Source organism: Anopheles moucheti, chromosome 3 (assembly GCF_943734755.1).
Source record: "Anopheles moucheti chromosome 3, idAnoMoucSN_F20_07, whole genome shotgun sequence".
Taxonomy (NCBI): Eukaryota; Metazoa; Arthropoda; class Insecta; order Diptera; family Culicidae; genus Anopheles; species Anopheles moucheti.
Window position 1 is genome coordinate 22,412,035 of NC_069141.1, and position 144,179 is coordinate 22,556,213.

A 144,179-nucleotide genomic window follows, 5' to 3' on the forward strand; every position below is an offset into this window, starting at 1 on the left:
CTGCCAATCATTGGAGTGTATTCCCCGCAGTGCGGCCAACTGATGCAAATGGAAAGTTGAGAACCCTTTTTTTCGCGAAGGAAGCGCACAAGCATGAGAAGTGCCTGGGTTGTCTTTCGAATGCCAGCAACTTTTGCCGAAGACTGTAGGGGTTTTTTTTTGTTCTCTTACTTATTCCAAGATGGGTTTTCGAAGATGCGGACAAGAGAGTTCCATAAACATATTGCCCATCCTGGAAATCAACCAATCAACCAGTGTAGTGGCATCTCCGATGCTGCCCAATGGTGATTGGGCGGGTTAGTCCGACGGGGGCTGCGGTTAACCCGATGGAAGTATGAATATTAAATGGGAAAGCCATTTCCACCTTCACTGGTGGAAACTCGATTTTTCACATTCGACTAGCGATTGACAGAATGTTCGTGCAATAAAATGACACCTAAGGAAAGGATGCTTTCAAGATAGTTGATCTTATACTTTTACGTTGTGAAATGTCCATAAAAGAATGCAGCTAAGTTAAGCGGTTGAGATAGTAGTGTTAGCAGATTATGCTGTGGATTGAAGTAAAATATTACTGTTGGAATTAAATGTGATCGAAATTGAATTTGCCATACCCATCAGGAACTCTGTAAATTCTTTTGTGAACTAAAGCCTAACTGAACTGAAGACACGCTACTTTAAAATTTTGTAAACATATTTAGGAAATATTACTAACATTAGGTGATGGTTTAATAATGATAGTTCAAGTACGCTTAACTTCAAAATACTTTTTTACATTTTAAAGCACATAGCTACTTATCATATACCAATATCACCAGCAGTTCCCCCTTGTCCAAAAGTCATTTTCCAACAGAAGTTGCTATAATTCACATGCCGCATATCGTGCGTGACAGACAATATTGAAGGCAACAAAGCTTTCGGCGGATTGGACAAAGCAAATTGAAAAACCTTTACCATGGAAAACCGATCCATCAATTCCCATGTGGGCTTACAATCATTTGTATTTCCTCTCTTTTGAAAGTGCATCACACGCAGTGGCCGAGTATTAAATGTTCAGATCAGTTGAGCAGCGCACAAAATAAAAGAAGGCAAATAGCAAACACATTCGATCCGATTGGTTTCAGGATTGGTGTGCATCACCAGGGAATGAGTATGGCAAGAACGGAAAAAAAAGATATTCCGATTGCTACTCGACGGAACACTTCCAAACCGGAACTGGCGCACCGATTGTCCACAGCGTATGGTATGAAAAGTTAACAAAAAAAAAAGCCGGAACGAAAAGATGGGCAGGAGGGTATCGTCGGCGGACGGTGAAAAACAATCGCCGTACGTATTGGAATAAATTGCTTTATAGATATTGCAAATGTCGTCGTTTCGGAAGTTATCCAAAAGGGACCCATTTCACCCTGGCACTGGCAAAAGTGGGCTATGTTTCCGGTGCTGTAAAATAAAAACCAAAAGCCGTTCAAAATCGTTTAGGAAATTGAATGTTGGGGACCAGTTTGGCATGGTTTCGGTTTGTGTATCGAAACGATTCCATGAGCACCTCATGGTCAATTCATATAAATGTGGTTGTTGTGGTTTCAATAATCACTACACAACACCTAACGGAAATGTGTGCCGAGACCAACGGATACATTTTGATGCTGATGATTGAAACGATAATTGAAGTGAACGAACAGAAAAGTGGAGTGTTTATCGGAAATAATTTAAAAAAGCTCATCAATTTCTGGAGTTATTAATGCTTGTGGTACTACAAGAGGTAGCTGCTGCAAGTCGGATACAAAGCAGCTGAAACATATAGGTACAACATTTAACGACTCTTGTAAGCGCAGAGAGCGTGGTTTAAAAACGCATTGTTCATTCTTGTCGTATACCGTGTATCATTGACAAATTAGATTCATCCGCGGCGAAACATTTTGACATGGCATGATATATTTAACTCACCAAACGCTAGAACGGAGCAACCCATCTCAGTAGCAGTGCACTGCGACATCACATGGAGACGAACGCTTTCGAAATAAAATTATCATCCCTTCAGCTTTATTCCAGATATCGCTCTATTTCATAAAGCTATTATGCAAATCGCTACTTCTTTGACTTTATTTAACTTTTTTGGCTCATGTATCTCAGCAGGGCGAGTTCCGACCGTTTCTGTGGCTGAAAGTGTGCAGAAGTGTCCTCGAAAGTGACATTTTCTCGTAAGATAGGTATTGATTCAATTTTACATTTACTCTGAAATCTCTGGCGAGATCGGTGTAACTCAGTCACGATTTAAACTTGTTTTAAATTTGCGAGAAGCGTTCACTCTTGATTTAATCGAGTCCAAATGAGGTAAAACAATAGGACGGACTTCGTTGTCTGTTTAGTACTCGTAGAAAAATGCAGGGTACAAATTACATTCAAAGCAGCAGAGGAATCTAATCTTCTTGCTTTACTTGAAAAGATGTACTTTTCCCGCATGTTTGTATTTTTATCTATTCTTCTTCCTATTTAGCTTCGTATTAGGTGATGAGCATAGGGTACTAGGCGGCTCCATGATCTCGTGGCCAAGATCTGGACCGTCAAGTGAAAGTGAAAACGTTGAGGAAATATAGAAAGGAAGGGAAAACAAAAATCTAACAATCAGCATTTGGGTATATCTGCAATTAAAAAACAAAGTTATTACTATCGGAGATCGCCGGAGATGTACACGTGGTTAGGCAAAGCAGCATTTAATCGGTCGACTTGGGAATGTTTTTCGACGCGAGATTTTAGAACTAATTCCCTGCGCTAATCTAAATTTATAGATAATGGGCACTGTATCATTTTTTAACAGCAATAATGCACCTATTTCAGACTCTTATCATACTCAACAACTGAAGATTAGAGCACAGTATTCGAATTTTAAAGATAATTATTAAAATTGTTCTTGATTGAAATACTTCATTGATTACATTTTACGGCACTTAAATAGTGTGTTTCTTTCACATATCCCAAGAATTATCTCGAGTCATTTTCTGTAGTTTAGAAAACGTATTTTTTAAATATGATTCATACAAACGGAAAAGGATAAATTTACCACTGTGCATTGCTTTCGAGTTCGAATCCAGTCCGAATGTTTGAATGTTGCGTTTATCACACCAGCTTGAGTGCTTCATAAATCACATCGTTTGACGTTTGCTGTCAAATTCGCCGCATTGGTTTTCTCGTTTTTTTCGTTCACCACAACCCCTTGTGATTCAGACGAAGAAGCGTGTTTTCTGGTAAATTCCGGCTGTAATTTTCCTGCTCGTACAATGGTGTCTCTCAATCCCGTTCGCATTCTGAAACACGAAGCCGAGGAGGAAAAGGGTGAAATTGCCCGTCTGTCGTCATTCGTGGGCGCCATCGCCATCGGTGACCTCGTGAAAAGCACCCTCGGTCCGAAGGGCATGGACAAGATATTGGTCGCTAATGGTCGCAATGCCGGACAGATTGAGGTAACGAACGATGGGGCGACGATTCTGCGTGCGGTCGGTGTGGACAACCCGGCAGCGAAAATTCTCGTCGATATGTCACGAGTGCAGGATGACGAGGTTGGAGATGGTACCACATCCGTCACGGTGTTTGCCTCCGAGCTGATACGGGAGGCGGAGAAACTGGTGGAACAGAAGCTCCACCCACAGACGATCGTTGCCGGATGGCGTCAGGCGACGGAAGTGGCCCGTACCGCACTGCAGGGAGCTGCCACCGACAACTCAGCCAACCAGGAACGTTTCCGGGAAGATTTGCTAAACATTGCCCGTACAACACTGAGCTCGAAGATTCTGTCCCAACACAAAGAACAATTCGCAAAGCTGGCTGTCGATGCGGTATTGCGTCTGAAGGGATCCGGTTCACTAACGGCTATCCAACGCATCAAGAAACTCGGCGGCTGTTTGGAGGAATCGTTCCTGGACGATGGTTTCCTGCTGGACAAAAAACCCGGTGTCCATCAACCGAAGACGGTGAAGAACGCCAACATTCTGATCGCTAACACACCGATGGACACGGACAAGATTAAGGTGTTCGGTTCCTCGATAAAGGTCGACTCGATGAGCCAGATTGCCGAGCTGGAGGGAGCCGAGAAGGAAAAGATGAAGCAAAAGGTGGACAAGATCCTAGCGCACAACATCAACGTGTTTATCAACCGTCAGCTGATCTACAACTACCCGGAGCAGCTGTTTGCCGATGCGGGCGTGATGGCCATCGAGCATGCCGATTTCGACGGTATCGAACGGTTGGCCCTTGTGACCGGAGGTGAAATTGTGTCCACGTTTGATAATCCCGATCTGGTGAAGTTGGGCAAATGCGACCTGATCGAGCAGGTAATGATCGGCGAAGACACACTGTTGCGCTTCTCGGGCGTCCAGCTCGGCGAAGCTTGTACGGTCGTCATCCGTGGTGCGACACAGCAAATCATCGACGAGGCGGAACGTTCGTTGCACGATGCCCTTTGTGTCCTGGCCGCTACCGTGAAGGAATCGCGCGTTGTTTATGGAGGCGGTTGCTCTGAGACGCTGATGGCAACGGCCGTCTTCAAACTGGCCGCCGAAACTGCCGGCAAGGAAGCGATGGCTATCGAATCGTTTGGCCGTGCCCTGATGCAGCTGCCGACGATTATCGCCGACAATGCCGGATACGATTCGGCCCAGCTCGTGTCGGAACTGCGGGCCGCACATTCCCAGGGTAAACACACGATGGGACTGGACATGAACGGCGGTAAGGTGGGCTGCATGAAGGAGCTGGGAATCACGGAATCGTTTGCCGTGAAGCGACAGGTGTTAATGTCGGCTGCCGAAGCGGCCGAAATGATTCTGCGTGTTGACAACATCTTAAAGAGTGCTCCACGTCGCCGCGTACCGGATCGTGGCTATTGCTAGAAGCACAGCTTACCATTTTCGTCGGAATCTTCGTGCATTTGTTTCCGTTCATTTTATACCATCTCCTTTCTGTTTTTGTGCACCGTTCGATTAGACCCCAAACTTTGCATCTCGTAGCAAGGATGGTTTCATCATTTGCATCATTGCATTATTAACGCTCTCATCCTTTTTCTTTGCACGCGTATCGTATTAACCACCAGTTCCATGTCGTGAACTCACTTCAATTGCCTTCGTACTGCAAAAGGACGTTTATCAAACACTTACTAACATGTTTATCCCTTTGAGGGAGCATCTGCGTCAAGGAATACTCTGTCTGGCGCAAGGAAAACGAATAAAATCATTTAATAACTATCTATTTGATACATTGGTTGAGTTTAGAGGAATACGAAAGAAGACGTTTCATGTGGGTGTGCTCATGATCTTTACCATTAGCAGATGATGGGGGAGAAGTTCTAAATTTTGGGCACTTCTAGAATGCGGGTCGAGGTTCAGAATAAGGATTGAAATAGTAATCGATGCTTTTGAGTGAATATTGTCATAATTTACTTCACCTGTAACCTTTTTCCATCAATTCATTGCATTTAATAGATACAAACATACTGCGAAATTAATCCTGACCACCCTCAGCGGCGGATCAAACGGTAAGTGGAGTAGGCGGTCATTTAACAACAGAGTAAATTTATAGCAAAACATTTTACGAAGAACGTAAAAAATTGAACAAAAATATCCTCCAATTTTGCTCGAAAACCGCCGAAAGGTATGCAATGTTGAAACACTAACTTTCCATACAAACCAGCTGTTTTCATATTTATGTGAGAGCGATCGCCAGCGCAAGTGAGATGGATGAAATGGGAAGTCTCCCTCATCTCGCGCTCAAAATTTCCGTCGGCTGGATCGAAATTTCTATACAAAGCCAGCTGTTTTCAGATCTCCTACACCAAGAGAGCATGTATTAGCGAGAGGTAACATGTATGCCCCCATATTTTGTCAAGTGGGCCATCACTACGCATACCATCAAAGTCATGAGCACCATCGGTTGTGTAAGTGAGATGAAGTGAGATGAGATGTTGATGGTATGCGTAGTGATGGCCTAGGCCATCTTGATTTCTACGCCATTGTGTAAATTTTCGCACCGACAATGGTTGTTTTTCGGCAAAAACGGGTTGCTCTGCGTACCAATAACTGCAATAAGTTATTTTTGTTTCTTCCCGCGCTTGTACGCTACGCACGATAAGCGATCCTTGTAGCCAACGAAAAGGCGTATCGTTCACCGTGGATCAAAGCTGGAAAAAGAAGGAGGATTACACGAAGCTGAAACGTCCTTCCGGGCAACTCGGGTCTGTGGTATTGTGCCCACGTCCGCGGCGATCAGGGACAGCGGTGGTATCCTTGCTGCATTACGTAAGAAACGATCTGCTGCAGCGAACCAACTGTCGAGACTTTAAGGTGATAACATCCCGCAAGCCGTATGTGAAAGTTCTGTCCCACAATCAATCACCAACAGGCCGGCGTTTTTGCGTAGATACAAAACGCAACCCGGGTAAAAATGAACCGATAGAATCGCACGATCTGCGGCGGGTGATGAAGACAATCTTGTGCAATCATTCGGTGATTGGTGTCCCGATAACGTTTCTGGCTACTATGGAACAATCGGTGGTTCGGTGCCGGTCGTGGGTGTGATCTTGCGCGATCTGGTCGTGTGTGTCTTCTTTGCCGAGATTGGATTTTACTACGTGCATCGATTCTTGCACCTCAAGCCACTGTACAAACTGGTGCATAAAAAGCACCACGAATGGACGGCACCGTTTGCTTGGACAGCTATGTACTGCCATCCGATCGGGCACATCATCAGCAAACATGATCCCGCCAATGATCGGCATACAGCTCATGAAGGCGCACATCTTCACCACTGCCATCTGGTTTCCGTTGGTAATCCTTAACACGATTCGGGATCATTGTGGCTACCATTTGCCGTTCTTTCCCAGCTCCGAGTCCCACGATTATCATCACGCGAAGTATGAATCATCAAGCCAAACTGCTGTATGAGGGATATTCTTGCACAGCTTTATATGAATGTTTGTTGTATGTCTACAGATTTACTGGGTGCTTCGGAACGTTCGGGTATCTCGATTGGTTGCACGGGACGGACACAACGTTCCGGAAGTCAAAGCAGCACCAGCGTCATCGTACACTTTGGGGCATTAAATCGGCCCGAGAATTTTAGCCGGATAGTTAATCCGAAGCCACCTGTTTGCTATCCAAAGCTTACGAGTGAGGGTGGTAAGGAATACCTCGTACTAAATCATCCATCGTTGTTTCGTCTTCCTAGCTGTTCTATTTAATTACAAACTCATGTATTCAATAAAACCGTTTGTGGGCTCTTCAACCAATACGAAGAATGCTAGGAAGCATAGAAACAATTCGGCATTTTACTTGGACCTTTTCTCTACTCATTTGCTAAACATTTATAATAAACTCATTTCCGATTTTTTGGTGTATACATTGTAATTTTCAACAAGCGGTAAGTATTTGATTTTGATTTATTTTAAACTTTACCACGTAAGTTTTCAACCAGCATACCCGGGTATTCCAAACGTTTTGTACGGAGCATGACGTTCCTCTTCTGCTTCTTTTCTTGTTGTACATATTTTTGAGTCAAATTCCATGGATTTAAAATTTAAAAAGGAATCGTTAGTTTTATCATAACACAAAAAACATAATGAATGAATCGAATAAATTTTAGATATGCAAAATATACAAACCAGCTGTTTTGATATTTCTGTGAGAGCGATCGCCAGCGCAAGTGAGATGGATGAAATGAGAAGTCTCCCTCATCTCGCGCTCAAAATTTCCGTCGGCTGGATCGAAATTTCTATACAAAACTAGCTGTTTTCAGATTTCCTACACCAAGAGAGCATGTATTAGCTAGAGGTAACATTTATTCCCCTCCAGTGTGCATATTTTGTCACTTGGGCCATCACTACCCATACCATCAAACTCATCTCACTTCATCTCACTTACACAACCGATGGTGCTCATGACTTTGGTGGTATGCGTAGTGATGGCCCACTTGACAAAATATGGGGGCATACATGTTACCTCTAGCTAATACATGCTCTCTTGGTGTAGGAGATCTGAAAACAGCTGGTTTTGTATAGAAATTTCGATTCAGCCGCCGGCGATTTTGAGCGCGAGATGAGGGAGACTTCTCATTTCATCCATCTCACTTGCGCTGGCGATCGCTCTCACGGGTTTGACAGTATGCAATGCAACAGTGATGGGCAAATTTATTCCACGCTGCAGTATCGGAAATCTGAAAACAATTGTGTGCGCGGCAACGGTATAATGGTTTTCACTGTCCTTCCCCCAATCCAGTCCTTAAAACCTCACGTATTTAGATCAACAGAAAAGCTAAATGCCAATGGAATACAATTTTTTCAACTTATTCATTTTATTGGCCTAAATATTGTGATGATCATATCACTAGTGGGCGCCGTCGTATGTGTCTCTCGTTGTGTTAAAATATTGTCGAAAATCAGCCTTAAATGAATTGCTACTGTAAAGCTTCCAAATCCCTTCGATATTCTACCTACATAATATTATTTGTATTACCCCAAAAACAGCATGTGCTCAATTCTTACTCAACTCATTGCACCTAGTCACTAGAAAGTGGTAACGTTTAGTATTATTTCAAAACTCGTGCTTCGATGAGTGTTCTTAAATTAGTCCAAATAAGGCAAGATAACACTATCAATCACATCGTTCTTACGATGCCACTGATAGTGATGCACGTTTTCTCGCACTATTATGTGCAACCGGCCACTTTCTTCGAGAGTTTTAAGTCCTATTAAATCCTCAGTATAAATTTCACTGTCATGCAACGGTACCACGTCGTACGATTGATTGTAAAAGCTAAAATGACTAGATTCCCACGGCGTAATAACGCCATCGTCCGGTCCGCCGATCAACACCAACCGGTCCAGCCGCATGAGCGTGTCACGGAATTGAGTAGAATTGACGGAGAAAATGCGGTTGTTAACGTATGGCAAGAAGATGCTAAACTCCTCGAACAGCGCCTGGTGGTGTGGATCGTTCCAGTAGTTGGCCACAGACGTGTGTTGTCCGACGTAGGTGTAAAATAGTTGGTATGCCGTTTTAGCAACCAGCGCGGGGAATATTAAATGCAAAAAGTCGTCTAAAACAGAAAGATTCCGATTAGGGACGTTGAAAATCGATCCAATCGTGGAGAATTACCTCCAAATTGGCCAGCCTGTGGGGAGCTTAGTGAGATGAACGTTTTAACACAATGGTCCGGATATGTTTGAAGAACCGCCCGCCCGAGAAGTCCACCCTGAGAATAGCCGATCATGTTGATGCCCTCTTCGGGATGTAGATCACAGATAGCTTTTAGATTGGTTTGTGCTTCCAACACCTGATGCCAGGCATTTTCCAAGCTAGACCATCCACCGAACCGTTGAAAGTTGTACACAACCGTATCGGGATGAATCTACGAGCGAAGTAATTAAATCAGTATCAGTCCTCGCTGTTTAGTTACGCACCGGACTATACATACCTCCTGAATCCGCTCCACCAAGTGATTCATACTATCTGCGCCGGTGAGAATGCCATGATAGATGAAAACTGGTCGATAAGCCATTATTAGGCTTGTTTTTAATATCAATACAATTACACCCAGTGTTGCGAACATTGTTCGTGATAACAGAACACTTCCCTGTCGATAGTACTATCTTATGAGTTAATTGCGAAGGCACGGGTTCGATGTTTTACTCCGTTGTTTATCAGTTTCCTGCAAGTTGAAACATTTAATTAGTTCAATTGTTTTGAAAGGAACCCACAAATCACTCACTGCAAGATGATTTAGAAAATCACAAATTAGGATTTTCTATAAGGGATGGGTTTCGAAGTTTGTGTAAATACGTGTATAAATAATGTATGCAGCTCGCTGTACTACAAATTTATTCCTACTTTATCCAATTATTCGGACACAATTGCATTAATTTGCCTCCATTTCGTTTGATTTCCTGCGTCACATAGAGTAAGCCTTTGTTTTGGTTTGCTTTGCCAGTGTGTGAGTTTCACATTATGCGTCCGTATACGGTACAGTGTTCAAGCGTTCAAATGGGATGATTATTCGAAAAAGGCAATATGTTATTATGTCTGATGATATTGATATGATGATATTGAAGATGATATTGGAAATATCGTAATTTAATTTGGCATATATTCAAACAATTCACTTTATAAAATGTGATATTTCTCCATGTATTTTTACTACACAGAACGAACATTTTCGAATGAGAATTTACCCTTTGTTTCATGAAATATTTCATATGAAAGATTTTGAAATCTTTCCGGTCGATAAAAAACAAACCCTTCAGGGCAGCGGCGGATCAAACGGTAGGCGTAGTAGGCGGTCACCTAGTGCCTCGCCGTGTTGGGGGCCCCAACTGTCTAACTGCCAAACTATGGTCTAGCCTCCCCGTGTCGAGTGATTTTTAGAAAAAGGCAAAGAAAACTGATTTCTACTCCATTGTGTAGATTTTCGCACCGACAATGGTTGTTTTTCGGCAAAAAACGGATTGCTTTGCGTACGAATAACTGCAATAAGTTCTTTTTGCTTCATCCCGCACTTGTACGCTACGCACGATAAGCGATCCTTGTAGCCAACGAAAAGGCGTATCAAAGCAAGGCCGTGGATCAAAGCTGGAAAAAGAAGGAGGATTACACGAAGCTGAAACGTCCTTCCGGGGTCTGTGGTATTGTGCCTACGTCCGCGGCGATCAGGAACAGTGGTGCTTTTCTTTGCTGCATTACGCAAGAAACGATCTGCTGCAGCGAACCAACTGTCGAGACTTTTAGGCGATAACATCCCGCAAGCCGTATGTGAAAGTTCTGTCCCACAATCAATCACCAACAGGCCGGCGTTTTTGCGTAGATACAAAACGCAACCCGGGTAAAAATGAACCGATAGAATCGCACGATCTGCGGCGGGTGATGAAGACAATCTTGTGCAATCAAACGGTGATTGGTGTCCCGATAACGTTTGCTGGCTACTATGGAACAATCCGTGATTCGGTGCCGGTCGTGAGTGTGATCTTGCGCGATCTTGTCGTGTGTGTTTATATGGAGCATGACGTTCCTCTTCTGCTTCTTTTCTGTATTTATTTTCGAGTCAAATTCCATGGATTTAAAATTTAAAAAGGAATCGTTAGTTTTATCATAACACAAAACACATAATGAATGAATCGAATAAATTTTAGATAAGCAAAATATACAAACCAACTGATTTCATATTTCCCCCAACTATTATTGCAAGGTCAAACCCGTGAGAGCGATCGCCAGCGTAAGTGAGATGGATGAAATGGGAAGTCTCCCTCATCTCGCGCTCAAAATCGCCGGCGGCTGGATCGAAATTTCTAAACAAAACCAGCTGTTTTCAGATTTCCTACACCAAGAGAGCATGTATTAGCAAGAGGTAACATGTATGCCCCCATATTTTGTCAAGTGGGCCATCACTACGCATACCATCAAAGTCATGAGCACCATCGGTTGTGTAAGTGAGATGAAGTGAGATGAGATGTTGATGGTATGCGTAGTGATGGCCCAAGTGACAAAATATGCACACTGGAGGGGCATACATGTTACCTCTCGCTAATACATGCTCTCTTGGTGTAGGAAATCTGAAAACAGCTAGTTTTGTATAGAAATTTCGATCCAGCCGCCGGAAATTTTGAGCGCGAGATGAGGGAGACTTCCCATTTCATCCATCTCACTTGCGCTGGCGATCGCTCTCACAGAAATATGAAATCAGTTGGTTTGTATATTTTGCATATCTAAAATTTATTCGATTCATTCATTATGTTTTTTGTGTTATGATAAAACTAACGATTCCTTTTTAAATTTTAAATCCATGGAATTTGACTCAAAAATATGTACAATAAGAAAAGAAGCAGAAGAGGAACGTCATGCTCCATACAAAATGTATGTAACACCCGGGTATGCTGGTTGAAAACTTACGTGGTAACGTATAAAATAAATCAAAATCAAATACTTACCGCTTGTTGAAAATTACAATGTATACACCAAAAAATCGGAAATGAGTTTATTATCAATGTTTAGCAAATGAGTAGAGAAAAGGTCCCAGTAAAATGCCGAATTGTTTCTATGTTTCCTAGCATTATTCGTATTGGTTGAAGAGCCCCCAAACGGTTTTAATGAATACATGAGTTTGTAATTAAATAGAACAGCTAGAAAGACGAAACAACGATGGTTGTTTTGGAACGAGGTATTCCTTACCACCCGCACTCGTAAGCTTTGGATGGCAAACTGGTGGCTTCGGATTAACTATCCGGATACAACTCTCGGGCCGATTTAATGCCCCAAAGTGTACGATGACGCTGGTGCTGCTTTGACTTCCGGAACCTTGTGTCCGTCCCATGCAACCAATCGAGATACCCGAACGTTCCAAAGCACTCAGTAAATCTGTAGACATACAACAAACATTCATATAAAGCTGTGCAAGAATATCCCTCATACAGCAGTTTGGCTTGATGATTCATACTTCGCGTGATGATGATCGTGGTACTCGGAGCTGGGATAGAACGGCAAATGGTAGCCACAATGATCCCGAATCGTGTTAAAGATTACCAACGGAAACCAGATGGCAGTGGTGAAGATGTGCGCCTTCATGAGCTGTATGCCGATCATTGGCGGGATCATGTTTGCTGATGATGTGCCCGATCGGATGGCAGTACATAGCGGACGAAGCAAACGGTGCCCGTCCATTCGTTGTGCTTTTTATGCACCAGTTTGTACAGTGGCTTGAGGTGCAACAATCGATGCACGTAGTAAAATCCAATCTCGGCAAAGAAGACACACACGACCAGATCGCGCAAGATCACACCGAGCTACACCGAGGGTAGCGTGCGTACGTCCGGCACCGAATCACGGATTGTTCCATAGTAGCCAGCAAACGTTATCGGGACACCAATCACCGTTTGATTGCACAAGATTGTCTTCATCCCCCGCCGCAGATCGTGCGATTCTATCGGTTCATTTTTACCCGGGTTGCGTTTTGTATCTACGCAAAAACGCCGGCCTGTTGGTGATTGATTGTGGAACAGAACTTTCACATACGGCTTGCGGGATGTTATCGCCTAAAAGTCTCGACAGTTGGTTCGCTGCAGCAGATCGTTTCTTGCGTAATGCAGCAAAGAAAAGCACCACTGTTCCTGATCGCCGCGGATGTGGGCACAATACCACAGACCCGAGTTGCCCGGAAGGACGTTTCAGCTTCGTGTAATCCTCCTTCTTTTTCCAGCTTTGATCCACGGTGAACGATACGCCTTTTCGTTGGCTACAAGGATCGCTTATCGTGCGTAGCGTACAAGCGCGGGATGAAGAAAAAATAACTTATTGCAGTTATTGGTACGCAGAGCAACCCGTTTTTGCCGAAAAACAACCATTGTCGGTGCGAAAATTTACACAATGGCGTAGAAATCAAGATGGCCTAGGCCATCACTACGCATACCATCAACATCTCATCTCACTTCATCTCACTTACACAACCGATGGTGCTCATGAGTTTGATGGTATGCGTAGTGATGGCCCACTTGACAAAATATGGGGGCATACATGTTACCTCTTGCTAATACATGCTCTCTTGGTGTAGGAAATCTGAAAACAGCTGGTTTTGTATAGAAATTTCGATCCAGCCGCCGGCGATTTTGAGCGCGAGATGAGGGAGACTTCCCATTTCATCCATCTCACTTGCGCTGGCGATCGCTCTCACGGGTTTGACAGTATGCAATGCAACAGTGATGGGCAAATTTATTCCACGCTGCAGTATCGGAAATCTGAAAACAATTGTGTGCCGGCAACGGTACAGTGGTTTTTCGCAGTTGACCTGCTGATTTTGTCACTTGACAAATTTGTCAGCATTTTGTCAACTCTCGTGGCCTAATGGATCGAAGAAAACATGGTCAATTGTTGCAAAAAAGTTCAGTAAGTAAAAGCTCACCACAGAAACCAACCGTTTTTTTATTCATGGTCTTAAACATCAACATGAAAAGAAAAAGGATTCTAGGAAATTTCGATGATTGTTTGTGGATTCGTAAATGTACGTAAATCGTAGAAAATGTGATCCAAGTAGTGGCGTTATGGTTCTCCTTAGCGCACAGGGCTATGCAACAGAACTCTGAGGTGTGCGCAAGGGAGCTTTCTTTCCGAGACTTTGCTGGTGTTGTTAAATCATGTTTGAAGTACACCTCCCTAACACCGATAATGGCGTAGCAAAATTATAGGCCCCCCTTAAAAAATTCCGTCATCCATTATCCATAGTCATCCATTATCCATTGCAAACTATCAGCTAGATTGAAATGCTAGGTACGAAATAAGAACAATTTCTTGTGCAGATATGTTATTTTATTTCAGTTATTTTCCAAAAGTTACAAAATATTCCTTTCCATTATCCCTTTCTTCGCACATGCTGGTAAGAAACTTTTGGTTGATATAATCCAACATCTCCGTACAATGGGCAATCGCTTTCCTTCTTTAACATTATTGTAGCAGCTGGTTAGGGAGTGTTTATCCGCGCACCTTGCACACTTGTCTGCTTAAAACAGTTATTTGGAATAACTGCATGAATAATATCGCAATCGAACAGCGCTCAAGATGTACATCGTAATGGATAAATTATGAAGCGTTTAACCGAACATTGTTGACACCTTTACGTTACCGTTACGTTTCGCAAAACTTCCGGCTATTTCCCTCCCATTTATTCTACGTATCGTTTGTTCCATGTTGTAGCTTTTACTTGTGTAGCATCGATTCTTTTGGTTGCTCTATTTACATTACCTATGCTCATCTTGTATTATCACTATCCCCAACTATAATAGCCTGATACTACTTCAAAGGTAGTATCTTGTATTAATCATTTCGGGTTTTTCTTTTGTTATCTCTCTGGCTATTCTATAAAAAAGACACACTACTGTATATGTTTGAAGTTTAATATTTTTCTGCTTTCTTTGTTGTTACGTTTCATGAAGAGTACATATTTTTAGCTCCCTTGTCTGTTTTCTCCTTTTTTATGTAAATTTCTTTATAATCTGTCGGCTAACGTTATGTTTTAGTGTTAGGATTTATTAATGTTTTTATTTTAATTGTTTCAATGCTAGAAAATCTCAAAACTAAAACAAATATGTTTTAAAATTTGTTTTTTCTGTTAAAATAACAAATTTGATACGCTTTAAACTGTTTGAATAGGTAGAACAATCTGATAATAACAATATTAAAATTAATTAATTTGTGGCATTTATCTTTTTGACAGATTTTTTTTAACAACAAAATAGAAACAAACTACGTTACAACCAAAACAATTTCAATTAGTATATATAATACGTAAAATAAAAGCTTAATCTTTTAAACTCACATTCTCTGTGGATTTATTTTATCAACTTCATATATGTTTAAGAAGAACCCCACGAGCTATAGAGCGGTTCCAACGTTTAATCCAAGCGATGAAACGTTCGCTATTTAGTTATTACATTTAAAAAGCTCGATGAGTAATGATTATTTTGAATGTTGATAGTAACGGTGTAATAGCTTTATAGTATAGTTGTATTTTGATCCTGTTAGTTACCGTCTCTCATTGGCAAGATGTAGCACTAGTCCAAACGATGTTTCTGGCTACACAGCATCTTTTCCAAGCTGTTGGTTTTAAATGCTTCTATCTCTTGAAAGTGCTACGGTTTGTTTATCTCATTTTGATGACTGTTGAATCATTGTATGGTTGTATTTTGTTTTCTCTGTCCCCTTTAAAGCTTTTGATGATTATTTCTCGAGTTTAGTTTTACGTAACACTTTGCGAAATGCACACCCAGAGTACCAAGTTTGATCTGCAAGTTTGATATCATTGTTTCTTATAGCGAGTACGGAAGGTTATAGCAATTTTAAGTTATGAAAGTATTGAAGAACAACTTTAACAGTCTTCTAAAAAAACAAAAAAAAAATAAGCTAACTAACATTACAAAAGAAAATGAAAAAGCAAACGAATAGAAAAACAAAAGAGATAAGGAAACAAATAAGAAAATATTGTTAAACAAAATGGTTCTAATTAAGTTTGGATTATCTAGACCAAACCAGAATGATAAAATCAATGAAATTGAGTTGTTCGTCGAGCTTTAAATGTAAGTTTACTTAAAAAAAGAAAGGTTTATCCATCATGTTTAAAGTGGCATTAATGGGCGATCAACGGCTTTTCTGTTTTATGGTTCAAAATAGATACATTGGGGCAACAAATGGAAGTATTCATCGTCTACACTGGACACAATCAATTATTATGTACATCCATTGGTGTAACAAAATTTGATTTAACATTAAATACTTTAAGCATTCTACACAACATGTCAAGGGGGTTTTCTTTGATTTGTGCTACTTCAAACAAATCTTTGTTAAAACCTATACCTCCTCTAGTTACACTTTATATTCTAAATACGACTAATAGAACTCTGATCAAAAAAGCGAAACAAAACGCCAGCAAAAAGTAGGTATGGTACTTTATGTTTCAATCGTTTCATTTGTTAAATATATTCTTACGCTACGTTTTTGGATGATAGTTCAAAGATGAAACACGTTAGTTTATTTGTAACTATTTTGTAAGCCATCCAGCATCCACTATAAATAACAAATCCTTCCTTAATCCGCATGTCCCCCATCTGTCTACCACCATTTTGATTCACTTGGTTGTTTTTGTTTCCGTTTTCGTTTTAAATGCTTTACTTATCGTTCGTTTATTGTTTCCGTTTCCGTAGTTAATCTGTGTACTTTTTTCACTTTTGTATTTGCTCAAAAACCAGACTAGAATTATTATGCCGTTTTTTAAAAAATGCACCTATATAGCGTTCTATTAAACTTACATGCAATCATTAGAAACGGAGGCGCATTTACGTTTAAGAAATATGTGGCAACAATCACTATGACGTGTCAATTATATATATGTTTTGTTGCTGCAATGCGTGTTAGTATAACTAATGAAATTTAGTTGTCAGTAGCTTAGCTTTAGTTCCTTCGATTGGACCACCACCATTGGCAACAAATGGACGTGGATGCAAATGATACAACTTCTCTCTAATATGACCCTACTGTACCTTCTCATCCGATGCATGGAAATGATGTTTTTTTTATTGTACATTTTTTATATCAATTAAACTAAAAAAAAGACCTGCTGACGCGTTTGATGATACCGTTGATCGTTTTGTGTTTGTTTCTGTTGATGTCTTTTGTGCTACTCAATTATATTTCCATCTGCACACAATTGGTTCCACATACTTACCGAACCGCAGCAGTGTTCCTTTTTTTGTGTTGCTTACTACTATTTTACGAAAGTTTAAATCGTTATAAACCGATCTTACTGCTAGCTGCTACCACTATCTGTTTTGCTGGTTTTATGGCTTCTTTTGTTTTGATCTTCCTTATCTTGTTTATTAACTTGTTGTTTTCCTTTCATAAATTTTTGCATACTTTTTCACACACAAACTCACACAACCACAGACACACATACGCTTTGCTACAGAAAAGGCACAGATCGATTTTCTTTCCACTTTCCACTGTTTCACACTTTCAACCACCATCGTTTAGTGTTTAAATCGCATTGTGTATTGTTTATGAAACTCTTTTCGCGATCGTACTTTTATGACTTTCTCTTGCTTGTTTGATTTTGATTTATTACGCTTTTTTTCCAAACGCTCTGTATTCCATTGCGGGGAAAGCTTTTAACTGATAACAATATCAAAAGGAAAGCAAGGTGAGAAAAAACAGAACACAAATTAAGGAACCGTGTGGTGGACAATTTTTGTAACAGACAGGCAGGCACAACAATCTCACCAAATACCTGCCGCTTCTTGAATGTCCTGATTCCGGTCATTTCCCACGCAATTTCCACGCCAAAAGCGCGCTATTTTTAGCCGCCAAATCAACTAAGCCATGCCGCGCGCCGGTCGGAACTGGTCGTGCCAATTGGGTTCAAGAATGAACGCTGATGGTTTCGGGGTTGTGGTGGGTGCTTCCTTCTTTGTTGCATTGAACCAAATATTAATCAATCTTTCAACGATTTGGCCTGTCTTGATTTTCACGTGACGGTGACCAATTTTTTATTTTATTTTTCCCTCTTCGATTTCGATTACGAACTGCTTCCAAATGTTGGCCGGAAATGGCACCTCAAACGACACGTTGCACAGTAAGTGATGGGGGAAAAAACGTAAAAAGCGAATCGGGTGTGTGTGCGTGTTTTTTTTTCTTTTGATTTCCACTTTTTATTTGAAGGTCCTGACGTTTCTGATGATAATCGCTTTTCAATTTCCTGTGCGCCTGTTCGCTCTCCCCCCAAAATGGACACGGAAGCGACGGCCAACAACCAACACAACACGGAGCAACGAACTGTTGGATGGGCAAACAAGGAATAAAAAAAACACCAAAACAAATGCAAACAAACCAACCGATTCCGTGAAGCCTGGAACGGAAGCTCGGAGCGATGTCACCGTACGAAATTTGCGCCAGCACAGCAAATATCCTATTGCCATCGGAAAAACGGATTTCCCTTCCCGCTCCGCGAGGAACCGGGGTCAAATCGGGGAAAAAGCTAAAATGGACCGCGGTCCAAATCGACCGATCCGGACTGATGAAGTTGAAGGGATTATATTTGGAGTGGATTAAAATGATGGTAAAAGGCAAACCGCACAGGGTAATCACGCACTATCGATGGAAGGGAAAATTTGTAAGTCATAATAGAAGAGCACTCTTACATTAGTAAAATGATGGGGACTTTAAAATACGGGAAATAAGGTTATTTTTATTGAGTTTTCCAGTGGTCGGATGTAAAGTCGGGATTAACTCAACTTCCACACAGGATATTTCAATTCCAGTTTTAGCTCTCTGTACGTTGTATGGTTAATTTTCCTATTGAATTGATGAATTCATGAATCCTCCGTAGCCAAGGACTGACTATTCGGCTACGTGGTACAATAAGTCGAAACGGCCAGGCCGTTCTAACGAAAAAAAAGGTCTGTTGTATCCAGATTACTCTAGACCAGCAATGTCGATTTCAAAGTAGTCCAGAATATTTCGAAGCTGTTGAGAGCAGTTCGGAGTACCGAAGTAGGCACTGGATTGTATTTGGGAAGTCAAAAACAGGGTTTCCAGCCTCGATGCCGAAGTATTTATTTAATTTCTATTATGACGGCAATGCCGTATTTTCAACACCGCTTGTGTTGAGCGATAATAACAAGTGGCACAAGGCATTTCCTCCTTGCGATTTGCCTTATCCCGGGCATGCTCGGTCGTACTGGTAGTTGGAATCCCATCACTTCTTCAGACAAATCTAAACGTTCACAGGAATCGATCGCTTGATCGCACGATCTTTTAGGCTCAAGATTCTAACAGTACTAGGTGTCACCCTGTGTCACCACCCAGGAATGTTCAAACTGCCGGATCATCAAGCTTACACGGTCGAATCAATGAACAGAGTTCGACACATAAGCAAAATGAAGTCCTGTCCCAGTTTTAAGCCCATTCGACTCATCGCACGAACGGCCTGACTCGGCAAACAGGACACCAAAAAGGCAGCACTATCGCTAAACTGGATTATCCTGGTAAGAAGGATGTACCATTCGGGAAAGGTTACTTTCGGTTGGCATTTTTGGGCGGAAAGCGCAAACAACAACAAGAATGTGACGACGGAAAGACTCATCCCTCCCCCCCCTGGGAAATGGAAGATCGAACTGAAGAATGGACCGAAAAATTGCAAACACACGCAGCAAAAGGAAATGCCTGATAATTGAATAATTGGGGAAGGAATTTTCGGATGTCGAGCGAAATGGCACAGCTAAGCCATGGGAAAACCCAGGGAAACTGGGGAAAAGCCACGAAAAGAAAACATGCGGCATAAGTACGATGATCCCACCAATTGATGGGGTGGGGGAGGTAGGGCATCGATTGATTGTTGCGTTTTGTGTCTGTTGTCTATTAGCAAACAAATAAAAAAAATAAAGGCAAGATAGATGGAGTCCGAAGGATAGGAAAACAACGACAAACAGCAACAGCAAAAAAAAGAAAGCAATGGAACAACGCAAATGGAAACAAAAATTATACCAATCCAATCACCGCCGCCATCATCAACTTTACCATCAATTTTGGGATGGTTTTTTTTTGTTGCTCTTTTTGTCCGGGACTGTCCACAGCGGCCCCAGCCACAGGACCATCAGAATGAGCACCCCCGAATCTTCGACGCCAGGATAAACATTTCGTTGTAAGGGAAAGCGTTTTCCGGAAAACGGGCGGATACTGGATTGTTAATTGAAAATTCCACAAGCCCAATTCTTTATCGTTTTGCTGTTTCCTGATTTCCTCCAGCCGTTTTTTTTTTGGTTTTGGCAGCAAATCCTTTGATTGTACCAATCACAAACCAACCACCGTAGTCAGTGCGTGCGAGTGCGTGCGGCGGTTAAGTTTTATGGGTTCTTATCCGGGGTTTTTTTTCGGGAGTTGGTCGTTTTTTTAACAACAACAAAAGAGAAGCAGAAAAAAACTCCATACTACAATTGAACGAATTTCGGCGAATTAATTGGCTTGGAGTTGGGGCGAAGATTGATATTTGGGTAGTTTGGCTTTTACGCTACTTTCCACGCAGTCATCATTTTTCCTGTGGTGTAATGGGATGGAGGAGGGTGGAAAAGGTAATCGTATGTTTGGGTTTGTTTGTTTTTTTTTTTACTGTTTTTGTTTTTATTTCATTGATATCGATGAGCAACAAAATTACAAAATGTTTAAACACGAATCGGGCTTTTAAATTAAGATACGTTACGAAAATTATACTATTAGGTGTGGCACGGAAAAAAGAGAAAGTATTGAAGTTAAGTAATAATAGTAAAAGAAGGAAGAAATAATAATAATCAAATATAAAGACAACAAAAACAAAACATGAAAAAGGAACAATATAAAAGGAAGCTAACAAAACATTATAGAAGAAGTCTTCATTTGTCTTTTTGACACAGGGCACAAAGGCATTATAATAAAGCAAAGAAAATTAAATTATTTCGTTTACCATCATATTGCATAACCACATAATCAATAAAATTATAATTAAACTATAAAAAAACGAATAAGTTTCCATTTATAAATAAACTAAACTGAATGTTCCGCATTGTTGCCTATTGGTTTTTGCACATGGTTTGAATGCCTTTGCTTTTCCTAGTCGAATGCCACACGAAATTGTTGAATGGTGATAGTTGCAACACCGAGCAAACTAAAAATAAAATTCTATTAAATAAAACATTTAGATAAGTAACATAAAATCGTCGTCTATACGCACTAAACACATAACGTACATATACAGGCAATGCACAACATAAAAAAAACACAGAACAAGAGGAGGTAATGCACAGACTAACATACTAATTCAAAACACAGAACATACTAACTAAACGCTAGGAAAAAAGCTCACAGTAGAGCTGAGCAGAATCTTATTTCTTTAGAAGATAAGGAGAGAAAAACATACAAAAACACTAACAAATTTAACACGAGCAGAAAATATTAAAAGTGAATGATTAGAAAATGTGTCTTTTGTCGTTTACATGATCTCCCTGTCGTAAACATACGAGTACGAATGAAAGAGCGAATGAAGAGAAGAGTAATAAACTTGCCAACCACGTACGTACGCACGCAAGATAGTACACTTTTCGGCTAGTATAATTATATAAAAATGGTGAACGGACTTGCACTGTCTCTCTCAACCGTTTTGTTTGCTATAAAATGAAAAATGCACATCAATTTTGATTAAAAAACTATCCTTCCTTTAGCTGATGCATTTTGTCTATCTTCGTTCTGCTCTGCAAAAGAGCACGAACAAATATCATTACCGTCGATCGTTTCCGGTTGCAAATCATGATTTTCAAATAACTTTAGCATTTCGCAAGTAACTGTAGCACAGAATGCTACGCTTTCCACACCTGCTGGCCTCTAGCCTCTAGGACAATCAGAAAACGTAGCGTTTCGTTGGGAAAATGGATGAAAAAGTGAGAAAAAACGGAGCCTGCCAGTGTGGAAAAGACGCGGTGGAAAGGAATTCTCATTTCCTTTGCATACATTTGCGAGTGAAGTTCCGATCGAGACTTCCTACTGCTGCTGCTCGACTCGACACTACGACTCGATGATGGATAGTTTTCCTTACTTCCTGCTACCCAAAATACGCTAAAGTTGTAGAGCATAGTTCATCGGCTTTTTATAAAGCCAGGTCTTGGTAGTTCGATGCACTAGATTACCATTGCTTCCCGGTCTTCTCTGTGTGTGTTTGTGTGCGTGTTTTGTTCTTGCTACCAGGCGGTTTTCCTTTTTTTTTGTGAATTAATCGCACTCTCGGCTCGCCTTTTCTAAGTCGCACTTTCACAGCTTAACACGTTTATGTCTTTTTTTTTTGGGGGGTCTCAACTTGATTGCTCAGTAGAAGAACGTGGAATCTTGAAACCTGCTACCGCCGCCGTCTTATGTATTTATGCTACATTTGATTTTTAACTTTCAACTTTTCCTTACTTTGTTTCCGCCCTATCTTTTCCGCAATCGCATTCACCACACCACAAGTACCCGAACCCCGAAACGATCTGCCACAACCATCTTGTTCCAATTGTGGCAAGGTAACTTGCACATCTTAGGGCAAAGAACAGCAGGGTAACAGCTCCATTCATATGTGTTCTATCGGCACAACTGTGTTTCAATGTACATTTTAACTTTCAAGTCCTCACATTCGCAAGGTGGAAAAGTTAATTTTCCAACAACGCGGCGCCTGTATTCGGAAACTTTTCCCTCGAACTCTCGAATTACCAGCGACAACTTCCTGCTCGTACAGGTGGGCGGGTTGGTACACCTCGTGAAAAAACGTGAATTCTTTTCCCTTTCCTATCCCTCCTCTCACACCGTATGTCCTTCCGTTGTCGCACACGGGGAAACCATTGAGTCGAGAATTCATTCCAATCAGGAACACACCGAAAATTGTCCCCTATGGAGCAAAATGTTGGTACGTGGTGCGTGTTGTATTTTTTTTTTTTCGTTGGTGTTTTATTTACGTTTGTGAATTTTTGCCGTAAATTCGGATGGTTCCATTCCGACCACCAATTACTTACGGATGGAGACAATAGCAAAACGGCAAAAAAGCAGCAGTCGTAGCGCACTCCAGTCGAAGCCAGTCGTGAACCATTCTAATCGAAAGCCCAAACTTCTGGAAATGTTGGTCAAACGTAGAAAGTGCCAAAATCAACCATACGAAGGTGGTGGTGGTGGTTGATTGAATGACGACTTGGGTTGCGTGTGGTTTCGTTGCAGTTGTTTTCACCACGTTCTGCCAGTTTGGCACACGGCAGTGGCTCGGATCGAGAAAGTCCCCGAAAATTGCCCCGGCAAGACAAATAAAAGCAATCAAATTATAGAAACATCTACCAAAACACAGAACTGGTAACAGTGGTTTTGTTACACCGTTTTCGTGTGGTGGCATTCATTATGCTGAGCTACACCAGAAACTCGTGGTTAGTAGTTAACGATGATAACATATACGCGCGCTTTTGTCGTCTTGTTGTCTACAGAGAGTTTGATAAAGCTAAAGAAGTACATTAAAAAAAAAACACAACATACAATTAACTTTACTAACTAAACGTACGCTAATATGATAGCAGCAATTTACATTGCCTTTCGTCTTTTGTTTCGTGACAAGTTTTACTTTACGATAAATGTTTTTTGTTTGTTGTTGTTTGGTTACTTAAAGTAAACTCCCGCACTGCTTGTGGTCTTTTTGGTTGCACCTTTTGCAAACAATCCATACACTTCGCATTCGTCTTCGTTCGCTTATTGGTTCTATTTTATGTAGCATAGCTGCACCGTTGTTTGCTTCGAAGAAACAATTCGAAAACGCTGCATACAAACTATTTGGTATCCGGGAGGGACCGCTTACTGCTTCCTTATCTCTCCCGCTCGTTTGCTGAGTCCACAACGTCAAGTGAACTGAATCTTAGTTGTCACTGTATTGTCCAATTGCAAACGGCAATTTAGTTTGATTTCGTAACCTCACAGACCTTATTTACTCCTAGTACATGATAAGAGGCGGTAAGAAAACAAGAATACTTCAACGCCGCTAAACGGAAACTAAAGATAACCAAAGTTAATAGTTTTTGTTTACGGAACAATAGAGTGTGATAGCGGTTATAAATGCATACTAACATTTCAATTACCAAGAAATTATATAAAACAATACGAATTTTCGCAAACAACAACGCAGAAAGGTGTGAAAGAAAACCAGAACGATATCATTTGCTCGTTGTGCAACGTGAATAAGAAATATGTTGTCGAACGACACTATTCAGTAGAGTTTTCTTTTATGTTTGTTATAAAATTCGCAGTAAGTAATAATTCAAAACACACACAGTCATGCACGTCTTGTAACATGCACACATGCTCCCGGCCGTTAGATGATAGATCCAATATACGCCTTTGCTTCGATAACTATAACTAGCAATAAAAATATAACGTTAACTGCAGTGTCATAATTCGTACAACCTTTTTCCGAGACGGAAGAAGATCGTTACAACTGTGTTCTGCTTGCTGTGCGGCCAGACATCCGTTAATGCTTCGTTGCCCAGTAGCAAGCTTTTACGCTATCGTCTAACGTTTGACATATATGATCCATTGTACAAAAAAAGTGTTATATTACATACCGCCGCTATTGGTAAGAGTTCATTACGGGGGGTTTTTCCTATTCGCAATTGGGTACCCCCCTTCTTTTATCACCATACGCGATATGGTTGTGCTGTCTGGTGTATCCACTGCCGCTTCATTGAACGTTTGATAATATATTGTATGTAAATAGGGATACACACACACACTCTCACACGCCCCATTTCTTCCTAGTTTTGATTTATGGTTTTGGTAAGACTTTCTTCCACCCTTCTTGTGTGGTTTCATGTGCGTGCGGCTTTTCTTCTGCGATTGGTTCCAGTTGCGTTATTGTGTTTGTTATGAATATTCTTAACAAAAATATCCCTACTATTTTGAAGCTTCGGAGTCTTCCACACGCTGCGCATTTCCACTACATGGGGTGCACTTTGATCCATTCGGTTTGTGTCTTTTTTCTTCGCTAAATTGTGATTTATGTTTGTTTGTTTGTTTTTTTTAGTAGTCGTACGTCGACTTACGTTACGTAGAACACAATGTTTGAAATCACACGTGTTTTGGTCACAGTTTTGCCTTCCGTTTGCCATCGGTTTGCGTACAGCTTGCGTTATGAGGTTGCCCTTTGCTGCATGCAAAACCGGAAAGTTATTTGCGTGCTCCTAATCCCTACTCAAATTCATTATCGTGCCAGTCCACTCTAGCCCATTCCGGTAGTTCCGTTTCGTACTCCCAGCCAGGACCCTGCAGAAAGTAATAGAAGAGGAAAAACGATGAACAATCAGTTGCGCATTCGACTGAGTTGCATTTTAGTAGTAATTAGTACATATTTAGGAGAATGAGCATCTTATGAGCTTTTGATCCATTTGATTGTCAGTATTTTATCACTATTTATTGGCCGTATTTGATCACTTTTTTATGACGTGTGATCAAACATTCCACAGATTGTACTGGGGAGCTTTGAAACGAACATAAAATGCTGCTCGTGACGATTGCGAATGACGCCGAACGTTACGATCCATCACGGTGTGTACACCGCATTGGACGTAATTTGTTTGTGCCGGTGCTACAGAAAGGATTAGTGGAACCATCTGGGTTTTGTTTTCAACTTAGTCATCAGCAATGTGCCGCGAGAACCGGAGATTACTACCAATGGTCGTCCAATGGTTTTGTCCCAACTTACCCACCGACGAGGGCGAACGACATTAAAATGTGCTAGAGAATGGTGATTAAACAGCACGGAAGAATGGCGACCAAAAAAAAAAAAAACAAAGGGGGACATGGACATGCTTATGATGCGAACGGTATCCGTTTGGATTTTACGCCTATGTGACCGCGCATAAACAAATGTATGTGAAATGATAATTTCCTGCTGCCATTGCGCTGCCTGCTGCTCGTATTTCGTATTTCTCGGCAGCAAATCGTTTAACCACCACCGGCTGACATAACCGTGTGCGCACAAAATGAGTGGCCAACGAAAATGACATCGAAAAGTATAACAAGCAAAAAGGAAAACCATAATGAAACAAAACACAATGCTACGCCGGGAAACCACAAAGCTGGTCATCAACTGGTTATTCGTACAAATGGTGCAAACATGCGTTCAACCGGCGTGGGGAACGTGGGGATTATAAAGCGGGAGGTGAGTGTCATGATGGATATGCACGGGTAGCCACGGTGGTGATGATAAGCGAACAATTCAGTAAAACCCGTCGAGAGGACGACGTTCATCCCTTTTTCATATTCACGACAGACGCGCACGTCATCCGTGACACGCGAATGTGTCGCCGTGGTGTCCGAGGAGCTCTTGCTGCTTAATTTTCTCTCCAGGGTTCTTCTTTTCCACCCAAGCTCCCACACCACACCAAGGAGTGTAAATGAAGAATTTAAATCATCATTGTGCATTGGGTTGTTGATTTAATAAATTTATTTTTCACCATTCATTCGGAACCATACTTCTGGATGATAATGCGGAAATGAACGCGCCCATTGTTGTGGCACAAGGACTTTCTGTTTTTTTTATAATTCAGCGTTGAATAGAAACGAAACGATTGGTTGAGTCCATAGTTAATCTACCAATCCATTAACCTTTTTGCCATCTTGGGTACAAAAGAAATGAATTATTTATGAAAACCGACTGAAGAAAGCTCACATTGCTCGCAACGGAGCAAATACGATGGAACCAAAAAATCAAACAATACACAATTAAAACCGTCAACTATTGTTCACCAACAAACAACATTCGGGCTAGGTAGTAATCGTTATCGTTAATAGCATTACAAACTACCACTTTACCTTGTACTTCCAGGCGTGCAGATACATGACCAAATCCTGTGGCTTCGGATCACGGTAGCGCACTTTGCATTCGTAGCAGTGTTTGTCGGTTGTCATTTTATCGGGATTAAAGGCTAAGTCGGGCGATTCGTGTCCTGTTTGGGTGGCGACGGTAACCTGTGGTTGCGGTTCCGCAAGAAAGAGAATAAAAAAGCGATGAAAAAAAAAATGAATAACCAACATGAGATTGGCGCGGGACATTGGTTATTGTAGCAATACAACAGAAAAACCCAAACAAACGCTTTGCTTTATACGCAGAGCAGCTTATATTAGAGGATAACAATAACGTGGCACATCTTCTCACAAAACAAACACTCACACACTAAGCCTGCTAGATGATATTTGTATGTACAGACAAACACACGCGTGCAGTACAACATTCCTTTAGGTGGAGAGGGTCAACTTGTTCGATTTGATACCGGTCGAACGTACGGGGTGAAACAAACGGACACTCTCCTGCTACGAGACACACTTGTTAATGCGGCGCTGTAGCCTGGTACTGGTAAAGCTACGACGGGGATTTAGGGACTTTGCAGTGGCCGGGCCGGCCGGGTGGATTGTGGATTAGTGAGGAACAAAAAACACTGGTGAAGGATACTACGTAGGTGTTGGGTAGCATACAAGATGCACAGCCTGCTACGAACATACGCGAAGGAGCAAACGCAAACCGATAATTGGATTCGGTGATTATATGATTCAACAACTATCATGAAAGATTAGGAGGTTGCCAAGGAAGCAATTTTGGTTAATGCATTTTTAAACTTAATAATTCACCGCCGGTGTCTCACGCCACACACACACACAGGCCGTAACCGGCCTAGGAGTAGCGCGGCTCGGTTGGGAATAGTAGTACCACACTGGCATGAAATGGGTACCGGTACCATTGCTGTACATGGTGGTTGGGGCACTGGGGTTACGCGATGTTGTTGCAGGATTACACAGGTACAAGCAATCTATGTGAACGTTTTTGGATGGGGAAAAGCCGAAACAGCTTTGGTGCAGCCTAGCTGAAACTCACATTAGCACCAGTAGCATCAATGGCCACCGTAGCGGCAGAAGTAGCAGTAACAGCGGCAACAGCAGCAGCAGCAGCAGCAGCAGAAGTAGTACCAGCAACAGCACTGCCAGCAATGGCAACACTCGTTGGTACTGTTGCCAATTTGTTGCACTCTTCAAATGCTGTTCCTGCATCATCAACCTGACCGATGGGTGCTGCGGCTGCCAAGGTTGGGGACGGTGTACTGGCACGTTTCGTGCATTCCCAAGCCGATTTTGGTTTCCGCTGTGAACACACATACGTAAATTTCATTATGAAAATCTATGGTCTAGTACGACGGGGCCGGAGTTTCTGTTGCGCCATAATAATGTTGTGTTAAGAAGCTCGAACGTACGGTGAGTGCGGTGATACGGTGGAGCAGATTTTCTAGATAAGACCCCGCTGAGATACTTTTTATAAAGCAAATGAAAACACACAAACTGCATCGTTTTGCTTCGTAAAAAAGATAGTATCACCAGACGGATCTCCGTCCTTTCATTTGGTGGCATCGTTTAAAGCGCGCAAAACCACGACACAATGTGGTTTGGGTCGAACAGATTCGAACATCCGTCCAGCCAGTCCAGAGCACATGCCGCCCAAAGCTGCCGCCATTGTTGCTAAACCGGCATCCAGAACGAACGAATGGATTGGTGAAAATTAGTATAAATAACCACTAAACCGGTGGTTACCGCCGGTGTGCACACGTTAACCTTTCGTCTATCTATTCCATTCGGCCACTCGGGTAGAACAGCTAGCGTCGAGTCATAATGGTCACGGTTTGTTCTACTTTTCACACACTCGTGTGAGTTAAAACAAAAAGCACTCGAAAAGCGAAACTATCGAGATTTCGAACAATTCTAGAGTGCGAGTGTGTGTATGTGGCAACTGCAACTGTTACACTGTCGGGTATGCATTTTGGCTGGATTTAAATTGAATATTGCAAAGCTCCGGACACCGGGCACCAGGGCACCCCCAAATGGCTCATAAATCCCTCAACGAACCTCCTGGTGAACCGAATGGTTTACACGCGACGGAAGCGGGATGAAACCGGGTTGAAAAGGGGGTGTAAAATGGAACCATCATACCCCTTTCCGTTTACCCTTTTTAATGTAAGGCAGTCCCCAGTTTTTTGAACGATGCCGGGTACCGAGGCCGGATTGTCAGTATCTATTTATAATGAGATACTAATCAGGTTACGTGTTAGTAGTCGAAATAATATCGTAGCAAATTGCCAAAAATGCAATAAACCCTCTTTAATATTAGATTTTGGGTTGTAAATGGGTGGTTTTTGCCCGCTTTTGTCGGTTTCGTTCCCCAACGTTTGCCGGCTTGCAGGCCAGATGGTCAGCAAAGCGTTCATTCCGCTAACTGGTGCCACCCATCTGAAGGGTACGCTCTACAGCGGGAATGTTATGGAGCTAATGTTACAAAAGCCTGCAAATTCTACAATTTGAAGCTACATTCCATTCATTCCGGTCCTGCGAAATTGGACGCTACACAGCAAAAAACAAAAAACCGCTCCCACCGGTGGTAGAATCCGGATTCCGGCACCACGGGTGAAAAGTTCAAAATGGAACATCCCAAACGTACCCCCTCCCTGCCTGCGCCCGGCCCTGGTGGCCATTGCTAATGAATGGGCAATCGAATTAGTAATGCCACCAGGAATATCATTAAACAAACAAATTATCTTCCACCGTTATCAATGTTGCGGGGCAAACAGGGCAGCATATATACAAGGGATGCAAACGGTCCGCCGTGTGTCCTACACCGATGAGCAAGCATATGCGCGGGTACTAATTCAAATTTCCTTTTAGCACACACCTTAAGCGAGATTAATGGAAATGGGGATTAATTATGTGCTATGGCGAGATTTTATGCTGCTCAGTAAATTACGCAAAACCGTTGCATAATGCAGGGCATCGAAGAACTTTCGCTTCCACCACGATACGCGGGTCAACCATCTCGCCCACAGTGTTTACTGTAATGTTTGGTCCGGGAAGTGATGGGAAAGCACATATCGCTCTCCACCAGGGGACAGAAAATGCTTCACGCAGCAATCAATTCGAGAAAGATTAATACGCTGATTATCAGTGGAATTATCATAAAATGGAGACGCACATTGAGGTGTCCTTTCGTAAGCCTCATTAGATGATTGACTCAAGGATAATAGGGTATTTAGAGGTAAATTGTTAAAGCCGCGGACAATGCGCGAAAAGCGGACCGAGTAATTAAACTTGACACCCTACAATTATGTTAAAGGTATTTCAACGCAGTGAAATTATTTCACAAATTCCTACTTACACTTACAGCTTAAAGTTATCAGAGTGAAGGTGAGCATTAGATGCCATGTCGCTTACTGAAATTACAAAACTATCGTACTGCTGCGTACCGATAACCAGCAAAATGAGATACTAATTTACGTCTAATTAACATCAATGATTTCACTTTTCTGCTTCATTTCTATTTGCTCAGGCTGAATAAACATCATTATAATTCGTGCGTATGACGCCTGTGACGGAGATAAGAAATAACACACCCAGCTGCCGCTGTCTGCCGTTCGCTGCCGTGAAGCGTTATGAGTGTCTGCTGATTGCAGCTTTCTTAAAGTCACATAAACCGAACCGTGTCGGTGGACTGAGAAAACCGGTGAGAGCATTTCTGATGATATGCTTAGACTTTTCCAGTATCCATAAATGAATAAATCATAACGATGGTTATTAAATCACTACGCTTTCTTATCATTGCTCCATGTTGTCATAGACAGTTTCGCTTCGAGGAAGTTAAAATACGATTTGCTACAAATTCGCGACCTGTGTGAGCACATGATTCTAGCAAAACTATTAAATTTAATTCGTACGGGGTTTTGTTGAAGCAATATAGCAGCACTTCCTAAATTAGAATGGATTTTACGAAGGCACAAGAAGTTTGAGAAGTTAGTTTTGCAGAATACAACATTAAGTTTATGTTCCTAGAATTCGTGTTGTACCCGCATGGTTGCACCACTACAAGGGAAGGCAAATAACACGCACTGAGCAACATCGGCATTATTCTTCTCTTTACCATCCGTAGTGGGAAAACAAAACGCTTATCTGGCCCGCGGCGTTCTCCTGCTGCTGCAGCATTACTATTCCGCGAAAAGGATTCGCTGTGTCCAAACTGCCTTTGCCAGCGTATTATTTTATGTTTGCTCGTTTCTTCCGATAAGATATTACTCCGCAATCATAAACGGTGATGGCATTTCCAGATCATTATCATTGAAATAGTTCAACAGTCTACTCGGCACCGGTACACGGTTGCGCCGCATCGGGGGGTTGGGTAGAGTTTTCAACAGGTTGGACATGACAAGGGCTGGCATCTTATCGGTGGTCCGGGCGCGACTGTCAGTGCCAGAACTATCACCGGCAGAATAAAAGAGCAAAACCATTACGAATTCAGTGGAGGCACCGCGTAGGCACCGAGGAGAGCAGAACCGTGCCAAAGAGCCGGAGGCCGAAGTGAAGTGTGATACTGCTGGTATTTAATTTAATTTCCTCTCCTTCTATTACGACAACCGAGTGAAATGCCAGAAGATGATGGCAACGGCAACAGACAGAATGGAATAGACCAAAAGATTCATTTATGGGCGGTGAACAAAAAAAACGCCTCCAGGGCGGTTCTATCGGAAACAAAAAAGCACATACCGGAAGAAAAACCTATATAGTACTATAAATAAAATAAATGGTAAAGGTCACAGTTCTGCAGACATAAGGACGGTAGCTCCGAAATACTTCGGAATATAAGCGGTTTGCACTGAACATTGTGAGAGGTCGGTTAGAACGCACAATGTACCGAATGCTTGTTCAACTACTCCGACCTAATTTAACAACAATTTAACACACTCCCCTACTTTAAACCCAATATAACAGCTGCTGAACAAACCCAATGAAGCTTATAGACAAATCCCGATAAAACGACAAATTCTACGCTTTTTCGACAAAATCTGTGTCGCTTCGTTTTTTTTCTTCCACTCGTTCTCGTTCTCTCCCCCCTAGCTAAAATGTGAACAGTTTCGCATGGGAAACGAATGATTATCTTCGTATCGCGATAACAAAAAGTTTTTCCATTCCTTCCCGGGCCTGATATCGCTTGCCTTAGGTTTAGTGTGAACACGCTGCGACGCGGGCAAAGTTTTTAATGAACCTCGAAAATCGAATTACTCTTATTATTTAAAAATTAAATGAGCAAATCTCGCAAGTGCGTCACTGAGGTGCTGCTAGTGTAGCACGGCCCACCATAACTTTGCGTTGCTTGTGTTTGTGTTTAGAATTTAGCGTGATTATCACCTTTTCTGCTTGCTTGAGTGTTGCAAATATTTAGTTACTTCGACGTGTTGCGAATACCTTCAACCCATAGGGTACAGGTTAAGATAGCTATCCGATTGATGAATAAATTTAGGAATAGGATTGAGACGTCTTTCTTCTAAACAAGTTGAATGGTTTCATTTAAAATTAAGCCATCAAAGTAAATACAACGAAACGTATCGTGGCAGAATGATTCCTTCACAGTTCTCTAAAAAGAATGTCAATAATTGAGCGCTAAAGTAAGCATGTGCCTATTTTAATTACCTTTTGGGACTGCATCCGGCTGCACAGGATGGTGGTGTTGGTGCCCACCGCACTGACGGCACTGTTGCTGTTGCCGGTGCTAGTGTTCGTGCTAATGCCGGTGCTGCTAACCGCGCACAGTGCATTAGGAACCAGCATCGAGGCGCACATATTCTCATGGGGGCTTTCGCTGCCGAGCGATACGGGCCGTGGACTTTCCGAGCAGGGTGACGCCTCGCGGGATACGCTTTCCGAGTCATCGTCCGACAGTATTTGTCCTGTAGGCCAGAAACAGTACACGTTGATGCAATCAGTGAATGATGTTCACAGTGATCCATTATCCAACGGGACAACGGGTTGCTCGGGTTGGTGGGAAGCAAATAAAAAAATGCTGCCACCCAATGCCCGCGGCTTACCTTTCACATCGTCCAGATCGTTTTTCATCGGTTTAAACATTGACAGTTCGGAGTCACCGTCGATGCCGAGCCAATTTTCTGCATTGTGAATATTGATCAGATCCTTCACCAGCTGCTCGTCACTTTTGCCACCGATATCGCCACCACGGCCCTTGGCCGGCCCGAACACATCGTGGTTGTACAGAGGATCGTTCACTACCGGGTAGCCTGCCGGGGAAGCGAGAAAAGGGGGGGAAAGGAGCGCATGAGATAAAGCCTGGTATGCTGGTAGGCGTCATGGAGCAACACGCGCAAAGTCGTGATGAAATTGATTCATGGTGTGCAAACAACTAGCACCGAGGGAAATGGGGGACTGGGTGGTACCTACCGAGATATTGCAGATGCACCCTAATCTGGTGCATGCGACCGGTGAGGGGTTTGCACAGGACGACACTGCTGCTGCCGTTGAAACCGAGCTTCTGGAATGTGGTCGTACATTCCTTACCCTTGGGAGAAACCTTGCACACACCGATCTTGTAGCTGACTACCTCGATTGGCTCCTTGCACTCGATGATGCCACTGTGGACAAAAAAAAACGGGAAGAAAAATATGGGGTGAGTACGTGTGCGAAGCAGGGATAGTACCGAAGTCAAACTAAAACTGAATCAATTCCATCCGTCCATCCGGTCGGACATCCGGCAGCACTCTAGCACTCCCGCGCAACCTTACATCACTCAGCCAAACGCAGCAGGAATCGAGCGGTTCCCCTAATCTTGTCTGCTTTGCAGATACTTCCCCCTAACTTCGGCTTCAACGAACACATTGATCAGCTGATGTCATAGTCACGCAGAAGCGTCCACAGCGGGTGGTCGGATTCGTTTTTCTTTCCCTCTTGCTTTGCTGTTTCAATCAAACAGAACCCGCCCTCACACACACACACACGAGCACGAGCACTTGGGTGGTGCGCTGAGGTAAGACTAACATGACACAATTTTCTATCACTCGCGGAAGCTTCGCAAGAAATCTTAAGAATTGCCCTCGTTACATGTCACACCGTTGGATTCATCCGAACGGTGGCCGGGGGATGGCCGGGCGGTCGTGCCGAACGCCGTCGCCAGCATCCATTAGTGTTTGTCTCGCTCGATGAAGCATAGTGTGTTTCCTTTCAAGGACTAACCGTGCCGGTCTGGGAAGCTTTCAGCATCGTAAGCATTCACGGTCTCCCTGTTAGTGCGACCACCGCTATCAGTTAACTCACATAATTGGAATCCTTATAAGCCGGCAAGCAAAAAAAAAACCGCCCCACAACGGCAGAATATCGAGGTCGAGGCTAGAATGTGTGTGTTTTAGGACCACCTATGGAGTACACGCTGTGTGGAAAAGATTGCGTTTGTATAGTATTTATGTTAAACGATGACCAAACCTCCTCGTAGAGAGTAGCTCTTGCACAGCTTTGCCATGTTTTTGGGGGACCGAGGGTGGAAGCTGGTTGATGTAAAAATCAGCAATTTAATTTAATTGTAATTACCATATCGGCGTAACATCAGCAATTTGGGTCGACTTTGTTATTGAATACTATCGGCTAGATGTAATTACGAATGGTTTAAGGCTGATGGCTGATCAAATTAATTTTCAAGGTTAAAGATAATCTACGCAAAAGTGGGATTATTCTGTCCTGGTTTGATTATCCTAGCGAGAAGAGACTAAAGATCAAGCTATTTCTGACAAACAAACAAAAAATTCGACTGTATTTTTTGGGGGTGATCCTAAAATTTTCAGATTTCTATTAATTGCAATATATAGTCGTTGTTTTTGAAGTACAAAAATACTAATATAGAAAAAGAGTACCAACGATTGTCTACTTAATCGAATTTCGGATTTCTGTTTCGGCTTAGAACCCAGTCTGACGGATTCCGCCGGATTTACTTTTCAATCAGCTTTTAAATCACAGTCCCAATCCACTTCACCAAAGAGCTAATTCATTTTATGTGTAATCACACAACGGCCAAACTGTCGGGTTCGCCGTATCTGCATCTGAACCCCCGGTTCATCCGATTAGCACAAGACGATTGATTGAACGGACGTGGGATGCGAGTGCGCCATGTGAGAGATTGCAATCAATTTGCATCTTTCGGCACACTGACTTTCACTTGTTCCGTCTGATCCACTTCTTACCCACCCCGAACGGTACAATCGAAAAAACATTGCGATACTTACTCGGGAAATTCGCCTTCCACCCGGCAGATGTACTCTTTCTGCACCTGCCGATTCCGAATCTGGTGCTCCATTTGGCGGGCCTTCTTGGGACTGCGCCCGAACAGCAGCAAACCGGACGTGAGCCGATCCAGCCGATGGATGGTGCGGAGATTTTTCAGATTATACTCCTTCGCCAGGATGAACACGACCGTATTGTGACGGTAACGTCCACAGGGATGTACCTTTACGTCGGAGCGATTGAGGCAAAGTTTAAGTTTAGTAATGAGTTGTACTTTTATACGGACAGTTTTTGGATTGATTTCGGTTTGCCACCGGGCATTACACGAGCGAATGAATGTTGGAAAGTCGAACGGTGTACAACAAAACAAAACAAAAAAAAATAAGGAGAAAAATATCAAACAAATGCAAGAAATGAAATGGAAACTAATCTGCGGCACTACTATGTTATGTTATACTTTAAAAACTTTCAACATCTTGGAACGCTTCCATGTGGCAAAAGAATAACAAAGAAAAATAGGTTTCTTACAATATTTATCATTAGTTAGGCAAACGAAAATACGAACGACAAATCGAAATTAGTGATGTTTGTTAAGAATTAGTTTCTGAACGTTGAACGATGAACGAGTAAAAACGTACTCATGTGTTTGATTTGATTTTTAGCTTGTTGGTTGTATTTTTTTAAATGGAATTAATGCTGTTAAAGCTATTTATTGTTAATTTAAAAAAAAAACACAGGAAAAACACAGCTTAGCTTACTGAGCGTTGTTATTGTGTACCGAACAGTTACAGCTTTTTATGATTTCCTTAATAAAATATGTATCGATTGCACCGCAATACTGAGCAAGTGCTACACTCTGTCTTATTAAACTTGGCAATTAGGTCAAAAAACCCATCATCCATCGTCTAATGAGTATGCACGCAAGCAAAAGTTAGAGTAATCGGTGGGATTGGTTTTTATGTGCAAGAATTATGAGATACAGTACCACACGAACTCACAATAATAAGAAAAAAAGCAACGTTAATGCAAACGTTCACTGGCTACAGTGCACCTGACAAACGACTAATGGCGTGAAAATTCCTTTGAGTAATCATGGTGCGGGTACGATCATTTGGCAGTGACTGGGCACTTCGCGTGGAGTTATAGCACGAGCATCGTTATCCCTGTTGGCCATCCAGACGTCCAGGTTGCAGTGGCCGAGTTCGAACAGAGCTGCATTCGGCAAGGTTTCACATGAGGTGTTGTTGATGTGCCGGGGATACCACGGTTGCACCACCGTTCGTGTAATAAACCATTCCGCTTTTTTCATGAAGCCTTTTGCATGTGCTCTGTTTGACTCGGGAACTTTATTATGGTTGGCTTTGTTTGAGTGCAAAGTTGATATATTCCATGGTGCCTTCCACTGTTCACTGGTGGAGCTAAATTATGATGGAGCAACAACATGCAACCATATTTACTGCTTCATTTTACCCAAGCCTCCCCGCCCCCGTCCGTGGGACAAGATAGTTCGCTGATGATGTATATAACTGCTGGGTTTTACGAGCCAATAGTGTGAGACACGTGGTCCAACTACTAACTATCTGCACCGTAATTGGACAGGTGAGGTTAAATTAAATGAGTATTGTTTCTGAAGCTGGCTAAAAATTTGAATGTAATTTTAACAAACCAAATACATTGCGATCGTACAATCTGCTTGTATAACATAATATAAAAATGGACAAATCGTTAAATGTTTTGTGATGAATGAAATTCAATTTCCTGAATGATTTACTGGGATCTTCCTGTTATCTATTCAATTAAGAGATAACTTATCCGTTCCGTAATTCAAACAAAAAACTTCTGCTGGAACTATTAATCGTTCGGAAATGTATGATCACACATGCATGTAATCATCGCTTGGGACAGTAATCCTATTAGCTCGCTCCCTTTTTCTCGGCCCTTAAGTCAAACCAACAAATCAAGCTGAAATTTGCCTACACTTTGCCACGCTTGCTGCTGCTCGGTTGCCTCCATAAATCGACTGAAATTTATTACCGTCCCAAAGGATACCCACCTACTACAAGTGTACCCGTGTAACAACCCGACCGCAAGGTGGCTTTCAGACGCGATACGCCAAATCTCCAGTGGCGCAAATGTTTTAGCACGAATGCAAACTGATCCTAGCCGAAAAATAGATACCTTTTCCATTTGAATTTTCCCATTATCGCTAGCGAAAGGCCATGCGTACGCGCACGGTGGTAAACGTGCCACCACGTACGGGGATTCCGTGTGCAGAGAGCGGGGGGAGCATCTAAACCGATACCGAAACCATTGTATCGTTATTTTGCGCTTGTAGCGCTCACGGGAGGGGATTGAGTGTATTTTAACGCAAAAGCGTAACGTAATGAATCCCCCAAAAACTCGGGCTTATCGGTTGCAAAACAAAAGGATAATCTTCTTAATATGAAAAGAAACGCTGATGCAGGTTTAAGGATGTTTTTTATGGTCCCGCTGTGTATTGGATTGGATTGGTTTCCGCAGAAGAAAACAAAAAAATGCCACTGGAGAGAATGGCCAAAGGGGGAGGCCAACGCGATAAAAAAAGGCTACCACTTTTGTCTACGTGCTGCTGATAAATATCTTCAAGTTAATTACTGACCAAGAAAACTTGGTCTCAACTGATAAGGGATCATGAGGGTCAGAGGAGATGGGGGGAGATGTGGTTGGGATAAAATTAAGTTAATTTGTGTGATTTATTGCTAGCCGTGAGCAGATTATTGGCCCCGTGTAGACCTGCAGGTAAATTATATTGTTGCAGTTACTCAGCTCTAAATACAGCTCGGTACTCGTGTTCGTTTATCATCTCCACAGGAAATATACTCGATACATTGGCAAAACAAAACACCCAAAAGCAACGAAGAACTCGCTGAATCTGCTAAGCGAATGATGAACAACAACATTGGCAACATTGACAAAGGGATTTATTAGGATCGACATAACATAATTGATTTAGTGTGTGTCACTCAAATGCAATGGTTTTGAAGTTTCCATTGAACCCATCTGCCAATCATTCGTTGTGCGAAACAAAAAGTAAGATCGATAGTATAACGTTTCAAAGACGAAGGAATGGTTTGTGGTTGTAATTTTTAAAAATAAAATATTACAAATAATGCATGAGATTGCATGCCAATTTAAGGTGATACTAAAAGTTGTTTAAAAGACCTTTTGTTGTTCTGAAAATTAAACATTTGTTTCGTTTAAATTACAAATTTGATTAAAATGCTTCCTAAAAATCTTCTATTTTCTCCAATAACGCAAAGAAAACAAAAATGTTCCATGTGCCCATATTGGTACAAAACAAATTTGTGCCCATTTTCCGAAGCCACTAGGTACGAAACTGATCGTCTCAATAAAATGTGAACAAAATCATTAAAAATCCAAAACGGATACAGCCTCTTCCTTTCGGAGTGGAGAACTTTTACATAGATTCCGCTCGCATCCGTTCGACTGTCACAACTGGATTCGACTCGATTGCTATGGACGGCCGAGGGACTTCCCAACTTTTTTGTTGTTGTTGCTAGGATGCCTATCCATCGACACACCAAAAAAAAAAAACGTCCGAGTGTGTGTGTGTGTGTAACCATCGATCCGGTTTTGCGAGGGTTCTTCAATTTGAAAAGATGCTTCCGTTACTCGCTCGCTTCGATAGTTCCCCCGCATATATCCTGCAGTGAATCGTTATGGAGCTACTAAAAGGACTAACTTTTCCCAGCCTGTCTTTCAAATCCCATCGTCCGGGGTTGGCAGCAACAGCGGCGGAACACACGAATGGATGGCCTCTAAATTTTGCTTCGTTACGTCGCACCGGCGGACGGCGTCCCCGAAATGAAGCGGAAGAGTGAAATCGAAAACGAATAAAGATGAAAATTTATCTCAAGAAATGGGCTCCGACAAAGCCTCCAATGGTCGCCAAGGGAATGATTGGGCCAAACAGACCCAATACTGGGGCCTTTGAAACTACCGGGGGTTGCTGCACTGTGAAAACAATTTTCTTCTCACAACTGCTCAAACTAAAAGTGTTACGAAGTGGATGATGATAGTCTCGGGGAAGAAAATGGCCGTAAACTTGATAACGTCGATAATGTTGCGTTGCGTTGCGATGAGGACACATTTGGTGCGGTTTTGAACGCGTGTGTGCGAGTGAGTTGCTTGGTCCTTGGCGCAGGACACATTCTTTTTATTGCCGGCATTACGATCTTTATTTCATCGTTTATTAATGCATAGGGAAAATCGTAACCGGAACGTCTGTGATTTCTTCTGCTAGAGCGGCCAACGCAAACAAGGTTACACAAGGCTTGCTAAATGTTATTTATTTGGCACTTAAAGAAGGGCATCAAGTTTGTACAAAGCTGGTGAGGCATTTGGGGGATGATGAAAGGGAGCGTTAGAAAAGGAAAAAAAAACACATGCACTTGGGTCACAACACTTGTTAGTACAACACTTGATTTAAGCGTGCATACCGTAGGCAATCATTCTTGCAGACCGTGTGGATATTTAAATATGTGGTCAGCCTCAGGACGACTGTTTACAGGAATGTGAAATACAACCAATCCAGTTGGTTTTTTGTTTTCCGGTAATGCTCGCCCGTTTGCGTGAAGAAGGATTCAGAAACGGGTTTGAGTGCGTTCCCCTTACTTGAGGCGTTGTTTAGAGTACGGATCCAGCATCGTAATGTGGTTTCGCCATAAAAAAAAAAAAACAAAAAACAGTTGCTACAGCCGACCAATCGCCTGTTCTTGTCTGTAGATCGGCGCTAAGGGTGCGACTTCAACCAAATAACACAGTGAATGGGATGAGCCGTAGACACATCACCGCAGGCACATCACAAAAGGAAAGGAGGTTTCGGTTTTTGGAGGGCGAAGAGGTCGAACAACAATCGGCGATCTTCATGGTCAGTGGGGGTTTTTGTCAAACTACTACTTTACTCACCGGCAGCGAACATGGTTTGTCCAGGACTACGAGATCATTATCGACATAGATTATTTTTATTGAATGATCTAGCACGGGTGTCTCATGTCTGTTGCGGCCGGCACGAGCGTAACATATAGCCAACGCAAGAAAAGAAACACAGAGGCGTCAAGGTGCCGATGGTGTGAGCATTTGTTTTGGTTTTTTTCCGGATTGTTTCCGAACAACCGGTTGGGGTTGGGGGTGTTTTGGTTTTGTTTTGTTTTAGCGCGCATCAACCACAGCATCCGGTGTTTAAGGTTTGCGCAGGGCGGCAGGTTCACATGTGACACGGTTGCAGTTTGCAAATGCGATGGCACGGCGGGTGGGGGGATCATTACCAACGAGAGTCACAGAATCCGATCGGCGTCCAGGTGCAGCCACCGTTACACACGCACACATACATACACAACCCGGGCAGAGTAATATTTCAGTGTTATTAATATTTTTTTGTTTATCATGGCCACGTTCATATCGCTGTCATTGTTTTGTTACAGGCATTAATTATTATGCTACAGTCGGTGAGAGAGTGAGAAAGAGAGCGGTTTGTGGGTGAGACTGGGGGGAAGGAGGTAGGAGGGGATTTTATGCATGAACCATGACAGACATAACCGCAACATTATGATGATTATTTGTAGTGCAACACAAATGAAAAAAAGGACAAGAAATTTATGTTGTTCCAGAGTAATATTATTCGTTTCGCTAACTTGTACGTTCGTCCGTCTATTTCTTCGGCGATACTATAAGCGGAATTCCTACCATATTCCAACAATCGAATCCAATTAAGGGTATTTTAAATGGAGTAAGATACTTCCTTCCAAAATTTCTTAAGCTTTTGATAAAAACTGTATCATAGTGCCACGATTTTAAAAGCACAGTGTGAGTGTGTCTGTGAAATGTTCATGTGTGTTTATTGAGTTGTTTTTGAGGCAGATGTATCATCGACGTGCAATAAAGCAAAGGATGTTTTATATTAAAGCATGGATTCGATTGCAATGATGATTTCATTGTCCCAACACAGCTTTTCCGGCAAGTCGTTGCATGCCGTATTGAGTAAGTTGAGTAAACGACCATGCGCCTCCATCGACGGATTCATACCAGACGTAGAGCGGTTTTAGCAGCGATTTATTTGAATTAGTGAGCTCAATAATAAATTTCGGCAAAAATAACACAAATTACACACACACACACACACACACACACACTCTAAAAAAAATCACAATAGAAAAAAAACCATTGTTAATAAAATCACAAAATCTTTTCTTGCTTTTTTATTGCGCAGTCTGCGCATTGCAGAATTTACAAGGTTAATGATGCTACGGGGTCGCCGGTTTACGCAAGACAATCCTATTAAATCGTTAGTCACATGTTGCTTCGGCAGACAAATATTTGCGGCAATGTTATCGCGCAGTACATAGCAGTACAACGCAAAAACAAATCTTTCCACTCAGCGCAACAGCGCCGAGTCACAAGAAATCTTCATCTTCGGCACGAGTAAACAAACTTGCGACAAATATAAGTATAAATCTCTTCTCGTTTGAGCCGGTCCCGCCGATAGTGAAGCACACCCTTTGAACAAAGCAGTAATGCAGGGTTATTAAGCTTTTTTATGGGGGGAGGAAAAAAAGTGAATGATGAACCGGTGAATCCGGCAGATTGAACGCAGCAGGGTGGGATAATGGCGAGAGAGCAAAAAAAAAAACAGTATTCTAAAGCACATAAAGCTTACACTGCGCGACACTTTATGTTGCCCTCGGTGGACCAAAAAATATGCTCGCTTGTAAAAAGGGGCGACCATGTTTTTCGGTACGGAGCACAGTTTTGTGCCATTTGCCGTTCAACCCGCTCATATCCTTATCTTGACACACAAAGCATACTTTGCAGTGATTTTTATATTGATTTTGGTTGATGTATGTTTAGTGCTTGTGTATGGATTTGGCTGCCAAGCACACACAAACAAGCGAAAAAAAAAACGAACGGCGGATATGATTTGCAGTATTTCATTAGATTAAAGTCAAATAGAATTGTTGACGGAGAACCGTGGCACATACATGTGGCATGGGAGATTATAATTTTATCTTCCATTTCGTTCAATATTTTGCCCGACATTCAACTTTCCGGCGCATGAAGCTGTTACGTACAAAAAAAAATGTTTTGTTTTCTGTACAACCAGTGAATGATTTATGGAAGCTTTCAAAGTTTATGTTAATGATTTTTTGCTGAACCATGTAACCAGTTAAGCGAGTTTGGCCGCAACATTTTGGCCAATCAGCGTATACATTTCAAACCTCTGAAAGAGGTGCTTTGTTTTTCTAAAACATAATATGTTATTGAAGAAAAAAACTTATTCATCACAGTTTGCTTTAGGCAGCATTTGATCATTTAAACATTATATGTTAAGAATATGTCAACATAAGAGAATATATAAAATTATTAAACTAAACTAAAATTATAAAACATAACAAACATTAATACATTAATGCAACAAAGTATACAGTTCACTTTCGCATGAACCCTTTGGAGAGTTACATTTTCCGGTTAAACAATCTTTGCCTTCCAAGTGAATTGTTCATCCAATCACGTACCGAAGGAACCGTTATTCCCTCGTGAAATCAATCGAAAGTAGAGATAACTCACAAATACACAATAGGAATCGTTAGCAATGACGACTAATCCCCCACTGTCTGAGTTGCCAAAATTGGACTGACAGTAACTGGGTTCATTATATTTTTTTTTGGAAATACAAAAAATTTTAAAGCAACCATTTCAGTTGATCATCCGTTACTTTCTGTTTCGTTACAGTACGATCACATGGGAATCAACTTTTCTTTAATCCGCTCCCTACAATACAATCCCGCTATTGAATTCATAAAATCTTTCCAAAATAGAGCATTATTGAATTGATACTCAATATCTATGGATATAGTTTTTTGGGTTTTGAAAAGGAAACTATGAAAACTATATTCTATATTTTCTGATGCATCTGGCAGATGCACTGATGAAATCCATTTATCGCGTATTGCGATATAAGATCATGAATGTAGAAACAATTCAAATTTTAAAATAAAAATCATTTCTCAAACTGTTCTAATTTAACTATCGTTTTTCAAATGTAAAGAACTGCACGAAATTTGCGTGTCTTTTTGACATACTTCACGAAGCACGAAAAAGCATCTCGTGGACCGAAAAATGTAAAAAACAGAACAACGCACAGTTTTTGAGTGATAAATGGTCTAACTTCATTTTAAGGCGTCGTTTACCAACATTGCACGACCGTTTCTTTGTTCAGAACCCGTTCTGAACTACTTGGTTCTGGTCTTTGTAAGCCTTGGACCGCCAGTGCATCGCCATTGTGCAGTGTTTTGTTTACCTTTCTTTTAGATCATATTTTCAATGATTATGCAAGAAAACAATAACTGTGTCAAATGGAATTGCTTCCATTATCAAGGAACACGAAAGAGAATGCATGAAAATGATAGTTAACTTATGGAAAAAATAACTAAAAGGTGAGGTTCAATCTTAAGTTGTTGTTCATGAAAGCAGGTTTAAAATTTTAAATGAAAGTTAAGTTAAATAGCTTTATAACATCGCTGAAAGAAAGCGTTAACATTTTTAAATTTAATTCCTTTCAAAAAATATGAAACAGATATATGTTGAGGTAAAGTTTTAAAAAGAAAACCATTTTGGTGAAACAAATTGTAAGTTAAGCGTTAATCAAATCAAACACAAGCAGGAACACATGTCAAAATTCCGATTTGACGTTTCGTTGCGGCGACGTTTAGCGGCTTTTAATAATAAGCGTAAGAAGCACTACGTATTAATTTGTAAACAACTATCCGAATGAAGTAAAGAAAATGGCGGTCATTTAAGCCACTTACTGGTATAGATGCTGGTTTGTTCACAACCACAATATCGTCGTCCATGTGCACTATTGTGATTGGCTGACTAGTTACTGGAACTTCATGTCTGGAAAATACAACACTCATATGTAGATGATTTTCGGTAAGGGGGTTTTTGTTCGGGTTTGTTTGAAGTATAGTCAACGGTTGAGAGAAAAAAACAAATTAACTGATTAAGCGATACACAAAATAACACAAGAAAGAGTAAAATAAAAAAAAAACATCTTCCAAACGAAATCATATTCCAAACGTTAATTATTAACTGCCGGTATATATAATGAGGTTTCTGTGGTTTTGTTTATTTATATACTGTGACATTATAATCACAATGAACAGAATGAAAGTAGAAAATGCACCGAACGTTGGGAATCCCACTTTATTGCCTTTAATTGAATTGTACGATCTTCAACATTCAACTGTTTATGTGAAAGGCATAAAAATTTAAAACAAATGGTAAAGGTTATCAAGTTGACTTTTGCTTACATATTGCTAAACTTATCAGTTATGGCTAACATAAAACTTGATGTTTCTTTTTACAGCGTGGAAAACTTTGGTGGATAAATTCTCCTTATCGCATGAGCATGACTTTGGTCAGAATGGCCAACGTTTTTAAGTGAGCATAATATAATGGTACGACGCTAAACAAGAGCTTTATACGACAAAAACAATCCCACACTCAGAGCGATCGGTACAATTTCTTCTTTCGGGAAATGGGGCAGGTTGATCAGGGGTACTGAAGGGAATGGCAAAAAGCATAGGATAATGTAAAAGCGAATGAGCGAATAGAATATGTAGTGACAGTAAGGTATGTACGTTTGTAGCATGTTTTGTTTTTTGGAAAGTCTACTGTCAATTGTAACACAAAATTTAAATATTTACAAATGTTGCAAATGCAAATTTGCTAATGCAAACTTTCAGAGCTTGTGGGAGATCGTTAGTTCTCAACGTATCAGAAACACGCGTAATATTTCGATCGTGATTTTGTACAGAACGCAGTATGACACATGTTCTCGCAACGGTGTGTATAAATAAAAAAAAATGTTTTGATATTTGCTAAAAAAAAAAAAGGTTCAGTGTTTGAGAATCGATATTTTCGATAACGTTTATAAGCACCTTGCAAAAGAACGAACGGACATCTATTAACGAAAATATTTGCTCAAAACTAGAGCTGTTTCGGGTGATAAGATTAGGAAACATAATGAATTGAACTGTACAGCTGTGCGGTTGAACACAGAAAAAAGAGAATAATGTGATAATTTAAAAGAAAAAAAAATATAAGCACGATAATATCAAACGAAAGTATAATTTATACAAAACATATATCAAATTGATGAACATTTTTATAGAACAAAGATGAAAATTTCGGGGGGGTAGTAAGGTAAAGTTGGGGTTTTTTTTTTACAATTAATGTAATGATACAATAGGATGACTAAACATAGCAAAAATGACGAACATAAATTTTCACAATTCGAAACAAAAAAATTTTTTGCTTGTAACAAATTTTCCGCCTAACGGATGGTCTTATGAGTTAAATAAGCAATTCAATTACCTGTGTACGATGTTCGCTAGGAGATCGTTGTGTTTTAACCTATAGTCCGTTGGCACTTTTTCGTAGTTCACGGTTAGAGTACCTGCTTTGATGCACCGTTCGTACTCTTCGGCTGGGTGTGCTCGAAACTCCCTGGCAAATACGTCTAAAATTTTCTCACCAACCCAGCGGCCCTTAGTAAACGTGGTGAAGGTGAAATAGTACGGATAAACTTTTCGCAGGCCTGTTGAAGAGGTTAAGTTGTGCGTTAATATAATCTTCAAATCATATAACCTAACATGATGAGAAATTTATTAATTATGCTACAGAGATTCAATTCCAAAAATACGGAAAAAGATTATATTTTTTTGAACAAATTATAATGGTGTTACTAAGCAATACGAACGTGCTTATTAAACAAAATTTATTACTTATCAAAATTTAGATGATAAACGCGTTTTTCACTCACCATTTTCAATATAGTACGATGTTTCATGGTACCGCTCATCAGTGAAACCGGGCCGTTTTGCTTTCAGCGCTTTGGTTTCCAGCTTAGCCTGCAACAACAAGAAAAACAATAAAAACCCGATCACCTTTTTTGCACTACGTTACTTTTGTTCATGCACACAAGACTAGAGCTATATGACACCAATCGTTTAACCCTCGCAAGATAAATGGAAACGCTTAGTAACTATCCTTGATTAAATGCTTACATTTCATCGTATTCAAGAAGTATTACAGTAATAAATTGATTGTTTACTCTTTGACCTTATCATTTTCCCAGAATAACTGATACCAAAAGGGACAGCGTAATGGAGTTTGAAAAAGGGATGGCTATAATTATATGGCCAAATATCTCTGAAGCGGAAAGCTTTTATCGACAACTGCGTTTGACAGGTGCTTCCCGGGACGCTGGACATCATCGACTGGTGACGATTTAGGAAATGACAGAGGTTACTCTTTTACGCAAATACCCACACAGTATCATCCCTTGTTAGTGACTTCAAATGGATTGTTCGTGATCAAACGATGTCAAATGCAACGAATATCAGTATCCTCCAGGAAGGTTGTCTTCAGAGTTGGGTAATTAATAATTAACAACATTCAATTATAGTCCTTATTTTTAAACATGAATCAAATAAAGTTTTCTAACTCTCATGATTTACTCAACTCTCATTAAAAACTTTCGAGAATCTTTTTACTAACAAACACATAAATTCGTTTCTAGTACAATCAGTATTTTTTTAATCAATTTGTTAAAATTACTTTTACTTCAGTTACTAATTTCATTTATATTCGTACACATGAATGTATCAAGGATTTTTGTTTTGCTGCAGTTAGCAAAAATAGCTCACAATTTTAATGCTAAAGTATAGTCAACCTCAAGCACTTGTACGACAACTCGTTCATAACTTGGGGCTAACAAACTGTACACAGTGGGTAATAACTTTGTTTATCATAGACCTTCTTCCCGAACTCGAATCAAAGGTACAAGAAAAACGAAAAAAAACGGCCCACCAACTGTACATACCGAAACGCGTGTCAAAACAACGGTGCCACGGTGGAAGAATATTGTGAAACATGTCACGCTTCTTTTCCTGCTCGGCATAACTCGCTCTCGAACTGGAAAGTTTGCTAGTTCTGCTGCATGTCGGCAAGATGCACGGCGCTTTGTAGTTGTGAAGAAAGCGGAATATAGTTTGTTATGCAAAAATTATACGTTGGGCGTTGGGAATGGAGTTTCTTGCGCGGTGGAAGTTTATCCATAGCCGCCGGATGTAAACCACACAACACAGCACCGGGGCAAAACTACAATGATAAACTCTTCTTCGCCCATGCCTGCACAGTTTTTGTTGTGGCAAGCATATTCATTTCCCGGGCTTTCCGCAACTGCTCGCATGCAAAACTCACCGTACTTACGTTACGTTCATTATGTTTGCACTCGCGCTACCCCCATATGGTGTCCCCTATTTGCTGTGCGAGGCATTTACGAGGCAAATGTCCATCCAATTCGGTGTTGATGTGACTCGCTTACCGAAACGATGCACATACTACACGCTACCCTACTATCACAGTCACCAGTCAAAACAATTCATTATGCTTTGTTTTGTTTGATGGAAAAAGCCCATCTGATCCATATTTTGGGGGAATACGGATGCAACGTCTCTGCCTACACCACACGCTCCATTAAGGTTGATTTGGTTCAAAATGGAAATGCATAAGGGGTTGAAGGTTGTTGCAGGTTAAAAAATCCATCCCAATATTCCGGACTTGCGTATAATCGCAGATTCAACCCCGTCTGTGACATAAGACGTACCGGCGGTTCAGGAAATATCTGCATTAGAAACAATGCAACAACTTTGTGGTAGACTTGGCCTTTTATCTCTTCGGTATAAAGTGCTTCGGTGCTTTAACAGCAAGAGCAAGTTGAAATGAGTTTTACTATTTTGTTGTCACACTGCAGTAATTGTTGCAGTACCTTATAAGCCTGCCCCTTCTGTTTAAGTTCAGCTTAAGGTTATTTATCGGATGGTTACTCGCTATAAAACAATACATTTCGTTCCACAAATTCGTTCGTTCCTACCTCGTTGAAATATTCAAAAAGCAACGAAAATAGGCGGTTAACAGTTTATATTTTAGCTTCCGCACCGGCTATATCTCACAACTAAACCGTCTGATAATACAGGGTCAGAAATCAATATTGCCACCAGGCGCCCGGTCGCCCCCATCACCCAGCACACACACACACACACAAGCCAGCAAACATTTCTTAGGGAAAAGCAAATATTTCCCACTTTTCACTGTACATTTCACACACCAAAGGAGCGGGTGCGCCGGGGAGTAAGGGGGGCAGTACTTTAATAAACCATTTGCAGTGTGTTTTTTTTTGTGTGTGCAATTTTACGTTTCGCAATCTTCTGGACGCCGAATGCGAAACCATATTTTACCAAGCCAGACAACATTCATTGTTGTCATAAACAATAACCTACCCCGGCGATCGGTTGGGCCCCTTTTATTAGAACCATCTCGGCCATCGTGGCGACGGCTCCCAACCATACCCGGGGCGGATAAGGCCAACGTTGCACGACTGTTGCTCGGATGTGCCCGAAAGCGAATAATTTTTTTTGTTGCGTTTCTTAACTTCTTTACACATCTTTAGTATTTACGTCGATGACCAAACCCCATATCCGTTACGCGGGGAAATTTTGCATTTGCGTTCGGTTCATTCTTCGGTTCCTTTACAAAAAAAAAACCGGAGGGCGATTTTTCGCGACGGGCACTAACACGCGCGCTCACCTCACACATAGCAATGTGCGCCGCTGTCATACTTTTTCATTACGCCCGCGTTTAATAACGCACACCGTGTTCCGCGCGCCGTGTTGTATAAATTAGCGTTTTCAATTTCATCCTTCGTCCGCCGCAACTGAGGCGATATTTACTTAATCACGCGCATCCTGCCGGGCGTGGAATTTGCATCCAACCGCAGCACTGCTCCGTTCGAAATTGTGTGCACGTTAAGCCGGACTATATTTTAAAATAACGCTATCCACCAGTCCAGTATTTAACGGTTTGTGCGTTTCGTGTGTCTCGTCGGGAATACTTTCTTCAGGGTGGTGCTTGGGTTACTTTCGGTTCTAAAGGGAGGAAATGTATCACGCCACGAGAGCATAGGGGAGAGCAACCGGGATCCATTGGCAATGAACTTCGGAAACTGTTTTCAGCAATTAATTCAACAATCCAACGAAATCATCTCGAACCCCTCATATTCTTTCCGAGGCGACCCAGTCTGATTGACGGTGTTAAGATGTGCCACACATTAATCTTAAATACACGCAATTATTTCAGTTGTAAGGAAGCTTCATTTCATCGGCAAACAGTAATATTTAATAGCTTGTTAATAATTAATCAAAGTAGCTTTAGAGTTTCAGTTACACTTTTATTCGCAAGATACATTATTTTCCCACAAAGGAGGCGGTTGGCATAACCGTACGTCACGTCGTTGAAAAATTACCGGTAATTTTGCCGGTATTTTTTCGGTGCATAAATAACCCCAATTTCAATTTCATTTCGAAAATAAAAAAATAAGAAACAATCAAGTTGGAAGTATTGTTTCTACCCCAGCATCCGGGGCGAAGGTTCTCCGCGCTTTGTTGTCGTCGCCGCAAAGCAACTGGGCAAACCCCATTATCTTGATTGCGCTTATTGAACACATCCATCGCGTGATGATGGTGTTTAATTAAAACGTGATCCAATATCCGATACGTGACAAAACACGCTCGATCGTTAATCGATTTACAGCACACGCACGGTACCGGGGGCGCACAGTTTTACCTGATGGGGGGGGGGGGGGGGGGTCCAGGCATCAATCGTTACGGGTAGATGGAATCACGTCAACCGCGTGATGTAAAGCACTCCCGTCGGTACCGTCCCACCGTTTTCTTTTGATCGGGCGGTCGGGAAACAAGTTCCTTCACAGCGAAATAATCCACCGCTGGGGCAGGTGTCGGTAACAACCAAGGTATACCAACGATAGCGGCAACGCGTAGGGCACTTGCTTCTGATCCGAAAACAAAAAACTACTTTAGGATGTATTATTCGTCAAAAGAAGTTAACAACAAAAAAAAAACATCACATCACCGATACTAGCCAAGGGCGGTTCCCTTTATGGCTATTTCCTTCACACGCGTGACGCTTTAAAAAGTACACAGTAAAACATCGCAAAACAAAAAATAAAACAAAAACATATATACACTCACACAAACACACACACACAACATGATCACATCTAAGCCGCAGCATCCTACGGTTGGTACGTACCTTTTTCAAATCCTTGACCGGTTCGCTTTCGTCCGCTTTTCGCTTCTCGGTTGAGACCAGTTTCGTTTTTTCCTTTTCCGTCATGATAATCTGCGTAAAGGGGGACGGTCAGACGAGCGCCAGGAAACCGGAAGTGGTTTTGGGTTGGGTGATGATGACGATGATGATGATGGTAACGGACACGCGAATTAGATGGGCCGGGGATGGGAATGCGAAAGGAGAAAAGAAAAAACAAGAAAGAAAATGCAAAATTAATCAAAACGAAACTTGGGACACTTTTTTTTGTTCTTGTGACGCGCGTAGGTTCCATGTGCTCCACAGCGGCGGTGACGGTGGGATCCCTTCACGAAGTACGGCGCACGAATGGATTGAGAGGCAAAGTTTTTGCTTAGTGAACGGTAATCCTATTTTCGAACCTTTAAATATTTATATGTAAAAGCATGTGCTGCATTTACCCTGAACGATTTTTATTCGCACTTTACGAACGGTCAAGTGAGTGGAACACACATTTTACCTTCAAAATTGAATGAAAAAGATCCGGAATTATTTCAAATAACCTTTTTTATTAATTTCTTCCATGCAGTGGAGCAACAGCAAGTGTGGAAAGATTTCAACGCCCACAGCGGATGCAATTTCTGAAGTGTATATAAATCGTTACCTCAACTATTTGCCTTACCTTCGCCATACAATTTTCACAAGCATTCCAATGAAGATGTCTACAAAGAAACACATAAGGCTTAACTACATCCAACCGGGTTTTTTTTTTCACGGCAATTACCTTGCGAATACCAGGTGCACGAAATTCGACAACGAACTCTAACAAACTCTCGCCCAACTAGCTGAAAGTTATTCCACTGCGATTGGGTAGGTTTAAAAAGGTAGCGCTGAATGCATCCTCAAACAAAAAAAGCTCGGCTTCTTAAAACAAGCTTTCACTGCTACCACACCTCGCGCGAAGCGTAGCCTTTCAATTATTCTGCCATTTTCCGGGTCTTTTGGAACTGTTTCCCGCAAAACGCAAAGACTTTCACAACATCTTTTTTTTTCCCAACAATCATAACAAACAAAATGTACAAAAGGAATGCAGTGGGCCGAGGTTCAACGAGACGGAGGAACAGAAACGTAAATCAAACAGTATCTCGATTGCAACGGACCCATCCTTTGGAGTTCGAGAGTGTTGGACCAGCGGTAGCAAAAGTTATTTTATACTGTTTGCTGAAGAAATAAGACGTTAGATGCTCTCTGCCAGATTTCCCGTAGCCGAAAAAAACGGAGGTGACTGTACCGAGCATCTGGTTGCACTGGGAAGACGGTCTGTTGACCGAAGGTATTAGCCACCGTAAGGTTCGGATTTCTTGGCCAACATTTTTGACCGAAATGCGATTTGCCAATGGCATTAAGCAAAAAAAGAAGTAAGAGAGAAAAACTGCAAACAGTGGTTTTTTTTTTGCGCAGAGTAACTGGTGGTTTGAGATGATGCTTATGGCGAAGTGGTTGAATCAACTTTTGGATGGAAAAGTACACTAGTTTGCTTATACGGATTGCATCACGGAAGGGACAATGGTCATAAATGATTTCAAACAAGTCTTCCAATTACTTAACGTCAACAATATGCTCCATCAAGTACAGAGGGAAATGGTGTACTTAATTAGTTCTTTTACTAAACATTTACTCTGTAAGCAGAGAAGAAATATTATTCAGAAAATGCAAAATATGAAATGAGATTAAAGTTGTATGGTGCATTCCACTAATTTCAACTGCATCCACTAGAGCTCTATTCATTAATCCAGTTAAGAATCAAGCCGAACATCATCCATCCCAATCAGGTTGTTATTCAAATGTAGTGCGGAATTGTTCATTACCAAAACTCAAAATTCATCACATGGTTTAAGGTCATCACCACCACCACCGAGTGCAGCTTGCCGTGCATGTCACTGGCTTGTTGATGCTAGGCGTTTGATTAGTATTCGGAACCGTGACGCTTCCGTCGAAATCATCAATAAGCTACCGCGAGGTAATGAACATTATCCTACCTAGCCCCAGTGACTTCAGACTGACCACATTCTTCTGGCCGAGTTCCATTTGCCGATCGGGTATCGATTGCAGCTACGCTCGCATCTTGGACACGGGGCCGTACGGCCACAAAATGCAATTACGATGCACAAATAGCATCATAATTTACGCTCGCGATTATCATTCGGCACACACTGTTCGTGTGTGTGTCAGGACTGTGATGAATGCAGGACTGGAACTGGTTATGAGACGCAGAATTAAGCAGCTTGATTGTTATTTGTGGTTTTTGGTAATCATTAGAGGTTTTGCTATATGCTTCAGCATAAGATGAAACGTGGATGTAAGATAAATGTTAGGAACAAGACTTTGTGCAATTTCAAGAGTTGTTTGTGTTGCTGATAATCCCGTCAAAGCACTGCAATCTGGCAATGTACAGTGTATTTTGCAAAATAAATACTCGTATAAAGAGTGTCCCCGAAAGTATAAATGACTTATCTAGTAAACGGATGGCGTAAAACAGCAGATTCTTGATATGCTTGATTGTTTACATTCAGAGCTACTAGTTAGTGCATTAAAACTATTTGCTAAACTAACAATAGCGTCTGTTGAAATGCGAGGCATTTCCGTCGGAAAGCGCAAAAGCATTCTGCACAAATGGTGCTCGACACCTAACATTTCGCTACGTCAATTAGCGAAATCGGAAGGTGTGAGTATCAGAGCCGTACGAACCGCCATCCAAAAGTTTCGGAAGGAGTCCAGCTTTGAGGATGCGTCGAAAAGTGGCCGAAATCCTGGTCCTGTCGAACAACAGTTGGACCTGGAAATAGTAAAAGCGTTCAAGCAAAGAAAGGAAAGATCCATTCGCGATGTGGCTCAAAAATAACGTAACATCCACCGTGCCAAGGCAAGATTGAATTTAAAAACGTATAAGAAACAAAAGAAACCGAAATGGAGTACAAAACGGAGGCCGCATGCGTTAAATATCGGACTCGGAAGCTGTACGACACAAGCTGCTGTGTCGCCAATCTTCAGGCATCGTGATGGACGATCAGTCGTACGTAAATGTTGACTACATAACTCTTCCGGGGAGTCAATATTACACCGTGCCTGAAAGCCAGGACATCGAAGAAGCCGACAAATCTATCTTTACCCAAAAAATCGGAAAAAAGGCAATGTTGTGGCAAACCATTTGCGAATGCGGTATGATGTCCGAACTGTTTAGTGACAACGGAGACGATGAGGACCGATTCCTTCATCCGGGAGTGTTTGAATCGACGTTTGCTGCTCATGATACGAAAACATACTGGTTTAGTGTTGTTTTGGCCAGGTTTGGCCTCTGTCCACTATGCCAAAGACACGATCGCATGGTATGAAGAACATGAAGTACGGTACTTGGCGAAGGAAATGAATCCCCCGAACTGCCCTGAAGCCAGACCGATTGAGATATTTTGGACGCTAACCATGGCACAATTGAGAAAGCATTTTAACGCTGTTGAGAACATCGACAGTTTTCAAAAAGACTGGAAGAAAGTATCGAAAATCGTTCGGGACAAGTCTGTGCTGAGCCTGAGTATTTTTTTTTTTTGAGAAATAGTACAGAACACTCCACAAATTCTATTTATTAAATAAACATTAAGATTCTGGAACAGGTTTTTTTTTGTCTAACTTTTAAATCGTGCTTATACTTTCGGGGGCACCATTTATCACTGAAAGCTGAACTCGTATTCGATAACTTCTCACAATACTCGGATGTCTGTCATACGGGTGCGATCATTTGAATAATATCTAGACGTAGTAACGAAGTCTAATTATTGGGATTTTTTGTATAACAGTATAGGACAGATTATCTCCGAGGTTTTAGGCTACAAGTTGAATGCTACGAAGTATAGAATGCAAGATTTTTTTTGCAATGAAATTCAAAAAGTATTAAGATCTGATGATACCTTGATTCGCCTAGAAGTAAAGAAGAACACTAACGAATTAAATCACTGTAACAAAATTATTAAAATAAAAAAACATTACAAAACAAAGGCAATTTTTTCATTCCAATATTTCGATAAATCGTACTACATCAAAAACCGCTGTATGGGAACTGACTGAAAGCAAATATACTTGGAGCAACAATTTCTCGTACGTGAGTTGTGGTGCCATAAGATGATAGCACACGAGCGGGCAAGCGCAGTTTGTGTAGGTAGAACATATGCATAAACAGACACGATATGTTTATTGTGAAAACATAAGACGAACGCAACGTAAATAAACGAACATCGGGACTAATCAGTAAGTTAATTTAAGCTGGCAAATTCCCGGGCGATCGTGGTTTCACATCTGCATATGATAAACAGTCATATGTTTACGATGATTGATGTTCTTCAAGTTACACAATCGATTTGTTTAAACGAGCACAGAATACTGGGGAGATAGCTTTATTAAGTGAACTTCCTGCAGGAATTAATATTATTTTCAATCCCTTTTTATATTATTTAGGGGTTTAGGAATAAAGTTATACAATCTTCTGACTGTAAAACGCTGCCAGCGTCTAAGAACAAATGTAGTTAACAAGTAACACCAGGATTATCACAATCGCTTTGACACCACTGTTTAACTCATAGTTCTTCTTACAATTTCCATCCAGAAGCAAACAAGCGATGGCAATTAAGAATGCAGTATTTAATACTTCTCACCACTACACAAAAAAAATATCAATCATTCACAAATAGTCCGAATGCGCAAGTTACAACCATTTTTTCGACCCCGCGTTCCTTCCTCGTTCGGTTCGGTTTATGCCAATGCAGTAGCAATCAAAAATCGGCCTCCTTTTTTGCGACGGCCACCAAGGAAACTAATTTATGACGAGGCAAATTTTATTGCTTCGTTGTCGCCACCCCTCGTCGACCCCCACCGTCGTACCGGTCGCCGAGGCTACTCGCCTAACTTTGTGAGCCGTGTAGTCCTTCCGACTGGACTGGCACGGAAAAAGCAGACGGCAACTTAATGGTGAAAAAGCGATAAAAGTATTGATTTTTATTGTTTCAACGGCTCTCTCGAGCACTTGATTGACGTCGAAATTAGTACCTAAACTACAGGGTTCGATACCTATGACAACGCGGTTGGGCGAGCGGGCTCGGGGATTGCATGTTTGCCGAAATGGTTAAATACGTTTGACCCCAAAACAAACAACTTAGCAACGACTAAAGCATAGGAAGGCGTTTTGCGCCGCGATAATAACAGCGATCGGAGTTGTTTGACGCAACTGTTAGAGTTAGTTCGGTTTGTTTTTTTTGTTGTTGTTCTGTACTCCAACAAAACTCAATTATACTTACGGAACGTGTGAGTGTGTCATTTCGCACAAAAAAAATCCTTCTTTTCAAGGTGTTGAATAAGTGCATCCGCTAATGGAAAGTTATGATGCAGAACAAAGGTTTGGGGAGAGCTTTAAATTTTGAATAATTTCATTACTTTCATTTTACCACCATCATTGTACTGCTTTTGCCATCTTTAAATATGGAATGAAATAACCAACCTAACACAGGTTACCCTCCCCCAGGTTGCCAAATAGATTCTACTATAAAAGTTTTGTTCTTTTATTGCGAATGGAACAGAGTAATAGCAACCTTTTTTTCCTTCTTTCTTTTAGCAAATCTCGGCGAGTGTTTCCATGACCTTCTTTCTCTTTGTGCTGCTGATTTAGGATGAGCAAAAGTTTCAGCAAAACGGCGAAATCCGAGCTACTTAAGAAGGCAAAGCCTATCTCTCTTGTAGCGCTAAAAGGATGTGATGGGAGGACCAAAAGGCGCCGGGACAAGGGCAAGGCGCACACCGAGAGCGGCATAAGATTTATGGAGCTATATTTTATGAAATTATAATTATGTAGACAGAGTATAAACTTCTCACCAGTCCTTTGCGTTTTAGTTGGTCCGACTGCCCCGCGAAGGATAACCCGGCGTTAGTGGAAAGTCTTCTGGGACAATCAGGGCCGGAAAAAAAGGGGTGGCAGTATAAAGACGCCCTACGGGTGAGGTAGCAACACCTCGTAAGGCCAACGACTTCTTCATTCGTAAAACTTACAGCCCACGCGCCCGCGTACCGTGACACTAATTTGGGGGCGAGCAACTTTTGCATATGAATTTAAAGTTGTAATTAAATAAACGTCTATTGCACTCCGGTCAAACTCAATTTCCATTTCATGCATGATGTAGCAAATGCAATGACAAGTAGAGAGCAGTCAATCAGACTGTATTCTCAGTTTTGCTGAACAAAGACGTTCGTTTATTATAAGCAGAATTTAATCGAGTAAAATGGACTCATTAAAAATGGGGTTTTACTAATTAATTTACATATATTGCATCATTTTAAAAATTAGTAACTTGATCAACATAATTCAAAGAAACAAATTAAAATTTGAACAAAAGTGGTGTGTTATTTTTTGGCTTTAAATATTGAATGCTTGCAGTCAAAAATGACACAAAACATCAAAGCTGAAAAAGCCATATTACAAAGAGGAAGTCATTAATAAATCTTGATAAGAACAACGTCCATACACAGGAGTTACATGTTACCATCGTGTAGATACTTCCCCACTCAATGAAGCATAAGAAGCAAAGGCAGGATTTTCTTACAACCATGAAATGAAAATCCTTTTTGTAATCTGTTGAAATGGTTGCCGTACGAATGACTCGAATGATTTTGTTCATTGGGTTCTTACGTTCGCAATAGTTCGCAATGAGCATGATTCCTGGGAGTATATGAAAAACGGGCCGGGCGAGAACTCTAACTACATTGCAGTGATAGAGGAAGGTATGTTATTTCATAAAGCTTCCCGTTGGGATTCATGACATTAAAATAGTTTGTTTATTCGCAAACTACGGTTGAGATACCCGTCCGAGTCAGCAGGCATTCGGTCGGTGTGATTCTTGGTACCCACCACGGAAGCCTAACACATACGCCTCAATTCAAATAGTTAAATCACATGGGTGTCGCTATGCACACACACGGCAAACTCTCCACTGACACACGGAGGACATGAAACGTTCCCTTTAGCTCACCGGCAAACGTGTGCCCCGTGCGCACTGCTGAGCAAATAGTACACAGTGCAGCATACTCGAACAGGGGCAGGTCGTGCCTGTCAGGTTGTGTCTGGTGCGCGCAAGACGTTAAGAAACAGCAAAATTCAATTTGAAATAAATTTAATTTCATTGTAAACTTCTAGCCCAAAAGGTAGCATGACCTACGAGTATGCATGTTGATGTGTGTACTCTCTTGAGAGGATAGAAAAGCGTCCGGGAAAGATTTGGACGAACATCGGAGAGGGCGGTTTTGGAATAGGGCGCTGAAGAAAGCCAAACATTTTGTTACACTTTCCGCCCTTCGCTTTTATTCGTGTTGGTACACAGCATTGGTCCACACAGGGCTCGATCGTACACGTGGATGCAGCAGGACAAAGCCGGACTTTCATTGTTGGTTGTGTTGAAAATTGCTGGGTGTATTTGCTATTCGTTTTTCTAGCCAATAATCGTGCCAACTCAATGTACATACGCTACAAGCTACAACAATGGTGATCAGTGCCAGCGGTATGTTAGCTGATAGCCCATGAAATGACTGCAGGTTAGTCATTCAACATCGCGTTCGTATTGCTGTTTTTCAGTCATTGTTTTAATTAAACATACTCGGAACCTTTAAAAAAAGGAACAATTTGTAACAATTAATAAAATACTAGCTGTCCATTTGACAACAAGTGAAGTAAATTTTAATAATTATATTTAATAAAAAAGGATTTAATATATTATTTTGAGGTATGAGTTCTGTCTTTAGACAACAGAGAATAACATAACTACAATTCCTCAAACATTTGTTAAAGCAACAATATTCTATAACCTCAACGAAATAGACAACGGTGGTATTTATGGTGGATGTGATGCATATCAATGTATGACGTTATATTTGCTACACACTGCAACTATGCGCAACGAACCATACCGTTCATAATCTTTGAGAGCCTCTGTCAATGGTAGTGACTTCATGCGGCATAACCGACACGCGAAAGCCTCCGTATGAGCAAAGCGCGTCTGTCGCTCAGACCTGCAACCGTAAGCAACCGTGCATGTCGAATGCTTAAAGGATGTCATATTCCCCGACACTTGCCCCGTTCAACCTGCGCCCTCTTCGCCCAATGATGTCCCGTTTTTACAACGTCTAGCAATTCTTCTCTATCAAGAAGCATCGACAGGGAAGTTTATATACACCCGCCGGCGGCACCCATTCTCTGCCCTGCCCTGCTGCCAACGGTGTGCAACATTTCAATGATGGCTTTTGAGGTAAACCTCTACCACGGAAGGTAGCATGAACGGCGAATGGTGCACATCGATCTAGCATTTGCGCATCAACACCCACCAAAACGATTCCACCAAGCTTTAAGGTCGCCACCACACACCTCCGGCTGCCAGCTCCATAAGGCAAAAACCATAAGGCGTTCACTTTACTTCGGTCTTCACGGCAACGTAGGGCGAAAGAGCGGCAACAGAGGGGGGGGCAGTAAAATGAAATATGCAAAGCCGTTTTCATTCTGCCTTAACACGTAAAATATTAGAAACCATTGGACGGTTGAGTAGAGTGCCGGGAACCACAGGGCCAACCCTTTTACCTCGCTCTGTAACGGGGTGTTTCTGCCAGAGAACAGCGTCGCACGAAACGTGGCAAAACGAGAGCGTTTCATCGAGATATCATAGGTGGATCTATATCATCGAGAAAGGTTCATATTTTAACGCGAAGATAGAATACGGTAAAACAATTTTAACAGCTCCTGCAGAACCATAAACTGGATGCATTTGTGTGTGAAGCAAGAAAAATGTACTGTAGCAAAAATGACAAAAGATCCGATAAAGGCGCGCAACTTGGAGTTATCTGTTGTTGGAAAAGGATAACGAAAGGATAAGGCTCAAGATTTAGTCGTAACTGATAAAATGTAACTTCTCCAAAGTAATTCTTCAAAGGTTTAAAAAGGATACAAATTTCATGTTAATCGTATACCTCAAATCCAGAAAATAATCGATATCTTTGTCTTTAAAACCTTAGCGCTTCCCAACCATTTCTCGTGCAAACGGAGTGCGGGTTTGCATTTGCTCACCTGAAAATAAAAAAAAAGTTATAATACTTATTAGATGTTTTACAATACAAAAATATACTCTATTAAACAAGGAAAAAAATTCGCTGTTCTGGACGCGTAACAATAGACAACGCTTCGCTCGTGTTTATTTAATCTTTGAAATGGGCCTTTGGCAGCCAGGAATTCATGAACATGGTATACCCATTTCTTTTTGTTTCGTTTTGTTTTTCAATCCATGGGTGTAATTAATTTTCAAACTTCAACAAATCGCCCCGAGAGCGGAAAATCGAAAATAAAACAAAACGATTGGTGGCAAGCGAGCGCGCGCAACGGTGCGAAAGAAGGAATAAAAACCCAAATGAACCTATAAAAAAATACGACCTGGCAGCACACAACGCGGCACACAGATGAAAATTCAGAGAAACGAAAAGAATGTTCAAACAATACGGAAAACGAGACACAAAAGCTGACAGAACCATTAGACAACAGTGGAAAAAGGTACATTGAGAAAGAACATCCAACAGGAAACCGTTCACGCAATCGGCCGTGTCCGTTTCGACAACCGCAAACCGTAGGTGTAGGTTGCGTCGGTCTGTTTATTTTTAGCCGTTTTCTAAACGGGGACCGAACGATCGGGGTCTCGTCTTTCACATACGCCCCGGGTCGCTAATGCAGTCCCTGAGTCGAAAAAAAACCCCACCCGGGCGCTAAGTTGCAAGGGCAGAGATGAAAGCCAAGGGAAAAGAAGAAAAAAAACGGCAACAACAAAAGTTTAAGAAAAACAGACAAAATTTCGTCCGAATTTTGAATGGAGCAGCATGGTGGTTTACTACATCGTACGGTAAGCCAATGCGTTACGCTAAGCAATATAGACAAATAGGCAACGAATGAGAACAACGCCAATTTTACTTTGTAAACGGCTCGGGTGGCAAAACGCCACAGATCGTAATGGTAGACCAGACCACCGTGGAAACTGAAACCGAAATTCGACAGCAAACCAATGGCAGTAAAACCATTTACACCGCAACACATTATTTTCGATTAAAATAGAAAAATTTCCGGTCGTATAAAATACATTTTTATTCTTAAATATTGGTGCGCCATTTCTACCATACGCAGTTAAACCGATTTTTAGAATACGCTCAAAAAAGCATTAAATTTTAAAATATCGACAATGTGATAAACAAAAAATGTTCGTAACCCCTGTTAGATTTCGCTATCTGATCCATAAAATGGTGACTTGGTGAACAAATATTTTGTTTTGCCCCGTTCCTCCCGGCGATCACACGCGCACGCGGAAGGTGCGAAACGGATCGACCCCATATAACCGAACGATATCCTTCGGAAAATATTACATTTATCTACACACCCAGGGAAACGAGAATGGTTTTTTGTCCCGTTATGGTGTTGTTGCTGAAAAATCGAAAGAAAAACGTTCACACGACTGAATAGATGTCTCGACCATCTATCGTGTGGCCTATCGGAGAACAGATATCAAGATAAATTGTATTAAATATATTTTTCTGATTTATGGCCCATGTGTGCCATACACACAGCATCCGAAAGGGACGAGCGACTATGGGCACTACAACATTAGGCAGGTAGACAGTTATTTTCAGCATCGGCCAGAGTTTTAGTTTACTATGCAGTATACACAAAGCGGGGGAGAGATAGTCTATGAAAAGACCGTGAGATTTTCATGCTAAGAGGCATCCATTTCAGTGACATAAAAAGGTAGCGATGGAGTACGGTTTCTTTGTTACATCTTCCGATTATTCGATATGATGCCTGATAGGAATAATTCAAACGTAAAAACATTCGTTCAATATTTTTGCATCAACTGTTAAACCAGGCAATATATAAAACAAAGGATGATCTTTCGTTCCTGTTTAGAACAGGGCTTTAGACCAAAAATACTAAAAGATGTCTAGCAAGGGTTTCACAGGCTATTATGCACAAAATAAGCTAAATAGTCTTTTTCAGCTGTTCAAGCAGTCAAAAAGTAATTTCAAATAATTTTTCTTCACTAAATCTTTAGTTTATAATCCAAGTCGAATATATTTAACAAAAAACCATATAGTTGTTAATAGTCAATCATGTTTTGAAGCTAAGATTTATAACGTCCTTCAGTGAGACATATTCTTATATTCTAATTGTAATTTTAGGCGAAAAAATTTAGCCCAAACCCCCTCGAAAACACCATCAATTTAACATTTCAAACGCCCCTACCAATTACAAACACATTCCAATCAGCCCGATTTAACTAAACGATTATTTGACTGCAGAAAGATGTGATATCCTTCGGAACATTTGAGGGTTTCGAGTAAAGACGGCACCGAGAAGCTACAGTGCCGTGGATGGTAGTGCAACATGTTGCCCGATTTTGTGGATATAATCGTTAACTTTTAAAATCTCGTTTCATTTATCCGAATGCCTTTTTCGTTTGCAGGGGGGAGAAACGAAAGAACATCAATTTCTCCACCCTGTCGATTAAGCACTCAATCGAAGGGAAGGGCAACCGTCAAGATCGTAACATTTTATTGAACGATCTCAGAATGATTTGAAACCTATCGTACACTATACACTGTGCAAGCGCTGTGGTCATACGAATCGTGCTGAAACTGAACCGAATCAGAGCAAATATAAAACTCGTTTGGAGAATTCTCCCATCGCGCAGATGATCGTAATGGGGCAATTGGATAATGATGATGACGTTTGGTGAAGAGAAGCGAGTACACAACAACTGTACGTTCGTCAGAATACATAATTCAATCGGGTTTTACGTTTAGTTTAACCTATTTGAGGTATAAATCACCAACGAGCATGTAGCGACGAATGTGATTATTTGTAATTTGATCAACTTTTTTCCTTTGGTGTTATTACGCCAAATCTTTTGAAACGTTTTACAACTATAAACGATAATATTTACTTCAACTGCGTAAAGAATGTTCGATCGTATTAACTTTTTAGCGAAAGTAACTTTCAGAACATCGATTCTATCGATAAAATTATTAATAGAACGATTGATTTTGATCGTTTGTAGCGTTTTCTTTTATTTATAAATTGACGAACCTCCGTCAGTAACAGCTCCGCATCGTTAATGGTAAACGATTCATAAAAAACAGCCGCTAACAAGAAGCTATTGTAATGGGTTTCAATTTATCGTTTCCATAAAATTCATTTTTATGATTTAATTGCGTACAAAATGAAAATTCTTCCGAAGCACGCAAACGCATCTGCGAACCGTCGAATGTATTTATTGCTCAAACGTCTACTACATCCCTAACTAATGAAAAAAAAAAGAATCGGAACGCATTGAAGTTGTCTGAGTCTGTTTTTTTCTTTTTTCTTTCTGGGGACCCCAATTTTACCGCCCTCTTCTCTGCTGTGCGAAAAGCAAAATACCTAGCTCAATCTTCAAGAGTTTACCAAACAAAAAAAAAAGGAAGCAAATAATCAATTTCCTTAAATTTCCAGACTTATCTGAACATTGTCCTACCGGAGTAAAATTATTTTTGAAGTTAGAACATGTCGAAAAAAAAAGCTCCAGACAAAAGGCGTATGTTTACTGACAATCTCCCTTGAGTTTTCTCTTTCTACCCCCAGGATCATTGATGATTGCGCCGCCAGGGTCATAAAAGCGGAAAGGCAGTAATGCCATACCCCCAGAGCAATCGTTTTGAATTTTTATGTTCGCCTGCATCCGCCCGGTATAAGCGAGCGGTGACTCATCGTACACATTGTTGATATGTCGGGCCAATGTGAGCGTATTTTGACAGCCAATTGAAAGCAACGTCGTTTCGTTGCCGACGAGCACAGCGCGCTGCGATAATGCTACGTTATTAAAATGGGTTTCTATGTTTTGAAGCACAGCAACAAAAAAAAAAAATGCCATTAAAATGGCTTTTGTGTGTGTGGAGCCGACAAAGCGGTGTGATTAGAAAGTTCAACTTCAACCAAGATAATCAGACAAGTGAAAGCACGCCGAAGATCCTTTACGTCGATCGCATGCTCGATCTCAAGTATTGGATGTAGAGTTTTTTTTCTAATTTTCAAGGATGTAGGTCGTTTGGCATCGTACAACTGACAGCATTCTCTGCGAGGTACTAGCTTATTTACCAACGCGCCATATACTCACAACGCCTTCGTACAATTGGTTAATGCACGCTTACGATAGCTTCCATTTGGCTTAGCAAAAAGTGCCGAAGTCAAGCGAACCGATACATCAACAACTTCAGCCTGGAAATCGTAGCAATATATTTATATCCTTTCCGAAAGAAAATCAGGTTTCTGGGAAAGTGTCTTTTTTGGATGTGTTTTGTGCCACCGTTTATCGATTTTGCTCTCGAAGCCCAAGGCTTGGAAAAATACGCCATTCTTATTATCATTACCCGCTAACGACACATCGAGCGCGATGCGACGATGCGGATGCTATTGGTGATGCGCTTCATGCTCCCACCGGAGACATTCGTTGGCGAAGTTATGGTGGTCTGGTGGTGTGGTGTGTATTCTATTTCATTTTCAATTTTTATTTCTTACAGCCAAGCTTCCGTACATAAATTTGCATGTGTCCCATTTGCACAATAAGCAGCCATCAAAATGTTTGTTTTTTTTTCTTGCTTCTTCGCATTATCGAACCCGCGAGAAAGTCAGTCGCGGAAAGGATTATGAAATCCTTCTGGGACGGAACATTAACGAGAAGATGCATTGTCATTCGTTCGCCGCTAACGAAGAGAGAGATATATCCTTTTTTTTGTTCCTTTTAGTTGTTGCTTTACTGTGGTTACTGTTTGCTTAGCTGCACGATGAAAAATAACGACCGGTTAAATCTAAAAGGGGAATTATTCAAACGCTCGCGTCACGAAATTCGCTGGCCCTGGCAGAAATGGAGGACCAGCAATAAATACGTATCTTCAACCCGGGGACGGGTTAAATTGTTACATCGTTTGGTTCAAAGAGGGAACAGCAACAATTAGACTGCATTTACGCAGGGCCCAAAAATCGAAACCGATTCGAAACCGGTCCCTCTTTTAAAGTCACACACACACACAGTTTGCCCCCAAAAAAGGGAACGCGGCCAGTGCACGTCTGAAGGTCAATTATCTGTGATGAATCGGTGGGCCGCTAACGTTATCAGTGCAAGAGAAAGGGTTGAAACACGCGCAAACACATCACCCCATTACAGCGGAAAGGAAGAATCTCTGCCTTATACTAACACCGCAAGTACGTGTAAGCACGTAATGAAAGAATGTAGAATACGTAAAGAAAAAGGGTAAAATCCACCAAATGGCTAACGCGGCTAACTTTCTTGAAGCCGAGACAGCCAAACGGGGGGTTAACTACATTCGTGCGCTGGAGATGGATCTAAGTGTCGTGGCCCTTTTTCGTGGAGCGCTTTCTACTCTTTAAGGAGCAAGCGAAAATGTCTAAAATGCAATAAAATTCTCTTGTTGAATAAAGTACTAGAAAGGTTACGGGGAGGCCACACACTGCCACAGGTAGGTAGGATTTATCAAGACCTGAGTTGAGTTGATCCTTACGTTACGACAGGTTTTTTTTTCGTTTTAAAGTGGCAAGTTCCTACGGGAAGAAGAACATGGCGGCTAACGGAGCTGCGATTGCTCGTCGAGAGAGAAAGGAATTTAATGATGCAACTGAAGTGCGTTGCTTGCCGATAAGACAGCTGTGATTTCGAATGTTTTTTGTTTTTGCTCCACTTGGGTTTTTCTCCCCTGCGAACATCGTGCCAGAAAAGGAGAGCGATAAATGCTCCACCAAGAACACCAAAGCAGAGGAACGATCTACACCGCTCTTATCCCACCAGACACCGTCGTGTAGTCCGTTTTTAACCGGTCCGTATCATCCGAATGCCCTTGGCCGGTTTTAAAAAAAAAAGGTAACCTCGCGAGTCGAGGCAAAGCTGTTTGCAAAAAAAGGAACGCCGCTAGAACGAGTTCTTACGGGACCGAGGGGCGGGAGAGCAAAAAAAAAAGTGCCTGCAAAAGACGGTTATGGTAGTGTCCCTTTTGCGGGCACACGAAAGAAGTCGAATTGCTTGACGGAGAGACAATGCTCATTAGAACCAACCATAACCCAAACGAAGAGGAACCATCCACTAACGGTGCTGTTGTGCTTTGCCACACAACAAGGGGGATACGGTTGCTGCTGTGTTTGAAGTAAAACACTTATGTCATGCTGAGGAAAGAATAGAAAGGAAATTATTGTGCAATCCCCTAGAGTAACACGACCAGGACACGATTTTAATGGAAAGCTTACTTTAAATTTTTTTTTTCATATTTAGTACTCTACAGATACATCATCACTAACAAAGTTCCCGAGTGTGCATAAGTGTTTTCTGCAGCAAAAGCAGATGCTGGTTCGTTAATGCCATTTTATTGAGGGGTTTTTGTTTCTTTTCGTAGTTGAAGATACATCACTTTAAACGTTATGATAAGTGAAAGACTTGAAATAGATAGCGATCGGACCTGCACCTTGATTCGCCTGTTCAACCCCTTTTATTTCCAAACGAATGCCCCAATATGGAGTCGTTGTTCTGCTGCTGCCATGATGATTCTAGACCGTATCTATTTCTTCGCTGCCAGAAGAATGTAATGCCAGTACCATTTGGCACTCGGTATGGAATGGGGGGAAAAAAATACCGGATTCCGCAGATAGTTTGCCCGGTTGCGCATATAAAACTGGCATAAGCATCGGACGACGGCGCACCTTTAATGTGCACTGGCGACGAATATGTTGCTTGAAAATTCTTACATTCTACTGTTTCGCAATAAAAGTCCCGATGGGCAAAAATTAATCCGAACCGCAAGATGGCAGTAAAGGCTTAGCCTATGGCAACGCGTAATGTCCAAACAGGTTGTCCAGAGGCACATGCTGCTCATCCAGCTCGATCACAAGCAGCACATCACGGGTTGATGTGTTAAGTGAAGCGATGCGTGTACACCGCGATGCGTGCGGCCATCATCGGACAGCTTATTTTATACGGAAGGACACAATAATTGTGTTCGGCTTCGTGTTATTACAAACTATCCATCGTCATTTTTATTACAACGCCGGGGATCGGGCAGGACTTGAAGGTTGTCCATGCAACCAGGGCACCCCCCTTACACCTATCTGATCGGTCGTTCTAGCAAGAATGCATTCTCTCGTTTCATGTGATCTTTGGACAGAACGTGATCTTTAAAAAGCCATCAAGACAAAATGTAAACTCGAATCACGCGTGTATCGATCGAAGCCGGGTCTGCTAAATTTGACCGGATTGGTAATCGAATTAACGGGCCAAAGATGAAAATAATTGCAAGCAGACACAATTATCGTAAAGATACTCAGAAATTGCGTTTGATAACATGTTCCATTGCGCTTGAAGACACAACCAGATAGACATGCGTACATGCGTTCATTCTCACAGGAAAACAGGTAAGACTTTTTCAATCATTCTTTAAAATAAATATCGAACAAAATGCACTGCAATATGTTCAATTCATTTAAAAAAATCACAATTTTACGGCCCTAGCATGCAATAATTTTGTGCAACAGTACGAGAGCACGAGTACCTTACCATTTTCGGCTCTCATTCGTCACAGTTGTTGAATATTTTGCAATCATGTTTAACCGCAACTGCAAAAACCAGCTCATTAGCGAGGTCATATTTGCTCTGAAAACATTGCGCGCACACGCACACACATGGTAAAAGATTCATTCGTCCTCTGATGAGTCACTGATGAGGCAACCGTGATGATCTCCAATTATTAAAATTATGAAAAAAGCAGGAACAAACCAGAATCACCGAAAGTGAAGTAACACTAATTAGCAAATTCAGTTTACCTTCATTAAAATTGTTTTTATCGGAAGAATTTTATAAAACAAAATCCTTGGATTAACAGTTCGAACACTAATAAATAATAAACAAATTAGCAATAAACAAGAAGAATTTGTTTATTGCAGAAACTCTGAGGGTAGTTCATATTTCAAATATATTTCAGATATTTAATTGATTAATTTTACATAGAACGTCTCCCCAAGCGAATTAATGCTTCTCTAGGAGGTTGTACCTTATCTGTAGAAGGAATTTAAATGAGATTGAGAGGTTTTTTTCTCTTCTGCTTTAATCGATATCACAATCATCGACGAGTACTATCTCTTCACAGGTTAATTTTCGTATCGTGATGGTTTGAACTAACATTAAAAACAAATTTAAACTTAAATTATGTCCATATGAGTAGTGCTTGAAGAAGACAAGGAACGAAAACAGCTCAAACTACAAATTATAGAAATTTTTGTAGCAAAAAAAAAACAAACAAACGAAACCAAAGTGTTGAACTGTGTCATACCGTGACAAACCGATTCACTTGCAACTTTATCCCGACTACCTCGCTTGAAGCAAAATTCTACCTTTTTACAGCACTTTAGCAACGGAATGGGCTAACATAAATCATACTTTTATGAGACCTTTCCCGAACCAGTGCGCGGGAAACCGGTTCCAACACTTTTTGCTATTTGGTTATGCTCGATGTGCGTACACTATTAGAGAAAGAAAAGAAAAAAAACACAAGCACAGCACCAGGCTATCTCCGTAGGAGTAAACGGAGGAAAAACGGTTCTATAGAATTACAGAAAAAGGTCAACCAATCGAACAAATCGCTACCGTTCGAGTAGGCCGGCTTTCAAGCAGCTTATTCCGGCAGATGAGGTTCCCAGTGATTCCAAAAGGTCATAAATTACTGTGTCACTGAACCGATTTCTTTCGCCTGCGACCTGGTACCGTACCGTCCGTAAAAGACGCACCTTCCACAGGATAACCAGCGGTGTTAAGCCCTCAAGAAAGCAGCAAAAGCCACGACAGTTATCCATATCGCACCACCCGCTTATGTACACGACACACGGCGGGTAAGAACCCCCTCGCAAACGTCATCGGGACGACAATGGGGCAATGTTCGCACACTTCATGGGTTCTGCAAATGGGCTGTGGAAATGCCGAGACGCTTATCGGACGAAGCCTCACCGCAGTGCACTAGAGAGCGCTCTGCCTTTGCGGGCGTAGAATTTTGGCACCGATGAAGATAAGTTTATTCTAGCTGGTCAACCGTATCCAATAATAGGAACGGAAACACGGACTGACAAAGTCTACCCACCATCACCTATTGCAGGATTTGCGGTGGACAAAACGTTTACGGCATCAACCGGTTTCGGGCAGCGGTCGTTGGCGTTCTCGGCCAAAATGTGCGTGTGCGCCTATCTTAAATTGGGCTATCGCAAGCCTGTATTTAAAGCATGTTGATGCCCGGTGGAGCCCCGTTGCTAAAATTTGGTTTTTGGACCGTTAAGAGCTGTGACCGGTTACCGTGCTTTGGGTTGCGCACTGTGGCGTTGATGCAGAGAGAACAAAACACATGTTGTGGCCGAATCTTTTGCATAATTTAAAGGAAGAACATGTGTGAAGGAGAAGCCAGAAATGTTGATAACTAGTTTTACCCGCCACTCGGAGGGTACGGGACCGTTGGACTTCACTTTCCTTCGTGGTGACCGTTATGCATTTGCAAACTTGTGTGGTCAACTTTCGAACTACGCCAAGTTACGGACGAGCGTGCAAAGTTCTTGATTCTATCTGAGGCAAGTTGTTTCTAGACGGGCCACCATTGACCATTGCATTTGATTTTTCGTAAAAATAATGTTTTACAAACGTATCTTTTGCCGACCCCGTAACAAGTATGTGGTTAATCGCAAGGCGGAAGTGCCCCCAGGGGTACTCAGAAGAAGATTATTCACTGCGAGTATTTCCAAATTATCCTAAAGCGAAGTATCAGTACTAACGCAGAGCATCCACCCCAAATGAAGATGAGAAAAGTTTGGACGATCCCTTATCATCTATGCTCGTTAACCGCCATGACAGCCGCGCTGTGCTTTCCGGATAAGGACTTAAAGTTTTTTTTTGCGGATGTTCAAAAAAAAAAACGGCAGGATTAAAACAAAACCAACTTTATTATTCTAACTATAATTTGAAAACACTTCCAAGTGTCAAAAGATAACTTTTGACCGTATCCACATTATTTACATGCGTTTTAAGTTATTCCGTGTTAGTGTGGTGAAGCCTTACGTACGGTAAAGGTTACTGCGACTGGATTTAAAGTACAAAAATAGCAAGATGATGATGGCATTGAACGAACGAGTTGTGTGTATCTATGTATAAGAGACACATAAAGAAACCCAGGCGTATGAGTCATAAACATTCGGATCCGCGAGCCATCGGAACCCGTGTTCGCTAAGCCGGGTAAAGCTATAAATTCCGACTCATCCTCAATCAGGCTCATTATAAATGAGCGGTTCTTGAGTTTTTGAGATTGTCCTCCTCATATGAACTACACGAAGGTATCATTCCCGGGCGAGACTTCGTTGTGCTTCCCGCGGTAGATAATGATCTTTATTGGCTTTGGCGGACAGAGCATTGGTCAGTCGTGATGTCGTGCATGCTTACCTACGGATCTTTGTTGAAGGTAATGTAAGAACACATGCTAGGGATTTTGTATTGAATATAATTTTTGCATATGATGGTACATAAATTTTAATAATCAAACAAAGATATAAATGTTTTGGCAAACATTTAAACAAATATTTGTTAAAAAAAGTAATTAATATAATTTTCAGTAAATGTTCAAGACACAATTGATTAAACAAACCCAATATATTAAGCACAAGTAATGGCCATAACCTTACTATATCCATTTTCTAACCGACTACGGGATGACATGCAATGCCAACAAACATAACTTATCAACAAATAGGCCTGGGAACCTCAGCCCGTTTCGGTGTGTATTTCCTTAACGTATTTTGTTTAACGCAACCGGTCAATTATTAATGAAAATGGCAAACAGTCGAAATTGCGTCATACCGAGTGTCACCCCATAAAGCACGCACTCCAGCCGGCAAGTTCGTGCAACAGCGTTGTGGACATTCCGGTTTACTTTAGTAACCTCAATTGCTACTAGTAGCAACCCCGCATGATCCTCACTGTAGCTGACAGCCAATCTTGCATATCAATAAATGATTCTGACTGACTGTATGATAAACCCATTCCGTTTCACAAGGCGGCCCATCTCTATGCGGGTTTGGTTATCCGGAAGATCTCTCGCAAGATAATTATTCACGAGCTATATTCCCTGTTTGGAAACGGAGCAATGAATTACATTATCATCCCAGGGATAGTAACCTTCAACATGGTACGGTTTTCGAGTAATTATTTTAAACATTTAAACCTTCCAGCATAAAATGTCATGTATGCATTGCGAGAACACATTTTCGCTGAACACAACAAACCGTCGCTTGAGGGTGAAAATAACATTTATTTTCGAACCATGTTGGTAGCGTATCGAGTAATTTTTGCACCGTTTTGCGTGGCATGCAAACCGACCAAATGACAGTTGGTTGATGGACACGCAATCGCTCCGCGTGACAGAAGTTACAGCTAAACTCAGATTGACCTCCGATATGATAACTTCATGGATGGCGTTCCTCTGTCCGTACAACTCGCTTAAAATACGCCGCCTGAAGTTCGACCACGAGCGAAAGAGAAGGCATGACACTGTACGGAAACAAACATAATTGCACACATTAATTGTTGTCAAGCAAATGTCCGAGAAAAGACCTTTGTTCTTAACATTTAGCAGGCGTTCAGACAAGTTGAACAAGAAAAAACCGAGCAGTAGCGTAGAAAAATGTTCATCCACTAAACAATATTCCCAGCGCAGTAAAAACGGTAGATACAAACACCATTAACAATATCTATCCCGTCCAACAACACGTACGCGATCGAATGATTGAATAGTCAGGTTATGTCCTCTTTTCAAAGCAAACATCACCATTACCTTGAGATGCTTCACTAGTTCAAGGGCTGCATCCGCACCACAAGAGCATCTCAATGGCGTACAGTGAAAAGTAGCGCACGGTCTGGGTAAAAGCAAAACAAAAAAAAATGGCACTTCTTGATTGATGAATCCACAGGTGGTTTACGGCCGATTTTGCCCAGCGAATCAGTTGCCCAACGCATTATTCTAAGGGTGATTGATTGGAAATTATTATTCATTGTAAACGTTGATTATGCAAACCGTTAGAAACTTAATGACATTTTGCATGCATGAAAACGTTTTTACTATAAAATGAGATTAGCTTTAAAAAGTTAAATGGAAAATAAAGGAAATAATTTGCTCAATGTACTTTACTTTAGACGATGACAAACTGGATCAGATCTTGAAAATTACATAACTTCATTTACATATCATAAAGCGTAGACTGGAATATCCAAATCAATGAATCATGACCAACCATAATTAAGCGTTTAACCATTTTCAGTTCAACAATGTACCATTTGTACAATTGTCCAGTTACCGTTACTAGGTAATTGATACATATTATATTATATATGTATATGCGAGTACCAAAAGTTCCTGCGCAAGTTTGTTGAACTTTCACCGCACCCTATTTTGCCCGCGCAAGATGTTCTCTCTGTGCAAATGGAAAATAATACGCCGAAACAACGCAATTGGAAAATTAAAGGCAACAGCGAATGGGTATACGTGCGAAGGGAAGGTGTTGGAGTGTTGCTCACTTCCCCGTCCAATATTTCAATCTCGATTATTTCTCACTTCATTATTTTTCTGTCCGAAAAAAAACCATTCTTCCACCAGAACCGGAAGCAGCTGAAATCGGCCAGATTGTTTTACCCAGCTGGTGGTGAAGTCGTTTTAAACTAATCTTGCCCAGCCAGACCGGTGCAATGTGCTTATTGAAATGAAAGCATTGTTTCTGCTCGGAAAAGTGCCAGAACGGAAGCATGCGGAAATGGCTCGCAGTGGGTACAGGGCAAATAGTAACGAAAAAGCCAAAGCATCCAGCATGGCAGTGTTCGGAGCAATTGTTTCGCTGTACATTCCGGAATAAACAAAACCCGGTGTTTGGTTTGTGTTGCTGCCGAAAGGGAAACGCCAAAGTAAGACAAATGAAATTATCAACATGATTACGCACAACAGCATTTGGAGCCTCCGTACAGCAGATGTTCTTTATCGCAGTATAATTGTTGTAATTAATTTTCGCGCTGCCTCGTTATTATCTTCGTACTTTTGTGCTAGATCTGGATGGCAAACTGAAAATATCTTTCGAATTGGTGTTGTTGACGAAAAAAAATGCACGCTATATAAGCATCACGAGCAAAACATGGTCTTTAAACAAATATAATAAAAAAACAACAGCTTGCTATTCATGATTTATAATCTCATTTAAAGATACTTTAATTATACAAAAGGTACATTTAAAGGAAGTACAGCGCAAAGTCATTGAAGTGTTTAAAGATGTGGAACAAGCAAAAGGCAAAGAATTATGCAAGTAATTCTTATAATGAGAAGGTAATGGATAGTGAACATCAATCAATGAAAGCAATCAGGCCACAAACAAAAACTTGTGGGACCTGAATAATAAGCCGATTACATTTAACTTTAAGTATGCTTCATTCGTTTGACTTAATATTATAGGAAAAAAATACTCAAACCTTCCAGTGCTGAGAAAGAAATCAACAAAACAACTACTAGACTATAAAAAACTAAATTGTACGTAATTATAGTTAGCTCGAAGATATATAACTGTTTTATAATACGTTTTATTTATAAGATATAAAAATAGTTTGATTAATATTGTATAAATGACTATCTATTCCTTCATCATTATCTTCACTTTTCATTATCGAATTCATGAATATTGAACTTCTGTTGAGTAAAGATTTACTATAATTACAGTATGATAAGCTTTTCGATACAAAATTATTATCGTTTTCGTTAAATTAGCACTCTGTACATGCTGCGCCAATAGAACAATGCAGAACAATTCGCATTATTTACGCATCAAAATTTCTGGAAAACGGTCATGATACAGTTTGTTTTGTTGAAGTATAATATCATCAAATAGCAACAAAAGAGCAGAAGAAGTACTGCTATTTACAATAGGATTAGCCGGAGGCTTAACCAAAGCGTCTATGGATAGACCACTGGTAAAGCTGCTGCAGTTATGATATTTGATTTCCTACTGAACTATTGTGAAAGGTATCGTTTTTGTTATGGCATACACCTCTCCAACAGTAGCCATAAACTAAAGCCTGCAGGAGAATAATGCCTTTCCATTCCGGAGGAACCAATGGAAACATATTTCCTGATTACGCCAGCTAGCCGGTGACATAGCCGGTAACCTGGGACATCACGATATGCCCTGGAGCATATCTGTTGATATTGTTTGCGAAAATCTGTTAAAGAGACATTCTACGTATGAAACCATGGTTTCCATGGTGGCAGAGAACATTGCAAAGGGAAGATAAGAAGCACATTCATAATGTGCAAATCTTTATTGATTTCGGGCGCCGGATGACAGTGGCACGATGTCTAATAGATGTAAGAAATGTGGCATTCGAGATATAAATTACGCACATTCATTGCACTCTCAAACCAATGAAAACAATCGACATGTGATTTTCCATGTTTGATGATTGTGACTAAGTATTGACATCAGCAACAGTGGGAAAAGTTAAATGCTTTGTATAAGTATGGCTGTTTTATACACTTTTTATTGTTTCAGTGTACAAATATTTATTTCAAATTTTATGAATTAAGCTATTTTATCGTACATTTTTGACAATATTATTTGGATAATGCAAGTAAAAGAAAAGAACCCACTCAGCATCGATATTACAACAACAACAAAAACCTTTCAGCATAGTGTGTTTAACGCACACACAGACCCACATCTCGCGAAAGGTCAAAAAGTTCTCCAGCACAATTTACTTAAGTCACGCTTCGTGCGGCCACACGATTGGTCAACATGTCTCATGTCTCCAGCGACAGATACACTGGGCCGGGCGGGAGCGTCGTCGAAATAAATTGTTTCCACCGAAGATCAGAAGTCAATTGCCTGCCAGAATTAAAACGATCTTTCTTGCTCCACCGGAGTCACGTCGGTGCCATTAAACAAATTTCAACCCATCGGACCCATTTGGTGACTTGGTGATACAACATTTGACCTTCGATAAATCATGTGTTCTACCGATGTGTGTCGCATTGATTGGTAAAATTAAAAATAATCGTATTAACGAGCAGCGGGAAAAATGTCTGCGTAGATGTCACACTTGCTTCAAGTTTAAAAGCTCGTGAATGCATCGTTCGTTTTTATGATTAGGATTAGGGTTACTATTGCGCTTAAAATGTGTTTTTTTATGACAAAAACATTAAATTAAACGTTTAAATTTAGTTGCATGACTGCTTGAAGTATGTTACACAACATTACTTATCGAAAGTGGTGGAAATTCAAATTGGTTGGTAAAAATGATGAGCAATAATTATCATGATGGTTGGACTCATCATTAAAGCAAGTAACAGGATTCATTTTAAAGCAGTATTAAGCCGACAATTTAAGCTGAATGCACAGGCCATCCCAACGGTAACTGCAATTCAATTGCCTTCGCATCGCATTTACTTATGCAAAATTATCAGCTTAAATCAATAAATAACTCTCGAAAGCAAACAATAATATGCACCACGCTTCCGGAGGCGATAAATTATCCTATCTGTATACGATTGCTGCCTGCAAACGGTGCCGTCCGTGGCGAATGCGTAGCGCGCAAAAGGGGTGTTGTTGTGGCTGAAGCGATTACGTCTGCTGGCAATAATCGCACAAACGATAGCTTTTATGCAGCAATTAAAATAATAGAGAATGATTTCATACCACGAAACTTTACGACTTTCCAATCATCCCAAACAATATCTAATAAAATGGTGAATATATCGTACGCGTAAGACAAAACGTTCCAAAATGCAATATAAAAAGATTCCGCATGTATTTGTGGCCACTACGCCATAAATGATTAATGATGTTGAACACGCTAGTACGTACATAAAACTAAAACCGCTTGTAAACGACTGGCGTCATTACCACAGCAACATTGCCATCATTTCTTTTTCGAGTTGTAATTGAACCAAGCCGAGCAACAAAACTGCTAGAAAGTAACGATCAGTTGGGAGGCATTATAGAGCGAAATAGCACAGCCAAACAGGTCAAGAGATTACATCCTAAGTGCTCGAGCTCAACAGATACGGGACGAGCGCAGTATAGTGGGTTAAGTGCGATGTCATCAGTTATGCTAATGGCCGGTCCTTCGTTAGGTTTTATGGGCTACTGATCTTTGGGTTGCTTTTTTTTCGCTTTTGCTTTCTTAAGGCGTACGATTTGGACTACGTTTTGGACCATTTTGTTGCCTTATTATGAGAAGGAAAACATACTTACAAATAAAATCTAAAGTATCTTGTTATTGAATGTAACGTAAAATACTTAAAAATATTATATTCTATTACGAAAACTGTTCTTTTTAAAATAAAAGCTAGGCATATCGTAGAATCTCGTAAACAAAGACTCCTCAAACAACAATTACTACACCAATAGAATTAAAACACTAACTGTTTATTTAAAAGTTTATTTCATGGGCCAGAAATATTAAAACACTCCAAACAATTTAACGATCGAACCCCATTTGGGTCAAAGAAACATACAAACATATGTTCTACTCTCGCACTCCAATATATGATGCAAATGACGTCCATTTTCCAGTGGTCAACGCAACTTCCCAGCGTCAACAAGAAACACCGCTTGGCTATCCCAACGCGCTCGGTTTATGTTGGATGTGCGGTCTAACAGGCAGGTCGATGGAGGACATGCCAATGTGTGTTCGGAACGCGCGACGCCGACGTAATGAAATTTTGTTTATTATCTAATAAATAACTTCGCGCCAACAGTTGGAAGCTGCGTGCGGGCCCCAAACCCGGTCACCAAAACGAAGCAGGGAAGCACTTCGCAGACAGTCAGACAGATAGCGTCCGACAGCTAGACGGTCAGCCGGCCATAATGGTTCGGTCAATCCGGATTTTCCTGTGCCGTACATACTGTACGGTCGAACCAAAAAAACGATACTTATGACGCGAATGTTAGCGCCACCGCTGTAAGCCACCTTCTTCGGGCGCATCATTTCGAACAGATTGTGATGCTCGTACCAATCCCACCCTCCCGAACCAGCTGGACGGAAGTGGAAGCGTGGCGAATTTTCCCACTTCCTGACATACGCGTTGAAGCGCACCGATATGCCCACACGCACAGCAACCACTCTGCACACGCTTGCCTGCTTACGCCCTTACGGTTGGTTTAGTTTTTCATTCATCCGCTATAATTTACGGACTCGATGATATGAAGCGGACATGTTCCAAAACTGTCACCAGCGGCAAGCGAACGTGATTGAGCGAACGTCTTACGCTTGACCTTTTGGGCTGTTACTAAATTACATTATTGCACGAGTGCATCAAATGCGCATGCTGTGGGCAGCTCCAAATAAACCAAACTCTGAAGGACGTTTCGACGAAACCCATACAAGCGTAAGCACCATTGCACCAGGAAAATTTGCATGTCGTTCAAGTACCGCTTTTTGTGTAATGGTTTTACAGTAAATGTAGTAAAACGAGAGGCAATAATTGTTTTAAGATAAAAATTCAATAATTCGATTTTCTCGCACTAAACAAAGCAGCAAATTAAATAAATGTAAATAAGGATAAAACTTTTGTAAAATTTACAGTGAACCGAGCCTATTGCTTGTCGTCATCGAAAACTGAAATTCCATAGACACTCGGTTTGGTTGAGAAATGTTTTAAAAATCTGCTAAATTCTTTCCTCAAAGAAAATGTGTATCATATATTTAAACGATCAGTATATTACTGCTCTGAATTCAAGTTAAACATATATATCTTACTGCGCGCAGAAGAACAGCGTATCACGGATGACACGACCGTAGTTGCTGAATCGCTCAACACCGCGATTGACGCAGGTCACGATCTCGGGCAACAGATTATCATCCAGATCGAAAATAGCTTGCAGAACGCGCTCCAGCGTTGGCTGGGTGATTCTGGTGAAGTAGTCGTACTTTTCGTTAATCTGATCTCCAACAATGGCCGAGATCTGTTCCGTGTAGTCAATCGCATTCCAGTCAATGAATCCGCGGACCACGATGTTCTGCAGTTCGGTCGACGCAATCTGGGCGGCTTCCAGAGCGGCATGCACGTCGGCGGTACGCGAGGTGATCTGAACGTTGGCCTGACTGGCGCACCGCGACAGCGCCTGTCCAGCCCAATCGATCTCGATTTCCCAGTTGGCGGTGGCTACATTAACGCAGGTAGCGGGAGCAGAAGACTCGCCCACGAACGCTTCCGTATCTTCGCGGATCTGTTCGACCTCCTCCAGGGCTTCGTTCATGCGGGAAATCAACTGACGGTTCAGTTCGACCAGCTGGTCACTCATCGAGAAGCGGACATTGTCGAACGTACCCTCCATCAACTGGTGGATAGCTTCTGCCTGATATTGGATCTCCAGCAGATACTCCACAAACTCTTCCTGGCTTTGGGCCAGAGTCTACACGAAACGAAAGCAAACAAAAACCCGATCACCATCGTGTAATATAGAGAAGAATCCTTAGGAGACACTCACTTGACCAGCCAGGGCCAACAGCAAACACACGAACAAACTCTTCATGATTTCCGATTTACTTGTTTTGCCGACTTAAACGACTTTGTTCCACCTCGTAGATCGACTGCTTTCAAACTAATCCGTTCCACGTCGCACAATGCGGTTTAAAGGCAGCTCCCACTGACCGGATATCGTTTGAAACTGACCGATACGATCGTCTCCCTGGCTTATCGCCGGCACCACTAGCAATCATGGAACAGTTTTACGAATTCCTGTGGACCCACCAATTTGTGCCCTTAATTTAATCTCTTCATCTATTGCCGCCAGCCATTGCACATTCTTCCTGCTCACACACACGCACGCTCAGGTGGCATGGTGGCACTTGCATCGCAATGGCTCACATCGAATCACCGTTATCATCACCTGCCGGTTTTCGGAACAGTCTCATTCCTTCGAGTCCTTCCGATCTGCCTTAATCATGTCGCACACCCGCCGCTGATTAGGAAATGGTGATTACCTTCGTATGGGTAGCTTGTCTAATCATTCCTCTCATAATTGGCAGATAGTACCAGAAACACACGGCGATACGCGCAAACAGTGCAGATAAATAAAGTAATATAGCGCGGTATTAAGATAATTGCGCTTTATCGACGGAGAGACTAATGACGAGACAATTTTCGTTTCCTCGTGTGATTGCATGTGCACGAGCGAGAAGAAGTTTCACTCGCTAGCCTTTTCTTTCGACGTCGACCGAGAGGAACATGCCAGGGCCAAGGCACAAGATTAATATTGCGTCAATGAGACGATAACCTTCCGGAATGAACAAAGCTTATGTAATGAACGTTGTTAATCCCGAATCGGCCGATAACTTCCCTAAATCTTCACGAGGAAGTTCGGTTGGGAGCGATCGTGCTAAAAAGGGAAGAACTGCACACGTATGAGAAAATTAAACTCACGATTCGATCACGTATTCAGGGTTGCTTTAAGCCAGTCCCAATTGAGGACAGCGCAATTTATGTGAATTGCAGCCACGCAGATACCGATTGCTTCCACAAATAAGTACGGTGGTGAAGAAGTCAGCGAAATGTAGATTACTGAATATTATGAAATATAATCTCACCACGAATGCTAACATTTACATAAAAAATGTAATCTGTCCACTTATGTTTAAGATATACTTTCCTTATCACTCACAAATACATAATTCCTCAAGCAAATAGGGATAATGCCAAGAAAAACAAACACGACAGCATGCGCTGAACAATACAGGTAAGCCACGTCAGATTTACATCAATTGGCAGATTTTTTACCGATAAACAGTTGTTATACAGTTTTATTACTTCCTCAATATTAACGCAACAGATAAGGACCCGTTAAAATGTTTCGTAAGCTGAATTTTAGGAGTTTCTAATATGTTTTGTATCGTTGTAACAAATTCATAAAATAGGAAATTATTTAAATCCTACGAATGACATTACAAACGAGGAATTAATAAATAAGATAAGGAAGGCGCTAAAAGGTAAGCCAAGATGTTCGTATTGGAACTGACTTCTAGACACAGATGGACCAATATTTGAGGAGGAGCAGCATCTATCTTTATCGTTTGCAATTTAGAACGTGGTATTTATAAAATGTTATTGAAAATTTAGGTGATATTACTTGAATAACACACATCAACAACGATCTAATGTTATACACATTAAGCCTTTATACGTTGATGTTTTGCTGGGTTTGTATTATGTTCGCAATAAGAGGCAACTTTTTCGTATGCTTATTGCGCACAGAAGAACAGCGTATCACGGATGACCTGTCCGTAGTTGCTGAATCGCTCAACACCGCGATTGACGCAGGTCACGATCTCCGGCAACAGATTCTCATCCAGATCATCAATTCCTTGCAGAACGCGCTCCAGATTTGGCCGGGTGATTCTGTTGAAATAGTCCTCCCGGTACTCAATCTGATCGCCAACAATAACTGAGAGCTGTTCGTTGCTATCGATCGCATTCCAGTCAATGAATCCGCGGACAACGATGTTCTGCAGTTCGGTCGACGCAATCTGGGCGGCTTCCAGAGCGGCATGGACATCGGCAGTACGCGAGGTGATCTGAACGTTGGCCTGACTGGCGCATCGCGACAGCGCCTGTCCGACCCAATCGATCTCGGTTTCCCAGTTGGCGACGGCAACATTAACACAGGTAGCGGGGGCCGATGAGTCTCCAACGAACGCTTCCGTATCTTCGCGGATCTGTTCGACCTCCTCCAGAGCTTCGTTCATGCGGGAAATCAACTGACGGTTCAGTTCGACCAGCAGGTCGCTCATCGAGAAGCGAATGTTATCGAACGTTTCCTCCATCCGTTCGTGAGCATCTTCTGCTTGGCTCTGTATATCCATCAGGTACTCCAAAAAATCATTGTCGCTTTGGGCTAGGGACTGAACATTGCGGTAAGCTAATAACTCTTTCACACTCTGATTTTCACAAAATCTCTTACCTGACCAGCCAGGGCCAGCAGCAAACAAACGAGTAAACTCTTCATTTCGTACAATTCTTACAAGGTTTTCCACCCAAGTCGTATGTCAGTCGTACGCACCTTCCGCGAAACTACTGCGTCGGTTAGCCTGCGTTAATCAATTTATTGATTCGTTGGATTGGGTTTAAATAAGATTCGTTATCTTTCGATTAAGTTCCTGCTTGCCATTCAAAACTTTTTCTGTTTTATAGCACCATCACCATACGGGGAGAGGTCAAGATTATAAAGTCCACCTCCATATTTTCCATGATAAGACCGTGTTTCCGTTCAAAACATTACGTGTGTGCAGCAGCATTACGTACGTACCAATCACCGTATTTATCATATTTCATTATTACCCGTAATTCGGAACCCGCTACCGTGGATAAGGAACGACCTCGTGAACAAGATTAGTTCAAGCGTTGCGCTGGTAGCGGTGTAGCACAGTATACGCGCTGGCAGGTGGTCAGGAAATGTAAAGCATACACACCTATCTTATCGTATCCTCTCGGTACGGGCCTATACGGGTAAGTACGGCTGATGTAGCAACATTTAATCATACACAGGTAATTGATTAATTGATTGACTTTCAAACGATCATCGCCGATCAACTGAGTAACGCAATGATGCATCAAAATTCAACTACCGAAACACACATTCGGCAGCTTGTACTTGTCAAACAGGTGTGTCCTCTCCTGCACTTGGTGAAAGTAATGCCCAGACCGTTCATTCCGCAAGTGTAGTTTAACTTTCATAAACCAGTTTCAGCAGCAGGATGCAGCTTGCGTAACCGCAACATCATATAATTACCGCTACGCATAACCTTGACACTGAGAAAGGTGATACCCACGTAACCGGTCCTAAAAAGTGCATTTTCACTGCCAGTGACGACACTGCGGGGGCACCGCACACACCATCAATGTGACACGGTAAACGTGTTAATCGGTGTTTTGCCGTTAACACGATTGTATTCAGCGTTATTAGTGGACACAAAGGCCAAATCTGCACGTTCGCATGCCATACGACTAAGCACTTTAGCCGCTGGCGGTTGGCTGGCGGTTTCCCTGTGGCGGCCATCCGCCATGCTTGACATGCATTTATTCACGGCTACTGCATATGATTTGCATTCATTAAGCCTCCCCCCATCAACCATGCTGGCAAAAATATCGCTGTCAAAAGGACGGCACGGCACGGCGCTGCGAATACAGCAAACCTTCCCCAGGGAAGATGGACTTCTAATATGTGTGTACGGATCGGTTTGCAAGCGATTCAGTTACCGGCACATGCTACTAAACCTAAAAAAGCAAAATTAACCAAAAAGATGAAAGATGAAGATCACGATACACTTTATAGGGGTAATTAAAATTTAATAGGTTCGTGCTATATTTTTATTCGCTAATTATAGACATTCCGCAACAGGCAGCGATCCCCGGCTAAGTATGCAATAAATGTGCACTTCACGAATGCAACTTTAACTGAATGCACATTCAATGTCACTTTATTTATGACATTCTTCAAATATTGAACACTTCCGTTATATTTCAAAAATGTTTTTGTTTATTTATCGGAAGAACGGCCAGGCCGTATATCTATATATTTCAAAAATGTTCTTTGCTGTATATGCCAAATTAATGTTGTGTAAATAATTGAGCAAAAATTCTTGGAACATTCCACATTGTTCAGTTTGCATAAAATCATGTAAAAGTAACATAATTTACTATCGTTTTTTTTTACCGAGTTCACATACGATAATATCATTTACATAATTATTCAAATTCGGCTTCACTGCTCGTTTTACGGCGGCTGATCGTAATCCAATCTGTCCAACCGCTTTAGGTTTGGAACCCATTCACTGGATTCGATTTTTATGTTATGACCGCTTTAGAGCGAGGGCGCGAAAAATGTGCGCGACGATAGTTATGTGTTTTTTTCTTTTTCACCGGCCGAATCGAGTGCGAATAGATTGATGAGTGTAATGGATGGATGGAGAATATAAACGATTCACAATTAATACAGCTGTGTATGTTTTCTCTCACTCCCTCTATTTCATACAGTTCCTTCGTGAAACCAGTGGTGGGTCTAACGATGTGTTGTGGGACAGTTTTATGATTTTCAAGTGACAGACATAATGATTATGATCGTCGTAACGACAAGCGAGTTAACAAAGCTGGGAAGGCAGTTTCCAATGTTTGGTCGATTGATGAAGTCATTACTGGGTCGTGCATCATTTCTTCTAGCACATACCAGGGAGGAGGCGGGCCAACAAATTGTGCATGTAGACACTACAAACGATGGAGCAGTTCAACAAACAGTTTGCACGATAAATTTACAAACAAACGATATACGTAACGTATACGCTTTTTAGAATTAAAATCCTCGCCTGGTATAGCCTTCAAATTCGGCGTTGTGTAAAATGTAACCTTTACGTAACTGGTTAACGATTGCATTCCATCTCTGGCTTCAACACAGCTAATGCGTTCGGAAGTTCAAGAACTCAAAGGTTGGCCCGCCAGGTAAAAGGAATTCATTCGGACGGGCAAAACACCTTTTCGCAGGCACATGCTTAAACTTTCCTCTAATGCCCAACAAGCTACCGGGTTCGTCGATCCGAAAGGATCATCGCCCCGAGGGGATTGTGGGAAGCTCATACTTTAGCTACGCGATCGCCGAAGGAGTCGTGTGTGTTTCGCACGTTACAATATGCTACACGCCCAAGCAGGTTCGAGGCCTGGTATTCGAAGCAGCGGAATGTGCTGTTCAGGTCCGCGTGCTGCCAAATGCGAAATAACTCGTGATGCCTTAAGTATGCGGTTCGTGATGGGAAACGCCACATATACGCGGGGGGTAGTGGAATTTTTCACATAACACTGCCGAAAAGTGGTACTTTTGTGCCATGTCGGTTGTATGCGAGACCCTGCAAACGGAGGGCTCCCCCACCCACCCGGCACACTAGTCAACCGGCCCGCACAACTTTCAAACCAACTCATGGAACAAAACATGGACACAACTTTGGCTGGCTTTATGTTATTTGGTCGAAGAAATTTCCCAATCCCGAGAAACTCGCTTGAATTTAGCGTTTGTTCCGGAACTCACGCATAGCGTGGCACATCAAATTCTACATATTTTAGTTGTAGACTATCTTCTCGCCTAACACAAAGGGATAAAGTGAGAAAACGCTCATAGTTAGTTTACAACTGTGAGATATATTGTCAGATAATAGATTTTGACTATTTTTGAGAAACATACATGGAAGTTATATTTATAATAAGACATTAATATGAAGCATATTCGTTGTGGAAGATTTTCTCTAATCTTTCATTCTTACATGGGGACATTTGAAGGGTTCTGAAATTTCGTATGTACTCTTCCTCACTTCCTAACTTTTACTCGACCTTCTTGCTCGAGTGATCAATTCGATCTGTCGGTCCCTGACGTTGCGATCCAGGGACGTCGAACATTTCGTCACAATAATATTTCTCTTCAGTATTTTGGATTGTTCATCATTAGTCATTATAACTTATACAATTACTTACTTAATCTTCTAATATGTAATACATCAGTGCAGCTGCCCCGATTTATACAACAGATTGGAAATTTACCTGTAAAATAAAGAAATAAAAATTTTGAAATAAGTATTAATTTACGATGGAATTTGAAATAAAATTTGAACAAATTGAATACGGAGAAGAACGCAATCATTAAACTTTAAAATGGGTGTTCACGAATCGAGCTCCAAAAAGTTTATCTACATTCACGATCAATTTGTCGTTCAAATGCGATCGCTAGGTCAGTATGTCTGTCAAAAGATTGTTGGTTCGTGTAGTCGCGCTTGATCAGCAAGGCACGCGATATAAATCACGTAAATGTCGTATAACCGCCTGTGTCATACCTAATTTTAACGATTTTATGCTCGAAAAGATCGAACCGATCGATGTTACACTGGATCTTTATTTTAGGATAAATGAGTCAATGAGCAGCCCGTTGAGGAGCCAATCGATAAAGAAATTTAAAGTAAATTTGGTAGTAGATAATTAATTTGAAATGAGTAAGTAAATAAAAATAGATATTGATAAGCATACCCAGAGATACCCCCATAATTACAACGAAGAGCTTGATTACAAAACCTTTCAAAACTACACGCTCAATTGCGTTATCCTAGCCATATGCATATGCATAGGATAAAATGGGAACCATTAAAGTTACCCTACGTCATTGCATCATCGTTTCGAAATCGATAGAACTAATACAGGCATGGTGAAGCGGGGATCTACATTTTTTTAAATTACATCATACTCTTCCAGCCAACTAGCACGAAATTTCACGCTATGCGCTCATACCCAGCCGCAATCGGCATGATTCTATTGTTTCGGCTTGGAAACTAACTCATGTGTTCCAAAATGAAAGGTCACCATGGATTCAATTGAACCCTCTTAAGCATCCGCCGAGAGCTATTAAGGTCATCCTAGCCCTTGCACTTGTTTGCGCACATTTACGCGTCGGTTGCATCCCGATTGTATCGGTTGTTCAGTCAACGGAAGGATAACACTCTACGTGCGTGTGTGTTTTAGTTGTTTGTTTGTATAATTTATCAATTTATGCGCATTAAAGGCAAAAACCACGGGAGGTGTTTTCTATGTGTGTCTGTTTAGTATACCGACAGTTAAAGGTATGGAAAAGTGAACCATTTGCTGCAACCATAACAAGTATGGGATGAGGGGTTGGAAAATATTCAAAGCAAAGGCCCGTTTCCCGTGGCCCATCCTATAACAAGCTCAAAACTTGAAACATCCCAACACGGCTCCACACACGGGTACGTCCGAAAAAGCCTGTTTCGTTCCCAAGCATGGGTAGTTGGGATGCGGTCAAAATGAATATTTAATAGCATTTTGAATAGTCCGGATAAGTGTTAGCCGGTTGAACGGACCCGGTGAACTAGCTTTTCCTCTTTTCATTCGCCAGAGCGCTTACGCGAACCAATCATAATCCATTCGAAAAACATTCTCGTTTCGGTGTTATCTTTTCGCTGCAGCGAAACGGTTCTGTTTACAAAAGAGTTGATTTTTATCCGCATCCAATGAAATTCGATTCGATAGATTCTGACGGCATTCGGAGGAAAGTGAAATGTTAAACAGAGAGCCACTTCTTACGCTATTTAATGCTTTAACTATGCTTTTAAATATTGAGAGTCTCGTTATTCACAGTACAACAATTATCAACACACATCCATACTAGTACTCTTGTACAATTCACACACCACACCCCACCAAGTTATGTTTATTTGGCCAAAAATGCTGTCAGAGATTAATGTCCCGGGAAAAAAAAAGATTGTACTCCGATACCCTTTCAGAAACTTTTTCCGTTTACCAACTAGAAGAAATGTGCTAATTTATTACGTACTACCCAACAATAAGCCACAGTCGTGCCGTCTGGAATGAGTAAATAAAACACACCAGACAAACGTGTTCTTCAACAAACACCTATTGTGTTTTCTATGACCGATCTACAGTGAGCGTACCGGTCGAGAAAAACCCGTGGCCAGCCGTACAAGTGAAAGTAAAAATAATTTATCGTTCCGTTCCCATAAATATCTGCTTGAGGCAAGAGCTAAATTCAAGCATTAACTATGCTTGGGGTAAGACGTAACAAACTTCCTATTCCAGCGCCAGGCGCAGGACTTTTTTCCGCCCCGTCAGCGCGATATTGGTGAGCCAATGGACCGTTTCCTCGTTTCGTGCTAGAACCCGTGCCCGTTCCAGATCTTACAAAACCATCTGCTGCTAGCCGGAAAGAGGGAAACGCCAAATTCATGTCGATATGAACGCTATCGGCACATACGAGCATAACAACACGCTCATCGCCCGCACATACACGACCGGGGTGAACGCATCAAAAGCAAAGTTCGCGGAAGTTTAATTTCCCTTCATGCCGTACCCTCTAACCTTCGGCACATCCGCTTTTGTCTAGATTCCATCACGGTGTGCAAAGATGGAACCAGCGAGGTAAGAGATTAATGTAGTGCCTCCATCCACCATCTTCCGCCGTTGGCCGTCGTTGATATTTTGTTCAACATTAGAAACTAGCGATGTGTGCTAATTAGCCGACAACGACGAGCGCCACCACCGATCGTACATCGCGCGCCCATTCAAATGGATTACTGAAAATCTAAAATCCATAATACCATTATCTGCCTCCTGTATTCCAGCGCAGCGCACTCCTGCTTGGATTTGCTTTTGGTAGTTCGAAACAGCATCATACTATCAACCGCAACCAACCGTTTCGGTGTGATATGAAAGGCATCAGCCACAATAATTAGTGCGACAAACACATAAAGGATGGTATGCTGCATTGTGCCAGGTTCGGAGGTGACTATGGTGACTAAACCAATGTTGTTGGACAAAGTGTGTACTAAACGGCGTGCTGTTTTGTACGTGATATGTTTGAATTGTATTTAATCGATCTGTTTTTCATCATATTAGCTAGTATTTTTTATCATCAATAAAAAATTTTCGCATATCGATAAATATTAAGATTAGTTAAACAAGGACAACAATTAAAAATTATGAGATTAAAATCTAACAAATTAATAATTAAATAAACATAGAAACACTAATTTGAATTTCATTTTACAGGAAAATTAGTTACAATTCAATTTAAATATAGATTAATCACTTTAAAGGCACCACCATTGTACCAAACACATCTCGGTAAGCAATGGGCAACCGATGAAATTGCTATTTCGCTTCAAATGAGCTCACAACATAAGTTCAAATCACGTCATTTGTGAACCGTGCGAGTGAGTTCTGGCGATAATTAAAAGTAAATCAAGCAATTATACGTGCTACAGGCAAACGCCTTTGAACGCCTTGCGTACCGTAAAACACCACCGACCGAAAACTGCGGGATTATTAATCAATTATCGTCTGACGATCGGTTACGTTGTCGGTGTGCAAATTTTCGCAACCCAATCAAACCGCTGTGCACTGTGAAATGCTCTGATCTTCCCAGACCGGCTCCGAAAGTATAAACGAACGGTAGCAGATTTTTCACGATTCACAGAACGCCCCGAAAAACCCTCACATTTCGATTGCGCCACTTCCCTCAACCCACACCCTCAACCACCTTTCGCACACGAGTAGCGGAACGGGTCTCGTGAAACGAAGCGTCAAACACATTGGTGTGCCTCGGCTGTTGCCGTTGGCTCCGGTGAGCGTTAAATGAGTATAAACAATCCACTGGGGGATAATTTAAATCCGTTTCGTTACCCCCCGTGCCATGGGCGGCTTCGGGCAGGATGGTGCGTAGCGCGATTTAATAAACGCTTGCTGCGTGTCGTTTTGCGTGCAAGATTTACATTTTGCGTAAAAACATGTAGAACGAAATGAGTGGCTGAGCTTGCGGTGTAAAAACAAACTCCGAGTAAAAATCACGATTAAATAAATACACGAACAATTTTTGATTTCGCGAGCGAAAATTTAAATGCATCTTTTAAACGCAAACATCCATTTTTTAATTAAGTACATTACAGGAGTTACTTGAACTATTCGAAATTGTAATGACTAATTACATCGATTCGGTTCAAAACTCGTCAGCTACAAACGTACAAAACAGAAGATGAAATATAAACATCGGATGTCAAAGTTGTGCCAATATACAAACACACGGCGCAGCATCTCTGGGGAATCATGTGCGAAGCGTTACCAAAGATAACATTCCGTTTCCCATCAGGCCCATCACAGAAGTGCTAAAAACACACATACACAACTGGAAATGAAGCACGGTGGTACTACCGGTCGGAGCTGTTTTGATTTTCTTCTATTAGCAAACGAGCGGTAGCTGTCAAAGCAATGCTTTATTAATGCTTAAAGCTATGATTTATTTTCTACCCCACTCACGCACGCACCCGAGGCACCACCGTAATCGATTTATTTGACATGAAGGGAAAATATATTTAAAAAGAAGCTAACAGAGAAGCGAAACAGATAACTAACGCCCCACTCGTACGGGCTAATATGCTTCCCTCGGGAAAAACCGCAACTGAGACTCAGATTAACAACTCTATTATTCAAACCAAGACCTTTCTGCTTACCAACGGGCGGTTTCACTGGGTGCGCGAGTGCCTGGCGGAAGAGACTCGGCTAATAGTGCAGTGTGAAAATTGTCGGCCGACCGTATGGTGACACTTTTGAAGCATCGGAGATCACTGGAGGTCGTACGGCCGGCAAAAGCATGCCGTCTATCCATCAATTAAAGGTTAACCTTATTGAGCGTCTCGTAGACCGTTTTTCCGTTTGCATAATGCCCTGGGGTGATGATAGAGTCGGTAGTAAATTTTCATTAGAAAGCATACTTTTCGTGCCCTCATAGATTTTGGATATATAATTACTGACTTATCTTTCCTTTCCTTTCGCATGACAACATGTCTTAAACGATGCATGTCACGATACAAACGGTTTAGTTTAATGGAGTTTTAAAAATCAGATTGAGATAATTGCGACCATTTCTCGATTTTTTTAAAGATGAAGTTGAATTTTTGAATAATAAAAATTTAATGTTGACGGAAATATGGAATTGATGCTATACATAATTTCTTCAATATTTTTCGCGGAGCTATTTGTAGTGCTGTGCGTATTAGTAATGACAGGTTTGTACAGAATGGATTACAACAAGACCCTACGCAAAAAGCGAATATTCTAATTTACTTCTACATGTTCTAATCTCCACGTTAAACATTATCCCAACTTTTGTCACTTTATCTCGAAACCCCTCTACTGAGTTCACAAGTCCCGGTGTACAAATATACTGAACAGCTCACTAGAAGTATTTGCGTGATCAGCATCATAAACTATAAACGGTCCCGTTCTATTAAACAAACGGGTTTCTACGCGTCATCATTACGACCGGTTTCAATTTTACACCCAAACGAGCACTGCTTTGAAGGCGGATCTCGTTGCATTAATAATTACAGGGCACAACATTCGGAGTCGACATCCCCCGGACCACACATGTAAAAGTTACGGTTCAGATGCATGCAGATCGTTTTCTTGCGATGTCATATCTGGTTGCACGATTACACGAGCCATACGCTTAAGTCATTTGAAGAAATGAAAGTAAGTGTTTGAAATTTGGAATTTTCTTTATTTATACGTTATGGTAAATGTATCAAACGATGCCTAAAAGACACAATTTTGTTTATGTAATGTTTATAGAATTGTGCAACGACAATTCTAGCGAATTAAGGCCACCAAAAAAATGATACATGAATAATATTAATGCATGGCAAATTAGTTTCCTTGGTCCACTTTATGGGTTACAATTTATCATTTTAAAGAAAACAAAAACTGACATTCGTTTCCTTCGAGCAAATCGAGCAAAGCTTTTTTGATGACTAAGCTATGAAGACTAAGCCCAATATACATTGATTTCGCATGGTTGAATTTTAATATGCTAATGGCTCATTAATGGCTGAGCTTCGACATTGTGCTAGAGAGTAAATCGGTATCCTTTTCAACGATGAAAACACAGCGGTCTATCGCTTGCGCCGCATAATACCTCTTTATCTATTACTTCCGCTATGCGCCTTCGAGACATTGTAGCGTGCTGTAGAAACTTCGAAACGTTCGTACTTTTTTATTCCAAATCCAACAAATGGTACCGATTCGTTGCCGAAAATCACTCAATTTGCAGTAAATTTCGTACCATTAACACTTTTACAACCAGAAATGTTTTTCTGTTCACTCCATTTACACCGGCAAAAGCAAAATGTTTCACATTTTCAGGCACATTTTCTCGCTCTTCCACGAGGGTAATAATAAATCACGTAAGAATATTGTTTGCTGTTCGCGTCGGTGCTGCTGTTTTACCTAATTTTCAGTTTCTGCCTCTCATCTCACAATGACTTGCGTATCGTGTAATCACAAACCTGACACGAACAGCAACACCGAGAAACACATTTCTATTATACGACTCCAATAACTCACCACCCTGCGCCGTGCGACCCCTCGACCCTAGAACTGAATTGAATTCAAAGTCTCATTTCATACCGACGGAAAATGAATGCCACCCCACTTTCGAATTGATTTATTTTTAAACCACTCAATATTCCTGGGACGGCTGGGAGATCAACATACCGCACAGGATCGTGTCATCGTTGACAACGAATCTCTGTGCCCAGACCGAGGCGTAGTGGATGTGGTGTGATAGGAGTACCACGTATGAGGCGACAAAACTCGTATTGTGATAAAAAAAAACATCCACAACAAACCATCGTTACATTGTGCATGGTGTATTTTGAATTTTCCCTGTACCAGCCAGCGATCTGAGCGATTTCACCCACCACGATCGAATTGCAATTTACAGCATATTCCGCACGGACAATTAATCATTTTCAAGTGTCATCAAGTTGGTTCTGGTTCCTGTTTTCTTTGCACCACTGTTCGCCCGGTGTTATTTTCTCTAACAGCCCACTTGTCGGCTAACGTTTTTTTCTCATTTTGCTCACAGCATAACAATAACACCATTCGGAAGCCACGCCAGCCAAAAAAAAAATCAACCGAAACAACCGTTTTCCACTGTACAACCCCTCACCCATTAGGCTGATTGAATTCTTTTTCTGTGTTTTTCTTTTCTGCTTCAAGCGCGCGATCGAAATTGTGTTTTACTTTTATTTTTGCATCGCCGAACAACGGCCTATCCATACTGATTATTTATCTCTTATTATTTTCACTAAATCTAGGCGTTTGCATATGTTAAATGATTTATTTTCCACCCAACAGTCCGCACACCACCGCACAATAAATTCGTTTCACGCGTGCCTCGACTCGAGCAAACTAAAGAAGGGAAAAATGATCAATTAAATAATGTACACTTGTACGGATTATTGTTTTCTGAAACGGAATCGCAACAGCGGCAACATTTCATCGTACAACGGCCGGCAGGCGAACGCATCAGCAAAACTTTATGCTGCACTGCTACTTCCGAGTGAACGATCAATTGAATAAATCATCCAACCGTGAAGTATAACGCAAAAAGACACCTTGCGTGTTCTTCCTTTCTTTAGCATTGCTATCCTTCTGGGCATCGGTATCCTGAAGGACAAGCGACTTGAACGTAATATCGAGATAAACGTAAATGGGAAAATATTGATCACGAAAACACAATTGTGCATTCAAAATTCATTTCGAAACTTTTGAATTACTCAATGATTTTCGATCGGAAAGAAGCAGATTGGAATGGTAATATTTTTTTTTTTGTTATTTGAGAATAATGGCCAAACGATAATGCTTACAGTTGTTGGTAACTTAATCTGTGATACAATTTGCATTAGATTTGAGGTTATATTTTCTCCAAATAGTGGAAACGCACATTATCCTGGATGTACTCGGCCAGATTGCTGGTTGTTAACAAAACAATTGGAATAAACAAATATATGTTTCAATGTTGAAAGAGAATAACTTGAAGCGAGCTTGATACCCCACGAATGCTTAGGCACTAAGTGTACATTGGTTATTAAATTGAATATACGTATTGAGTAGAGTAACAGTAAACGTACACTTAATATACCAGCTTCCTCCCATCAAATAATAAATTTAAAATATCATAAAAATTGAACATTTACTTACACCCAAATAAATAAGCCACGCAACATTACTTCAAGCTTAAAAATCTGCGCTGGGATGACCAATGTTCTGGCATTAAATAAATATGTCAAATGGCACTAGGCATGCCGTTCAAAAGAAACAATTTTTATTTGGATTTGAACCTATCTCATATGCTAATAATCTTCCAATAATAAATAATGTACACTGTGTAGATGATGTGAACAAAACGCATGTCTAGAATATTATGTGCAAGAACGTACAATGACCTTATGTTGATATGGATGAATATTTTTATTATTTAAATATCGATTTTTTCCTACACCTCATTTACTTACTAATAATTTCTTTTATCTGAAACACAACAGATTTAAATGCACTTAAAACAAACTCGTGCGCCTTCGGACATTGGTCTGCAATCTTCAAACCCCGAAAAGCTAAGTTATGCATATATTAACGAGTGGCGATACTTAATGCGTTTCAAATTTCGCATTTATGGCTATAACGTCATACAAAGAAACGGTTTTGTGGCGCAACATAAAACAACCCCACGGCTTATATTGTTCTGCTACTGGGAAAAGGGTCAACAGAGACTGTACGGTGGAAGTTAAAATTTTATCACCCTCCCAGGATACGCAGAGCCCCGAACAACTTTCGATCGATGCTGTCGAAAAACTTTCGCAAGTAACCGTAATTCATGTATTAGGCGCAAAACTGAAATGATGCTCCCAGTGACACGCACCACTTGTGCTGTATTGGGAATTCGTGCGGGAGTTCCGAATAAAAGTGCGTTGCCGAAGTGGACCGGTGCCATAAACGATGCCAACACAGCCCGAAGAATCCTTCATGGAAGACGCAATGTAATGGGGGGCGCACACCAACCAACCAACGCACTCGGAATGGTTTTCGTTTTCTCGTACTTCAGTGTGGACATTATTTGCCGTATATTTACCGTACGAACCAGGTGCTGATGTCGGGCAAAGAAAATCACAAAAGAAAATTAAAAGAAGAGTTTGGCAAAAAAAAAAATCCTCTTTCGAGAAAGCAATGCTGCAGACTGCCTGGTATTCAAAATATTTATGAGTGCCGCTGATGATGTCCTTCAACAGTAACTCACGAAAGCTCATGCAAAACGATGCACTATTCGGTTCCAGCATAAAAGATCTGCCGTTTTTGTAACTCCCAGACGATAGTAATACCTTTAAAGAGCTCATATTAGCTCAGTTTAGTAGTAGCAGTTTAGTTTGAAATTATTTCGTAATATTGTTGGTCGAAAATATTACACGCAATAAGAAACTTACACAAGCGCATACCCATTTAATTTATTCAAGAAACAAAACATTGTTCCAAAAGTAAAAAATCGATAAACCATTATGAATGTCAATCAGTCAACTACACAGTCCTGTTTCAATAAGCGAAAGCACGAAAGCGGTATTGGTTGAACTTACATTTTAAATGGAACAAACACTAGCAACAGCAGCATCCAGCCGTACGGACGGAGCAGAAGGAACCAGAATTCCTCGCAAAGACATTCTTGACAAAGCCAAACGATACGTTCGATTTTCTTGGCAATGAAAAAAAAACTAAACCATGTACGGTGTACAGGAAATACAGTAATTGTCAATTTACAGCGCTGCCTAATCGCTTTCCTGCCGATTTTGTTCTCACGCCCTGCTTGTTAGCACAATCATCTACAAGCACAATACCTGCAGGCATCGCCTGGCGCTGTGTGTTTTTTATTTCGCTCTCCACTGGGTGTGTATCGGATTTTCGCTTATTTTCCAGCCAATTTTATCACAAAACGCACAAGATGCCTGACCTGATAATCCAACCGATGTACGGATGTACGGAGTGAGTGTGCCCGGTATCGAATGATCCTAGTAACGAACCGTGTATACCGCCATCGCGGTTATGCCGGTTTGAAATCCGAGGTGGTTTGTTTTGCTGCAACCGGTATGAATAGGCGGATGTGAAATTAATGGTGAGAAGCCACATCAGGCAAAGGTCGAATTTAATCTCCATGAAATGATAATTTCGTTAACGAACAAACGTTTCGGTAACAGTCCAATTTTCCGCATGATTAGCTGCCGAAATTTACTCTCACAGGTGATTGAAAATTTTACAATCAGTAGTACGAATGTGTCGTTGGCGTTAGTGCGCGATAAGACATTTTCATGCGACGAGAAGGAATAAAATTAAACATAAAGTCATACGAAACAAATCTGCTGTCAATAAATAAAATCCAGTCTCCAAATACAACGGCAGTTATTAGGAATGATTTTTTCCCAGATAACATCACAACAATTAGCGTGTTTAATTAAAATATTGTTCAAAATGGAGTTAAATTGTTACCACTGAAATATAGTTATTATGACTATAGATATAAATGCAGTAAATAGTTGTATTGCAGTCTGCTGCTTGTACGATAAATACGGCCAATTTCGTGCTAAATAGGTCGTTTTACTCGTTCATTCCTCCGACGATACATTAAACTTCTTACAGACTAGTTCATGAAGGCCACATTAACGATGCTGCAGAGAAGATGCAAACGATTGACGTTCCAACTCAACCATACATTAAACGAAAGCTGGTGACATGTGGCATGGCCCTCAAAGATGGTGTACACAGGTCAACCTATAGGGTTGCAACCTATATAAAGTGTTCACCACGAAACATGATTAACTCATCACCAGTCGGTCAGTCACAATCGAATAAATGTCACCAATGTGACCGTCTTAGATGGTCGAGGTTGAGACGATGGCGCACGTTTGACGCTGGCATAAACCGCAGACGGTATTATTGCAAATTCCTCGAATAAATCGTTCTTATGATGGGCCAATGGTACCAATACGGTACCGCTCGACACTCTGCATAGGTCATAGGACATCGATGGCCAACGTCCACAGCTTGTCGACAGCGTCATCATCCCCCTAACTTCGGAGCGGTTGCTCTTTCCATCGATATATGTGATTGTACGCAAGGACCCAACTGCACCGGGTTTTGCACGATGATGGTAACAAACGTTTGCTAGCTGCGAATATTTATTACCGACGGCCATTAGTGGCTCTTCAAAAGGACATTCCGCCCCGTGGGCGTAACGGTCATTTGAAACGGATTAGCAATCCGTTGGGTAGAAAATTGCCACCGTCGCTCTGGAAAGTTACGGCAAAAAATCGGAAACCATTTTGTGGTGTACCATTTTGTGAGCAATCTTGCGCAAACGACGGACATGGAGCATGGATAAAATTCGCCACATGAAACACAGCCGCGGACTCTTTGTGTGGGGGAGAAGGAGGTATGGAATCACATTAGTATTCGCATGAAATATACATCTCCATTTCTGCTGGTGGCGTTCTAATTCAATCATTAAAATTATATTACACACCCATACGGCTGCTGCCCTGTTGGGCTAAATGGCTCTTATCGCACATGACGTTCAGTGACAGCAACGATCTCGTATTGTACATGATTTCGTTTGTTATGGCGTACTTCTGATATTTAGCTGAATAATGTAGAAATTGTGTTTTTGATCAATGATTCTTCAGCAAATAGATAATTTTTATCACAATTCTTAAAGCTTTTATGACTTACGCAACATACTAAAGGTTGTTTAAGCAGTTAACAACACTTAGGACACTAAAATACTTCGAACAGAGCGCTGCAGCACCGTGCGAGCCGTGCCAAACGTGCCTCACATTTTGCAAAACATACGCGGCGCACTCGCTAGAAAACACGAATGACGCAAGCAATGGCAATAGGTTTTGTTATGTGAGTCTCATAAAAATATGGAATTGCACTTACACCGTGTGGCGGGGTGCTAAGTGCATCGAAACGCCAATATTTGTTTTATCGACCAAACAAACCAAGCTTCAAGTGTTTCCATAATAGACCTTTTCCCGCGTGCTAGAATCGGTCACCCTATAGGAAAGATTTTAGCAAACAGTGCGGGAAACGAGCACGAACGGTGACCGAGCACAATGAGAGATGGCTTATTTCAGGTATGAATAGCAGGACGGAAAGTAATGCAAACTATTTCTCTAAATATTTGAAATCCTCTCAATACCTTAACAGTTCTCGTGTTTGTTTTTTCTTGTAAAGTTCTGAAACAAAAAATCGATCTTTCGAGATTTTATTCCGTTCGATCTGTTTCAATATTAATACATTAGTTGTACTAACTTTAAATTTCACGAGCTTACAGTAGCATACGCCCCCGTAAATTACAAATAAAAATCTGTTTCTTTCTCCTAACCAAACGGCAAAGAACAATCAACGAGCCCAATGTTTGTTATGAAAACTCCAACGAAGTGTCCAAAAATTTATTGCCGCTCGTAAACCCTGCCACCGATGTGTTTGATTGATTTTCATAGGCTCATAAATAAGCACCATCTACGCAAGGAAGGACCGTAGGTGTGGCAAAGCAAAGATTTTCGACCATGAAGTGTTTGCAAAGTTCATATTGTCCCGAAGGAAGCCTAAGTCTCCATATTCGTGAGAACAAATATCACAATAAGAAAAATGCCCCCAGGAGAGTGCAAGGAAACACATTTAGCCTGTTGATACAAAAATGTACTACTCGCATTGCACGGCATATGAGGAGAATGGTTCGTTGTAAAGTATCAAAAAAAAACTCCAAGCAAGATTTTTTTTATTTTCACGAACGAAACGATAGCCAAAAAAAAAAGGAACGGAAAGATCCAAAGCACGATGTTCAATTACGACCACCAAGCGCGGGAACGGGTACTAAATTTCCGTTTCCGATGGAATACCACCCTTTTGCATGGGTTTCGGTTCAGTGGTTGCATCGGAAATGGGACACATTTTTCTCGCTGAGCGCACATAAATTTTTCCATCGAGTAAATAATGGCACTTTCAAACAAAAACCGAAAGACACCGAACGGAAAGTAAAGCACGAAAAAGCGTAAAAAAACGCGTGTTTTCCATTCGTTTTCCACTACCATTGTTTAAGGTTGAGAAAATCCCGATCTTTCTAGCCAGACCGAAAGATGATGCATTACAGTACTTTAAGCGGAAGTACAATGGCGTACACTTTACCTAAGGTTACGACCACGTCCAACACGTGTTACGGTTCGATGATGTTTGGTGATATTTGGAGCAAAGAAGCTTGAAGAAATTTAATAGAAGTCGACAATTCCATGCATGGGACAATGCTAATTTGCTGATTTTTTGTATAGAGCTTTTACGTAATTCGTATTATTCGCAAAGGAAGCAGCAAAGTTGTAATTAACTAAGTGCATTTTTAAATTGAACAGTAATGTTTAAAAAATTATATCAAAACCCCACATAAACACGTTCATTATAAGGCGTTCCTCTATTTTTTAACGATCATGAATGACCTTTCAGCAACATTTTCCAAACCATTTTTCTGCCCTTACAACCACCAACACTACCACGGAACCGTGTGAACGTGAATCAATTAGAGAACAACCTTTACATTTTAAGATACCCGTGGCGGAACCATTCCCCATTCGCCATGCTGCCCTAGAACCTTTCGCGCTTTGTCCTCCTCTTCATTAGCTTAATTAATTTCTCTTTTCCTTCTCGTCCCATTTCCACCACCAAACCCAAACCCAAACGTTTCCTCCTCCTCGAACGGCAGACAGTCAGCCACTGCACGGCCCATGTGTCCATAGCAGCGACCGATTGATTTCCGAAAGAGGAACAGCAAGAAAAAAATCAATGAACTTGAAAAAAAAACAAGTAGCGACGGGCGGAGATAAAAACATGACGACTCACAGTAACACACACCAGAAAAAAAGAAAAAAAAAGAAACAAAGACTGAAAGCATAATAATAATACCTTTAATTACGGTAAATGATCCCTTTTTTACGGCTTCGTGATTCCATCGGCAACGCGGCTTCCGTTATGAGCCCGGTGTGTCTGTTCCGCAACTCACATACAGCAGCCGGGTATTCAGGTTCTACTTTAATTGTTCTGTCACGCCGCGCTTATGTGTGTCGCCAAAACGAGGCTTAATAGCGCCGCCGACAGCTCGTTCTAAAAAAACCACCATTCAAGGCCATGTCGTTATCGGTTTCATGTACACTTCCATAATCCTTGCTGCATATGTACGGCCAACAACTTCAAACAACCTTTCAGATTTTTTGTGCATAGGAACTTTTACACATTATGGGTTTTGCGGAAGTATTACGTAAATTTCAAAAAATAATCTCTTCTCTATCTCTCTCTCACTCTCTCTCTCTCACACACATGAATAAAATGTTATGCGTTGCTTAAATCATTTAGTACAGAACTTGCATTACGCGATTGGCACTGCGGTTAATAAACGCTTGCGTGTGGTAGATTGTAACTGACGTACGCTGATTGTCAAACGGGATCAATTTATTTTAAACCACACAATCAACCCTGAAACATTTTTTTCGAACTGATTGACAGCTTAACCACATACAGAGTTGGTTTGGGTTGAGTATGATGGGCGTTATTGGAATGTTTTGTCCATTTTTTTTCACGTCATGTATCAGGGAACTTAATGTAAAATATAATTAATATATTCTTTCTATTTTTTTCCGCTAAGAAAACATCAGTCAAACTGTATATTTTAAGAACGCGGTCCATGCAGTCAAGAAATCACATACGCTTAAAGATCAAATTAGTCCGCCCAATGTGATCCCCGTGTCACACCGTAAACCAGTTTTGAAGTACTACGAGTTTTTTGTTTCCATCCCGACTTCGAAACTTCGCCATACCCTATCACTTGGCACGTGTGCGCTGACAATCACGTAACGGTAGGAGCACCAGCGGCATCATCATCACCAACAACAACAACAACGGAGCCAATAATAAATGGCAACACCGACACCAACGACACAGCACCCACCCAGCCGCCTTTGCGTCACGTCGCTAGCGCGCAAGGGCCTCGCGAGATTCGCGAGATGTTTCGTGCGAAAGAGTGAAATCGACGCGTTCGGTGGCGTTGTGTTGTACACGATCGCGAGCGCGCGAAGACGCTTGTGACTTCCCAGTGGCTGTTGCATCGCCCACCGATTGCATCGCCTCGTTACACTTGAGCACTTCATCTCAACGTTCCGCCGCATTGCTAACAATGGCCTCGTCCAGAGCCCCGGGAGACGGTGTTTACACTGGTTTGCGCGTAATTCGATACGCATATTCCGTATCGCACCGTAACCCATTTCATAAAGGTGAGATACGATTTCAAACAAGATGCAAACTGGATTATTACTTCCTTTCGTTTGGCACTGTGCGCAACGTTTATCTCGTGCTCGATGTTTGTTACCAGTTTCTATGACATTTCGTGCCGCGTGTTCCTCCGGTGTATAATTAGTCATTCGAAAACAATGGAAATTTCATCACCGATCACTAAATTCAATCACGAAAAACTGAGGTACGAAATGATGCACGGTTCTGTGCTTCACGATGCTCCAAACACCCTTTTGCGTAATAGCCATTCAGCAAGCGTTCCCAGTGAACCAAATGCCAGGCAGGCAGGCTGACGGTTTTCTTTGGAACAATAATGATGATGGTAATTGTACCTCGCGTGAAACACGCATCAAACCCACCAACGCACGTCACAAACCAATGCGCAATATTATAGATTTTTGCTTAAGATGATCACCATGGAGATGCGGTAGTTGCGCCATGGGCTTCCTGTAGCAATCAACGGACAAGTCATAATAACCTCTTAGCCGCACCAACCATTGTGGTGAAGCAACCAAAAGCCTATACTTCCAACCCGCGTTGACCGGGTGAAGGACGCTGGCCAAAAATTATCTTCACGACGGCTCTGGATATAGCAAACATGACTAGTTAATTGTGGACTGTCAGCGGATTGAGTTGGCTCTCCCTGGATACATGTTTGTATCTGTCTTGCACCCTTCCCCCAAGCAAACACACCAACCATAGAGGGAACAACAATGCCTCGACAGCGACCGTGAAAATGAAAGGAAATGTTCCGACTTCGTTCGCTACTGTTCAAGTTTGAAGGGCATTACTTAATTTCCGCTGTCTTACAGTTGTATCGCCACACGACTAAGTGCAGAGCTTAGCGAACCGCTTCAACTATGACTGCCTTTTATGATGCAATAGCTTAGATGATAGATCCGTCTTAAAATCTAAGACACAAGTCGATACTCTGGCGTGAATATAAACGTTACCACCGTCAAGGTACGTTAAACACCAGAAGATATCATTTGATGGAAAGTAATAGCAACAATAAAAAAAAAACATCACCTTGACTTACTAGTTCGAAGTGCTTTTGATGTAACGCCCTCCGAAATTCAAGGATATTGTAACAATGAATTTAAAGTATAGTTGATTTCGATAACCACTATACCAACAATTATTTCAGCAACTTCATCCATATTCTATCAAGTTTTTATAGGTTTAGTCACTGCGATGTTTGACAAGCGTCATTTAATTGAGTGTTTAAAGTTGTTTGAATTAAAGATTGATGTTTCGTAGATTATTCGTTGCATTAATAAAAACTGACTAACCATACGTACCAGCACTTAACGTCAATAAAAGAGAATTCATTTAATTTGTTTACTGCAACGTACCTGTAACGAGAGAAGATAATAAAATAATCATTAAATCTTTCAAAAAGCTAGTAAAAAAGAAGGAAACAAAAGAAACAATTGTTAGCTAACAATTCAACATCGTTGCATGTCATAGTGTGAAGATCATTATAAAAACTACGCTTCTACTAATCCTCATGATCATGATCCTTATCAGCAAAATAGAGTATCACTGCTTCATCCCAAAGCTACATCATCATCACCTGTAACATGCAATACCATTGCAGCACACGTCGCTGCTGTGACCGATCGCGGTTGCATCTCAACGTTACGCACTAACTGGTGCGCCGACCGATAACGCGGCAATAAATTCATTTTCTGAATAATTAACTTCTGAATATTCATTACCGCTGCTACACCCGCTTTACTACTGCCCGTTCATTTGACTAGCACTTCGGCTGCCACTGTTGATTAATTGCTCAGTGGGCGGGTGTGTGGAAAAAGATACGCGACGTGAAGCATCGACAATTGGAGCGTTGCAAAGCGGCAGTATTAGGAGCTGCGTTTGGCAAAGCTAAGGCGGCAATAAGTGAGAAATGAACTAACTTGACGGCACGGCAATTTTATTTAACTTTTACTACAAGACAAGATTGGTTGATAGGTGATAGTTTCTAATTGAAAAAAAAAGTTACAGTTTTCTTCAGCAAAATATTTAAAATGTTACGTAATATCAATTTTAACTGAAGAAATGCGTACAACATTTCGCTTAAGTACCTATACGTTTGCCATCACACTGGATTAGATTTCAATAAGTGGCAATTTGTCTGAGTAGTACTTCACGCAAAAAAGAAAATCGCACGCGAATGAAAATCTATCAATCGTCACAACCGGAAGGGCCACAGAAATGACCGAGAGCTCGTAAAATAAAAATAAAACGATCAAACATCGATATCCGATGGCAGAACGCAGAACGGTTTTCCTCAACGGATTGAGAGCAAAGCCGGAAAGACAACTGGGGCTCGACAGTCCTCCACAAAGAAAGCAAACGTAGACTTCATGGATCTTCTCGAACACCATGCCCCTTTGCTTGCCCCCAAAACGCTTGGTCCATGGACACTGATATCCTCAATATTCCGTGTGTCCCCTTCGGTTTGTATACTTAAAGAAACAGACAGTACAACAGCACGACGACGTGCGAAATGTCCTGCGAACGTATGGGATATTGCTCCCCGTTTCATCACACCCAGAAACGTGCAGCAACAATCTGGCACACACCGAAAAGTGCTTTTCAACCGGAAAAGAACCCTCCCGAAGATGTACACATGGCACGCACGGCAAGCTTGAAAGGGTCCCTGTGCATGAAAGGATATACTATTTTTTTACTACCTTTACATTATACGACACCGAAAACGGGATATACACACACGAGGTGCGGTTGCTGGAGGATATCGATTTCTTTTATTAGCACCAGGTCACGTCCGGTCGCAGGGTGGTACGAGACGGAAGGGCTGCGCACCCACAGGGCGCCAACAGTGTACAACGGAAGCACTGAAGTTTTCCACCACTAAGCCGACCACGGACTTTCTGGACGCAAGTCATGGCGGCGATATAGGCGAGGCCCGGTGTCGGAGCTGGAGCGGACCATTCTTTAGTTGCCCCCCATAAAATGAGTGTCATCGTTTTGCCGAAACACAAATACTCCCTCGTAGGAAAGGGAGCGACATGACCTCGGTGTCCGAGACTGGCCTCAAGAAAGAAACAAAAAAAAGCGGGAGACCGCCCCTGGATGTCACAGACGGACGGGAGCGTAAGGACATTAGCAAAAATCGATTTCAGGTTAAGATAACGATGAGCTTGGAGCCTTCGCACGCTGGGACTCGAATCATCTGCCCTTGCGAAAGGGGAATGCTTCTAACGTACATAGTGTGGGCGTGTAGTAATGGGCCAAGTACGGAATTACATCGGGGAAACTGAATTTACACGAGGATTAGTGAGCAGATTTGGCAGAAAGTTTATTCAATTATCTCCTCGGCTATTGGCGCTACAGGCTAATAACAATAGGTCCATCTGCACTACTAAAACTATTGCCCGAGTCCTTATTGCTCTAATTGAATCAATGGCGAGAATATTCTTTTCGTTATATCAGTAGAATAGCTCCTGGTTGTGAAGCAACAAGTGTTGAACTTGCACCACTTTATATTAAAGCTGTAAATTTCTAACAATTGAAAAGGCACTTCCCTATCTAATTTAAGTAACATTTTATTACATCGAAAATTCTATTTTACTTCCCTTTTGCCCTCTATGAACTGTTCACATAAGTGGTAAATTAAACTGAAGCTTAATTCAAATCACAGATTCAAAAATTGAAGGCCATGTTTGTGGAATATATTTGCCTAATTAAGACGATGCAATTTTGTATGGGTTTATAGTATTTCTACAAATAGAAGTACTCTCTAGACGAGACAGCTAAAGCAAATGTAAACAAATTAAAATGCTTAAGTCCGTTTTTTTAGACATGAGTTTTAAATTCAGCTTGCGTTGTTGGTCCTTGATGTTCGCTCGTATGCCTGCACCATCATATACTGCATTGGTTTGGTAAATGTGTACGAACGAACGATTTATTAGAGAAAAAAAAAACAAATGCATTATGCAAAGACCCCATCGATATGTCACATCTGGTGCGAGACACATGGCTGCACAGTCGCCGTTTGCTTAAATGGCTTTATTCCATTCGCTCACGATACCCTTCCTGCCCAGGTTCGTGTCACTAGAGCTGTTTGGCCGCGACTAGTTGTCTCACTTGAGAAATGACGCCAACCGACCAGCAGCATCATAGACTCTCCCCACGGGTTTTGCCCACTGCCAACTACCGAGCGACCGTCTGCCGGTGTGTGCCACGACCACAGTTAGCTTGAGCTATTACCTACACTCAATCCGGCGGTTACCGATGTAACACCGCGGGCGCCCTTCATCTGGTCCATAACTGGGACTCTGCTCTACCTTCACCATCGCAAAGGAAAAACGCTATTTGCTGACATTAAAGAGCTACTGCTGTCTCCCCGTGTCTCCAACTAGCCTCCCTGCGATCACGCGATGATCTCTAGCCGTACGTTTGTCTTTCGAGTGTGTCTTGTTCTAACGGGCAGCGCCGCCACATTACGGTGACGACTGCCAGGGAGCTGAAGAACAAAAATAGATTCCCCAAACAGTTCAGATGGCATCGACAACCCAAAACAGACACCACCGTTTCATTCCACGGTGTGTTCTCGACTCTCGGCTTGCCAGATTTGTTGGACATGGAAGATGGAGACAGATCTAGCCAAACGAGACGGGACGGGTGTGGTGGCGAAGGTGCCGAAACACAAGCGAGACACAAAAGTGCACGCGATTCAGATTAGAGATTTTGAAAGCCAACCACAAATTGAAAGAAGCAAAAAAAAAAAAAAAACGGCCAAAAAGCAAGAATAGAAAACTAAAACCTTTTGCCCTCAAGATGTGCACAAGCACATGGCATGGGTGCCGATGCCAAAAAAAAAACAACCAGATTGTCTAGTATGCTGGCAGCTCGCGGTTTTGAAGACCAGCTGGTTGGTACACGGTAGCGTCGATTCACCAGACCAGAATGCCAGCTAGTAAGCACAGCTATAATCGTAAAAATAGCAGCATTACGAGGTCGAGATAATTAAAAATGAGAACAAAAACTTTCGCGTTTTGTATATCGAAGTAATAAAAAATATTAAGATCCAACACAACAAACCATTATGGTCACACATTAGAACGCAATGTTTTTGTCGTAACCACACCGAAATTCTTTAGTTTATCATCATCAAAATTACACCACTGTGCGTATTGCGTACCCTATAGCGCACTTATTTGTTTCGGTGGCCATTTTTCAAGCTACTGCGGCGTCAATCAACTTCAGACAGATAAACCTAACTTGTTGGCTAAAACCAAAACCGAAAAGTTGTAAAAGTAAAGTGAGTAACAGATTCTACACGATATGCGCTCAGCTCACAAATCGCACCAACCTCATCAGAGGATTGAAAGTCAGAGTTTAACGACGCATTTCCACTGCTGCTCTGATGGTTGATGCATGGCAAGCACCCATCGCTCCAAGCCAAATTTGAAATGATACCAACCCGGACACCATCCACTCCCAAGCCGTGCAGCAAAGTCCATCACGCACATCAAGCTAGTGTAAATTGGCAATAGCGGCAAGCCGACCAAAACCCTATGAACTTTAACAGCTTCCCTGCGGGTTTGCGATCATTCCACTGCGGAAGACACTACCGTACGTCCGGGCCAACCGACCGACCGAGGACCATCGGACGGAAGATAATTGGCTTTGTCAGCACAGAAGCAATCGGATGGGTCGTCCAATAGTGGCTTTTTCGTTAAAGTGACAGAACGAGACAAATAAAACTCATTTATCTAGTCACTTCGGTCAACCCTTTTTACCCTTGCGCCGTATCAGTAAGCATGAGACAAAGTTAGACGACCGAACTAAAAAAAAACCTCCTCACACCACACACACACGCATTAAACCCACAGGAAACGCATGACATTTTGACCCACAAAAGAGAATACGAACAACGATACGTTAGATTAAGGGAACACACAGAGACACCCATTCCCCCAAGAGCTTCTCGCCATAACATCAGCAAATGGTCACACGTCCACGTCAAATGTGGCTCGAACCACATCGATAGCGAACTACCCCAACTGTTTGCATAGCGATTTTAAAAGGAAAAGTAGGGCGAAGATGTTGTTACGCTTACGGGCAACGGCAAACGGCATGTTTATGGAAAGTGGAAGCGTTTTTGGAAGTGTACCAAATCGTAGAACAAAGCACATTAGCCTTCGAGCACATAAGCCGATAGACGGCTGGTGTGCGATGGCGAGGACATAATTTATATGAAGCAATCAGCAATTGGAACGATCATCGATGGTATGCATCGCGACCCGACCCGTGCTGTCTTTAAAGATTATTCTATTTTGGACGTCTTCCAGAACATTCGCTGAAACGGGCAAGGCACAGGAAATGTCTCGGGTCCCATTACTGGAGCAAGCATGACGTGAAAATTAACAATTATGGTTAAATAATTTTCCACTTTCTACTGTCTACGAATGAGATATTTATTTTATTGCGCTATTAAACTTACTTTCTGTATAAACAATCTAAAAAGCAACATAAGAAGACACTTTAAAGTCAAATTCAAATAGGTTAGTTACACAATTACAAATATCGAATCTATGGGTCATTTTCTAACGGAGAATATAACATATTACTGAACAGCGCTATTAAATCGAAAAATTAAAGACAAATGCGCAATGTTAAATGGAGCGAATGTTCTTAACCAAGAATTTTCCAAAAAATCGAACGGCGTAGCAAATACATCAAGAAACACAACAATCATAATATTAGATCTGATTTCGTTGATTCATAATAATTCAGATTAATGTGTATATAAGTAGCTGTTACATTAATAGTACATAAAAATTCAAAATTACGTCAAGAATAATGGAATAAATAAAAGCAATTTTTAATATGCTTTTGCAAAATACATCATTTTAGGTGCATGGCCACGAGAGTTGACAAGATGCTGACAAATTTGTCAAGTGACAAAATCCGCGTTGTGTTGCCGCGCACACAATTGTATTTTTTGACAAAATAAATTGACAAGAATATCCACATGATCAAAGGAACATTCGACAGTTGCTACCAAAAAAATAAGTGATTTCATATTTTAATTTTTTGTGTAAATATTAAGAGATTTGAGAAATAATGAAAAATGTAAGTTATAGTTCATTCAAAAATCAAGCTTATGCACTTCAAATTCAAAATAAAATATAATTTTCCAATAAAAATAAATAAAAAATAATGCCTTAATTAGCAAGCAGTGCAAAATTTTGTCACCATTTTATCAGAATTTTGTCAACTTTTTGTCGTGGATTTTCTACAAAATAAAGATTGACAAAAGCTCACAAAAAGTGACAAAAGCTCCGTTGTGACAAATTTGTCTGCATTTTGTCAGCTCTCTTAGCAGTCAGTTTAACAACTTTTTACACAAAAAATTGCAATAACCTAGCAAAATTCGATTATGTTATTGAAAGTTACCAAATACACTCCCAGCCACATCAAACATACACCTGCATCTTCTTGCTTACCGTGTGTACGTCGTTATCGACCACGGTGGTTCTCAAACATACATACGAACAAACGTTAACCGGGTGAGACCATCAGAAATTCACCGCAGTCTCACGCTATACGGCGGCCTACAGCAGCGACACGCATAGCGACACACGGTGGAATTCATCGGAGGTCCATAAAATCGAAAGCTTCCATGTCCTGATCGTATGCCACACTCACGCGAAGCTATTATTTAGCCCCATGTTGGCATGGTGTTAGGATTAGTGTGAATAGTTGTTTATTTGTTTTATTTTTTCCCTTTTCTTTATTCTTCTCTTCGACAGTCCCACAAAGACAGCCCGGTGCCTATTTGGGCCGGTTTTTTTTTGCTGTTGCTGAAGTGACGCGCTGCGGTTTGACAGGAGCCCGGTGTGTACGGGCTTTGCATTCTAAGCGGAGCGGATTGTGTACCGAGGAACATTGTGATGTTAGCCAGTTTACTCAAAAAGCTACTGGGTGCTCTAGAAACCCCCCACGGGACCACGGCCAGCCAGCCAGGGACAAATAGCCATCGTAATAGTACCACCATCAATCGATTTTCCTTCCAGAACCGTCCAGGTGGTCGCCAATGCAGTCACTTCACGGCCGTACAGTACGGCAGTCGGTTTCACAACACTGCGGTGGTGCTGGTATGTAATGAATATGAAACAGTTTATCCATTTTTGCCACGATTCCGATCTAAACCCACCGGCCCTGGGGGCCCCGCAGGGCAGACAGCCTGAGCCTCCTTCGGTTGGGATTTTTCGCGTACAGTCAGTAGTCGAATCCAATCCAACTTAATACAATTCCTTACCGATGGCACAATTAGACCTCGGCACGAATCACTCACCGACGTAGCGCTAGAACGAATTCCGTGTGCTGTTGTGCAATTTATTCCGCGTCGTACACAGTACACCAACCGATGGCGCATTGATCCAACGATTATGCTGTGCGCGAACGCGATACACGGAGGCATTCTTGGCGGAATCTTATAATTATTTTCAGCACATCGTCGTGCCTCGCGCGACGTGAAAATGATGCTCGAATGGAGATTCTTGCGGTGTGAAGCATTGATACACTCCAAAAACAAAAGCCCGTCTTTCTTCAGTCAGCCTTTCAGTGAATCCTCGCGGCACGGACAGCGGTTGTGCTTAACACGGATCGTTAAGCAGTTTCGCAAACACGATACCTTTTTATTTACCCGTTTTCCTTTGCAATTCCTTTTAAGTAAGTTGGCCGAAGACGTAACTAGTTTAACGAAAAGTTTAACTCCAGCAACGCAGCGACAGATCTGCTCTCCTTGTAAGGTACCACAGCGCACAACGACGGTTGCAGATTGCTGGCGGTGCAAAAGAATTGCAAAGAACATTTTGTCCAACGTCCAAACGCGATGATGATGGTTCACAACTTTGAAGTATGAGCATCATTATCATTACTTTAGTTCGACTTGCTTTGCGATTGCTCCGTACGCCCAATATCGCATCATCGTTAGCCGCTTCGGTCACGTACGTGACTTTATGGCTGTGGGGTAAAGATGGCAATCAACACTTTCCAACCTTACTCGCCCACACCGTAACGGACACACGTGTGTTCCCTTAGGGATATGTGTTCCTTCCACAGCATGTACGGAAACAGAAGCAAACAAAAGGATGACCAACAGTAGCAAAATGCTTACGAGCAAAATTGGACAGTACACAACTCAGCGATCGGTCGTTGATCGGTGGAAGTGCTGAAGGGATCTTTTAACGAACAAAGTTAGTTACAACTGAATACAACAAACCTGCAAAAATAAATAAACAACCATCCGAGAGCTGTTCTAAATGCTCATTCTAGCATAAAAGACGTGGAGCTCGTCTTTATTGTCTGAAGAATAGAACAAAAATCGACTTAAAGCCTAAAGCGATTAGCCACGATGTCAATAATCACAGGCATAATTAGACACCACGGACCAGCTCGGACGGAAAACCGATCTGACCCAACTGGTTCAATAACAAATCAGTCAATTACTCAAAACCCTAAAACTGCCATTCATTTCCTGTAGCATTTGTGCCTGAAAATCAATCTAAATTTCGCGGTTCAAAGACGCCACCGAAGGAAAGACGAAAGTCTACAACAACCTTCAATTAGTGCCGAGCCAACAGCATCTCCGCTGCAAAACCGGGAAGGATGCCTAATTAGTTTTGACTGATTGAGCGAGCTTGGCTGAAAACTGGAAATTTGGCTCCGGACATCAATTGGGCAAAAGGGCAAATGAAAACAGCGGACGTATAGTAAAAACCCGTGGGGCAAAGGGACGGCTGAGCAGCGGCAGAGTTACGAGACATCATCGATTTTTATCTCGTTTCACTCGATATTTTAGCAGCTTCCGGACGTTCCAGCCAAAAATCAGGATTGATGAACGCAAGATCCCCTCTTTGGACGGGGGGAGACGGAATCCGCCTCAAACCGAGAGGCAACTCTCTGTTTCGCTTTTGCTCGAGAATTTGCTGATTGTCCTCCCCCCGCAGCAAGACGCTTCGCGTGGCGCCAAAGTAAACTTTTCATCCATCAACCATCCGAGGGGTTTTCGCCGCCGGCTTCACCCTTATTCTGGCAGGTTACAGAATAAGCAGCAGCAGCACAGACAGACGTACGGCGGACATTTTGGTAACATTTGGTGCAATGATTTATCACACTAGCGAGATCTGGGCAACCGGAAACCGGGCTAAGAATATCACTCCGAGCGTGTGTCCAAACCCAAATCAAGGATGGTGAAAAGTTTACCAATGCCCTCTCTAAAACCGCCCTTTTGTGAAAGAGAGCCCTATTGAGTACGTTGAAATCTTCCATTAGTGAGATACACAGCAACATTTATGATTCGAAAAAAAGATAAATGTCTTCTTGTGTTTAAATATTAATGGACAAACATGGAAAGAATGATAGAAGCAAACATATGTAATATGTAATGCTGTCGTACTCTTCCTTTTATATGAAGTGAAGTCATTTCATGATTATCGTTACGAGGATCACTAAACAAACTTGTTTTAATTTGCGTGACTTAAAGGCGTTTAAAGACTTAAGGTGCATCGGTTTGCTTTCTTTAAAATTACACCAATTTAAAAAAAATGTTTGATTGATTGATTAAATTAATTGATTAAAATAAATTTGCTCTATATTAACTAAGCGACTGTTCAAATAATTTCGTAAATAGCAAGAACATGCATATTAATTCATAACCTCATATAACCACTATATTTTATAACTATTTAAAATTACCAGTTTTGCACACCTTTTTCGAGATATATAAAGAAGAGATATATATTGACTGATCCGGTACGTGTGGTACATCCGATGTTCAGAGCACACATTATATGTGTTTTTTTTAAGTCTAGAATACATAATTAAACAATCGTAAACATTTCAATCAAGATACCGCCGTATCCTTCAACGGCTGCAGTTTGCTACGTTCCGCGTCATAAAATGTAAGTAAATATCGCCTCCACAAAATGCCACCCACCGGGGCATACGGCATAAGAAGTCAATTAAAACTTCACTAAAGTAATTAATCCGCTCGTCATGTTCGCCACTGCACGGTCCCGGTCCTAAACGGCTTCACCGGAACTAAATCCAACGAGTCCAGCGAACGGCAGAAAAACACTCGAGACGCCGGGGGTGGCGCCCCCAAATGGCGCACACAAGAAAGCAAACGAGGACGAAAGTCACCCACTATAAATAGAACCACGGTGGTCACGGTGCAAAAGCGGGGAGACTGAAACGCATCATAAAAAAAAAAAAAACAAAGAATAATAATAATAAAGCCGGTTAAAAAGCTTCCGATCTTCTCCGGCACTGTGACAAAGCTTTCACTTTTCTTTCCGCCCCGGGCTATAGGGTGCGGTCAGCTGCAGGCCGCCGGATATGACGCGACTATCATGGCGGATGGCGCACATGATATAACCGCCCCGGTGGTATGGGCGTTAGGCATGTCGGCTTTGCGTTGTTCGTTGACGGAATTATTATTTTATTTTGCAGTTGCCTCTGCCCATACCGTACTGCAGCACGGTTTTAATCCCCAAAGGTCAGAACTTTATCACTCGCCAGATAGTGAAATGGTAGCATTCTCATTTAGCGTCTAGCGAGACACCTCCCTCAGTAGTAAATGTGGAAGTGTCACCGGGAAAGGTTGATGTTTTAAAGGCTGCCTCGTTTCCACATCCACAAGCAATGGCTTCTTAAGCTAAAGCGGACACGCGGGAATGAGGTTTAAACTGCAACGTTTCAAGAGCTGCCCGGAGATCCCCAATGTACATTTGCCACACGTGATGCGGTGTTGCGAATTATCTACCATTTTTCCTGCTAAAAAGGATTCCACCTTAGGGACGGTTGAACGATGACATTCGAGGTGCCACGATTAAGCCGCACGGTGCGATATGTGTCACGAACTCATATCCTTTGGTTTCTCGCAAGCAAAGGCGCTTAAACTTAAAATCCAAAGGAAAAACAAACACACTAAATGAGCAACGCTTAACAAAAAATAAATTGCACAAATGATAGCTATTTTTAGGTGTAGTGAAATACGCTTCAGACAATTCACACGACTTGCCTCCGCTCTCCGCAACGACCGTGATTAATACTACAATTTATCTTTAAAATAATAAAGTTAACGCCACGGGCAAACGGTCCCTCTGCTCCGTAAGGATTCGTGGCGAAAGGAAGCGATACCGAAGCGTGGGCAAATTGGGCAAAACGCTTCTTCGGCCTGAGCACTGAAAGGGCGGACTCAGACGAGGCCACAAATGGGCCGTAAACGTTGCGAGACCACTCACTTCTTGGTCTGGTCTTGCGCTTTGCAGGAGGAGGACTCAGTGCGACCAATTCCCAGACACTGCCAACCGTAACGGTCTGTACGGTGACCGATCTAGAACACTAACCGTTCGCTAACTGTCTTAATTTATGGCACATTGGGAGGGCACAAGCTGTGAAGGAGCGATAGTCGTACCGACGGTCTGCGTAAATGATCTAATTATTGCGTTGCATCCCTAAAACATGGCGATGTGTCACTGAACATTGTAGTCGCTTTCGATGGAATCTTCGCCCCACGTGCTTAAAAAAGACAGTAAACAATTCGTTTAAATTCGTCGTATTAAAGTGGGAGCAATATTATCAAAAACGAGTAACATTATTTAAACAGTTTGATAGCCCCCAAAAAAGAAGTGTTTTATTTATAAATAATCTAAACACATTTAACAGACCCACCCACCCATAAGTGCCATTCGAACTCCGAGTTCCTCACAGTCGTTACGTTTGCCTCGGTACCACACTAAAATACACTAAAAACCACTAAAATCAAAATGCCACCAACATTTGCCCAACCACTTCGGTACATCCGGTACTGGAGCATCCATCCCACGTAATGCAAATGTAACCGCGTGCAGTTTGTCACCGTTCCGAAAAACGCCGAAACCTCCCATTCCCATCTCGATGGCTCGATTTCTTCCCGGGGCCCGGTGGTGTTTGGATGTGTGGCTTGTCACCGCGTTGATCTGGCATTGTTTCTTAAACGCTGCTTAAGATTAAGCAGCAAGATTTGAGGGTCGTAAAAGTTGACTTTTATTGTGCGGTGTGAAACACGCACTATCAGGACGAAGGCTCTCCCTGAAGCGGTCTGACGACCCGGGCCGGATCACGCGCGAGTCGTAAGAAGCACCTTACCAAATTGCTTGGAAAGGGCCTCGCGGGCACCTTTTGTCTCGACGGGGCGTGTGCTGGCGGTTTATTTGATTTTTTAGCATCCTCATGCGCGTGCTGGTGACCAGCTCGACCGGGGGCTGGGCTGTATATATATACACATTCTCGTGAAGTGGCAGGGAATGGGAACCTCTTGAGCAGGCAGAATGCCACTGCTACTGCTGGCTTCCGAAATGGCTTGACTTGGGTTTTGTACCAGACGATCGCGTGGCCCTGCTGCCGACGACGAACGGAGCAGTCGGTCGCAATGATTCGATGTGACGCCTGGTGTCGTTGGCTATTATAATTATACGCGGTAGCCTACGAGCGCTACGTGCTCAAGTCACACACAATAGGGATGCCAGAGCACACCGTCGGGCCAAACCGCACCCGACCATCGTCCGGACTGGCGTTTCGTGATGCGGCAGTGCTATTTTTGGCCCAAGCTCCTATATTTACCAAAAACCCACCCCGAACAGCATCACGGAAATCATTGCCTTCGCGCCGGACGCATACCGTGTCCGCCCCATCATGCTGGTTCTCTTTCGGTAAGCGGAATTGGAAGCTAGTTCTGCCAACCCCAACCCCGCTCCGGGAGCGTAACGTAGACTTGATGGGGCAAGACAGTGAGCCATAAGAAAGAACCGAACCAGTTTAATTAGGATTGTAACACGAACGTACACTCCAAATCGACCGACCCCGGGAGTGGAGCAAAATCTAACGACGGAAACGATTTCTACCGACGCGCTGCCATTCTGGGCCAGCTAATTTGGTCGGCGTCGCACACAAAGTGAACGATTGCCCAAGCGAGCCTTGCGTCACGGAGAAAGAACATTTATATCGATTACCGCATGTTGGCATATCATTTAATCGTCTCATTTGTAAGCGCGCTGTACACGATCACTTATTAATCACGTCTAATGAATGTGAAGCATTTTCCACTAATAAGCAGCATATTCATTCCGCATTGATGAAGCTCTCAAATGTAACGCATTTATCAAAACTCACAAGAGCGTTACTCGTTTCCGACCGTTGGAAGTCAAATTAGACTAAATCATAGACACCTTTACGCTACGGGGCTTCTTTCTTTTGGATTGTCAAAGGAGAGATTCTTCATAGAGAACCCACTTCTTGCCACAGAAGCCCGTTCGTATGCAAGAACCACCACAGTCAGGGAGAACTCCCCGATTCGCTGAAACGCCTTCGGACTAACAACTCCTCAAGCCTCAGAACCTATGCCGGAACGTCCTTAATGAGATTTACTTCAGCGATTACGCAACGAGGCTTAAGTACACTAGAGTTAGATTTAGTTAAGTAGACTACTCATTCTTCGGGTAGTTTATTCCATATATTGACTCCTTGTCAAAATAAATAATAATTATAAGTTAAGAGATTATTTAAATTACCGTACTTTAGGGTGTATAACGACCTCTTTTTAAGTCAAAAATGACCAAAGTCTAATTAAGGGGGTCGTTATAAAAGGATAGTAACTTCTCCGTTCTAGCTTGAAGGATTAAAGGTCGTTTTGTTGAAGAAAAAGGATGGATTGATAAGACAGAGATGAATCTGTGGTTTCAAAATGCTTAGAACAAGGCACCTGGAGCTCTTATGAAAAACCAGCAATGCTAGCACTGGATGCATGTAGAGGTCATCTACAAGCTGAAGTTAAACAAATTGTTGCTCAAAAACAAAACGTTTCTGGAAGTCATTCCTTGAGGTTTAACCAGTCAGCTACAACCACAACCGTTTAAGGGTATGATAAGAGAAGAATGGAGTAAATGGATAAAAGGGGTTGATTCGAATTCGACTCCTTCAGGAAGAATAAGAAAAATTCACCATTCCAGAGATATGTCAATGGGTCCTTTACTGCATGGAGACGTGTCAGTGAAGCGATTGTCATTAAATCCCTTAAAAAATGCGGAATCAGTAGCGGAATTTTGATGGAACTGAGGATGATGCAATGTATGAAGATGACAATGCAAATGAGCATGAAAAACACCAGTGAGGAAGATATGAAAGAGTATTATGAGTTGTAATGTTCAAAATTAATTGCAACAATAAAATTGTTCCAATTGTTTAAAAAGAACCAAAACAAATCTTTTTATCCAAAAATCTTAGATACGGTACGTAGTACGGTCATCATTCCATTATCAAACTTGATCGCAAAAGGGGAAATTATTGAAATAGTTTATAATAAATAGGAAAAATGTGAAGTTATACAAGTGTTATACATTTCAAAGGATAAAATTTAAAAATATTATTTCTTTTCCAAACATTTGGACGTGGCTATTTACTTCTTGCAAAACATCAATATTGTACAAATGTTCAAATTGGATTGTGACAAATAAATATTACATCGTTGAGCAAGTTTCTTCCCCCAATGCGTCAGAAACTCCTCCCTTTTACTTCATACCGTTGTTGCGGTGCGCTAGTTCTGCTACAACTCTACCCTTCCGTACATGCATTCATTTCTTATCGCGCAATCACGGGAAGAAAAATATTCAATTTGCATTTCATTCCTGTTCCGCCTGGCAGGACGGCAGCCACTCCAGTTCGTGCCCGGGAAAAGGGATGGGAAACGAGTTGACAAACACTGTTTCATTTCCAATCAAAACTTCTGCAGTCAAACGGATGGCAGTATCGAACGCTACCGACCCAAACCGAACGAGGCACAGTCGTCGACAGTCCTCAGGCAAGAGATTACATGCAAACATGCGTCACAACACGGGGAGAGTTGGGCAGACTACGCTTCACGGACTCCCCACCGATACGTACCTTTCTCATCGGCATGATGAGTGTGTTCGACGGGACGCTGACCGGGGCCGTCTTCTGGCGCACTGGTACGACACCGACGCTGTTCAGATTGATGGTGGTTAGCTGCGACTGCGTTTGGCTCGCTGTGAGCTGCGGTTGTTGAGGCTGCTGAGCGGTAGCCATCGGTTGCTGGCCCAGATTCAGATGCGGATGTGTGACGAAGCTACGCAGTGTCAGCGGTGTGAACATGGCCGCTGCAGCCACCGGATGCAGCGGCTGATGCTGGTGCTGATGCGGATGCTGGTGCTGGTGCTGGTGCTGGTGCTGCTGATGCTGATGCATTGCAGCTGCGGCGGCCACGGCGGCCGTGTTATGCAGTGCCGCGGCCGGATGATGCAGCGGATGCTGATAGGCGGCCTGCTGTGTCGCGGCAGCCTGCTGCACCTGCGGACTCTGCACCTGCTGTACGGTCGGTGGCTGTACGGCTGCGGCCGCTATCTGCGGCTGATGGAACCCGGACGTGGCCGGATTGAACGGCACCGCCAGCATCTTCTGCAGTCCCATGCCCGGGACGCCCCACGGAATGTACCACGAACCTGGATGGTGCTGCATCTTCACTGCAGCGCGTTCTCCGCTGAGAAGGGGAGAGAGTGTGTGTCAAGGACGCCCCCCACACACACAGACACACACACACACACTGGCACGAGAAACACAAAAGGATCGCAGAAAACAATCAGGAAATACAATCTTCCCCGGGCAGATTAAGCGGCACTTTAAACACCTTCCAGGCGAAGCTGCTCCGCCAACGGCTTGAGGATGATTTTTCTTTCGTCGCACTTTTTCTTACACTCGCGTGCTTCAAAAGCGCAAATCAAAGCTAACCCACCTAGGCTGATATTGCACGTTTCACACCAAGCTGAATCCCCAAATGCCCCAACCACCCAAAAACCCCACTCACTTGCCCAGCCACCCACACACACACACACACACGAATCCTGGCACGAAACCGCAAACCGAAAACGAAAGATCCTATCACACGAACGCCAGTCGCGTCGTCATAGCGCACTCACAACAGAGACCAGCCTGCTACGATTATCTCGCTGCACAGCCTCCTCCGATGATACTGGGAAATGATTGCACACTGTGCCGTAGTCTTGTAGAAGCCGGGAAAATGCGCCCGCGTACACACTTGCACTTGCTCTGTCCGTTTTTCTTTACACGCGTCTGCCACTCTCAGCAAGCTGGAATTTGGAATATATTAATACCAACGACCTCTTCCCATTGAAAAGCGCAAGCAGCAACACACGAGAGTGGTGTGAGGTGAAGGAGGGACACCAAAAAGGGAGTACCACACAACACCATAACCCAGGGCAGGTATTAGTTTTCCACCAAGAAAACCCACTCGACAAACTTTGCGAGCAAATAATTTTGAACCGAAACTGCAACGACTCTTCCCCCTCCCTCTGTTGAGCCGGAAATATTCACCGCCACAAAGCGTTAGTGGCAACGTAGACAGTGGTTTGTGCAGACTAAAGCTGAGCGTGACATTTGCTGGATGTGACTCGTGAAATACGTGGGAGGCCTCGCTGAGGCCTTTCGCTAACAGATTTTGATACCGATCGACACCGTTGTTATGTGCGTGTCGGAACGTCGCGAAATTTCCTGTCCGACATTGTGGACCGAATGCTGTGAAAGTGTCCGTGGGATGACGTGAAACTAGGGAGCCAAAAAAAAAAAGCGTTTGTCCACGACCGGTTGCTAGTATCTCTAGTGCACGGCTCGACAGTTTCACCGCACAGTGCTGTGCACAATCGAATCATATCCTTTTTTAGAACCGTGCCCAGCGTACACACTGCTCAGGATGTCCACTATGGGGGTGTGTCCACATGCGAAACGTTGTTGCATTTCCAACGTGACTTGGAAAGTGCGGCGAGTTAGCAGTTAATTATCAGGCAACACAACACGCAGACCATCCGTTTTTCTTGCCGTTGTTCAATGAAATGGGGTGCCGTTTCGCAGTTTCACAGAGAGAGAGAGAGTCCGGGATACCCGAAACTCAATTAGTATTCTGCCAACGGGTGGTGTGCCGCTAAGAACAAATAACGATTTTTCGTACTTGCGCGCGTGTTATTTTCGTTGTCAAATTTACCCAAATGAGGGAGAGGGATTCAATTTTAGATTACATTAAAAATGTATGCACTGGCCACGGTTGCGGTGCGGGGTGGTAGTAGGCAGTGTGGCCGTCGCCGAAAAGCTTGTTGTTTTGAGGAGCAAACCGTGATCAGCATCATCATCGCACCGATCAGTGATCTCATGACGATGACGCTTGCGTTACGTTGCGTTACGTCCACTTGACAGCTTCTTGTTTTCAACGTTTTGCGTCTCGCAAGCACTTCGCAAGCTCTGAAAGGTGAAGAAAATATTATGCTTTAAAACTTTTTGATCGTCAGACTCGGTGGGTTTACCAAGCATTGGCTGATTGGGTGCTGCTGGGTGCAGTTAATTAGCGAACATTAATGTGAAAAATCTTCGTCTTTTTGCTTTTTTTCGTTACTGGAAGGCTAGCATTTTTCTTTAACGCGATACTGCTACGAGCTGAACCCTGGACATTTCGTACGATTAATATGCGGGTCGCATGTAGACATTACGCTCCCCGATGCTTCATGTTGACGAGTACACATCAGCATCAGCATTTTTGTTTCCTCCTCAGCAAAGATGTACAAATTTCGTAATCATCAAGGATTTCGATTCCGACACCAGAATCCGAAACAGTTGCATCTCTCCCCGCATCACTTGACATTTTTGACTGATTCTTCGCTTTTTTATGGCCTTGCCATCATTTCGAAGGTGGCACTTTTCAATCTCCTTCTTCGGAAGCGATGGCGTAAATGATGGGCGTTGTGGGCACCCCATCGAAGAGTACACGTATTATTGTCGGGGGCAACACAATGAAGCCAACAAGTCACAAAAGAGTTTACGATAATGATGATGGGCTTGTTGCAAGGGTGGAAAAAAGGGAGGAACAAACGATGCTGACGGTAGCATATGTGGTGTGCGCATATATAAACCGTGACGCCGCGCCAAATCACCGTTACAACGGCCATTAAGGATCAGGCCGCTTGCTTGCTGGCTGCTGGTAGAGCTGGGTTGACTGATTGCGACGGAAGCGTTTCCGCCCGCAGTGTAATAGCCGTGCTGTGAAATGAACCGAGGCGGTTTCATCTTATCGCGCACCCGAAATAAGTGCCAAAAAAAAAAAATCAAGCGAAAACAAGCGTGTTTCATAACACGTTAAAATTTGACTTAAGTAGCCCTTTATGCGGCTAGAAATGTTTCGCGCATATGATGCAACGGTGTGTCGGATTATGGGGTACACATCAATCAATTTGATTCAATAATTCATTCCCTCTTTACGAGCGCACCGGTTGTAATTAATTTATTTTCTGTTGTCATCGGCATCACACAGACACACACAGAGCATTTCGGTTTTTATAACGTAGAAATCCTAGACGATAAGATTTTAGTAACTTCATGTCATCAAACCATTACTACTGCTGCTGCTGCTTCTTTGCTATTAATCTCCATCCATTAATAAAATCTCCCGGCCAAATGGTTCATTGGAACCGAATACGCATCTCATGACAAAAATTAATAACGAAAGGTACGCTTCCTTCATGAGTGATGGCTTTCGATGGATCATCATGTGGTTCGTGCTAATTAGGGGGCCAAAACAGATGCCCCTTGTTCTGCTGCCTTGATTGGTAAACGATGCCAAAAATAGATAACATCCATTGTGGACGTAACCGGAGAACGATTTACACCGACCGTACCTTTCATTCCGTTTCGGGGGGTATGAGTCGTGTCACCGTGAGTGTGGACGTTCCACCTCCGTAATGGAAACACTGTGGACATAAATCAATGAAATTAAAACTGCTGCCAGGGGGAGGGGTAATCGATGGATTTCGATTAATTCTTCTCGATTTTATTTTTGCCGTCAACAGATTGGACCAGAGAAATTTATGGACGGAAGAACAATTCTTCGACATTCCAGGTTTATTTTGTTTTTATTTTATCGATGATATATCAATTGAATTAAAAACTATTCTTCAAAAAAACTTCACACCACCGGAAAGCGATACAGAGCACAACATTCCATTGTTTACCTTCCTGTTGCTTGGCGTAAGGGGCGAAACTGTTACACATGTGTAGCACTTGAATAACACCTCTCAAAACACAAAGCAAAATGCAGTTTTTTTTGCGTCCCACCACTACCAGAACTCCTCGCTGCAGATCTCGCTCTCCACCCGTGTAAGATCAAACATTCCAACCCACCATCCGATCCCCCGCGACGAGGGAAGCAGAACTGTGTCACATGCCACAGCTTCAAATGCGTTGAATAAATATGAAGTTTGTGGGCAGGTTGCACATTCGTATATCCCAAAAGCGGCAAACACACGCGTTGGTGTTAATGAAAAAGATTTATACACACCGCGCCGCTAGACAAAATAGAATAACATTACCTTGGTTTCACAAGTACAGAAATATGTACAGGCAGTCCCCGAGATACGCTATAATCCGGGAAAAATCCGCATAACTCGAATTTCCGTGTAAGTCGAATCCTGGTGCAATTTCGTTTATACTTCAAAGTCACAGAGTCGACTTCCTTCTCTGGACTTAATTTTTTCACCGAATTTGGCCATTTTAAGAAAGAATACATTAGAATAGGTTAGAAAGAAATGTTTTATGTCACAAAAAAAGGTATTTTCGACCAATTTTTCATCATTTTGCTTAAATTTTGTGCTATAAATCAGCTCAGCTGTCAAATTTCCAATAACCGCGTATCTCGGCGACTGCCTGTATCTCCAATATGTAGTCATGCATCCTCCTTCTGCTCACCACTCCACAAGCGTTGGGGAGATAGAACTGCAAAAGAGGGAACATTTGCACTCTCGTACCAGAGCAAACCGGTAACTTCCAATGAAGCCTTCATAACTTCGTGTACGAGAACAAGACAGAGGTTGCGCACACACGAAAAAAAAACAACATTCCACAGGTAAACAACGTTGTGTACGCCGGACAAATCGAGTAATTGCACGTGAAGATTTGCTACCAACCGGCCGGCCACGACACTCCACTGGTCGCCGACCTTGACGGGCAGAGTTCGTCCAGGCCCCGCTCCGGCCTGGTGCCCGGTTGCCGGTGCCTGGCAGATGCACACGCGCTTACGAGACGTTGTGGTCCATTCATGCGCGTTACACAGACGGATTCGCTTTTTGACTTCGGAACGAGACCGTTCGGTTCGCGGGGCTTGTGTAAACATTGTTCGATGGACTGCCACAGCCACGCCAGCCGGACCGGCAACTGATGGATTTATAATATTTACCTTACAACATACGAACAATTTCGAACAGTGAGCAGATCCGCAACATGGCTACCCGTCGGTACGATCGCGTACCGGCCCACTTGGCCCAAAACGGAAATGTATAGTACAGGATAGTGCAAAACAAAACATAAATCTGAATTTGGTACATGTGAGCGTGGCCGGGGCTGGGAGGAAACGAAACAAAAAAAAAAATCACACACCCACCCACCCACAAACACACCTGGCGACGACGAAGATGGGACCCAGCACCGGTGAATTCGATTCGCATGGCCACGATTTTTTCGACCCGATAGCAATCAAAAACTTTCGCCCAACTGGGTATCCGATGTGTCCGGAAAACCGTTCCCGGGAGGATGAGTTTAACCTTTCACGAAAGGCCGAACGGCCGTGGCGCCATTCTTGCACCCCCACCGCGTGACAGGGAGTGAGAACAGATGATTTATGGATAATTTTCAACCGAAAAGTCCCACCTGGACCGGGGGGACACACACTTGCCAAAGCTTGTAATCCCCAGCTGTCGATCTGTTTCTTTTTTTCGATCGATCGATGGCAAACAACGACGAAAAAAACGAAACGATGCTCCACCGAACACACAGAACAAATCTAATTTCATGCGTCAGCGAACAAAAGATGCAACAAGACGGGGGGAAAAAGAAGGAGGGAATTTCAACACTAATGCTCGGTGGTGGTCGTCCTGCACACTGCTGGGAGCAATCAGTGTCCGTGGGCGCTGAGAGGCGTAATTCGACAGCCCACTGTCAATAGGCATTGACACGACCGTCCAACATTCACCACGGGCCGGCCGGGGGGGTTCATGTTCATCTCGGCCACTACTCCCCCCCCCCCCACCCCACCGACCATTCCGTCGGAATATCGCTGATTACTGGCTATTAAAGAACCATTAGCTGGAACCAGGACCGCTGGAACGTGCAGCATCATTGCCACCGATTCGTTACGGAATTGATTTTTGCATTACCGTTCCGCCTCCGGATGTGATGCTGGTAAAAGGTGGCGGATATCGAGAATTTCCTATCTGGGCCAGGACCCCCGAAAAAAAAAAATCATCATTAAAAAAAAACAAGCTTCCACGGCAGATTTACCAACAGGGAGATGTAGTGTGTCCCCCACGGTCGTTTTCCAGGATTTAAGCTTCCGTTTTCATCGGATGTATCCGTTCGATTGTTCCCCCCGAAGAACGTATAGCGAACTTCCCCGTACTCTGTGGCTAAGAAGCAACACATGGAGGTGCGGCGCGTATATTAGATTTCAATCGCAGCACATCCCAGTGTCGCAGGGTCGTACGACCGATAACGCTACACCACCACCATGGCCACGATGTGCTCTTAAGTACCTCGAACTTAAGGGGCGAATAGGGGCAAAGTCCCGGTAATTGTGGTACGGCATAAGCATAAATGTTCATTAGGTGCATCCTTGCGATCCCGAGTGTGGCAGCAATCCGCCACAGGCAAAAGAGTGCTACACAGCTCCGTTCAATCTGTTCCGCTTTTCTCGTGTGCTCACGAAGCAAACTTATCGTAGCGTAGTGCGCTGCTATAGCGTTGCAGCGTCGTTTCCTTGCGGGATCAGGGCCCAGTGTAGCGCTCACCTTTTTGGCAGCTTTTTCCAACTACACCGAATGATAGACTCACGGTATCTTTAATAAACGACGAGTAGTGTACGTCGTCTTGCACATGGGAAGATTGAAACGAGACTTTGCAAACATCGTTCTCAGCACCTTGCCATCGTGCTCGATGGTGCCAAAATGGCATACAGAAACAACAAAAAGTACACACCCCCCTTTCACCAAGTGGCAAGTCTTCCGGTTGGGCTTTACAAGTAAACGCCCGGAATCCGCCGGTTTTCTTAGCGACCGGGCGGGGTTGGTTTAGTGGCCGTCATTATTGCCGGTTGCCGGGTTCGGTGTCCGAAACACCAAAAAAAAGTCAACACTTTCGTTTAAACCCAACGATACCCCGGCCCCGCGGTATCAAGGTGTTGATAAACGACCTCTTCCTCTTTTGTCCACAAAGCAAACACACAACTAACGCAACGATTAGCGCTAGAACCGAAAAAAGAAAATCCACCCTGGCCGTTGCAAACGCTTTCTCTCGTGGCTCCTTTTATCCAGTGGGTTTTATTTCCTTCCTTTTCATACCGACGGATTACGAAGACCAATACGCTAGCCGGGTGGAGGGCATCACTGTTGCTTGCACCGGGGGCACACTGGAGTAGCTTTCGAGCTACGCTGTGTGTACATCCAACACAAACTACTCGGACGAGTGGATGTTCATTTTTCAAGCACACGTCAAGTGGGTCGGCGCTCCACATCGCTTTCTACTCGCTGAAACTCGCGTAGACAACCACCTCGCGCAAACCTTCCTTCCCGTATCATCATCATCATCACCACCCCGACACCCAACCGTAAAGGGTGGAATTGTTCTAGACGCAGACGCTTGTAATAAATGGCCTGCACGAGAGACGGCAGACGGCGAAGGAATCACCGAGCTACGGGGATGAATAAAGCGCCATGAACTGATTGATTATTTATTTGGATATTGCCAACGTTTAAGCTAATTTGACTGGTGTGCATGCAGGGCTGATCATCCCTGATCACTGATGAGCCAACCATCAGTCGGCGCGTTATGGGTGCGCGCGCGCGATCGCGCGTAGTTCGTAACGGAAGTAGCGAAGATCGGTGATCTCGCTCTCTGCTGCTGCTCCCAGTTGACCATCAAAATGTGCTGAGTATAGCACACTATTTCACATTCAAGCTGCTACAAGCGAATTATTATTCTTGGTGTATTTTTTTTTTCCTCATCTTTGTTTTCTTACTTCGCTTCGTTCATTCTCAAGAAGTTCGGCTCGTCCTTTATTCACAAGCGACGGGTGGCTTCAAGAGACGGGTGATTGATTTGATTAATTGCCCCGAAGAGTGGTAAAGGACCCATGAGGAGGGTGTGCGAGCGAGTCCATTAAATGTAGGAAAAAAACCCTCTACCCCCCCCTCGAAGACTATTTACATGTCACGGCAGTATGGAATGCTGAGAGGAAATTGATGATACGCTCGCAAATCAATCGTACAAGGGATCACCGAGATTGACAGCGAATCATTTTGATTTGTTTGATTGAAAAAACAACAGTGACGCTTGAAAAGTTTGCTTTGCATAATCTGAAAGATTGCACGGAATAGCGATACACGCTAATTGATAGACAGTTGCGCGAGTTCTTGCGTGTATCTAATTATTCACAAGCAGCAGCATTCTGTATCGCATTCTATAAATTACACGCGCTATGAATAAAACTTCTTCCCCTAAGCGTACAATGAAAAATTGATGATGCATTACTGTAAATGAGGTGAATCAAAAATGTGGTAATTGCTAACAAATATACCACAGGTTCAGCCATTAATAAATCGTTCCATTACTCAGCAGCTTCTTAAATACACAAAGCAGAAAACGCCGGTTAGCCTAAGTACCTAAGTCACGTGAACTACTACTTCAAGCGTTTATCCCCCGCACAGGCCTCAGCAGTTAGACGATCGACAAAGTTTATCCAGTCATCCCGAAAGATGTCCCCACTTAACCGGTTGCTGTTGGCCAGTGTGTACGTCTGCTTCTTGAGCAAAGCCCTGAAGATGATGACGATGGACGAAATGTGCTGACTGGGCATTGTGCCGGCAGCTAATTGAGTTAAGAGTTCTTCGTTCGATCTATCTGGAAGGTTCGGTTCGCGTGTGGATATTGCCAACCTGTTACACGGAATGAAGTTGTAGTAAATAGAAAAAAACACACGCACACACAGCATTTATGTACATGGTCATCGTTGAAGGCTCTCAGCAGTACTTCAAAGCGCTGAAGATCTCTCGATAATGACACAAATGTCAAAATTGTGGAGCACTTTCGATGATATCCGCAATAACTGACACGATACCGTTTAAGTTTGCTATGGCTGGGTTTCTGACCAATTATGACGATTACATTAGGCGTTGTACGGAAGATGGCCGCAAAGCGATGGCCATGCCACCCGGTAAAACAATCATTTCTTATTTGTAAAGATTAGCACCGCGACGGCGAACGAGGTTCCGCAGCCCACACAGGCGTGATGCCGCGGGTCGCTGCAGTCATGATGGCGTTACCGCAGAGATAAACGAGAAAAGTTTCTCAAACCACCAATAAAACACTATAAATTATAAATCTTGAAGAATTATTCCCACAACCTCCCGTTGCCTCCTCCCATCATCCCGGATCGGACGCAAACACGACGTGAAAAGTGCGTAACGCGCCCACTCCCGCGCCCGATTGCTCTCGACCGCACAAAATGAACAAGATGGTTTTCTGCTACACCCCCGCAATAATCAAGGGATCGTTGTCTGTTTGGCTTTCCCTCAGTACAACCCCCCCGCCAGTGTCCCCGAGGCGCTGTGCTGCGCTGCTGCGCTGTCGAATGGAAGGTGTCTGGCGTGGAAGTAGCAAAACAACAACAAAAAAACAAACAAAGCGATCGCAGTCGGGAGAAAAATGACTCCTAACCTCGACCCGACACATTACGAATTGTACATCCGGCGAGTCCCGGCGCCACGCGGAAGCGGAAGGAAAGCGAATGCGAATGGAGAAATATCCGTATAACTCTCCGGGAGTGGCAGTAAAACTTCCACTTAGATTATTTGTCCCATTCGTGCCGTTTTGTGCCTGATGATGATGATGCTTGTGAGATGCTGATGATGATTCTTTATTAATTCCTTCCACCGGTTTCTACTGCCGCGGGTCAATGAGCTGATCTGAGGGTGGTGTTTTTTTCTCGTTTATTATTTTATTTTTATTTTATTTTTCGCCTCACTTACTAAGTTTTCCACATTTACGCACTCACACCCTCTCTCTCTCCCACTCAGCCAGTCAGTCAGGCAGTTCTCGGGATATGTTCCGAAAGCATTCTTCTTTTCGCGTGCAGCAAAAAAAAACGAACAAAAAATCCGCAACACGACACGACAAAGTTGTTGCCGCTTATCTTGTGACAATTTCTTCTGATCTGACACAATTGGCACAACCTTCCTCCGGAGAGGAGGTTCTCGTCTGTTTTGCCGGTACACACGCGGACGCGCCCCAGCAGCAGCAGCAGCATCGTTGCTACCGCAGTGTTGGAGGAAAATTTTTGCCATAAAAAACACAAAAAAGAAAGAAAACACACCCAACCAAAACTTGCCTAAATTCGTCCTTTATAGAGGACCCCCCCCCCCCCCCTCCCCTTCCTCCTTGACGGTGGACGGCGGTAGAATCCTTGATTTATGGTGCGAAGTTTTCCATTGCGTCAGAGATTGCGTACGCACATCCGGTGGTCTAGGTGGTGTTGGCGGTTTTGTTTGACCGTATGGAAATTTAAATGAGATATTTATTTATTGGCCCTCCCTCCGCTCCCTGCGCTCCCTATTTCCTCCGAAGAGGGAAGAGGGCCTGGAGGCCGGAACAATCCGGAGAATACGATTTATGGGAACCATTCCCTGGGCCCCGCGTTGCGTAGTACAGCGATGAGTGATTGAGCCACAAACCAAAATGACCGAAACGCGCTACCCCCAACCGCCCTTCATTATGCCAACACGACATGCTTTGCTTTCCCAATAACCGCACCGCAACCACGAATACGGAAAACCAGTCACACACATAAACCGTACCCCGTACCGCGCGAGTACCCATTATTGAACCATTCTCAAGAAAGTACACACTACTGCTGGCATACTCCACACAAAAAACTGGTGCGCCAGCGCGCTAAAGGAAATAATTAAAAGATTAAAGTTTGCTCCGCGGAAAAGCGCGGATTCGCGTTTCGCCTTACGATCGCCCGGGGAGCTATTTCTCTCAATTTTGCCCGCCACCGCAAAACCGACCGGCGGGCGGCCGTGGGGCTTGTGGATTTGGATCGGCAAATCGGCGGACACGGTCTAGCGCCGCGATTGAAGTGCGAGCGCACGCGGTTGGCGTGTTTTAAGATTGCCGCCCCTCTGCCGCAAATGGCCAGAACGTGTACGAACGCTTGCTAATTGATTGATGCTGCAGATTGTATTCATGGTACTCAATTAGATTTCGTGCAGCGGATTAAGAAGGGCGGAAAAGGGGGTGGCGCCGCGTTTTGCGATTGCTTAATGCGTGACCTAATTGTACAGGAAACAGATGTTAATTGTTGATATAAATACAAACACCGAAAAAGCTGTTACCAGCGCGGCGGTATGGCTGTGTTTTTGATTTATTGCGATTCAACAAAGTCACGCAGGATCACGATTATCAGCAATCGGAACAGGGACTGTGTTTTGTTCATGACTTCATTTTAGTTACTCGGAGGCAATAGCGCTCGGTTCGGTTGATTAAAACTATAAAACGGTGTTGTAAGGATCGCATATAAATTTAACCCAACAGATAGTGTGGATAGTAGCATTCCCTTTAAGTTCTACATCCAAAAGGCACACATTAAAATAAAGGCACACATATAAATGCATGACTGAGAATGGTGAAACTCGCTCCGAAAGTGGGCCACGAACCATGATGCATGATTCATAAGCGCAGTTTTCGCAGCTCCTGTTTTTCCTTCCAATTTACACTACCATTTTGATTCGATATGCACATAAAACTAACATCCCAGCTGGAATTGCGGGGGTGTCAAATTCCGATTACAAACTTTCCCGCCAATCCGTGCCCTGAATGGGGGTAGAAGCTGATAAAAATACGCCCACAGATTCCAAATCCCACAACGCTATCAAACGGGAGATGATGGGAAACAGTGTCATCACGTAAAATTTCGCTAAAACCCTTCAAAGAACGGATGGAAATCCTGCAGCATCGATACAAAATGTTGCTCCACCCCAACAGAAATGAAGAAACGCAGCTTCAAGAAATGTGGCCATCAATTCCAACCCGAATACTACGACGTGATTTGCCCGGAAAACTGTCAAACGGCAAAACTCGACGTTCTTCTTCTGACGTGCCGGAGGAGCGGAGTCAGTGGAAAATCCCGCGAACAAATCCCTGCTCTTTTACCCCCGAATATTGGCTGATGAGTTGGCGCCCTGGTGACGGCTGGTGCATGTTAACAAATTCGCCAATAGACATTTCCGGAACAGTAGCACTCGTGAGGTGGCTCGTGCATAGCGCACCGCGGCTGACAACGCGTCATCGAGCACGTCGTGCAAAGGTGACGTATACGTTCGGTGACAACAACCTTGCGCTCGACGAGGGTGGGTTGTCACCGAACTGTGCGCCACCATATGTCCCAACAATCTTGTACCCCACTATCACACCTTTTTTTTTATCGCCGCTCTGCTTTCATTTTTCCAAGGAATCGTGTTATTCGCGACCCAATTTTGTGTTTTTTCTTCCCTGCTATCTCCACTTGCTCACGAGTTCCTATTATGTTCTGGCATTCGCACTGTAGCAAAGGGCAATATGCTATACCATAAAAATCGAAGGGAGAGGAAAAAAAACCTTCAACGGGGACGGGGAGGGCAGGATACAAAAAAAATCGTAATCCAATGTTGTGCTATAATTTTTCCTATCAATCAATCTCCGGACGTAAAGGGTTCGACGTTAAAGGGGCAAAACGAAAATGTATCGAGAATGGAAATTTTCACTACACCCACACACACACACACACACACACACAGAGAGAGAGAGGGCGGATATTGGCCTTTTTTATTGTTAAATCTTTCCTGCGAGGCTTATAGTAAAAGGTGGCAAATGCGACCCATACCCATAAGGGTTGAGGCTAGGGAATGACCAACTATAAAACATAATTCTAAGCTTATCTCAAAAAGCGCCGAATGTGTTCGATTTTTTATGATTGTATTAATTATAATGAAGCCTTTACAATATCAATTTTATTCTGCTACAAAACGTAAGATATTACGAATATTATTATATAAAATCGTGAAAGTGTAATAATAATAGTAAAGAAAAACATTAATAATCTTATATTGATTTCTGTTTGAAAAGAAAAACATGAATATAATGTAATAAGTAACGTAAGATTCACTAATATATAAAAAACGTTTAAAACACAATGTACTAGGCGCCTCCATTCATAGAATTTATAGCATGATTATAGCAAAACAAATAATCAAATGCAATAAGTGACGTAAGAGCGAAAATTTATAATAACACTTTTTGCATAGATGATTGATGTAAAACCGTTTTCACTTTTTTATAATAATAACATCGGTTTATAATAATTTCATATTTGGTCAAAAAAATAAACAACACAGTACATACAATGCTTTCAAAAACTGTATGACCGGGTGTCGTATAGTGTGTCGGCTTTGTTTATCTAGCGGCATTGCTGATTTATTTTCGTACACATAAGCTGCATCATTCCACAGCCAACATATTAGAGTTGCCTTGCGGTAGGTGTACTGCTCAGATATTCGCAGCAAACACACAAACCCATGTCGCTTCGCTTTACGCGGGCTTTAACAAGCAGCTGCTACCAGTCGATACTTGTACCGGAGTGCGCCGCGTTACACACGCACACACGCACACACATTTATTGGCAACAGAAACAAGAACATCAATTTCTGGCCCCATCGGAGATGCGAGAAGCTACCGTACCACCACTAAGCACTAAGGCAAATATCTATATTTATTTGTACTAACTTCAAAATCGCCGTCAACCGTTACCCACCAACCCGTTGTCAAGACCGACTCATCGTGCGCTGCAATATGACCACTTGAACAACCGTACCCGATCCGGCAAGAAACAGTCGACAATACGTACAGCCGCCACGGGGCTTCATCTTTATTGCTTTCGGTTTGTCTTTCCGGTGCGCAATACACGATTAGTCAGCGTATGTCTGTGTGTCTGCCGCACTTATTTCACATCGAATGACTTTCACAAAAACAGAAACCCCGGTACTTGTCGGCCGGTGTCCCGGTCCCGGACTCTGTTATTTGCGGAGTGTCTGCTGCGCGTAGGTACGGTAAACCCAAAATGCCAATGGCTGTTGGAGCGATTGTGGCTTCAAACGGACACATGTAACCATTCGGTGCGTACCTTTCCACATTCGTTACCGTGCGCAATGCCGAGATGAAGAGTGACAAAGGTGATGGTCTTCGATCAGCTTGTAGATATGTTTTGACAGCATTTCTCTCTCTTTCCCTTGCACACACACTCTGATGACAAGAAAAAGGATCATCCAACCCAGGGCGTCAATCCCCGAATCTCATAAGACGAACTTGTACCGGTTCTGACAGTTTCAATCTTTCTGTTTCAATGCAAGCAACACACATCCTTTTTAAAAACCACAAAGACAGAATCCTAAATGAATGTGTTTCCCATGTTGCCGACATCAAGAAAGGACGGGATGGCGCGTCAGGGGGAGCTCGACTTTATTGCTTCGTGCGCAATGAACCGTGCGGTCGGTGAATTTACGTAGGTCAGTGAACAAACACTTTGCTTCGATACCTTTCCCCCCTGGGCAAAAAAAAACGATCCTTTTTTTTGCGGCACGGTAAGCCGTTTTAAAATGCTGCAAAATAAGTGAAAACAAATAAAACTCGCAACCCGCAATTTGGATCAATCGCAATCCTCGTAAGGATGTTTTGCTCATGGCAGCCCTTAAAATGCTGAATCATAATCGATTATAGCAAAGGGTCATGTAGCGTGTGTGTGTGGAGGAACCCTGTGTACGGATCGGTCGATCGTGTAATTAGGATCGAATGGAAAAGGTTTGACAGGACACGAAGGAAAGGTTAGAGAAACCTTGACACTAAAGGGTAAACTACACACTAAAAACATCCATAGTTCTTTTAGTGCAATTTTTGTTTTTCTTTACAACATAATTGTCTACCACCATAGAAATGGTTCAACTGTTGTGGGTTAATAACCAATTGGATATACAGGCAGTCTCCGCTATAAACTGCTATAAACTGGGAAAAATCCCTGTAACTCGAATTTCCGTGTAAGTCGAATCCTGGTGCAATTTCGTTTATACTTCAAAGTCACAGAGTCGACTTCCTCCTCAGCACTTAATTTATTCAGTAAATCAGGCGATTTTTAGAATGATTACATTAAAATAAGTTAGAAAGAACTATTTTATATGACAAAAAAAGGTAATTTCCACCAAATTTTCACCTTTGCGCTATAAACCTGCTCAAATTTCCAAAAACCGAGTATCTCCAAATCCACGTATAAGAGGAACCGCGTATCTCGGGGAACGGTCTGTATTGAATAAAAGCTACTTTTATAAAGCTGCCATTTTTACACGATCCTGAAGCACTAAGTATAACATTTTAATTCAATTGTTATTACTGCGGATAGCTACACCAAGACAGTTTGGCACACAAAGGACTCGTTTATAAGTACTCCAAGCGAAAATTTGCCCTATTTCGAAAGTTATCATCAAACGTACATCAATCGCCATTTTTCTGCACGAACGCAGTGCAGTAACGGGGCCGATTAGGAACAAAAAAGGAAGATCGAACAAAAAAAAACCCACCACCATCACCTCACAGTTGGCGAATGGCGATCCAATGGCAGGGCTGCTATTGCTGCGTGCAGCAAACCTGTGCAGCTCAAAATTTCAGGATGCAATTTAATTTTAAACCCCCGTGCAACACCACGAAACCTACAGGGCGTGTGTGTATGAGGCATCGTACCCCATCGTCGAGGGCCCGAAAAGCGTCGAAACCACCAATTGAAACCGAGCAATTCAATTTATGATTGCTGCCTCCCCGTTGGTGCTGCGGGGCAGTTGAACGTCCACGGGAACCACGCGTATGAAGTTCGTTTCCAGTACAGCTGTATTTCACACACCGTTTCAGTGTTCAACAACAGCAACACAAAAAAATCAAAATCCATTCGAGCAGCCATAAAAGCAATTAAACGTCAGACGCTGGCGCTTGAAACTCCCATTCTAATTATCCGTATTCGGCAAACCCACATCGGAAAGTGCCCGAAGATTTACGCCGTAACCGAAATTGTTACTTTACACAAATGCCAGGTGCCATAAATAAATGTCAAAGCCATGGATAACGAACAGAAAAATTATAGTTTTTCTTACGTACGGTTTTAGTGCATCCGATACTCGTATACAACCGCTAATTGAGTTTTTCAAATAGAAGCAAGGCTTTATAGCTCAAGACGTAACAAAATCATAACGCCGGTGGCGTAACGCAGCGAGAACAACAATAGCCTCATTGTACACGACGCTGGGTGTTTATAAAAATGGTAGTAGAAATATGTGCACTTGTAAAATATGTCACCAAAACTTTCACAAGCTCCGATACAAAAACACATCCACATACTACCGGGTAAAACTGCACAAGTGAGTATCACACATTTATTTGACATTATTGGGACTAGAGCTCGATGAAGTGTAAAATGACGCTCCGTAAACTCCGTCCTCCCCATCGAATTCATTGTCAGCACATGCTTATCGAGGTTGCATCCCCCTGTTGCATCGAAATTTCCACCAAACATTGCAACATTTCCTTTTTTTTTGTTGTTGTTGCGTGAAAATAGTCAATAGTGTTGGGAATCTTCCTGCCTTTGTTCCAGTTTATTCATCCGTTTTCCAACCCATCTTTCCCTCGCGCTCACCCGTTTCATTGATTCCACAGCATCTTAATCCCGGCACTATTGGAACCTTCAAGACTAACTTTTCTTAGCTTGTTCGCTTGCTGTCAAACGATGAAGTTACGGCCAATACACTCTCACTACCCGATGTTTCGTGCTTGTGCACTGGTGCAAAAGCATCGATAGCTCGCTGCTAAAACTTTGCCAGCAAACGAACGGATAATGCTCTTAATTTTAAAGACACAGGAGAACCTCGAACGGGAAAGGTAATTTTCTTTCGTGCACTTGTGGAATAAGGTCCCAAGAGCATCGTATCCTTGCAAACACCCTGCCCGGTCCAACTACCTCAGAATGTCCTGCTGTGGTAAGTATATTAAAGCTTGCTTTAGACTCTATTATTTGCACTTAATGTTTCTCTTTTTTACTTTTTTTGTGCATTTAATATGAAGTTATTAAGTTAGTGTTAAGTTAGCACACTATCACGTTCAACAGTAGAATAATTTGCCCTAGAACTGTGCGCGATCGACGAAGTATTAGCTTATGTGATACAATCTCCACGCAACACTATCCCGATGTTGCTTTTACCGGTGCCGGTCGGCCGAGAAGTTATCGAATTGTAACCAGGTAGTAGTCCACAACCCCACACAACACACACGGCAAGGACCACAAATTGGGCGCTTGGTAAAACACCTTCGAAAAACCATCTATATGCTAATCCTGCCATTGGCATATTTGGTAAATTATTCATACAAATAAAGGAAGGCGAACATTCGCTCTGGACCTCCGCCCACCGTATGGGCGCACCGCTTTGTTGCCCATTTGCGGACCAAAGAATGAAAATCGGCGGATGCGCCCCGGATTGCGAAACAACAACCGCCGCGCACACCACGGCTGCTGCTTGTCGCGTTTTCTCACCATTTTCTCAGTTTTCCATTTTTTTTTGTGCTGTCGAATGCATCGTACGTACGCATACGCTCACAACTAAAATGGCACACTTGGATATCAGCTCGCTCATATTCATATTCAGTCCGCTACGATGCAAAGCAAACCATTGTGTGTAAAGGATGGAGTGAGTTTTATTTTTCACTTGCCACCACAACCACTGTGTGGGTTTTTTGAATGAGCCAAATAAATTTAAATGAAAATAGCTAAATGGTTTTGCATTTGACTACGAAGGGCGGCTTTCTGCTTTGAGATGTTTAAAAGCTTTCCATAAACTAAATCCACGTTCGGCTGCACCATCTGCGGATTTCCCTTCTCTCTTCCACTATTGATAAATAGTATATGAATATTTTAATGGAAAATCTGGGCCCACATTTGCCTTTCCGCAAAAGCGTCGCACGATTTAACTTCCACTATCCATTGATGTAGCTTACACAAGTCGAAAAAAGGCGAGGAGTTACATAAAAGAATTGAAATTAAGTGCATCTAATATACCACTTTAAAATCCCTTGAAGACAGACAGACATTTCCAATAGTTTTCCGGTCAATTCATTTAACAAAATATTAAACAATCTAACTGTTATATTCGTTTGAAAGTACTCAGCAGCATGACAACAATGGTTTTGGATCCGTCTTTTTTTTTGACGTCTTAAATGACATTCAACATAGCACGGAAATTTCCCCCAACACACCAACACACCAAACAAAACAAATCCTCTAAGTACTGTGCTTTCAACAACTAATCGATTAAACGCGACTATCATCATAGAACTTTTATTTACGGTTCAACTATTTCGTAGTGATTTTGCGGAACCTTTCGCTAACGGGGCTTTTTGCTGCTGCTGTTGTTGTTGTTGTTGTTGTTGCATTTCCCCATTGTTCGAACACTTCACCTGGAGTTTGAAAAGCGGAAGGGCTTGTTGCCAAAAATGGAGACTAATATTTTAAGCCAAATTTAGGCCGAAGGTCCTTGACGCTGTCGGCAGGTTGACAGCCACCCAATGACAATGACGCTGTCATGTTATTTTCTTAGCCCCGTGTTACCTGCTACACCGGGCGGCAACCTTTTCGGAACGGCCGTTGAATAGCTTTGCCTCATTTTATTTATTATTATTAGTACTTTTTTCCGCCCTCCGCTTTGCTTCATCGCCCGGCAACGATCCCTTTTTTTGGTGGTAGGTACACGGTGGAACATTTTCCTGTACCTTTTTGAAGCTTTTTTCCCTCTCTCTCTCTCGCTTTCTCTCTCTTTTTTACGTTTTGGTCTAATGATTTTGCTTACTTTTTTGCCGCTGCTTTCCATTGAATCCGGAGTACCGTGCGCTCAGAAATAATTTTTAAAAGGCAAAGTCGAGAAGCGAGTGAATAATACCTTCCGGCTACCCATTCTGATTGATGGTGCTACTTGATCGGCACGGTTGGATGCACAAGGAAATGTCAGCAGTGATTTTTCTTTTCTTTTCGGAAACCGTAATGCACAGTGTAAATCTCTAACCGGGGTTTTTTTTTTTTTATTCTTGTTGGACATTTGTTTGAAGTCGCTATGGGAATATCGAATCAACACGAATGTTTATATTTCATTCATGACAGCTTGGGCGTTTTTTTTTTGCTATTCTAAATTTACGGAACTCTTTTAAATCCTTTTTATTACCTCCTCCTGGTTTTCAATATGCAAACCTTATTTATTTTGTTACTAAACAGTCAATCAAAGCACAATGTTTAATTTAAGTCACGATCACGTGGATGAACGATCAGTCAGATTTCTTATGGAGTAATCGAGAAAAAAAAGCTTTCATTCTTGGTTTAGATTAAACTCTTAAGCATGAAAAAATTAATATGATTGGAAATTTGAGTCAAAACTTCCTTAACATTGAACACACTCTTAAATGTCAGTATCGAAAGGAAAAGGTCCCTTCCATTTAAGATAGATCAAAACACTTTCGCACATGCGCACATTGCGCTTAATGCAAGGTAGCACAAATAAAAAGAGATACCAAGAACACTCAATTTAATGTACAGCTTACAGTGTCACTGGCCAAAAAAAAAAAGATAAAGAAACCGCTGAAACGTAATGGTTGTCGCACCATGCGGCTCCATTACGTATGACGAACGTTGCGTGCGATATTTTCCCATTGATTTTATTAGCTTGCTTTTATGTCTGCACCAAAGCTCCAAAAGTCTGTTTATCATAAAACTGCATACCCGCATTGCTGTGTTCGATCATTGAGTAGTGTAGCGCAATATAGTGGAATCGTTATCGTTACATTGCGTGGCGTTACAGTACAAGCTATTGAGCTGCCCATTACCTGCCCGAGTCTTCTAACTATAAAAAACACGGTACTTTCAATATTCGCCATTTAGCTTTTACCGAAAATAAGATATTTTTAACGAACTTCCATCACCCAAAGTATCAGCGCAAGTAAAGTGGTAGTCCTGCAAGTACAATTACACAAAATAATTCACAAGAAGAAGATCCTAACAAAAGTTTTTTTCCCTTGAAAATTTACAACAGTAGAAGAATCGTCCAGCTGAATCAAACTGAAAGGAAAGGGTCCCGAAGCATAACCGCAATACCACCGAGAATAGCAAAAGGGACAAAAGGGACGTGTCTCAGGCGAGGCCAAATTTGCGCTATGAGTATTCTGGTCAAGCTGGAGCAGCATGAGCAGAATTTAAATCATTTCAAACATCATCCATTATTCCACTTTCGTCAGCAAATCGGACGAAACAGTTTCGTTCGGCCAAAAATAGCTTTGTTTCATCAAAACCGTGTCTTGCTGTAGCAAAATGGAAGGCTTCAATGAAGGTTTGCTTCGCCTTCAAAAGCCAACTGCTAGCAGCAGCTTTAATAAATTTTGTTAGAATGTTTAAAAATGTTGCGGTGGAATGGTGAGATCAGTGAGCTTCCGACTACCGACTGACCTCATAATATTCATTCATATTTGACGATCAACTCAACATCCCAAGCGGCTTTACATCTACGTGTCCCATTTCCTGGAGAACGGTTTTTCAAACGAACGGCAAAAGAAAACAAAGCACCTTCCGCTTCAACAAAAAAAAATAAATAAAATAACTCAGATTTGTTTTGGCTGAGATTGGTGAAAGCCTGCAAAAATACAACCTACCCCCCGATATAATACCGACTATCATATGGGAAGAGCACACAATCTTATGCGATCCATGTTGTCCTTTCCAGCGACAAAAGAGAAAAGGGACGAGACCAGATGTAATTGAAATTAAATTATCCTAATCTGAGAAACGTCTACCATCATGCCCCGGCTAGTTTTCTGACTCGTGACTATCATCATGCAGGTCAGCCTTCAGATAACCACTTGGCACAGTATTGGCAAAAGCAAGCCAGTACACCAAGGATTCCTTTCTTTTCGGTGGAACGGCACCGGTCACATTTATTTCGAGAGCCCAAGCCTATCGCTGCTGACGCTGATTTCTGATGCTTGTTCTCCACAGTTCCCTATCTCAAATCAACCGAGCAGTGCCGTGCACCGACACACATGGCTTTAAATTGCTCGCTCGCATCAGCAAACTTTGGCAGGAATTGGAATGTCGACAGACCATTTTAAAGCCACATTTTGCACATCCCTTTTGTGGCACTGTTATACGGCGACATTCGTAGCGCCGAGCAGGAGGAACATCTGAAAACAAATTCCAACCGATCGGTGGTGGCTCGGTGAAACGGTTTTTTTCATCCACAAAACATACGTGGATATGGCTCGCCATAACATGCTCTGTTCCATCGTCCCGTGGATGCTGACTACTATCAATCAGTGTGTCATGTTTTGCTATCAATCAGTTCCACAACCGGTACTTTTTTAAGGGTACGATTTTATGTCATAGAAACACATTTCGGGAAGGACTATTCAAAGGGATGGAATTTAATCTTCCAGGCGCCTTAAGTGCGATGGAAAGAAAATCCCGAAAAGCGAAGAATATGTTCCACGTGTTCACATAGAAAGAAAAACCAAGAGTGGTTGTGAGAGAGAGAGAGAGAGAGAGAGAGAGAGAGAGAGAGAGAGCACGAAACTTCGTAATCAGCTGAATAAAAGAAATTGATTTCCTATTACTGTTAGGAACCTAATGGGAATTGGTAGAAAAGTTTCGTGCTTTGGACGTAACACCACAACAGTGTATTTCCGAAAATTGGAGCTCTTTTACAGCTAATCAAACCGTAGAGCTGGTTGTGTCTTGTGTTTGAGAACAATGTTTAGCTACGTATTTGTTTTAATATGGTAAATGTTGATAAGCTACCGGCATAAAGGCTTCTCCACACCACATAATCCTTTTGCGTCATGCGCACCAACCCGGAACACCATCACGTCTGCGGAAACTTTCAAGCATCGACTGCAGCAAATCGACATACATCCAGAAATCACGTAAATATTGATAGTAAATCCACCGCTTCGATAGCTTCACCCATTAACCCACGTTCGATCCCTTACCCCCACGGGGGCGGGCGGTGGGCATAAACTGTTTTCCTTACCACCGTACGGGATCCCGACCCGGTTCTACTCGATGGCATCATAAACGCGATGCACTATAAAATCCAATATTCATTCACGTTCGGATTCTGCACCAGGCAGTCCCCCGGAATGATCTTATTGCTCACCCTCCCTCCCTCTCTCTGTCTCTCTTTTCCCTTCACAAACACACTCACGCACGCTTCAAAAGGTGCGGACTCGCGAAACTCATAAGAATCGTTGAATGAAAATTTATCTCCACCAAGATCTAAGAAATAGCCAAACTTTGTACGTGCCAATATCCTTCACCGTACCCCGGTGGCACAGCGGGTCGTAACGAAACAATCGCAACCAGCAACGAACCCAGCAAAACAAAAAAAAAACGCGAAAGACCTTTTTCCCCACTAAAGAACTGATAAAACTTTCCCGAAAAGCTGACTCAAGAACGATTGAGCACTGAACGAAGAAAAAATTGGTGTATCTCGTGTGCCGCAGGGCTGTTTGGCTGTAGCGAACGGTAGAGCATGTTTCACAACAAGCAGAAACCTGAAAGCTCTCTTTACTACTACTGGGTGGCTAAGGATTTGCCACATCAACCAGCTGCGCGCCCTGCGGGTTGGCGAAAACAAAACAAAAAACGTGTGAAAATAAAAAAAAAACCAGCGGGGAAAACCCCGAACCAATTGGGAAGCGGATGCGGATCCTACTACACACCGTCGAGTGCGCGATAGCGAAAAACCAACAAGGCGACAATATTTTAGACTATTTCTTTGATCGTGAGCCGGTATACACAACACGGCACTGTACTATCCTTCGGGAAGCGGCAAAAGTATGGCGCGTATTAAATCCGCTTTTCACCTTTTTCCCCGTACATCCCGGGGTTCCAGCGAGTATCTACTAATGTACGGAACGGGAACCGAATCAAACAGTGCAAAAAAACTTCATCGGCTTACAATTGTAAGCAAGCAATTTTTACTTCCCATGTTTGCCTACAGAGGAGCCATGGCTGGCTGGCAGGCTGGTAAGCCATGTACGACATTTTTAAGTCCATACCTTTCCAAAACCAAAGATTGCCACGCTCGCCCCGAAGCTGCTGCCACCGACCGTGGGAGAGAGGCAAGAGTATTTGTGGTTTCGCAGGTCACATTTGTTTCACTTTCGAGGTTTTCGCGGATGCTTCCCGGACACCAGGCACACCAGTATCACCACGCACCGCAAGAAACCGGGCTGGAAACGCGGCTGTTTCGACATATTCTCTTGGGTGGGTTATTTTGACTAGCAGGAGCTTTTTTTTCCCCTTTCGCTAAAGCAACCCGTCTGTCTGAACGCAGAATTTAGCCGCGCGGCGAAGAATGGATGGCATACGAGCTATTGTTAAGAGTTCTCACCGAGAATCGAGCACCTTTTATCCGACACACACACATCAAATGTGAGGAAGAAAGTATAAAATTTGTGCAAATGCTTCACGCCCACATAACGCGCGCGTAAAGCAAACAAGCAAAAGAGTGAGGTTAACACACAAAAAAAAACTCCAACCACAAAACGCCGTAAAAGTTCAACGATGCGTAAGGAAAAATAAAATGCCGAATCCAAATCACCATCAATACAGCAATCTACTTGGAATTCATTTTAGTGTGCCCGTTACTTGAAGGAGCGCGCGCGCACGATGAGTTAAAGTCGACGTGCCGATTGTCCTGCCACGGCGGCCGGGGGGTTCTCATCCTGTGCAGTTGCGCAAAGTGAATTTAAATAAGGAAAAAAAAGGAAAATTGTTGAGGAGCGGCATCAAAGCGGTAAAATCATAACTAATTAAGCAAAATTAAACCAAACATTGGCCTATTTTAGCGAGCAAATCTTCCTTTCCCACCCCCCCTGAAACGACCTTCATTTTTCAATTGACACAACAATCCATTACACTTGAGCCAATCAGTTCAAGGCTTTCGGCAAATGGATTTCATGTTAAAGGTGACGTAAAAGTAACCATTTACCTATACCGCACTCCGTTAGCTCTAAACCAACTCTTCCAATGCCACAGCGTCTATCGGTGTGGCGAACGTGACCAACATCGATACTGCAGATTATGCCTTCGAATCAGTTTCTGCGCAAGCGAAACACAACTTCACCACAGATAGGTAAGATAGCTGCCACGAAAGAACGATTGAAAAGCTTTAAATCTTTGCTTGACAGAAGTAAAATAAATCTTCAATTTCACCTTCTATTTGCTTTTGCTTTTTAATGGAAACTTCAATTGAAGTTTCTTTTTAATGGAGCTTATTTATTTATTTTTGATTAATTTATTACTTATTATAACTTATTTATTGTACTTATTTTCACTTATTTAAAAAGTGAAAAATAAACTCAAAACCCAGCTTTTGGTACAGTAAATTATATCACCATTAATGAGGGAAACAGCTGTGAAATTGCAAATACTATCCAAAATGCTGCTTTTTGGGGGGGCAGAAGAGCGTAACACATAATTATGCCAGCCCGTTACTATCTAAGCGAATTGCGTATGCTTAGCCGAAAAAAACAGGGGAAAGAATAAATCAAAATCTCTGCTCCAACAGTCGCTGCCCGGTTTTTTCATCGCCTGGTTTTCTAAAGTGGCCTAAGAACTCCATTAATTACTCCCGCTGTTTTGTTTTACTTACTCAACCTCCAACTCCGGCACGGCCGGCCCCCCCTCTACACCTTTCCCTCCCTCTCCCGTGTTGTTGGATCGTCATTAAAGATTTTTCCTGCAACGCTCTCCCCCCCTTTTTGATACGCCACAGCGTTCAGTCCTGGTCCTGGTGCGCCCTAAAAACCCAACTGACCAGAAGGGTCAGAAATTAATCTGCAAAGCATGAATACAAAGTACCTGCTCCACACGGCACAACACGGGGTGGACAGTGGAAAGATTTATGGGACCTCGACGAGTCCGAAAGTGAAACCAAAAAAAAAAAGAAAACAAGCACAGAGTGGGGCAAAAATAAACGATTCTACCGAAGCTTTTTCCCGAAAACCAACGACGGGCAACGCACTGCGTCCTCCCGGTTATAGCCGCTATATACGCATTACGTCCCGAAGCTGGCGGACGGGATGCGCGGTTGCGTCCTCGCGGGCTGTTAATGTGAAGTGTGATTGTACCGACGCCGACGGGCACTGCCAAAGGGAACTGAAACGGAAATGGCGCCGCCCCGAATGAATAAAAGGACGATCATCATTCGTGAAAGAAACTGCCACCGGAAGGATCCCCCGTTTACGGCTGAATAAAAATAACGATGTTTTATATGTAGTAGCACAAAGCAAAGGCAGAAACCCAGATTCGCCCACCGTAGAGGGCGCGAAGGCTATTCACTATTCGGGTGAAAATGTGAAAATGTGGTCCGTTCGTTTTGGGTGACGTTTTCGATTGAGCGGAGAGATTAAATTCGACGACAGGACTAAGCGTCCGTATGGCCCCCAAATCCCAACCGGACCGGACTGGAGTTATATTAAAACCGGCAGCGTTGGCAACACTTCGGAAGCCGTGAAACACCGGTTCTCAATTCGACCAGCCGGAGGTCACCCATCCAGTGGATTGACTGACCATTTGCATTCCGCTCGGTGGCAAATTCCAAGAAACAATATGTCCAACCGCTAACAGATGCGAACGTGAATGGTGGTCACTTTGTCATACTTTCCCCTGCTGGCGCTATTCAGCCTTTAGCGACCGTCTGTGCTCAAACGGCCAAGTGGAAGAATGCGTCACGCGTGCTCATTGAATATTGAATAGGACACGCTGGGCATTACCGAAGAGACAACAAACTGTACCTAAATCTTGAATGCTGCGTCTGGTTCATCATAATCTCTTGTTTCGCTGTCATTAATCATTGCGTTACGTGCAATCCGTACGTCGCGGAACTGATCTCTGAACCGTAAAACTCCCGATAACCTCATACATCATGGGCACGTGGCAAAAGTATACCGACCACAAACTGTCCTAAAGGTAAATAAAGAATCCCGCAAATAGAAATATTTACTATGCAATAGGAGAGTTATTACAAAACTCAGTCAAATTGTACGCATGCTTTTTTGCTTTAGTTGTTTCATTACAAGGCTCAACTACAGAAATGTTAAACACAGTCAAGTCTCAACGCATTCGTTGTCCTTCTGCACGTTCACCTAGCTTCACGCCAGACAAGTTCTCACTCAAAAAGCTCATCGAAAGCGCTTGTAGAGCGACGAGACTTTCATTGAAAAAAAAACATTCATTTCCCTTTCGACTTCGACATCGAATCCTTGCCGGACGGACGGGAGAAGGACGGGACCGGGTCTTTAAAGGACCACAATGTAACCTAACCTGATACTTGGTGCGACACATTCATACCCGTACCCGTACCTTTGCCGTTTGGGTGAAAAAGCCAGAAAAGTGAAAATGATGAGAATATATGCTTTCACAACGGATTCACAACCTTTTTCGGTCCGTCGTTGGTTCGGTATGTCGTAAATAGACACCGTTCCTAAGAATTTTTTTTTTTTTTTTTTTTTTTTAAAGATTTAAACAAAAACTGTATTTCAATATAAAATATCTTAGTCTAAAATTCTATACTTAATAATTCCTCACTTATGTCTACATCGGAGTTATGATTAACTGCATTTATGTAATTAATAAATTGTTTGAGAATTGCTCTTTTCTTCGTGGTATCAGGGAAAACTAGTTCTTCCCAGCTTTGAGTTTTTGTACAAATTGATTGTTTGGTTAGATTTAGAAAAATTTCCCATTTTTTTTTCATCATGGGACAAGTTGCGTATTTATGTTCTAGCGATTCTATTTCATTGCATTTTTCACATAGTTCGGAGTTTCTAATTTTCATTTTTTTAAGCGTTTCATTGTTGTGTACCTTTCCGTGAACTAAATAGAAGTAAAGGTTTTTCTGGTTGCTTGTCATATTGCTATTGTGTAGATTTCTCCATATTTGCTTCCAATTTTTGGACGGGTATTGTGTACATATTTTCGGTTGTGGTAGTTGTCTTAAATAATGTTCGTAAATGCTCTTACTAGATAATTTTTCTCTAATATTCCTCGGAAGATATGCTGTTTCTTGTATAACGGATTTTATGCAGGGAAGGTTTGAAGCTGAAATATTGGGTGGATTGTCTGTGTTTTGCAATGCAAGCTTGGATATAGTTGTGAATTCTATCGTTTTTGTGTATCTATTTGTCAACAGAGCTTTACTCTTCAGATCTGGCATCTGAAGACCAAGGCCACCTTCTTTAGTTGGTAGCGCTAACGTTTGAGCTGGAATTCTTAGTTTCCCTCTGTCCCAAACAAATCTCATTATTTCTCCCTTAATTTTGCTGATCTGTGAGTTCAGTGGAGAAAACAGTGCGGCAATGTACCATAGCTTGGGTAGAATGTACGTGTTGCAGATTTTGACCTTTTGAAACGAATTCAGAATTCTGTGATTGTGGAGCCATATATGATACGTTATTTTTTTTGACACTTCATCCCAATTCTTTTTGCCCATTAAACGTACATCATTTATAAACGTTACTCCTAATACTTTTATGTTTTGAGTACTATTGAGCCACGATATTGATATCTTGTTGCGATTTGCTGTGTGTCCTACGTCTAATCCTTTGCATTTAGTTACGTTCAACTTGGCCCCAGCTTCCTCTCCAAATTGTGCGATTAGCTCTTTAATTCTGTGAAGTTTACTTGGTGATGACGATATTACAGAAATATCATCAGCATATACTGTGATGCAGTCTTGCTCTCCAGAGCATATTTTCTCCAATTCTCTTATTAGAGGATTTAGGTAGATCACAAATAGAAGCATAGATATGGGATCCCCTTGTCTTACGGATCTTTGTATAAGAAATGTGTTGGTTAGTGTACCATTTACTAAAATCTTGGATGTTGCTTTATCTCCTATTGTTTTTAATATATGTATTATGTTTTTGTTAATTCCTATTTCGTTCATTGTCTTGTATAGAAAATTTCGATTTACTCTGTCAAAGGCTTGATTCAAATCGAAGGAAATAAGTTTCCCTGTAACCTTTTTTTGTTTCAGTTCAGCTATTTTTTCTTTTAATAATATGATAGCTTGGAAGATATTGTTGTTTTTGTTATGGCATTTTTGAGTAGATGACAACACATTGTGTGTGTCAATTACAGTTTCTATGCGTATTCGTATTATTCTGCTGAAAATTTTATAATCAACATTTAGCAACGTGATGGGTCTGAACGACTTTAATCCTGCAGCTGTTCCGTTCCTTTTTTTAACAAGTACAATTATGCCCTCGAGCAATGTAGAGGGTATTTTGCAATGCATAATATCATTCATGACCAAATTTAACTCACGATGTATGATGTTAAAACACGATTGATAGAACTCAATTGGAATTCCGTCGCAGCCTGGTGTTCGGCCTTTGGCTGATAGTTTGATCGCTGACCAAATTTCTGCTGTCGTTATTTCTTCATGCATACTATTATTGTTCTCACAGCTTGTAGGAATTGCCCTATTTGATGAGAATGTGTATTGGCTCTCATGTCGATCTTCTTTATAT

At 42.1% G+C, this 144,179-nt stretch overlaps 6 protein-coding genes and 1 pseudogene across 7 annotated transcripts; 2 read left to right on the top strand and 5 right to left on the bottom strand.

Moving 5' to 3' along the window:
• Positions 1–3,207: 3,207 nt before the first annotated feature.
• LOC128301251 (T-complex protein 1 subunit beta) lies at positions 3,208–5,229 on the top strand. Its single transcript, XM_053037633.1, has one exon. It carries the CDS (start codon positions 3,276–3,278, stop codon positions 4,878–4,880), a length of 1,605 nt encoding a protein of 534 aa, XP_052893593.1. The 5' UTR covers positions 3,208–3,275; the 3' UTR covers positions 4,881–5,229.
• A 740-nt stretch (positions 5,230–5,969) lies between these two features.
• Positions 5,970–7,314, top strand: LOC128304301 (fatty acid hydroxylase domain-containing protein 2-like). Its single transcript, XM_053041473.1, has 2 exons — positions 5,970–6,895; positions 6,975–7,314. The coding sequence occupies exons 1-2, from the start codon at positions 6,738–6,740 to the stop codon at positions 7,102–7,104; spliced, it is 288 nt and encodes a 95-aa protein (XP_052897433.1). The 5' UTR covers positions 5,970–6,737; the 3' UTR covers positions 7,105–7,314.
• Positions 7,315–8,341: 1,027 nt separating this feature from the next.
• On the bottom strand, positions 8,342–9,910 carry LOC128303580 (lysosomal thioesterase PPT2 homolog). Its single transcript, XM_053040573.1, has 4 exons — positions 9,748–9,910; positions 9,454–9,687; positions 9,135–9,387; positions 8,342–9,075 (listed from the first exon to the last, which is right to left on the bottom strand). Exons 2-4 carry the CDS (start codon positions 9,586–9,588, stop codon positions 8,603–8,605), a joined length of 861 nt encoding a protein of 286 aa, XP_052896533.1. The 5' UTR covers positions 9,589–9,687; positions 9,748–9,910; the 3' UTR covers positions 8,342–8,602.
• Positions 9,911–11,984: 2,074 nt separating this feature from the next.
• LOC128300715 (fatty acid hydroxylase domain-containing protein 2-like) lies at positions 11,985–14,766 on the bottom strand (annotated as a pseudogene).
• A 5,919-nt stretch (positions 14,767–20,685) lies between these two features.
• Positions 20,686–116,143, bottom strand: LOC128305776 (pseudouridylate synthase RPUSD2). 2 transcript variants are annotated; one of them, XM_053043380.1, is made up of 12 exons: positions 115,317–116,143; positions 50,397–50,486; positions 46,048–46,135; positions 45,600–45,822; positions 44,030–44,117; positions 35,168–35,388; positions 33,339–33,529; positions 32,972–33,178; positions 32,577–32,833; positions 27,955–28,218; positions 26,898–27,053; positions 20,686–25,346 (listed from the first exon to the last, which is right to left on the bottom strand). In XM_053043380.1, exons 1-12 carry the CDS (start codon positions 115,905–115,907, stop codon positions 25,272–25,274), a joined length of 2,451 nt encoding a protein of 816 aa, XP_052899340.1. In that variant the 5' UTR covers positions 115,908–116,143; the 3' UTR covers positions 20,686–25,271. The 2 variants fall into 2 exon arrangements, with proteins under 2 accessions (XP_052899340.1, XP_052899341.1); XM_053043381.1 differs by lacking the exon at positions 27,955–28,218 and having other exon boundaries at positions 20,687–25,346.
• LOC128305777 (uncharacterized) lies at positions 77,341–78,120 on the bottom strand. The gene is made up of 2 exons (XM_053043382.1): positions 78,076–78,120; positions 77,341–78,000 (listed from the first exon to the last, which is right to left on the bottom strand). Exons 1-2 carry the CDS (start codon positions 78,118–78,120, stop codon positions 77,341–77,343), a joined length of 705 nt encoding a protein of 234 aa, XP_052899342.1.
• LOC128305779 (uncharacterized) lies at positions 79,826–80,589 on the bottom strand. The gene is made up of 2 exons (XM_053043383.1): positions 80,545–80,589; positions 79,826–80,485 (listed from the first exon to the last, which is right to left on the bottom strand). Exons 1-2 carry the CDS (start codon positions 80,587–80,589, stop codon positions 79,826–79,828), a joined length of 705 nt encoding a protein of 234 aa, XP_052899343.1.
• Positions 116,144–144,179: the final 28,036 nt, after the last annotated feature.

Coding starts and splice junctions, on each gene's coding strand:
- LOC128303580 (XM_053040573.1), bottom strand. CDS start 9,588: ATGTTCGCAACACTGGGTGTAATTGTATTGATATTAAAAACAAGCCTA. Junction 9,388..9,453: donor TGGTGGAGCGGATTCAGGAG/GTATGTATAGTC, acceptor CTTCGCTCGTAG/ATTCATCCCGATACGGTTGT. Junction 9,076..9,134: donor ACAGGCTGGCCAATTTGGAG/GTAATTCTCCAC, acceptor TTTCTGTTTTAG/ACGACTTTTTGCATTTAATA.
- LOC128305777 (XM_053043382.1), bottom strand. CDS start 78,120: ATGAAGAGTTTGTTCGTGTGTTTGCTGTTGGCCCTGGCTGGTCAA. Junction 78,001..78,075: donor TGTTGGCCCTGGCTGGTCAA/GTGAGTGTCTCC, acceptor CGTTTCGTGTAG/ACTCTGGCCCAAAGCCAGGA.
- LOC128305779 (XM_053043383.1), bottom strand. CDS start 80,589: ATGAAGAGTTTACTCGTTTGTTTGCTGCTGGCCCTGGCTGGTCAG. Junction 80,486..80,544: donor TGCTGGCCCTGGCTGGTCAG/GTAAGAGATTTT, acceptor CGCAATGTTCAG/TCCCTAGCCCAAAGCGACAA.
- LOC128301251 (XM_053037633.1), top strand. CDS start 3,276: ATGGTGTCTCTCAATCCCGTTCGCATTCTGAAACACGAAGCCGAGGAG.
- LOC128305776 (XM_053043380.1), bottom strand. CDS start 115,907: ATGCAGCACCATCCAGGTTCGTGGTACATTCCGTGGGGCGTCCCGGGC. Junction 27,054..27,954: donor TTGATGCTACTGGTGCTAAT/GTGAGTTTCAGC, acceptor CCGCAACCACAG/GTTACCGTCGCCACCCAAAC. Junction 25,347..26,897: donor TGCACGCCTGGAAGTACAAG/GTAAAGTGGTAG, acceptor TACTTTCTGCAG/GGTCCTGGCTGGGAGTACGA.
- LOC128304301 (XM_053041473.1), top strand. CDS start 6,738: ATGATCCCGCCAATGATCGGCATACAGCTCATGAAGGCGCACATCTTC. Junction 6,896..6,974: donor CACGATTATCATCACGCGAA/GTATGAATCATC, acceptor GTATGTCTACAG/ATTTACTGGGTGCTTCGGAA.